At 36.9% G+C, this 144,179-nt stretch overlaps 1 protein-coding gene and 1 non-coding gene across 4 annotated transcripts; both read right to left on the bottom strand.

Moving 5' to 3' along the window:
• Positions 1-28,655: 28,655 nt before the first annotated feature.
• LRCH2 (leucine rich repeats and calponin homology domain containing 2) lies at positions 28,656-132,580 on the bottom strand. 3 transcript variants are annotated; one of them, XM_044235239.1, is made up of 21 exons: positions 132,232-132,580; positions 98,984-99,128; positions 93,514-93,640; positions 90,843-90,948; positions 90,623-90,759; positions 86,289-86,422; positions 81,582-81,669; positions 81,170-81,281; positions 80,888-80,985; positions 80,728-80,786; positions 78,680-78,787; positions 72,264-72,329; positions 63,332-63,380; positions 63,137-63,253; positions 55,391-55,435; positions 52,833-52,883; positions 49,387-49,444; positions 48,512-48,624; positions 48,191-48,328; positions 47,960-48,037; positions 28,656-31,438 (listed from the first exon to the last, which is right to left on the bottom strand). In XM_044235239.1, exons 1-21 carry the CDS (start codon positions 132,578-132,580, stop codon positions 31,319-31,321), a joined length of 2,298 nt encoding a protein of 765 aa, XP_044091174.1. In that variant the 3' UTR covers positions 28,656-31,318. The 3 variants fall into 3 exon arrangements, with proteins under 3 accessions (XP_044091174.1, XP_044091176.1, XP_044091175.1); XM_044235241.1 differs by lacking the exon at positions 132,232-132,580 and adding an exon at positions 73,868-73,945 and having other exon boundaries at positions 98,984-99,058; XM_044235240.1 differs by lacking the exon at positions 52,833-52,883.
• On the bottom strand, positions 52,360-52,488 carry LOC122897868. The gene has a single exon (XR_006382697.1). It is a non-coding gene; the product is annotated as a small nucleolar RNA SNORA35 (small nucleolar RNA).
• Positions 132,581-144,179: the final 11,599 nt, after the last annotated feature.

Genomic DNA, 144,179 nt, shown 5'->3' with positions numbered 1-144,179 from the left:
CAGAAAAGACCTCGAATAGCCAAAGGAATATTGAAAAAGAAAGCCAAAGTTGGTGGCATCACAATTCCGGACTTCAAGCTCTATTACAAAGGTGTCATAATCAAGACAGCATGGTACTGGCACAAAAACAGACACATAGATCAATGGAACAGAATAGAAAGCCCAGAAATAGACCCTCAACTCTATGGTCAACTGAAATTCGACAAAGCAGGAAAGAATATCCAATGGAAAAAAGACAGCCTCTTCAATAAATGGTGTTGGGAAAATTGGACAGCCACATGCAGAAAAATGAAATTGGACCATTTCCTTACACCACACATGAAAATAGACTCAAAATGGATAAAGGACCTCAGTGTGAGAAAGGAATCCATCAAAATCCTTGAGGAGAACACAGGCAGCAACCTCTTCGACCTCAGCTGCAGCAACATCATCCTAGGTACATCGCCAAAGGCAAGGGAAGCAAGGACAAAAAAGAACCATTAGGATTTCATCAAAATCAAAAGCTTTTGCACAGCAAAGTTAAGAGTTAACAAAACCAAAAGACAACTGACAGAATGGGAGAAGATATTTGCAAACAACGTATCAGATAAAGGGCTAGTGTCCAAAATCTATAAAGAACTTAGCAAACTCAACACCCAAAGAATAAATAATCCAATCAAGAAATGGGCAGAAGACATGAACAGACATTTCTGCAAAGAAGACATCCAGATGGCCAATAGACACATGAAAAATGTTCCACATCACTTGGCATCAGGGAAATACAAATCAAAACCACAATGAGATATCACTTCACACCAGTCAGAATGGCTAAAATTAACAAGTCAGAAAATGACAGATGTTGGCGAGGATGTGGAGAAAGGGGAACCCTCCTACACTGTTGGTGGGAATGCAAGCTGTTGCAACCACTCTGGAAAACAGCTTGGAAGTTTCTCAAAATGTTGAAAATAGAACTACCCTACGACCCAGCAATTGCACTACTGGGTATTTACCCTAAAGATACAAACGTAGTGATCTGAAGGAGCACGTGCACCCAAATGTTTATAGCAGCAATGTCTATAATAGCCAAACTATGGAAAGAACCTAGATGTCTATCAACAGATGAATGGATAAAGAAGATGTGGTATATATACGTAATGGAATACTATGCAGCCATCAAAAGAAATGAAATCTTGCCAATTTGTGACAACGTGAATGGAACTAGAGAATATCATGCTTAGCGAATTAAATCAATCAGAGAAAGACAACTATCATATGATCTCCCTGATATGAGGAAGTGGAGATGCAACTTTGGGGGTTAAGGGGGTAGGAGAAGAATGAATGAAACAAGATGGGATTGGGAGGGAGACAAACCATAAGTGACTCTTAATCTGACAAAACAAACTGAGTGTTGCTGGGGGGTGGGGGTTTGGGAGAGGGAGGTGGGGTTATGGACATTGGGGAGGGTATGTGCTGTGAAGTGTGTAAACCTGACGATTCACAGACCTGTACCACTGGGGATCAAAATACATTATATGTTTATAAAAAATTTAAATATTAAAAAATATTTAAAAAAAAAAGACTCAATGAAATGACAAAAAGGTTGTCATTATCTACTCTGTGAATCTTTGGAGCTATGACCTAGATCCCCAAGAATTCAAGCCAGATAATAACTTCCTCCCTTGAATCCAGTGAATACACAAGTCCTCTCAAGAAGTTTAATGGACCTACACCGATTCACTGCCATCCACTAGAGAAAAACCAGGATTTCTTGTAACTGTCAAGCAGCTTAATCTACACATCCTGATCCACTCCTAGAACGTAAATTCATTCAGCTGTCTGTTTTCCTTCTGTTTCTTTCTCCCTGGCTAAATCTACCACTGATCTCATCTCTCACCTCTCCATTATATCTTTTAAACCTTCATTACATTTTAACAAACTGTGCTACAATTTAAGCTCCTTTCACGGACTGTAACTTTCTCTAACCTTAATTTAAACAGGTTTATCTCTGGAATTGCTTCTCTTGTCATTCATTCAAGTAGAAGCTATTTCTTCCACATCAAATATAGCTCTGGATCAAGTAATGGGATCAGTGTCCTCTTCATTTCATACTACTTTTGGAGCCACACACATTTGTAAAAACCTTATTTTATTGCCTATGAAAACATCTGCTTATGCTATCCAGATCTAACCATACCTTCCTTGGTAGCAGAACTACCAGTTCTTGCTAATATTCCTCCATTCAATACATCTAACTCACAGTTAGTTCAGTATTCTTTTCCACTCATGTCCTGACATCCTAAGGTATTTCAAATCTACGTTAATAATATATCATCATTCTGGACTTTTAATACCTTAATCTCCATCTCCTATGACTTCTACCTCATTTCAGTCAGACACTTCCATGGCAACACTCTGAACCTTGTAGTCACACAGGAATAATTACCTCCTAACTAAATTTGGTCATGATGCCATTTGATGATGTTTTCAGAATTCTTACTCTACCAATATCAAGATATCAGTTCTTTAACCACTGTCTCGCAAGCCCATCTGCTTCATCCATATAAACCTTCCATTATCTTTGCTTTTATTCCCTATTAAATTTAGATTTAGATTCCCTATTAAATTTTATTCCCTATTAAATCTATAACCTCAACCCTCTGTTGTCAATATCAGCTCGCACATTTTCTGGGTTAACCTGTGCTTAGGGCAATATATTTAGTTTTTACGTAAAAGTGTATTTAATCAAATACATTAATTGTGCTGTTATAATCTTTATCCTTACTGGTTTTTTGTTTTCTTAATGAATTACACACTGAAAAAGACATACTAAAGTATAAAAATGATTTGGGGAACCTGGGTGGCTCGATTGTTAGGCATCCGTCTTCAGTTTGGGTCATGATACCAGTGTCCTGGGACTGAGCCCTGCACGGGGCTCCCTACTCATCAGGGAGCCTGCTTCTCCCTCTCTCTCTTTTTTTTTTTTTTTTAAATAAATGAATTTAGCAAGGTTGCAGATTTTTTTCTTTTTAAGACTTTATTTATTTATTTGACAGAGCGATCACAAGTAGGCAGAAAGGCAGGCAGAGAGAGAGAGGGGAAGCAGGCTCCCTGCTGAGCAGAGAGCCCTATGTGGGGCTCGATCCCAGGACCCTGGGATCATGACCTGAGCCGAAGGCAGAGGCTTTAACCCACTGAGCCACCCAGGCACCCCTCCCTCTCTTTCTACCACTCCCCCTCTTTATGCTCTCTTTTCTCTTTCTGTCAAATATATAAATAAAATCTTTTAAAAATAATAAATAAATATTGATGATATATTTGTTAATTTTTTATTTTCTTTCTATGGATTTTGCTTTATGTATATATATATATTTTTTTCAATTTATTTATTTTCAGAAAAACAGTATTCATTATTTTTTCACCACACCCAGTGCTCCATGCAAGCCGTGCCCTTTGCTTTATGTATATTAAGGCTAAGATATTGGGTGCATGCAAGTCTGGAATTATTATATCTTCATAATGAGTTGAAACTTTCATTGTATAACTGGTTCTAGGAATGTGTCATGTTTATTTTCCATTTTGCCTCCGTATAATACATAGCTCTTTTTAAAATTTTTATTTATTTATTTGACAGAAAGAGAGAGAATACAAGCAGGGGGAGGGCCAGAGGAAAGGGAGAAGCAGATACCCCACCTAGCAGAAAGCCTGACATGGGGCACGATACAGGACCCTAAGATCACAACCTGAGAAAAGGAAGATTATTAACTAATTGAGCCATTCAGGTACCCTAATACATAAGCTCTTTGTTGTTATACTTTGCTACCTTCAACATGAATTTACATTCTACCATTCAACATATGTTTTAAACAGCAGATATTTATATATTTTTATTTTTTACATGTTGATTCAGTATAACAATCTGTGTTTGTCACTAGAAATTTAGCTTTGTTTACATTTATTTTCTGAAATTATTTTATATTTTTGTTGTGCTTTTCTCTATATTTTATTACTTTTATAAATAATAGCTTTGAGATGTAATTCACATATAATAAAATCTACCCTTTTGAAGTGTACAAATAGATTTTAGTATAAATCCAGAATTGTGCAAACAGTAATACTATCGATTCAGTAGTATTGTGCAATTGTGCAAACAGTAATACTATCATCATCACAGAAAGAAAACTCATTTGTATGCACACCCACACATACACCTACCCCCACCCTATCAAACATAGGAACTACTAATCTGGGATGCATGGAGAGCTCAGTCTGTTAAGTGTCTGCCTTCAGCTCAGGTCAGGATCCCAGGGTCCTGGGATCGAGTTCCACTTCGGGGTCCTTGCTTAACGGGCAGCCTGCTTCTCCCTATCCCTCTGCCTACCGCTCCCATTGCTTGTGTTCTCTCTCTGGCAAATAAATAAATAAAGTCTTTTTTAAAAAGTCAATGTATCTTTAAATAAAGGAACTACTAATCTATGTTCTCTCTATATAGATTTACATATTCTACAGAAAAAGCACTTGACAAAACACAATATCCATTCACAATAAAAACCCTCAACAAAGTAGGGATAGAGGGAACATAACTAAACATCATAAAGGCCATCTATGAAAAAAGCACAGTTAATATCATCCTCACTGGGGAAAAACTAAGCGCTTTTTCTCTATGATAGGAACAAGACAAGAATGTCCATTCTCACCAGTTATTTAGCATAGCACTGGAAGTCCTACCCCCAACAATCAGACAACAAAAAAAATAAGAGGCATCCAAATCAGCAAAGAAGTCAAACTTTCACTATTTGCAGGTAACAGATACTCTGTATAGAAAACCCAAAGGACTCTACCAAAAAGTTGCTACAACTGATACACAAATTCACTAAAGTTGCTGGATATAAAGTCAATGTACAAAAATCTCTTGCATTTCTATACACGAATAATGAAGAAGCAGAAAGAGAAATTAGGAAAATAATCCCATTTAGAATTGCATCTAAAACCACAAGATACCTACGAATAAACCTAACCAAAGAGGTAAACCTATACTCCTACTGACAACTATAAAACACTAATGAAAGAAATTGAAGAGAACACAAAGAAATCGAAAAATATTCTATACCCATGGATTGGAAGAACAAATCTTGTTAAAATGTCTATACTACCCAAAGGAATCTACACATTTAATGTAATCCCTACCAAAATACAACCAGCATTTTTTCACAGAGCAAAAACAAACAATTCTAAAATCTGTATGGAACCACAAAACACCCTGAATAACCAAGGCAATCTTGAAAAAGAAAACCAGGGGTGCCTGGGTGGCTCAGTGGGTTAACGCCTCTGCCTTCGGCTCAGGTCATGGTCCCAGGGTCCTGGGATCGAGTCCCGCCTCAGGCTCTCTGCTCCACGGGGAGCCTGCTTCCTCCTCTCTCTCTGCCTGCCTCTCAGCCTACTTGTGATCTCTGTCAAATAAATAAATAAAAAATCTTAAAAAAAAAAAAAGTTTCCTCTTCTCCCTCTGCCCCACCTCCCACTCTCTCTCTCCCTAAAATAAATAAATACATAAATCTTTAAAAAAGAATTTGTCTTTATAAAAACACAATAATAGTTCTTCAATCACAACACATTTAAAACACATGATAAATATAAGATACTTTAAACATAACTACAGGACAAAAAGCCAAGTAATATTTCTGCTCTGGTACCACTATTTTGCAGTAAGAAATTAAGCACATTTGCAATCAGACAACTTTTATCACATCACCTGCAAGTTATATCACCAACAGTTAATATTTTTGAATAGAATCTCTCTGTTCAATTGCTTGTAGAATGTACTATTTTAATGAAGAGGATGTGAACAAAACACAACTTTATTGATGCTTCCCCAAGCTTCCAAGTTAAAAAATCAAATGTCGATACATGCCTGATCATATCTATTTAATCACAACTTAATCTTGTTAAAATATAATCTGTCAAATAGGTCAAGAGAGAAGCTTACTCACATTTCTAGTCAAATGACAAAAATTATTAGTAATTACTCCTTTTCTACTTATTATTCTGTGGTTATATTTTCCGTCATCTCACTCAGTGACAGACATCGGTGCTCACTAGAAACTTAGCGCTGTTTCTCCTGACCTTATAAGCCCCATTTTTACAGATTCTAGAATTCTCTCTACCAAAAAACAAATTCTACAAGTTACAATTCATTTTATTAACTACTTTAAGTTTAAAGTGGGCAAACATTAAAATTTTTTGTGAAAATTGAAAAAAATCAAGAAAAATCTGCTGTTGTAATTATTTAAATCATTGGAAATGCCAATTTTCAGAAAAGAGTTTGTTCAAAATTTCCAGCCATAATTTAGGCAGGATAGAAACAAATGAATATTCTTTCTCCAAGATTAAAGTTCATCGGGGCGCCTGAGTGGCTCAGTGGGTTAAGCCGCTTCCTTCGGCTCAGGTCATGATCTCAGGGTCCTGGGATCGAGTCCCGCATCGGGCTCTCTGCTCAGCGGGGAGCCTGCTTCCCTTCCTCTCTCTCTGCCTGTCTCTCTGCCTACTTGTGATCTCTCTCTGTCAAATAAATAAATAAAATCTTTAAAAAAAAAAAAAAAGATTAAAGTTCATCAGTTTTTTAAAATATCTCCTCAGAATTCCATTCTCTTCCCCCTCTTCTCTCCTGTGTTTCCTCTTTTTTTCTCCATACCTCTCAAAAATTCTCTCTTAAAAACAGGAATAGTAAAACAAACAAACAAACAAATAAATAAATAGAAACAAAAAACAAAACAAAACAAAAAAATTAAAATAAAAAAAAACACGAATAGTCTCCATTTTACTATGACTTAGTTCTCTCACACAATTAAGTTAACAACTATTTAAGAATTTCACAGAATTTAAGGGGAAACTTTAGACCTGTAACTGTATAAAATGGATCCGTCTATGAAGCATGATAAATGATCTAGGTAGTTCCCAAGATTCACTATTTTTTCACAGTCTATACTGCAATACTGTCTTGAAATTGTAATGAGTGAGAATGACATCATTTCTTTCATTTTTTTAAAAAAGATTTTATTTACTTATTAACCAAAGAGAGAGAGACAGTGAGAGAGAGCACAAGCAGGGGGAGTGGCACAAAGGCAATGGGAGAAGGAGAAGCTGGCTCCCAGCTGAGCAAGGAGCCCAATGCAGGGCTTGATCTCAAGACCCTGGGATCATGACCTGAGCAGAAGGCAGCCACTTAACTGACTGAGCCTCTCAGGCACCCCAGAATGGGCATCATTTAAAACATTTCTAAGTAACTTGATACAGTATAGTCTTAGAATAGTTTGATATATCATGCACTGATTGAACAAATACTGGGGAAGTAACTTTTAACACAGTGTATGAGAAAAGGTAGATGGCAGTGGAATAGGAAGAACCTAGGCTCATATCATCCTAAATAACACAGAAATTAACCTGAAGGGGCACCTGGGATTGAGCCCTGTGTTGGGCTCCCTGCTCAGTGGAAAGCCTGCTTCTCCCTCTCCACTCCTCCTGCTTGTGTTCCCTCTCTTGCTATGTCTCTCTCTGTCAAATAAGTAAATAAAATCTTGAAAGAAAGAAAGAGAAATTGACCTGAAGACTGACTGAACAAACTTCATAACTAAAGGGAAAGGAGAGACCACATTGAAGAAGATGGGAAGTGCAGAGACCTGGTTGAGGAGAGAAACAGATTTAGGGTCCTGTGGACGGGAGGGAGTTGTGGTCACAGAGAAGGGCCAAAGAGAGAAGAACACACAGGGCAACATAAAAGAGCATTCCCCCAAAGCCATTGGCTTGGAAAACAAGAGAGATTCAATTTCTTGGGTGCTTACAACCAGTGGGGCTTAACATCTAGAGTTTTAAAGGTCAGTGGTGTTGGCTGGGATAGAACCCAGAGAGTACTGTGCCGCTTTTGGAAAGAAGGCAGGGAAACAACCTGGGAGCACATGGTGGGGAGATTATTTCCTCTTTTCTGAGCATTTGCCTGACAGTATTCACCAAGTAAGCCTCTTCCAGAACAAAGGAGTTGTCAGGGGCCATTTCCCTTCCCCCACCCTTCAGCTAAACACAGAGCCACCTGTGGGAGGCAGCAAAGCACAGACAATGGCTGCCAAAATTGCTTCCATTAAGCCCCACCTCCTTGTACTCTGGAGATGGGGGGACGCAACGCTGTCTTTCTCAGTCATTTTTGCCTCAGTCTCACCTGGACAGACCCCATCACTCAGAAGACCAGCACAGACTCCTGTCCATACCTCATCTCCCAACCAGAGAGTTTTGCAGGGCCTCATTTCCAGTGAAGGTGGTGTCAGGTCTCATTTCTAAAGCAGACCAGAGCACACCTAGCTAAAACTTGCAGCATTCAGGTCAGGGAACAAATCCTGCCCATACTAGGCAAGGAGAGCTTCTGCAGATGACTGGTATGAAGGACAGAGCACAAAAAGTACACGAGCAGAGCACAAGCAGCAAACACTGGAGACCTCCCTGAACTCTTCACAAGGCCATTAATTTAAAAATTTAAAAAAAAAATTAAATTAAATTAGCCAACATAGAGTACATCATTAGTTTCAGATGTAGAGTTCAGTAATTTATCAGTTGCACACAACACACAGTTCTCATCAGATCACATGCTCTCCTTAATGCCCATCACCCCATCCCCTTACCCACCTCCCCTCCAGCAATCCTCAGTTTGTTTCCTAGAGTTCAGAGTCTCTCGTGATTTGTCTCTCTCTCTGATTTATTCCTATTCAATTTTCCCTCCCTTCACCTGTGGTTCTCCATGCTATTCCTTATGTTCCACATATTAGTGAAACCATATGATAATTCTCTTCCTCTGTTTGGCTTATTTCACTCAACATAATACCCTCCAGTTCCATCCATGTTGATGTAAAAGGTCAGATTTCATCCTTTCTGATAGGCCATTACTTTTAGAAGCAGGAGACATAACTGGCTTTTCTAACACAGAGAAGAGGAGATTTACACAAAATGCCAAGATGGAGGAATTTATTCCACATGAAAGAACAAGACAAGGTCACAGTCAGAAATCTAAGTAAAACAGATATAAATAATATGCCTGATGAAGAATTTAAAGCAACTATCATAAGGATACTCACTGGGCTTCAGAAAAGAATAGAAGATATCAGGGAGACCTTTGCCACAGAGATAAACGAGTTAAAAAAGAATCAGATAAAGAATGCAATAAATTAACAAAACAGGAAACAACATGTGTTGGAGAGGATGTGGAGAAAGGGGAACCCTCTTACACTGTTGGTGGGAATGCAAGTTGGTGCAGCCTCTTTGGAGAACAGTGTGGAGATTCCTCAAGAAATTAAAAATAGAGCTTCCCTACGACCCTGCAATTGCACTCCTGGGTATTTACCCCAAAGATACAGATGTCGTGAAAAGAAGGGCCATCTGTACCCCAATGTTTATAGCAGCAATGGCCACAGTCGCCAAACTATGGAAAGAACCAAGATGCCCTTCAACGGATGAATGGATAAGGAAGATGTGGTCCATATACACTATGGAGTATTATGCCTCCATCAGAAAGGACGAATATCCAACTTTTGTAGCAACATGGACGGGACTGGAAGAGATTATGCTGAGTGAAATCAGTCAAGCAGAGAGAGTCAATTATCATATGGTTTCACTCATTTGTGGAGCATAACCAATAGCATGGAGGACAAGGGGCGTTAGAGAGTAGTAGGGAATTTGGGTAAATTGGAAGGGGAGGTGAACCATGAGAGACTATGGACTCTGAAAAACAGTCTGAGGGGTTTGAAGTGGCGGGGGGGTGGGAGGTTGGGGTACCAGGTGGTGGGTATTATAGAGGGCACAGCTTGCATGGAGCACTGGGTGTGGTGAAAAAATAATGAATACTGTTTTTCTGAAAATAAATAAATTGGGGAAAAAAAAAAAAAAAAAAAAAAAAAAAAAGAATGCAATAAATGAGATTGGAAACAGGTTTGATGCAATTAATAGCAGGCTAGAAGAAGCAGAGGAATGAAATAGTGACATAGAAAACAAAACAATGGAAAATAATGACATTGAACAAAAGAGAGAACAATTATGCAACATGAGCATAGATTTAGGGAATTCAGTGACTCACGGACTCAAATGTAGTAAGATTCATATTATAGGAGTCCAGAAGAAGGAGAGAAAATGGGGCAAAAATTTATTGCAAAAACTAATACCTGAAAATGTCCTTTATATGGGGAAGGAAATAGATATCTAGATCTAAGAGACACTGATAACTCCCATTAAAATCAGCAAAAGCAGGCAAAAAAAAAAAAAAAAAGACATATTGTGATTAAATTTGCAAAATATAGTGATAATGAAAAAAAAATCTCAAAAGCACCAAGACAAAAGTAGTTCTTAAATTACAAAGAAGACCTGTAAGGTTAGCAGAAGAAAATTCAACAGAAACTTGGCAAGTCAGAAGAAAGTGCATGATATATTCCAAATGCTAAATAGGAAAAATCTGCAGCCAGGAATCCTCTATCTAGCAAGGCTATCATTCAGAATAGAAGGAGGGATGAAGAGTTTCCTAGACAAAAAAGAAACTAAAAGAAGTTTGTGAGCATTAAACCAACCCTGTAAGTAATATTAAAGGAGACTCTTTGAGTGCAAAGGAGATACCAAAAGTAACAGACAAGAAAGGATCAGAGAAAACCTCCAGAAACCATGACAAAACAAGTACTAAAATGGCAATAAATACATTTCTATCAATAATTACTTTGAAGATAAATGGAATAAATATTCCAATCAAAAAACATAAGGTGTCAAAATGGATTTAAAAACAACACGCACTATATGCTGCCTGGAAGAGACAAATTTTTAGACCTAAAGACACCTCAGATCAAAAGGGGTTGAGGAAATATTTATCATGCAAATGGATGTCAAAAGAAAATCAGAGTAGTAATACCTTTACCAGATAAACTAGCCTTTCTTTAGACTGTAACAAGAAACAAAGTAGGGAACTACATTATAATAAATGAGACAGAGCAACAAGAGGATCTATCAATTATAAATATTTATGCATCCAACATGGGAGCACCCAAATATATAATATAATAACAAACATAAAGGAAGTAATTGATAATAATAAAATAATATCAGGGAACTTTAGCACTGCATTTACAGCAATTTCATCTAATCAGAAAATCAACATGGAAACAATGGCTTTGAATGACATACTGGAACAGATGGACTTAAAAGATATTTAAGAACATTCCATTCTAAAGCAGTATACACATTCCTCCCAAGTACACATGGAACTTCTCCAGAATAGATCACATATTAGTGAACAAATCAGGCATCAACAAAGACTCAACAAAGACTGACATTGTACCAGGCATCTTTTCTGACCATAACACTATAAAACTAGAAGTAAACCACAAGAAAAAAATTGGAAAGACCATGAACATATGTATGTGAAACAGCTGCTACTAAACAATGAATGGGTTAACCAGGAAAACAAAGATAAAATTTTAAAATGCATGGAAACAAATGAAAATGAAAATACAACAGTCCAAATCCTCAGATGCAGCAAAAGCAGTCTTAAGAGGGAAGTATACAGCAATACAGACCTACCTTAAGAAGAAAGAAAAATCTAAAATAATAAACCTAACCTTATCCCTAAGGGAGCTATAAAAAGAACAGCAAACAAAATCCAAACCCAGCAAAAGGAAGGAAATACTAAAGATCAGAGCAGAAATAAATGATATAAACATTTAAAAAAAAAAAAAAAAGCTCACAATAAAACAGATCAATGAAACCAGGTGCAGTTCATGGGGAAAAAACCAAAAACCAACCAACCAACCAACCAACCAAACAAACAAACAAAATTGAGAAACCTCTAGCCAGACTTATCAAAATGAAAAGATAAGGACCCAAATAAATAAAAAAAGTCACAAATGAGAGAGGAGAAATAACAACCAACTCCACAGAAATACAAACATCTATAAGAGAATATTGTGAAAAACTATATGCCAACAAATTGGACAACCTGGAAGAAATGGGCAAATCTCTAGAAACATAAAAACTACAAAAATTGAAACAAGAAGAGATAGAAAACTTGAACAGACCAATAATGAGCAAAAAATTCAAACAGTAATCAGAAAATACAAAGAAAATTCCAGGGTCAAATGGCTTCACAGGTGAATTCTAACAAACATTCAGAGAAGAATTAATACCTATTCTTCTCAAACTATTAAAAAAAAATGGAAAAGGAAGGAAAACTTCCAAATTCCCTCTATGAGGCCCATGTGACCCTATACTAAAATCAGGTAACAACACCCCCCAAAAAAGACAACTACGGGGTGCATGGCTGGCCCAGTCAGTACAGCATGCAACTCTTGATCTCAGGGTTGTAAATTTGATCTCCATGCTGGGGGTAGAGGTTACTTAAAAATAAAATCTTTTTTAAAAAAATGAGAGAGAGAAAGCACTACAGACCAATATCCTGAATGAACATTGATGCAGAAATTCGTAATAAAATACTAACAAACCAAATCCAACAATACATTTTAAAAAATCATTCACCATGATCAAGTGAAATTTATTACTGGGTTGCAAGTGTGGTTCAATACTCACAAATCAATAAATGTGATACACACTTTAATGAAAGAAAGGATAAGAACTATATGACCATTTCAGTAGATCAAGAACAAACATCTGACAAAATACCTCCATTCATGATAAAAACCCTCAACAAAGTAGGGATACAGAGAACTTACGTAAACATCTAAAGGCCATCTATGAAAAAGCCACAGTTAATCATCCTCACGGAAAAACTAAGAGCTTTTCCTCTATGGTCAGGAACAAGACAGGAATGTCCATTCTCACCACTGTCATTAAGCATAGCACTGAAAGTCTTAGCCCCATCAATCAGACAACAAATAGAAATAAGAGGCATCTAAATCAGCAAGGAAGAAGTAAAACCTTCACTATTTGCACATGACATGATATTATATATAGAAAACCTGAAGGACTCCATCAAAAAACCGCTACAACTGATACACGAATTCACTAAAGTTGTAAGATACAAAGCCAATGCACAGAAATCTGTTGCATTTCTATATACCAATAATAAAGCAGCATAAAGATGACACGAAAGAAGTGGAAAGACAGTCCATGCTCACAGATTGGAAGAACAAATATTATTTTACCATATTATCTATACTACCCAAAGCAATAATGCAATCCCTATGAAATTACCACCAGCATTTTACACAAGCGAAAACAATCTTAAAATTTGTATGGAAACAGAAAAGATCCTAAACAGCTAGAGGAATGCAGAAAAAGAAAACCAAAGCTGAAGGCATTACAATTCTGGACTTCCAATTATTACAAACCTGTAGAAAACCTGTACAAACCTGCCCAAAACAGCATGGTGCTGGCACAAAAATACACACATTGATCAATAGAACAGTATAGAAAACTGAAAAATGAATCCAAAATTATATGATTAATTAATCTTTGACAAAGAGGGAAAAGAATATCCAATGGTAAAAAGTCTCTTCAACAAATGGTGTTGAGAAAATATGCAGAAGAATGAAACTGGACCATTTTCTTACACCATACACCAAAAGAAATTCAAAATGTAATAAACACTTAAATGGGAGACCTTAAGCCATAAAAATCTTAGAGGAGAACAGAGGCAGTAACCTCTTTCACATTGGCCATAGGAACTTCTTTCCAAATATGTACCCTGATGCAAAGGAGAGAAAAGCAAAAATGAACTATTGGGAGTTTATCAAGATAAAAAGTGAACTGCACAGTGACGAAAACAATCAATAAAACTAAATGGCAATGTTTAGAATGGGAGAAGATATTTGCAAATGACTTATCTGATAAAGGGTTAATATGCAAACTATATAAAAAACTGGGTCACCTGTTTGGCTCAGTCAGAAGAGCATGTGACTCTTGATCTCAGGGTCATGAGTTCAAGCCCCACGATGGGTGCAGAGATTACATACATACATACATAAGCTTAAAGAGACTCTGAACAAAAATCCTTTTAAAATATACATAAAGAACTTATAAAACTCAAAAATGATTAATCCAATTAAAAAATAGGCAGAAGGGGCACCTGGGTGCCTCAGTCAGTTAAGCATCCAACTTTTGATTTTGGCTCAGGTTATAAATTCAGGATTGTGAGATTGAGCCTCACGTTGGGCTCTCTGCTGGGTATGGAGCCTGCTTAAGAATTTCTCTCTATACCTCTCCTTCTGCCCCTCCCCACACTCTCTGTCTCTCTCTTCCCTTTTCCAAAAAAAAAAAAAAAAAGTAGGCAGAAAACATGAATAGACATTTTTCCAAAAGAAGACACCTGGATGGTTAACAGATACATGAAAATATGCTCAACATCACTCATCATTGGGGAAATGCAAATCAATACTACAATGAGATACCACCTCACACCTCTTGGAATCTAAGTAAGCAACACAAGGAACAGGTGTTGGCACGGATGTGTAAAAAGGAAAACCGTCTTGCATTGTTGGTAGGAATTCAAACTGGTGCACTTAGTCTGGAAAAAGAATGGAACTTCCTCAAGAAGTTAAAAAAACTACCCTGTGGGGGCGCCTGGGTGGCTCAGTGGGTTAAAGCCTCTGCCTTCGGCTCAGGTCATGATCCCAGGGTCCTGGGATCAAGCCCCGCATCGGACTCTCTGCTCAGCGGGGAGCCTGCTTCCTCCTCTCTCTCTGCCTGCCTCTCTGCCTCCTTGTGATTTCTGTCTGTCAAATAAATAAATAAATCTTTAAAAAAAAAAAAAAAAAACTACCCTGTGGGGGCACCCAAGTGGCCCAGTTGTTAATCATCTGCCTTCGACTCAGGTCATGGTCCCGGGGTCCTGGGATCAAGCACCGCATCAGGCTCCCTGATCAGCAGGAAGCCTGCTTCTCCCTTTCCCACTCCTTTTGTTCTTAAAACAAAAACAACAACAAAAAAACTACCCTACAATCTAGATCTATGATCTAGATCTATGATCTATGATTAGATTTTTACCCAAGCAATACAAAAACATTAATTCAAAGGAATACATATACCCTGGTATTTATAGCAGCATTATCTGCAATAGCCACATTACAGAAACAGCCCATGTGTCCATCCACTGATGAGTGGTAAGGCAGAGATGGTCTATATAGAATGGAATATTACTTAGCCATAAGAAAGAATGAAATCTTACCATTTGCAACAACGTGTATGGGGCAAGAATTATGCTAAGCAAAATAAGTCAGTCATAAAAAGACAAAGACCTTATGACTTCACTCCTGTGGAATTTAGGAAACAAAACATGAGCAAAGGGGAAAAAAGAGAGAGAGAGAGAAACCACAAAACAAACCCTTAACTACAGAGAACAAACTGATGGCTACCAAGGGGGAGCTGCGCAGGGGGAATAGGTGATGGGGATTAAAGAGTACTTATTGTGGTGAGCACAAGGTGTGTGGAATTGCTGAATCACTGTATTATACACCTGAAACTAATATTACTGTGCATGCTAACTGGAATTTTTAAAAATATATTTTATTCATTTATTTGACAGAGAGAGAGAGCGCGCGCACACAAGTAGGGAGAACATCAGGCAGAGGGAGAAGGAGAAGCAGACTCCCTGATGAGCAAGGAGCCCAGTGTGGGGCTTGATCCCAGGACCTGACCCAGGGATCATGACCTGAGCCAATGGCAGACGCTTAACCAACTGAGCCACCCAGGCGCCCCAAGAGGGAAAATATTTTAAGGATATTACTTATTTATTTTGAGAGAGAGAGAAAGATAGAAATTAACATGGGTGAGGGACAGGGAAAGGCAGAGGCACAGGGAGAAGCAGACTCCCATCTGAGGAGGGAACCTGATACAGGGCTCGATTCCAGGACTCTGGGATCATGACCAAAGCCAAAGGCAGACGCTTATCCAACTGTCCCACCCAGGCACCCCATGTTAACTGGAATTTTAATAAAAATGGAGAAAAAATAAAACAGTATGAGAATGTATGGAAGGGAGCTTAAACTAATGGGGGTGGGGTGGCAAAGAGAAACCTGAGAAATTCTGTATTTGAATGATGAATTGAAATTGGCCAAGCTCAGTGACTAGGAAGTGGAGGTTCAGGGAGTCATTTAATTTAGCTATCTGGGGATATTAATTAAATTGATTTATTCAGAACTCAAATTTGTATTGAGCCCTTACTAGGTGCAGGTACTCTGTTACCTAAAGATAAAGTAACGAACAATATATATTAAGATCCCCAAATAAGGAACCTTACAAACTAGTCTAGAAATATTATAAGCACAAACTAAAATGTTACATTCAGATGAACTATGAAGAAATCAATGGCCTGTTATGTTATAGAATAGGGGGAAACTCAGAGAAGGACACCTCCAAGCTAAATGAGAAGAAGCCAGCCATGTGGAAATTGCATTTTCAGCAGTATAAAAAGGCCCTGATACACTGCTGGCAATAGTGACAGAAAAGAAACATGTATGACTTAAACATGGTGAGTTGTACACGAAGAGTTAGTAGTGCTGAAATTGGAGAGGTATGCTGGGGTTTATGGTGAGATATTTTTATTTAAAAAAACTTTTTAAAGATTTTATTTATTTATTTGACGTAGATCACAAGTAGGCAGAGAGGCAGGCAGAGAAAGGGGGAAGCAGGTTCCCTTCTGAGCAGGGAGCCCAATGCAGGGCTTGATCCCAGGACCCTGAGATCATGACCTGAGCCGAAGGCAGAGGCTTAACCCACTGAGACACCCAGGTGCCCCAAGTAAATATTTTAAAATAGGAAGATGACATGAAAATTTACAGCTAGTAGGTCACTTGTGTTTGCCATGTAGAATAAGGACTGGATATGTTATGTGGAAACGAGGCCAGTTAAAAGTCTTGTAGCAGTCCAGACAAGAGATGATGGGCTTCAGCTAGCATCCTGATGGTAGAGATGAAAAAAACGAGAGAGTAGAGGTATGTTCTGAAAGTAAGATGACAAATCTTAGCATAATACACAGAGACTCACTATGTCATAAACTGTCAAGTATTGTAACATTGTGTCAACTACACTCAAAAAAATAATTTTTTTTTAAATTTTTTTTAAAGATTTTATTTATTTATTTGACAGAAAGAAATCACAAGTAGATGGAGAGGCAGGCAGAGAGAGAGAGAGGGAAGCAGGCTCCCTGCTGAGCAGAGAGCCCGATGTGGGACTCGATCCCAGGACCCTGAGATCATGACCTGAGCCGAAGGCAGCGGCTTAACCCACTGAGCCACGCAGGCGCAATTTTTAATAAATAAATTTTCCAGGGCTCCTGGGTGGCTCAGTGGGTTAAAGCCTCTGCCTTCAGCTCAGGTCATGGTCTCAGGGTCCTGGGATTGAGCCCAACATCGAGCTCTCTGCTCAGCGGGGAGCCTGCTTCCTCCTCTCTCTCTCTCTCTGCCTGCCTCTCTGCCTACTTGTGACCTCTGTCTGACAAATAAATAAACTAAATCTTTAAAAATAAATAAATATATATATATATATAAATTTTTCATTTGGTTTGTCAAAAAAAGTGTTATCTTACTAATGATTTGAATATAAAGTAAAAAAAAAATCAAGGATGACTCCCAGTTTCCTGTCATGAACAACCAAATGGATGATATTAACATTTATTTCTATGGATACGAATATGTTTGAAGCCAGGTGCAGAATCCATAATTCTTTATTGACCACTTTAGGATTAAGATATCTGAGATATAACAATATAATTCTTTTTTTTTTTTTAAGATTTTATTTATTTATTTGACAGACAGAGATCACAAGCAGGAAGAGAGGCAGGCAGAGAGAGAGGAGGAAGCAGGCTCCCTGCTGAGCAGAGAGCCCGATGCGGGGCTCGATCCCAGGACTCTGAGATCATGACCTGAGCCAAAGGCAGTGGCTTAACCCACTGAGCCACCCAGGCGCCCCTAACAATATAATTCTTAAGTAGGTAATTGGATACATATATTTGAAACTTAAAAATAGTTGAGCTAAAGACAAAAGTTCTACATCTACAGAATAGTGTGATTCTCATCCCTGGCTGCAAATGAGAATAACCAGGAAAGCTTTAAAAATACTACAGTTCAGGTTCCATTCCCAGCATTTCTGTCTACTTGGTGCATAATGGGCATTGCCATTTTTCAAAAGGTCCCTGGATGATTCTATATTGCAGCTAGAGTGGAGAAGCATGGACATAGAAATGGATTAGTTTTCCAGAGAAGGCATAGACAGGGTGGAGGCAGAGGAATGAGACTGAAAGAACAAAGGTTTTCAAAATTTGAGATTTTTGAGCCTTTTAATACCATAATCTCTTGGGGTACTGATTAAAGATAGGTTCCTAGGCTTAATTCAGAGCTCTTAAACCAGAACTTCTGGAATGCCCAAGAATCTAAATTTTAACAAGCTTTCGAAGTGATTTTAGTGTATACTAATGTTTGAGAAACACTCATTTAGAAGTAGGGTAGAAGAAGTCAGGGAATGCAGAGGCAAATTGGGAGAACATGGTATCATAAAGACATGAGAGGGCAATGTTTCAAGGAGGGAGAGGTTGACTATGTTGAAAGCTGGTGAGAGGTCAAACAGATGTTAATGAAGAACTGACCATATGTGGCAACATGGAGATCATGGTGATTTTGGCAAGGGCAATCACTGTCAGTGAAGAGATGAGATGGGAGACTAGAACAGAGAGTTTGAAGGATGAATGGGAGGTGAGGAACTGATGACAGCATAAGTAGTCCCCTAAGAGATTTGGGTTTGTAGGCAAGCAGAAAAAGCAGTAAATTGCTGGGAGACTGTGGGAGTTTTGTGATTGTTTTCAAATAGCAAACACCACCATTTACTTTTATGTTGATGATAATAATCAAGGTGGAGGCAAGAAAATTAACCAAAAAAGTACAATTTTTTTTCTTCAGAGATTTTAAGTGGCCTTTGATAAGTGTAAAGACACATTTTCCATTGTAAGAATCCTGAATGACTCGATAGTTGTAATGGTAATTAAGTTTACAAGTGGAAATATTAGGGAGTTCCCAATCCATCATTTCTATTTACCAAATGAAGTGTAATGGAAATTAACCAACTGAGAAAATGCGGGGATAAATGTGAAGACTTGAAACATTTATAATTTGTATAAATTACCGCTGGTTGGACCACCGAAAGAGCATTCCTGCTCAAAACTAAAGTGCTTAATATGGCAGGAATCATATTAAAACGATTTTATTGTTAAGGAGATAATTAGTACCTTGTGGTTTAAAGCAATTTCTCCTGCATTATAGTGGAAATCTGGAATTTCAACTGAGCAACTGTTAGACTTTTAAATAGATACATCATAAGCAAAGTTTGGTAACCACTTACAGGTAGTTCTGTGGCTGACCAAAATAAGGCTTCTATATGAATTAGGATACAATTTTTACAACAAAAATATCATTGGCCATCTACATGTTTAATATAGAAATGAAGAAAATTTATTTCATATGAAGAGCTCACATCTGGACAATCTACACAATTTCCATTTCATCTACTCTACGGTAGGTAGTAGCCATATAGACAGGTTAAATTAGCACAAAGTTCCACAGTTAGAAAAGGAATTTGGGATTAGAGTCTGTCCTACAAAGCTTCTGCTCTGTGCACAATATGTAACAGAGTTACTACACTTAAGATTCAGTGAATGAAGCATTGCATGATCTCCAAAGCCTAGGGAAAGAGCAATCTTCTTGTACAAATATATTCCTTATCTGGCAGGAGGCTGAGACCTAAATTTTTAATAAAACTGTAGTAATTGACTTGCGTCTGGGTTTTCTGCTTAAACAAGACACTCAATATTGAAAGAGTGCCATGACTCTGAGACCTATAAGGGTATGAATATTTGTCTTACTCACCATTGCATATGTGGTACTCAGGACACAATGTCTGGCATGTAATATATATATTGAATATTTTCTAAGTGATTTATAACTCAATGATTAAGACATGCCATGGTGCCTAAAGTTTATTATTTCAAAATTTTCAGTACATTTCTCCATATAAGAAAAATTAAAATGCTATATATATGAGCTAATAATATACTGTTTATATATACACAGAGAACAGATATATACATATGGCATAGAGCAAATATAGTTTAAAATACAAAAATAAGCAAGCGAAGGATGCATAACAATTCCTTAGGAGGAACATAGAACGTTATTTCCAAGAGGTGGTGTGATAGAACAATTTTTTTTTAAAGCCTTAATTTGTTTATTTGACAGAGAGACACAGCGAGAGAGAGGGAACACAGCAGGGGGAGTGGGAGAGGGAGAAGCAAGCTTCTTGCTGAGCAGGCAGCCTGATGCAAGGCTCGATCCCAGGATCATGGGATCATGACATGAGCTGCAGGCAGATACTTAACGACTGAGCCACCCAGGTAGGTGCCCCTAGACTAAACATTTTTTGATGTTGGATATACATACACTCCTAGATTTCCACCTATGACATGGGTAAATTTGGGCAAAGTACTTAACCTCTGGACTGGTTTTCCTCATCTGTAAAATAAATACAATACCCATCTCAGGGTTATTCTGAGGATTACATCAGATAATGCTGGAAAAGATACAGTATAATGCTATGCACGTAGTAACAACTCACTAAATATTAGATCTTATTTTTAGTAGTTCCACCTCAACCCATTATCAGTAAGACCTTATTTTATTAGGTCTGGCTGAATAACATATGGGTCCAGGCCACAAGGCAAAACAAGATTACTTGTGGTGTTCCCTTCTTTCATTCCTGTAGATTAACCAGGCTAAAAAGTACAGAAGCAACTTTAAAGAGCCACCCTGGTTTATGAAAATATCTAGGAGAAAGAAAAACATTTCCCTTTGTATTTATCAGCACCAACTTGGCTGCTGATAGAGAAAACAATTTGGAAATGACAGGTCAAATGAATAAAAGAGCAATTAAAGAATGAGATCCCTGCTGACATAAATCTTAGCAAGATGATTTTCAAATAATATCAAAAGCAACTAAAAACAAGTATAGAAAACAATGAAATGTATCCTTGTACCATATTGTTTGTTTAAAAAAATACTTTTGAGAGGTGCCTGGGTGGCTCAGTCCCTTCAGTGTCTGACTTGGATTCTGTTCAGATCTCATGGGTAGTGAGATGGAGCCCCGACTCAGACTTCACACATATGGAAGCGACTTAGAAGTTCTCTCCCTCTGCTCTTCGCCCCCACTCACTCTATCTCTCAAGTAAATAAACAAATCTTTTAAAAAATAAAAATAAAATAGATAAGGCTTAAAAAAAAAAAAAACCCAACAACAACTTTTGGTTAACATTTCCATAGAACAGAAACTATCAGAGCTTCAGGGGCACCTGCATGGCTCAGTGGGTTAAGCCTCCCACTCTTGACTTCAGCTCAATTCATGATCTCAGGGTCAAGAGATGGAGCCCCACATTGGGCTCCCTGAGCAAGGAGTCTGCTTAAGATTCTTTCTCTACCTCTCCTTCTGACCTTCCCCTCCTTGAGCTCTCTCTCTCTCTCTCTCTCTCAGGGGGAAAAAACCATCAGAGCTTCAGAGATCTATTAATGGTATATCTAAAATAAATCAAACCATAAACACAAAAGCATTACATTTAAACTAATGTGAAATATTCTAAAACTTCACACTAATAAAGACTTCAAAAATGATAGTTTATAAAATAAGTTCTTTCAGAAAAATATAATTTTATGAAATATAGTTTTATATATAAAGTATCTGACTAATCCGTGGATATATTTTCTCCATGCAAATGAACATAAAACTATTCAAACTAAATAGAATTATTTTTCAAAGAAACAGGTTTATTGGGACCAACTAGCAGAAATGAGTTTTCAATGACAACTGTAATACTAGGAAGTAAATGGTAAAACTAGGATTGCAAAACATGAGCATGAAGAATGATAAATTTCAACAGCAAAATTTAATATTATAAACACACAATATGTATCTTTTTTAATGCATCAGCCAGAAGCCAGCAACAGATTTACTTTGTAAAGCTCTGAACAAAAAAGATGTCTTTATCACTTCCATACCACTAGGGTCTACAACAGCAACAACTGATATACAGTAAATGCTTGAAAGTGCGTTATTATTGAAGTAGAAATACATACAATGCTATGCTAGTTTCAGATGTATAACATATTGATTCAACATTTCTGTACAGTACTCAATGCTTACCATATAGTTACCACTTGCCACCATACAATGTTATTACAATATTATTGACTATATTCCCTATGCTGTACTTCTCATCCCTGTGGTTTATTGTACCTCTTTATCTATCTCACCCATTCCCCCTACCCAATTTCCCTCTGGAAGCCTCCAGTTTGTTCTCTGTATTTAAGAGTCTCTTTTCTTGTTTGTACATTTGTTTTTTGAATTCCACATATAAATGAAATCATGTGGCATTTGTCTTTCTCTGTCTGACTTACTTCACGTAATGTAATACCCTCAAGGTCCATCTATGTTGTCACAAAAGGCAAGATTCCAATGTTTTTTTATGGCTAGTGTTCCATCACACACACACACACACACACCTTTATCCATTTATCTATCCATGGACATTTAGGTTACTTCTATATCTTGACTATTGTAAATAATGCTGCAATAAACATAAAGATGCATATGTCTTTTCAAATCAGCATTTTTGTTTTCCTTCAGTAAATATCCAGAAGTGGAATTACTGGATCATGCAGGTTTTTTTTTTTTTTTTTAAAGATTTATTTATTTATTTGACAGAGAGAGAGAGAGAGAGAGTGAGACAGCACAAGCAGGGGAGCAGCAGAGGGAGAGGGAGAAGCAGGGTCCTCACTGAGCAGGGAGCCTGATGCGGGGCAGATCCCAGGACCTCAGGATTATGACATGAGCTGAAGGCAGACACAACCAACTAAGCCACCCATGTTCCCCTGGGATCATATAGTATTTTTATTTTTAATTTGTTGAGGAACCTGCTTAATGTTTTCCATAGTGGCTACACCAATTTACAGTTCCACCAATAGTGAATGAGGGGTTCCCTTTTCTCCACATCCTTGTCAACACCTGCTATTTCTCATCTTTTTTGTTCTAGCCATTCTGACTGATCTGAGGTGATATTTCACTGTGGTTTTGCATTTTCCTGATGACGAGTGATGTTGAGCATCTTCATTTGTCTGTTGCCCTTCTGTATGTCCTTTTTGGAAAAAAAAAATGTCTGTTCAGGTCCTCTGGTCATTTTTTTTAATGTTTCAAATTTTCATTTAAATTCTAGTTAGTGGGGAAGGTGTTTCCTGGGTGGCTCAGTCTGTTGAGCATTCAACTCTTGATTTCGGCTCAGGCCGAAAAAAATCTTGGGGTCATGGGATTGAGCCCAAGTTGAGCTCCATACTCAGCAGGGAGTCTGCTTAATATTATCTCTCTCCGTCTGCCTTTTTTTTTTTTTTTTAAGATTTTATTTATTTATTTGACAGAAAGACACAGCAAGAGAGGGAATACAAGCAGGGAGAGTGGGAGAGGGAGAAGCAGGCTTCCCACTGAGCAGGCAGCCTGATGCAGGTCTCCATCCCAGGACTCTGGGATCATGACCGGAGCCGAAGGCAGATGCTTAATGACTAAGCCACTCAGACACCCCTCTCCCTCTCCCTTTGCCCCTCCTCCCCACTCCCTCTCAAATAAATAAATAAATCTTTTAAAAAGATAAATTTTAGTTAACATATGGTGCAATGTTAGTTTCAGGAGTAGAATTTAGTGATTCATCACTTACATTTAACACCCACTATTCATCACAAGTGCTCTCCTTAATGCTCATCACCCATTTAGCTCATCCCCTGCCCATCTCCCCTCCAGCAACCCTCAGTTTATTCCCTATAGTTAGGAGTCTTTTATGGTTTGCCTGCCTCTCTTTTATTCTTACCCACTGTGTTCATCTGTTTTGTCTCTTAAATTCCACACGAATGAAATCATACAGTATTTGCCTTTCTCTGATTGACTTATTTCGCTTAGCATAATACCCTCTCTGGTTCCATCCATGTCATTACAAATGGCAAGATTTCATTCCTTGTTATGGCTGAGTAATATTCCATTGTGTATATGTACCACTTCTTCTTTATTCATTCATCAGTGGATGGACACTGGGGTTCTGTCCATAATTTGACTATTGTTGATAATGCTGCTGTAAACATCGAGGTGCATATGCCCCTTTGAATCAGCATTTTTGTATCTTACGGGTAAATACCCAGTAATGTAATTCCTGGGTCACAGCATAGCTCTATTTTTATCTTTTTGAGGAACCTCCATACTGTTTTCCAGAAAGACTGCAACAGTTTGCATTTCCACCAACTGTGTAAGTGGATTCCCTTATCTCTGAATCCCTGCCAACACCTGTTGTTTCCTGTGTTGTTAATTTTAGCCAAGCTGACAGGTGTGAGGTGGTATCTCATTGTAGTTTTGATTTGTATTTCTCTGATGATGAGTAATGTTGAGTATCTTTTCATGTGTCTGTTAGCCATCTGGATGTCTTCTTTGGAAAAATGTCTAATCATGTCTTCTGTCTTCTATTTCTTAACAGGAATATTTGTTTTTTGGGTGTTGAGTTTGATAAATTCTTTATACACTTTGCAGGAGGAAAGAATATTCAAAGGAAAAAAAGAGAGTCTCTTCAAAAATGGTGTTGAGAAAACTGGACAGCAACATGCAGAAGAATGAAACTGGACCCCTTTCTTACATGATACACAAAAAGAAATTCAAAATGGATTAAAAACCTACATGTGAGACACAAAGTCATCAAAATCCATGAGAACACAGGCAGTAACCTCTTTGACATTGGCTGTAGCAACTTCTTACTAGACACATTTCCTGAGCCAGTGGGAACAAAAACAAAAATGAACTATTGGGACTTCATCACGATAAAAACTTCTGTACAGTGAAGGAAACAATCAACAAAGCTAAGGCAAATAACAGAATGGTAGAAGATATTTGCAAATGACCTATCTGATAAAGGGTTAGCATGCTAAATCTATAAAGAACTTATCAACCTCTTTTCATTTGTCAATTGGATTGTCTGGGGTTTTTTAGTGTTGAGTTGAGTTGAAGAAGTTCTTCATATGTTTTGGATATTAACCCTTTATTGGATATATTGTTTGCAAATATCTGCTCCATTCAATAGGTTGCTTTTTTGTTTTATGATTTCGTTTAATGTGGAAAAGCCTTTTATTCAGATGTCCCAATAGTTTATTTTTGCTTTTGTCTTCCTTGTCTGAGGGGACACATTCATGAATGATGTTGTTAAGACCAATGTCCAAGAAATTACTATTTTTCCTTTTCAGAGTTTTATAGTTTTATGTCTCACACATTTAGGTCTCTAATCCATTTTGAGCTTTCTTTAATGGAAAAGACTGTCATTTCTCCACTGTACTTTCTTCTGTGTCACAGATTAATTGACCATACAGGTATGTATGGATTTATTTTTAGCCTCTCTATCCTATAATTCTAGGCCACACCTTCCTGTGGCAGAACGGAAGAGCGGCAATAGACAAATTCTAAAATCTTTTATGGCAATAAATCTTTTATGATTATACCTAAGACTGTTCATTAACTATTCCTTATACAGTAAAAACCTGGAAATTTTGGTGGTACAAAACAATAAGAAATTTTAGCAGTATTTTGTATATTGGTACATCTGTACATTTGGTATATTTGAACATTTTATTAAAAATGTATATTTCATACATGTTTCCTCACTAATCAGCATGATTATACACAATTAAGTGCAATTTTATAATTTGGGTTATAGCATTATACTAATTTCTATTAATACTAATCTTAAATTTTAAAGATTATGAATAAGAGATAAACATAAGTAAAAATATATAAATTGCATTATTTATAACTCAATTATAAAAAAGCATCTAGTTCAATGCGTCACATGATTCTGCTCTCTCTCCCTTCTTTATATTTAATTATTAACCTTCCCATATTTTCTTCAGAGTAAATGAGTCATCTTCCCACAGAAGACATTCAGCTGCTGTTGGTAACTCAGGCTAACTTGGGTTTTAATTTGTTTTCTGATGGACAATAAGACGTGCTTTGGAAGGCATTAAAATAAATGATTCCAAATGTTTAAATTGTTTTAAGTCAATACAATTTACTGTAAAAAATGAATGAAATAAATAAAAACCTTAACCTGTTTGGAGGGGATATAATCCATAATTGAAAATGTCAATTCTGATAAAATATGATAAATATTTAAAATTAAATGTGTTGTATATGGCTCAAATTTTATATTCACCATGGTAGCCTGAAAGAATAGTATGCTTTGAGCTTAAAATGAAAAGGGGAGCTGCTGCCTAGCAAGAGGAGAATGGACTAACATCAACACCATGAAAAACAGGTGGTTTTTTTAAGCATTCCAAAAAGGGGAAGTGTTATGCATTAATATTTGCTAATTTAACATTATATTAACTTGTTTGGATTTTATGAATGCATGCCTTATTAGTCATGTAATTTAAAATTACATGGGCATGTGTGTTTAAAATAGATTTTTAAAAGAAAATAAAAGTATGAGGTAATATTAATCAGAGCATAAAGCTCATCTTTAAAAACCATAAAAGGGGAGGGTTTGGGGAAATGGGTCAAATAGGTGATGGGAATTAAGGAGTGTACTTTTCATAAGCATCAAGTGATGTATTGAACTGTTAAATCACTATATTGTACACCTGAAACTAATATAACCCCATATGTTAACTAACTGGAATTAAAATAATAACTTAAAAAATAAATAGAGCCATAAAAGAAAATCTCAAAGTCCTTAATGAAGTAGAACACAATTCTGAAGAGAGACCTATTAAAAAATGTTTAATTTGGTACCAATTATAAGGACCTTAAAGCATCACTTAATATAGCAAACTACTATTGTATAATAAACTGATAGTAATATAAAGCTTGAACAATCATAAAGCCTTATTACTAAAACTGGCCACTTGACCAGCAGGATCAGCATCATTTAGGAGTTTCTTAGAAATGCAGAATCTCAAAGCCCACCCTTGAACTGTTGAATGAATTGGTTTTTTGTCAGTAAGGTCACTAGGTGATCCATATGCATATTAAAGTGTAAGAATCACTGTCCTATAGCATAATTTTAATTATTACTTCATAAATTATACAGTATTATTTATTTCATTGCATTAGAAGTGAATGAGCTACCTGAACAAAGTTCTAGAAAATTCAATTTGCTATCTGAAAAATCTATTCTATTTATACATTTGCATATGCACACACCTAATAAATTTCTCTTATTTAGGTAGATACTTGATGAATATTAATAGCATACAGTAAAAGTGAATTAATTTCTTCTAATCCTAAAGTGGCAGGGTAATGAAAATGATATATTTGAGAATCAAAGAAAATAGTTTACAATAATTTCTTCAAATTTTTTAAAATATCATTTTAAAGAATCTTCATTTTACAAATCATGATAACTTTAAAATGATTCAATCAGCAACTTCCCATCCTAAACTACTGATGTTAGAATTCTCATAACTTCTAAAAACTCTAATTTTCCAATGTAGTAGGACTCTACTTTGCTAAAACCGCTGGAGCCTTGCATAAAACACAAACACACACTGTGGAAATTCCAAGCTATTTAAACAAAATAAGCATAGGGATTTCTTTCATTTTAAAATGCAGAAACAGGAGACATTATGCCTTAAGGACCAGAAGATATCTATAGGCATTTCCAAATTAATTCAATATACAGCAATGTATCAAAGGGATCCCAGTCCCTCAGAGCACTCTGGATGCTGAGATAGGTTCCTGAGAACCTTAGAACCCACCCTTGAACTGCTGAATCAATTGATATTTGGTCAATAAGGTCACTAGGTGATCCATATGCATATTAAAGTATAAGAATCACTGTCTTACAGCATAATTTTAATTATTACTTCATAAATTATACAGTATTATTTTTTATTTTTTTGCATTAGAAGTGAATGAGCTTAGTACATTCCATGTACATCAAAATTTACTAAAACGAATACAGACAATTCAAAATTCTATGATAAACTTAGAGTACTTTTCAAACTACTTATGCCAAGTATTTACTTACTTAAGTACTTCTCTAAATCTGAGAAGTTAGGGTGAGTAACTATAAAACAGGGGGCAATATAATCTTTAATGTTATTTACCTGAAAACTTTCCACTTTTAGGATGAGTAACAATTATGAATAAATGATAGTCATTTTAATAAAATATGTGGAATTTTTAACAACTAGGATTATTTGAAAATGAAAGATTATTTTTAAATAAAATTTCTTAAGGGTAATTCAATCATATGCCTCACACTAATTTGTATTACAGAATACAAATAATCACGATCTGATCTATCCTATCTTTTCTTTTATGTAAAGGTTTATCTGACACATATATATAAAGAGTTTAACTTATGAAAATGTGATTTATTTTGTGAAGGTATCTTAGGAAATTATTGTGTTTTAAAGAAAACATTATCTACTGAAAATAGCATGATGTAAAGAGAATCTGGACTCTTAAACAACTTACGTGGAATATCCTCTTGAGGTCTATTTTTCCGTAGTAGAGAATATAGACACAAGCTATCAAATACCTAGAAAAGATGGATGCTGTGATGTTGAGAGAAGAAATAGAGAGGGAGAAAAGAAATCTCAGACTTTAATTTTTTCATTCAACTTTATCCACAGTTTGCATCGGTAATATACATTTAGTGTTCCATTTATTTTTAAATGCATCAGAAAATCAATTATGATAGATCTGTGACCAATACAAAGATTTCTGAATTCTTCAAAAAATTCACTTATAAAAGTCAATAAACTAGCATTCTGTAGAGATCATTATTTAACAAATGGTAATGCATTTTTACTTATTTCAATTCTAACATATCCAACATCACTTCTTTCTTGTGCCATACAGTAATAAAATTTAGCAGATGTAGCTATCTACTACATTTCTTAGGGCCTAATAAAATATTTCAGTTTGATTATTTAACCCTCTTCAAACACAAATCCAATTCAAATAATTATAATCATTCTTAACTCAATAATTGATGAAGTAAATATAAAAGAACCATAATGACCATCTAGAATAAAATTTACACTTATTTAAAAACTAATAAAAGAAATACATTAGAGCCTTGGTAAAATGTTTCCTTGGGGACTATGCTGAGAAACTGACTTAGAGGCGGTGTTGCCTTCTGGCACTACAGTAAATAAACTAACATGATATAGACCTCAGATGGACCCATCTTAAATGGAATTTTGCTTTGCAGTAAAGAATGCTACAGTACGGTTCTGGTGTATTTTCCCTTTAAGGTAATAACTGACAAGTAAATGAAATGCAATAAGGAAGTGGCCTATAATTTCACTAATATTTCAATGATATGAAACAGGAAAATATCTGTAAAACAACTTCCAGGTTGCTTAATAAGAGGACTTCTACAGCATGATAACTAAGAAAGGCATATGGATGATTGCTGTAGCTTTTACCGGTCACTTTATTTGTAACACTGTCAAATTTCTACAACAAAAACTAACAACTTAAGATATTTATTTGCCATTTCTTACCTTTATTACCCAAGTTTTCACTAGGGAGATTGACTATGCCAATGAAGTTTTGTTTTTTTTTTTAAAGATCCAACTGAAAAATAGTAACTAATTAGCTCAAATATATAAAGTAATAAATTACTAATAATTTAATTTTTAAACCTTACAGTCACAAGAAGCTTTAATTCTTTAAAAGCTCCAATTTCACACTTGGGGAATGTAAAGAACACATCCATATTCTAACGCCAAAATTTAATTATATGGCTTCATGCCGACGGATCAAAAAAAGTTGAGTTGTTCCAAAACCAACCCTTACTATACCATTTGGCACACTAGTTTTTAACTTTTATATATGCCCTTTGAAATAACCAGGCCAACACTTTTAATAAGTTGCATCCATATTAAGAGGTAACAAGTGCAAATAATCACATATTTAAGATATGGTACTTGCTTGGCTACTACAAAAGTAATTATACTAAGGTTCTTCTATAGCAAACTGAGTTATTCATTACAGTAATGTTTTTGAAAAATTCTTGCACTACTACCAACATAAATGCATCCATCTCCAAATTAAACAAGGACTTTGGAACATAGTATACTTATGAAAATATTTATAGACTGTTCTGTGTTTAATTCAACATCTTATTAATTGAGGATCATAAGATTTACAGGATCCACAGAGTGCCAGATTTTAAATAAAAACCTATTCTTTAATTGCTGCTCTCTGAATCTGAATAAAATTAATGGCAGCATACTCACATAATGTTACTGAAAGTCGGGACATAAACCCAAACTTTGGCAGTTTTATCAAAATGTCCTTGATAATTAGTACTTTGCTACTTCTCAAAAACCTTACTGCTTTGTGTAACATTTTCAATACAGAAATAAAATACTCTTCAAATAATACATTTTAAAAGATGATTAAGTTTTTCAAAATTAAATAGCATAAATTAAGCATATTAACATTGGGTTTTTTTTTTTTTTGACAACATGACATCATAACCAATTTAAGGAAAACTGCAATGGACTAAATAAAAAACCACAAATGTCACAATGTGAGGCACATTTAAATCCTCACATATTACTGACCTTACAAAATCTACTAAAATATTTTAAAGTTCCATTGATTCCATTAATACATAAAAAGAAATTGCAAAAATGCTTAAGACTATATAAGAGTCATCAATTACACAGGCACTTCACATGTAAACAATCTACAGTACAACTGAAAATATTTTGGCACCAACCTATAATACTAAAAGAATTTAATATAAAGCCAGAGTTCTGCATTTTCTACTCTTTTTTTTCTAGAAAACTAAGACCAAAGATTGAAGAAACTGTGTATAAACTAGAATTAGAAGTGTATTAAATAACTCAAATATAGAATAGTTTTAAATCGGTAAAAAAATGATTACCTCATCCAGGTGTTTACTAGTATGCTATGATATAAAAAATTAAACATAAATGATTATTAAATTGAAACCACATTTTAAATTTAGTATCAATCTGGTTTTTGAAAAATAATCAAGGTTATCAACTGACTTAGTAAAAAGAGAATTTGAATTTATCAAAAACTCATATTAAGTTAATCCTGTCTCCCCCAAAAGAAGTTTGGGCAATTCAAATTTAATTTTTATGTTTAAACGTGATTTTTTTAAACCTAAGTCTTGACCTAATTAAATTATTTTTGATTAGAGATTCTTATCATGAATTTGAGATATTTGAAATCACTTCAAATAAATGCAACTATACACTTATGATTTTGAAATGTTACATCAAGCTGTAGAAAGCTGAGATGCCTTGGTTGTAGGTAATTCAAGAAGAGCCTGAACTGTGACACCGACTTTCACAAGACCTCTCTCTTCCAAAATGTGATGAGGCAAACAGAGTCTTTCCTGAAAAACAAAATAAATGACATCAGAACATTTGGTTTTTAGTAGTGCAGTAAAGCTTAAACAAATCAGAAATAGATTTTTTAAATGTTTCCTGTAAAACATCAAGTAAAAAGTACACCATTCTAGTTAAATTAAATTCTAATTTTTAAAATTGTCTTATTGAGGTGTAATTCACATATAACATTATATTGGTTTCATGTATAAAATATAATGACTTGAAATATGTATATGGTATAATGCAAGATGATCATCACAGTAAGTCTAGAACCATCCATTACCATACAAAGTTAACTTTTAGGATTTACTCTCTTGGAAACCCAAAGCTTATTCTACAATATCACTGACTATAGTCACTATGTGGTACATTACTCCCATGACTTATTTATTTTATGACTGAAAGTTTGAACCTCTTGAGCCTCCATCACCTAATTTCACTTACTCTCCTCTAGCAAACACTATTCTATTCTCTGTATGTATAATGTACATTTTATTTTTTTAGAATCCACATATAAGTGAAAATATACAGGATTTGTTTTTCTCTGTCTGACATAATTTGCTTATCATAGTTTCCTCAAGGACCAACCATGTCACAAATGGCAAGACTTCATTCTTTTTATGGCTGAGTAATATTCCAGTGTGTGTGTGTGTGTGTGTGTGTGTGTGTGTGTGTGACATCTGTATCCATTTTGATGGATACTTGGGTTGCTTCAGTATCTTGGCTATTGTAAATAATGCCACAGTGATCGCCGGGGTGCATATATTTCTTTGAATTGTTATTTTTTTTTCTTTGGATAAACTTTCAGAAGTAGATTTGCTGGGGGTTGCTTCAGTATCTTGGCTATTGTAAATAATGCCACAGTGATCGCCGGGGTGCATATATTTCTTTGAATTGTTATTTTTTTTTTCTTTGGATAAACTTTCAGAAGTAGATTTGCTGGATCTTATGGTATTTCTATTTTTATTTTTTTTGAGGAAGCTGCATAGGATTTTCCATAGTGGCTATACCAATTTACATTCCCACCAACAGGGTATTAGAGTTCTCTTTTCTCCACATCCTCACCAACATTTTGTCTTTTTGACAGTCATTCTAACAGATGTGAGATGATATCCCATTGTTCTGCTTCTAAAATGGCTGTTTCAAAAGGTTTTAATGGTATGGGATTCTATTTTACAGGCTGTATTTTGAACTGAGGCTGATCTGATTCACATAATAAGCAAATATTCTAAAGTGAGAGAGGCATGCTAGATGTTCCCTAAGCTCTCTCTCTCTTTTTAAAAAGATTTTATTTATTTATTCGTCAAAGAGAAAGAGAGAGAGAGAGAGAGAGCATAAGCAGAGAGTCGGGGGGAAGCAGGCTCCCTACTGAGCAGAGAGCCCAGATGTAGGGCTCCCCGCTGAGCAGAGAGAGAAGCAGACTCCTTGCTGAGCAAGGATCCAGATGCGGTACTCCATCCCAGGACCCTGGGACTGGGATCATGACCTGGACTGAGCCACCCAGGTGCCCCTCCCTAAGTTCTTCTGTTGGAGTAGAAAAAGCACTACATTTCCAGCCAGGACATCTAAGAGCCATGCGATATGACGTACTAAAAGTAATAAAATTCCCTGAGACTCAGTTTCTTTATCCTGAAGTCAGGACTGTGTGAGAAACGAAGTGAATAGTCTGGTGGTAGAAGTGCTTTGTAAACTCCTCAGTCCTGTACAAAATTGGCTGCTCTGGTTCATTCATTGTACCAGTTCCGAGGTTCCATGGTCTCCATATGAAGAGATTCAGTACTTTTTTATCTTAAGGTTACTTCCCTCCAGCTGCTAGTGATGTTTTGTTGCTTCTTAGTTCCAGTAATCTAGAATTTGATTAGTAACAGCTACCTATTATAAGCACATCACGTGTCCTTTGATCTTCATAATTCTGTAAGAAAGGTTTAAAGCAACTTTGCATTAGGTGCTCATTAGCCTTCAATGATCCTACTCGAACATTCTTTTTTTTTCTTTTTTGTAAGTAATATTTACTCCCAACGTGGGGCTCAAACTCACGGCTCCAGGATCAAGTGCCACATTCTCTACCAACGGAGCCAGCCAGGTACCCCTCTTCTAACATTCTTAATGTTTTCAAGGGCTCTGTCTTCACCTCTTCTCTTCTACACTATATCCTCTCTTTGGTATTATCAAAGCTTTATCAAAACTGCAAGGGTTAACTGAAGGGTTTCATGCATTTGCATATCATCAAATAAATCTGGTAGCCATTTCTGAGGAAACAATGCAGTCCACTGCTTCAGGTGGGACACCCATTCATCTCAGGAAAATAAGCTAGTAATGGATAGAGTGAATGGCAAACAGACCATCTACAGGTCCCACCTGGTTTATAACTGTATTATACTTGGACAGCATAGTATTTTACAAATCTAGAAACATTATATATTTTTCAAGATTTTATTTACTTATGGGGCACCTGGGTGGCTCAGTGGGTTAAGCCTCTGCCTTCGGCTCAGGTCATGATCTCAGGGTCCTGGGATCAAGTCTCACATCTGGGTTCTCTGCTCAGCAAAGAGCCTGCTTCCCCCCCCCCCTCTGCCTGCCTCTCTGAGGAAACAATGCAGTCCACTGCTTCAGGTGGGACACCCATTCATCTCAGGAAAATAAGCTAGTAATGGATAGAGTGAATGGCAAACAGACCATCTACAGGTCCCACCTGGTTTATAACTGTATTATACTTAGACAGCATAGTATTTTACAAATCTAGAAACATTATATATTTTTCAAGATTTTATTTACTTATGGGGCACCTGGGTGGCTCATAAAGAAATAAAATCTTAAAAAAAAAAAAAAGATTTTATTTATTTATTTGAGAGAGGCGGGAGGCAGAGGGAAAAGGAGAGAAAGAATCCCAAACAGACCCCACTGAACAGGGATCCTCATGCAGGACTCAATCTCAGGTCTGAAATCATGACCTGAGGTGAAATCAAGAGTCAGATGTTTAACTGACTGAGCCACCCAGGCACCCCAAAACATTATATATATATTTTTAATCCACTGTTTTTTAAAAAGATTTTATTTTCGTTACTTGAGAAAGAGAGCAAGCAAGCACAAGTAGGGTAAGCAACAGGCAGAGGTTGAGGGAGACGCATAAACCATTCATGACCTGAGCCAAAGATATATGCCTAACCGACTAAGACACCTAGGTGCCCCTAAATCCACTGTTTCTTGAAATGTGGGAAGCCTCGGCAAGACTGGGTTCCTATTTCCAAATGGTAACAACTATATCCTCTACCCTGATGTCTTTCAAATCTTATTTCCTGCCATGATCTCTCTACTGAGCTCTAGATACAAATCTGAACGTGATACAGCCAAATGGATGTTCAACAAACATCGAAATCAATGTGTCCACAACAGAATTATCCCATCACTAAATTAAATTTTCCTTTTACATTCTACACCTCAGTGAGTAATACACTATTCAATCTCTCTCAAAATAAAACTGGGAATCATAATAATCTTTTTTTTTCTTTTTTTAAAATATTTTATTTATTTATTTGATAGAGAGACAGTGAGAGAGGGAACACAAGCAGGGGGAGCGGGAGAGGGAGAAGCAGGCTCCCTGCTGAGCAGGAAGCCCAACGAAGGGCTCAATCCCAGGACCCTGGGATCATGACCTGAGCCAAAGGCAGACACTAAACTACTAAGTCACCCAAGCGCCCCATCTTTTGTTCATAATAATCTTTTCTTTCCTAGTTATTCCCATAAACCATTCACCAAATACTACTGGTAATAACCCATTTATCAGAAGCATTCTCAAAAGCTCTTCTGATCTCCATTTTCACAACAATATTCATTGCCCTCCTAATGTTATGCCTACTTGTTCAAATAACCGCTGAAATGTTAAAAAAGAAAATAAGGTTTCAAATCAACGACCTCAGCTTCCACCTTAGAACACAGAAAAAGAACAAATTAAACCAATGGGAAGCAGGAAGAAAGAACAAATGAAGTTGAGAGAGTCAGACAATAAAATAAAACCAGGGTGGGGGGGAATCAGTGAAACCAAACATTAGTTCACTGAAAAAATTTCTAAAAATTCATAAACCTTGGAGCACCTGGGTGGCTCAGTGGGTTAAAGCCCCTGCCTTCAGCTCAGGTCATGATCTCAGGGTCCTGGGATCGAGCCCTGCATCGAGTTCTCTGTTCAGCAGGGAGCCTGCTTCCTCCTCTTTCTCTGCCTGCTTCTCTGTCTACTTGTGAACTCTGTCTGTCAAATAAATAAATAAAATCTTAAAAAAAAAAAATTCATAAACCTCCAGCAAGGTTAATCAGCAAAAATAGAGGAACCACACAATTTACCAATAACAGGAATAAGAGAAGTAACATCTCAAGAGAGTCTACAAATATTAAGTTGACAATGAGGGTGATAAGGGAAATCTGTGCTCTAAGGTGGCCAACTAATCCAGCAGGGGAATCCCAGTCCTGGCCCCAGGATCATTCCGGGTTTTCCCTCCTGCCCTGCCTCCCACAAGTGCAAGAGTACCACAGATAGGAAGTTGAAGGGTATAAAGTATGCTCTTTGTCCTATGAGAGAAAGACAGGGCGAGAGGAGCACACAGGGGATCACACAAGGAAAACACTTCCCTGAAGCCACCGACAGGAAAAAGGAGAGGGGCCAATTTGGGGGACTTCTTGCAATCAGCGGGACAAATACTGGAGTTTTACAGGTCTTCGGCATGGCTGCTATAAAGGCCTGAGGGCTGCCGTGCTAATGTAGAGTACACAAGCAGCTAACCCGGGGCAGACTGTATAATCTGTGGTTCCCATTCTTGAGGCACATCTGGGAGAGGTGACATTGCCTCTCCAGGGACAAAGGAGCAGACAGGCATCATTTCCCTTCCCTGCCCTTCGGCATAGGTGCTAAGACACCTGATGAGGGTAACTAACCAGGACACTGGCCCTTTAGCACACTTTGCTCCAAACCCCACAGTCCTGCACTCTAGTACATGTGCCTATCTCAGTCAAACCTGCATCAATCCCAGCCCAGCAAGACCCTCCCGCAGAAGACCAGCACAGGTTCCCCTTTCCCCCCACATCTGGCCCCTACAGTTTGGAGGATTTAAACTCAGCTGACCTGGCTGGGATAGAGTCCAAAGTACACTGTGCTGCTCCAGGAAGGCAAGCAACCCAGATACAGTGTGAAAACAACAATCTAAAAAACACATAGGATACATGAGGGGAAATTGTTCACTCTTCCGGAAGAGCTTCTCTGACAGCAGCAAGCAAGAACTCACCTGTCTGGGGACAAAGGAGATGGCTATTGCCATTTCATATCCTCACCCCACAGCATAAACTAACCTCAGTAAGCAGCACAGTGCCAACAACTGCTGCCTAAATTTTTTATACCAAGCCCCCTTACCATGTGCTCTTCTGGTACTGTTTTTCTAGGATAAGTGTGCCGAAGAACCCAGAGCAGCACAGGCCCCTCCCTCAGAAGACCAACAGAAACCCCCCATGCACCATATCTACTGACCAGAAAATTCTGCAAAGCTTCAGCTCTACTGGAAGTAGAATCAGGTCTCTTTTAACAAGCAGACCAGAACACACCTAGTTAAAACTTGCCATACTCTGGCCAAGTTCCAAATATACTCCCCACTACAAGCAAGGAGAAACTCTGCAGAGGACTGATCTGGGGGATAGAGCAACCATAACATAGCAGACTGCATGCAGCATACCCCAGAGACACTTCCTTAAGAGCCAGGCCATGGACATTTGACTTCTGCTTCATAAAGCCTTTAATCTCCAAAGCAGGAAAGATAATAGGCTTTCCTAACACAGAGAAAAGAGACCTAGACAAAATACCAAGATGGAAGAATTCATCACAAAAGAATGAACAGGGGCACCTGGGTGGCTCACCTGGTTAAGCATCTGCCTTTGGCTCAGATCATGATCCCAGAGTCCTGGGATCAATCCCCACACTGGGCTCCCTACTCAGCTCAAGTCTACTTCTCCTTCTACCCTTCCCCCCTTTCATGATATCTCTCTTTCTCTCTCTCATATGTTCTCTCTGTCTGAAATAAAAAAAGAAAAATCTTTAAAAAACAAAAGAATGAATAAGAAAAGGTCAGGGCCAAGGATCTAATTGAAACAGATATTAAGTAATATGCCTGATCCAGAATATAAAGCAATAATCATTAGAATACTAGCTGGGTTTGAGAAAAGCATAGAAGATATCAAAGAGACCCTTACTGCAGAGGAAAGGAGCTTAAAACCAGTGAGGATGAAATGGAAGAAGCAGAGGAACAAACAAGTGATATATAAGACAGAATTACAGAAAATAATGAAGCTGACCAAAATAAGGTAAAAAGAAAAATCTTGGATCACAAAAGTATATTACGGAAACTCGGTGACTCCATGAAATGTAATAACAACCATACCATAGGAGTCTAAGAAGAAGAAGAGAGCAAAGGAGGGCAAAAGAGTTGAGTAAATTATAGCTGAAAACTTCCCTAATCTGGGGAAGGAAACAGATCCAGGAGGCACAGAGAACTTCTATCAAAATCAACAAAAGCAGGGGTGTCTGGGTAGCTCAAGCATCCAACTCTTGATTTCAGCTCAGATCATGATCTCAGTGTCATGAGATTGAGCCCCTGTTGGGCTCCATGCTTAGTGCGGAGTCTGCTGGAGGTTCTATTCTGCTCCTTCTACCTACCCCTCAGGAGGATAAATAAATATAATCCTTTAACAAAATCAATGAAAGCAAGCCAACACCAAGCCAAATCATAGTTAAATTTGCAAAATATAAAGTAAAAATCCTAAAATCAGCAAGAAAAATGAAGTCCCTAACTTATAAGGGAAGACAAAATTAGCAGAAGGTCTTCCCACAGAAACTTGGCAGGCCAGAAAAAAGTGGCATGATATATTCAAAGTGTTGAATGGGAAAAATCTGCAGCAAAGAATACTCTATCCAGCAAGGATAGCAATCAAAATTGAAGGATAGAGTTTCCTAGAAAAACAAAAACCAGGAGTAGGTGACCACTAAATCAGCCCTTCAAGAAATATTAAAGGGGACTCTCCGAGCAGGAAAGAAAGACAAAATGCAACAAAGACAACAAAGGAACAGAGAAAATCTCCAGAAACAATGACAAAACAGGTAATAAACTGGCACTAAATTCATATCTATCTTTAATTACTGTGAATTTAAATGGACTAAAAGCTCAAATCAAAAGACAGAGGGTGTCATAATGGATAAAAGACAACACCCACCTATATGCTGCCTACAGGAGACTCATTTTAAACCTAAAGACACCTACAGATTGAAATTGAGAGGATGGAGAAATACTGGCCAAGCTAATGGATGCAAAAAAGAAAATAGGAGTAGCAATACTTATATCAGAAAAACTAGATTTTAAACCAAAAACTGCAATATGAGATGAAGAAGGGCACTATATCATAATAAAGGGGCCTATCGAACAAGATCTAACAATTGTAAATATTTATGCCCCCACCTTGGGGGCAAAACAAAACAATAACAAACATAGAGAAATTCATTAGTAATAATACAATAATAGTAGGGAACTTTAACACCCCACTTACAGCAATAGACACATCATCTAAACAGAAACTCAACAAGGGAAAATGCCTTTGAATGACCCACTGGAACAGATGGACTTATCCAGAACATTTCATCCTAAAGCAGCAGAATACACATCCTTTTCAAGTGCACACTGGACATTCTCCAGAATAGATCATACAGTAGGTAACAAATCAGGCCTGAACAAGTATAAAAATATTGACATCAGGGCACGTGGGTGGCTGAGTGGGTTTAAGTTTCTGCCTTCAGCTCAGGTCATGATCCTGGGTCCTAGGATGGAGCCCTACATTGGACTCCCTACTCAGTGGGAGTCTGCTTCTCCCTCTGCCTGCCACTTCCTCTGCTTGTTCTCTCTCTCTGACAAATAAAGTCTTAAAAAAAAGGGAGAAAAGACACAAATAAAATCAGAAAGAGAAGCAATCACAACCAACACCACAAAAATACAGACAATTATAAAAGAATATTATAAAAATAATATTCAAAAAAATGGGTAATCTGGAATAAATGGATAAATTCCTAGAAATATATCAACTACCAAAACTGAAACAGGAAAAATTATAACACTTGAACAAACCACTAACCACCAAAGAAACTGAATCAGTTACCAAAATTCTCCCAACAAATAAAAGTCCTGGGCCAGTTGGCCTCACAGGCGAATTCTAACAAACATTTAAAGACTTAATACCTATTCTTTCAAAATGTTCAAAAAAGTTCTTAAAAAAACTTTCAAAATCATTCTACAAACCCAGCATTACCTTGATTCTAAAACCAGACTGAGACTCACATAAAAAGAGAACTACAAGCCAATATTCCTGATGAAAAATTCTCAACAAAATACTAGCAAATCAATCCAACAGTACATTAAAAGAATCATTCAGGGGCGCCTGGGTGGCTTAGTGGGTTAAAGCCTCTGCCTTCGGCTCAGGTCATGATCCCAGGGTCCTGGGATGGAGCCCTGCATCGGGCTCTCTGCTCAGTGGGGAGCCTGCTTCCTCCTCTCTCTGACTGCCTCTCTGCCTACTTGTGATCTGTCAAATAAATAAATAAAAATCTTTAAAAAAATAAAAAATTAAAATTTAAAATTTAAAAAAAAAAAAAGAAGAATCATTCACCAGGATCAAATGGGATTTATCCTTGGGTTGCAAGAGTGGTTCAATATTAGACAAATTAATCAACGTGATATACCACATTAATAAAAGGATAAGAACTGTATGATCCTGTCAATAGGTGTAGAAAAAACATTTGACAAAGTAAACTATAAAACACTGATGAAAGAACTTGAATATGACACAAGAAATGGAAAAGCAGTCCATGCTCATTGACTAGAAGAAAAATACTGTTAAAATGTCCATACCATCCAAAACGATCTACATCTTGAATGCAATCCCTATGAAAATACCACCAGTATTTTTCAGAGCTAGAATAAACAATCCTAACATCTGTATGGAACCAGAAAAGACCCCAAATAACTAAAGCAGTCCTGAAAAAGAAAAGCAAAGCTGGAGGCATCACCATTCCAGACTTTAAACATATATTACAGACCTGTATTGATTAAAACAATATGATACTCACTCAAAAACAGAAACATAGATCAATGGAACAGAACAGAAAACCCAGAAAAGGACCTATAATTATATGGTCAACTAATCTTCAACAAAACAGGAAAGAATATCCAATGGAAAAAAGATAGTCTCTTCAGTAAATGGTGTTATGAAAATTGGACTGCAACATGCAAAGGAATGAAATGGGACTACTTTCTTACACCAAACAGAAAAAAGAAATTCAAAATGTAATAAAGACCTAAATGTGAGATAGGAACCCATCAAAATACTAGAGAACACAGTCAGTAACCTCTTTGACATTGGCTGTAGCAAATTCCTACCATATATGTGTCCTGAGGCAAGGGAAACAAAAGGAAAAAATAAACTATTGGGACTTTATCAAGATAAAAAGCTTCTGAAGAGTGAAGGAAACAAACAACAAAAGCAAAAGGCAGCCTTCAAAATGGGAGAAGATATTTTCAGGTGACATATCTGATAAAAGGTTGGTATCCAAAATTTATAAAGAACTTAAAAAACTTAACCCCCAAAAATGTAATTCAGTTAAAAAATTGGCAGAAGACATGAGTAGACATTTCTCCAAAAATACACATGAAAAGATGCTCAAAATCACTCATCATTAAGGAAATACAAATTAAAACCACAATGAGATATGACCTCACACCTGTCAAAATAGTTAAATCACTCATCATTAAAGAAATGCAAATTAAAACCACAATGAGATATGACCTCACCTGTCAGAATAGTTAAAATTAACAATACAGGATACAACAGATGTTGGAGAGGATGTAAAGAACAGGGAACCCTCTTATACTATTGCTGGGAATGCAAACTGGTGCAGCCACTCTGGAAAATAGCATGGAGATTACTCAAAAAGTTATCTTTTCATCAAGATAAAAAGCTTCTGCACAGTAAAGGAAAGTCAACAAAACGAAGAGACAATGCACAGAATGAGAGAAGATATCCGGAAAGGATGCTACAAACAAAGAGCTGATATCCAAGATCTATTAAAAACTCCTCAAACTCAACACTCAAAAAACAGATAATCACGTCAAAAATGGGCAAAAGACATGAACAGACACTTCTCCAAAGAAGACATACAAATGGCTAACAGACACATGAAAACATGTTCATCATCATTAGCCATCAGGGAGATTCAAATCAAAACCACACTGAGATACTACCTTACACCGGTCAGAATGGCCAAAATCAACAAGACAGTAAACTCCAACAAGTATTGGAAAGGATGTGGAGAAAGGGGAACCCTCTCACACTGTTGGTGGGAATGAAAGTTGGTGCAGCCATTTTGGAAAACAGTGTGGAGATTCCTTAAAAAAAATTAAAAATAGAGCTACCCTATGACCCACTACTGGGTATTTACCCCAAATATAGAGATGTAGTGAAAAGAAGGGCCATCTGTACGCCAGTGTTTAGAGCAGCAATGGCCACAATCACCAGACTGTGGAAAGAGCCAAGATGCCCTTCAAAAGATGAATGGATAAAGAAGATATGGTTCATATTACACCTCCATCAGAAAGGATGAATACCCAACTTTTGTGTCATCATGGATGGGACTGGAGGAGATTATGCTGAGTGAAATAAGTCAAGCAGAGAAAGTCATATGGTTTCACTTACTTGTGGGGCATAAGGAATAACATGGCAGACATTAGGAGAAGGAAGAGGAAAATGATGAGGGAGAATTGGAGGGGGAGATGAAGCACGGTAGACTATGGACTCTGAGAAACAAATTGAGGGTTTTGGAAGGGAGTGGGGTAGAGTTATGGGTGAGCTTGGTGGTGGGTATTAAGGAGAGCATAGATTGCATGGAGCTACATGGTACATAAACAATGAATCTTGGGTGTGGTGCATAAACAATGAATCTTGGAACACTGAAAAAATAAAATAAAATTTAAAAAATAAATAAAAAGTTAAAAATAGTACTATCTTACAACCTACCAACTGCACTACTAGATATTTACTCAAAGGATACAAAAATACTGATTTGAAGGCATACATGAACCCTGATATTTATAACAGCATTATCAAAAATAGCCAAATTATGGACAGAGTCTGAATGTCCATCCATTGATGAATGGATAAAAAAGTGGTATACACAATGGAATATTAATCATAAAAAAGAATGAAATCTTGCCATTTGCAAGGACATAGATGGATCTAGTGAGTATCATAGTAAGCAAAATAAGTCAGTCATAGAAAGACAAATACCATATGATTTCACTCATATATGGAATTTAAGACACATAACAGATGAACAAAGGGGAAAAAGAGAGGGGCAAAAACATAAAACTGAGTCTTAACTATAAAGAACACACTAAGGACTGCTGGAGAGGAGGTGGACAGGGGGACTGGGATTAAGGAGGGCACATGTGATAAGAACTGGGTATTATATGTAAGTTATGAATCACTAAATACTACACCTGAAACTAATATTACACTGTATGTTAACTGACTGGAATTTAAATAAAAACTTGGAAGAAAAAGAATATTCTTTAACTTAGATTGTTGTGACTCTTGCCCAACTCTGTGACTATACTACAAACCACTGAACTATATACTTTAAATCAGTGAATTTTACAGTATGTTAATTATGTTTCAGTAACAATGTTTTAAAAAAAAAAAAATCATTGTGTGTGCCCAATCTCAGGTGTAAAAAAAGAGGATTACTATCCATATCATACAAACACAACTAAAATTTGATCATAGACCTAAATATAAAACATAAGATTATAAAACTTCTAGAGGCAACTGGGTGGATCAGTCGGTTAAGCATCTGCCTTCGGGTCAGGTCATGATCTGGGCGTCTTGGGATCGAGACCCACATTAGAGTCCATACTTGCAGGCAGTCTACTTCTTGCTCTCCCTCCCCTTCATGCTCTCTCTCACTCTCTCTATCAAATAAATAAATAAATCTTTAAAAAAAGATTATAAAACTTCTAGAAATAAACATAGGAGAAAATTTTTGTGACCCTGAGTTATGCAAGGATTTTTTTGGTTTGAAACAAAAAGCAGAATTTTAAAAAATGATATATTTTACTTCAAAAAATATATAACTTCTACCGTTTGAAAGATATTATAGGGGCGCCTGGGTGGCTCAGTCATTAAGCATCTGCCTTTGGCTCAGGTTGTGATCCCAGGGTCTTGGGATTGAGCCCCACATTGGGCTCCCTGCTTGGTGGTAAGCCTGCTTTCCCTCTCCCACTCCCCCTGCTTGTGTTACTACTTTTGCTGTATCTCTATATGTCAAATAAATAAATAAAATCTTTTTTTTTTAAAGAAAGATATTATAATGAGAATGAAAAGACAAGCCAAAGACTAATGCTACAATATTTGTAATTCACACATCTGATAAAGGACTTTGTCCCCTCTTTGTAGAGAAATCTCAAACTCAGTGAGAAGAAAACAACCCAATTAAAAAACAGACAAAAGATTAGAACACTTCATAAAAGAAGTCATACAAATGGCAAATAAGCTCTTGAAAAGATGATCAACATCATTAGTCTTCAAGGAAATGCAAATTAAAACCGCACTGACAAACCAGTACATACCTATTAGAACAGCAGAAATTAAAAAAGAAAAAAACAACATTGACTATATTAAATACTGGTTGAAAATGTAGAGGAACTAGAACTCACACAGTGGTGATAGAAATATAAAATGGTACAACCACTTTGGGAAACAGTTTTTTACTTTCTTATAATGTTAAGTACACACCTACTATCCATTCGTCTTTCCACTCCTGGATATCTACTCCAAATTAAAGAATGCATATAGGGACATCTGGGTGGCTCAGAGGGTTAAGCCTCTGCCTTCAGCTCAGGTCATGATCTCAGAGTCTTGGGATGGAGCCCCACATCAGGCTCTCTGCTCAGCAGGGAGCCTGCTTCCTCCTCCTCTCTCTGCCTGCCTCTCTGCCTACTTGTGATCTCTGTCTATCAAATAAATAAATAAAATCTTTAAAAATAAATAAATAAATAAATAAAAATTCATATATCTGGGGGTGCCTGGGTGGCTCAGTGGGTTAAGCTTCTGCATTCGTCTCAGGGTCCTGGGATCAAGCCCCACATAGGGCTCTTTGCTCAGCAGGGAGCCTGTTTCTCCCTCTCTGTCTGCTTGCCTCTCTGCCTACTTGTGATCTGTCTGTCAAATACATAAAATCTTTAAAAAAAGAAAAAAAGAATGTATATATCTGAAGACTTGTATATAAATGTTCATAGCTATCTTATTTGTGTAAGTGGTCCCCTAAAACTGAAAACAATTCAAATGGCTATCAACAGGTCAATGGTTCAACAAATTGTCGTATATTCATACAATGAAATACTGCTCAGCAATAAAAAGGAATGACTTATTTATACATGCAACAACATTGATGAGTCTTAAAAACAGTTATACTGACTGAAGAAAAGCCAGAAAACAATCATACATATTCTATCATTCCATTTATATACAACATATATACAACTCTAGATAGAAAATGCAAACTAAACTATAATAACAGAAGACAGATTAGTGGTTATCTGGGGAAAAAAAAGATTGCAAAGGGACATAAAGAAAGTTTTGGGAGTGATGAACATGTTCATTATCTTGACTATGGTGATGATTTCACGGTGTATGCATGTCAAAACTTAACAAATTGTACACCTTTTCTATATGTCAATTATACCTCAAAAAAGCTTTTAAAAATAAAATTAAAAAATCTTAAAATGAAAAAAACCTAAATGAGACAACTAACTCTGTATTACCATTTCTAAGTTAGGGAAACAAATTGAAGCTAACTATTAAACTCTTCCCCCACTGCCAGCAGCTGGAGAATTTTGAAAATGGGAGTTGATAACTGGTCGTTTCATACTGCCTCTTATGGTAAGCCTCAGTGGGGCACTAGCCCTTCCCTAAAACAAGCTAAACAGAGATTAAGAGTATGTTAAGTAGAATAGTTTTCATAAGATCTTCCTAACTGATCCCCCTTGCCTACGGTACCAAGTGGTATCTGGAGTTGCAATGTCTTTTCTTTCATGTAAAAGAACAGAAATAGAAAATATCCACATTAGAGGATATGTTCTGAAGTTAGACCACCTGGATTCATAGCTTGACTTCACTGTTTATTAAAGATGTGACCTTGGACAAGTTCCCTAACTTCCCTTGCCTCAGTTTCCTCATTTTTAAAATGTGCATTCATTCAATGAATGTTTATTGAAAATGGCCCCCCAAACTCTTAAAAATGGTAAAACAGAGGGGCGCCTGGGTGGCTCAGTGAGTTAAGCCTCTGCTTTTGGCTCGGGTCATGATCTCGGGGTCCTGGAATTGAGTCCCGCACTGGGATCTCTGCTCAGCGGGGAGTATGCCACTCCCAGCCTGCCTCTCTGCCTACTTGTGATCTCTGTCTGTCAAATAAGTAAAATCTTTAAAAAAAAAAAAAATTCTCGGGCGCCTGGGTGGCTCAGTGGGTTAAGCCGCTGCCTTCGGCTCGGGTCGTGATCTCAGGGTCCTGGGATCGAGTCCCGCATCGGGCTCTCTGCTCAGCAGGGAGCCTGCTTCCTCCTCTTTCTCTGCCTGCCTGTCTGCCTACTTGTGATCTCTCTCTGTCAAATAAATAAATAAAATCTAAAAAAAAAAATTCTCTAAAAAAACAAAAAATGGTAAAACAGAAAAATGAATATAATGCAATGAATATAATGCAACTAGAAAACAAACCTTTCTAATTTTTGTTTTCTTGATAAGAGATTGAGTACAAAAAAGAAAGAGTTAACATAAAAATATTTAAGAATTAAATTTTTTAGGGATGCCTGGTGGTTCAGCTGGTTAAGAATCTGCCTTCGGCTCAGGTTATGATCCCAGAGACCTGGGACCCAGTCCAGCATCCAGCTCCCTGCTCAGAAGGGAGCCTGTTTCTCCATCTGCTTGTGTGTGCTCTCTCTCTCTGACAAATATAGAAAATCTTCAAAAAAAATTTTTAATTACAATAAAAAGAATTAAAATTTTCAAATATCATGTCAGGGGCACCTGAGTGTGTCAGTCAGTTGGGCGTCTGCCTTCAGCTCAGGTCATGATCTCAGTATCCTGGGATCAAGACGCATCAGGGTCCCTGCTCAGTGGGGAGCCAGCTTCTCCCTCTCCCTCTGCTCCTCCCCCTGCTCACTCTCTCTCTTGCTCTCGCTCTTTCAAATAAATAATAAATAAAATCTTAAAAAATCTTAAAAAAATACATTAAAATATCATGTCACACACAGAGATGTAATTAGAGGAGAACAGCGCGTAGTTTCTAAATTACACTGTAATTCAAGTGATTCTCTCTAAATAAATTACATTTATTCACTTGAGGAAAGAGGTCAAAGTGGAATCGTAGACCAGATTATGATGACATGGGTTTTTTAGAGCTAACCCAGCACAGCTCAAGATCAAAAGTATCAAACCAACACAATGTATAAAAAAGTTATACAACATTATATGTCAATTATATCTCAATAAGAATAAATTTTTAAAAATAAAAAAGGGGAAAAAACATAACTATATTGTGATCTGTTAACAATACCATGTCCTCTCAACAGTCAATCATCTTGATGTTAGGCCTAAAATGTTTTCTAAAAAAGCAGTATTTTAATAATTAGTTTTCATTAGACATTTACAATATCGCTTTGTTAATTTTGTTAATACTGCAACTATTATGTGAAACATAAGCCAATTCCTACAAATTTCAGACAAATGTCATCCCATGAGATATTATGTGTTACTAAGATTTCAAATTTGACGTCTTAAATAAAGTTTAAAATGCAGTTAACAAGGGCACTTAGGTGGCTCAGATGGTAGTCTTCCGTTGGCTCAGGTCATGACCCTGGGGTCCTGGGATGGAGCCCCACGTTGGGCTCCCTACTCAGTGGAGAGTCTGCTTCTCCCTCTCACTCTGCCCTCCCGCCCTGCTTGTGCTCTCTCTGGCTCTATCTCAAACAAATAAATAAATAAATAACCTCTTTTTTAAAATAAATAAAACGCAATTAAAACTGCATGCAGATCTTCCCATCAAATTCTACCAATGGATTTACAAAGGAGTCCCAATGTCTCTCAGCAGGAAAAAAATGAAAGTAGCAATTACATCATAATCAAGTTTTAATACAGCCACTATGTCACATTTACGTGACATGATATGTACGATTAACGAACTTTTCCATACATGTAACTGTTTTATAAATGCCTTTGAAAGCAGCTTAAACACATTCATTTGATAGCTGCTATGGTCAAAGCTGGAGCTCAGTAAAATGTACCAAGGGAACATATTCATTTTCATGTTCAGAAAGCATGATTCATCCGATTGTGAAGAAAAAGTCCAGTATGCACACAACAAAGTAACATTTAAGTGACAATTTTGTTAGAAAAATAATAGTTACCTGTGATACACCCAACTTTTTACAAGCATCAAGAAAATTTTCTACATTTCTTCGACATTTTGCCATGCTCAGTTTAGGCTGCAACGTTAAGAGGAAGAAGAAATATTATAAGCATACTTATACAGAAATTTATGAATAAAAAATTAAATTTATTGAGGTATATTATTTAAAGATAGTCTCAAGAAGCTCTATCTTCCTTTAGAGAACTAAAAAACTGTAGATAAAACTTACCACTGCTGGTGATGGCACGTGGATACTAGCTACAGAGCGTGGCCTTATGTGATTCGCTAAATGGCAAAGAACAACCCCATCCATCAGTGCAGCTCCAATGTCATCAGGCAAAATTACTTTTAACCTGGACTCGAGATTCTGTAAAGAAATGGGTACAAATCACAGATACTCTATGTAAATACATATGCTACATATTTATATTACTAATCATTATATACTCCAAAATTTTAAAAACCTCGCGATAAAATTCAGGTATCTTGCTAATTTTCCCAAGTTAAACCCATTTCTACAAAGCAGATCTATAAAGTCAAGTTCACTTACATTGCGAAGTTGTCGTATTTGCTCTCGTTCTTCCCGCAGATGTTCCATCTTTCTTCTCATTGTAAATCCTGGATCTGCTGCCCCATACTCCTGGCGAGATGAGCGGCTAAAAGCTATAAAAACAGAAATTTCCTAGCTTATGACAAGGCTAATAGGAAGACTCAACCAGCGGTGGGAAAAGAGGCATGATAAAAAAGAAGCAGTACAAAACTACATAAAACAGTATTACTTATTAATGCATTCTAAATATTTTTATAGACTATAATTGAAATCTACTTATCTGCACAACTGAAAGCAACAGGGAAGACAAGTGTAACGATTTCTACCACCTATCCATGTTCGTATTTAAGCATGTTATTAGAAACTTATGCTCCAGGTTAAAATTATTATTGAACATAAATCAGCCTTTATTATCTTTAAAGAAAAAGGAAATTATTCTTGAAGGTCAATACAGTTATTCAGGAATAAAAACTATAATTCAATACCTTGCCAAGTAACATGGATCCATTTTCTTTTGGGCTTGCCAAATGCGAAAAGATCCCTTTTTAAAACCACAATATAATGGAGTGCTATAATTTCAAACAGTGTTTGGTCTGCTGGCAGAGTGGTCATTCTAATAGCAGTCACAGTAGAGTAGAAATAAGACTGCAGTATATCTAAGGCAAAAAGCTGAGGTTTCAGGAGCTTGAAGGTAAAGAGGAAGAAAGAAATGGGGAATGGGAATTGGAAAGACAAATAAGGTTAAGAGAAAATTACTTTTAGGAGAGGGGAAAGAATCTATGTGTACTTAAAACTATGGAATCAATCCCACTTAAGCTGGAAAACTCTAGTTTCATATATAACCAAAAAATTTTATTTGCAGAATATATACTTACCTGATCTAGGCTTCAAGCCAAAAGGACCATGTGAAAAACCATCGGTTCTATCATATTCCTAAAAAAAAAAAAGAAAAAAAAAAGAAAGAAAGAAAAGAAAACCACTTTTCTTTCAAAATAACCAAGATAGTTATTCATATCCATTCCAATCTTTGAAGTATTTGTTCCTATGATTAGTGGAGTACAGAAAGGCAAACTGCATTTCAATTCAAAATTATACATTTCACTTTTAAAAGGTCTACAAATATTTGCTAATTAATCTGACTACATAAGCTTTTAAATACTTCTCATAGTATAAGGAAAATGAAAAATTACTGAATTATACAAAATAGGTACTGGAGTATCTGGGTGGCTCAATCAGTTAAGCATCTGCCTTCAGATCAGGTCATGATCCCAGGATCCTGGGATGGAGCCTCACATGGGGCTCCCTGTTCAGCAGGGACCCTGCTTCTTCCTCTACTCCTCCCCCTGCTTGTGCTCTCTCTCAGTCTCCTTTGTTCTTTCCCTCAAATAAATAAATAAAATCTTAACTAACTAACTAAATAAAAAGGTATTATTTTTTGAATGAACAATGAGATCAAAGCCTCCACAAAGTGAAATAAGCTTCAGTGAAAAAATAAGTGAATTTAGCAACATTCACGCAGTTATCTATTATGGACTTGACATTTAGTAGATCATATGAGGCAAACCTGCACATTCATACTAATAGGGGGTGACAGGTGACACTAACATGATAAATTATCATCTCTTCTATTTGAATAAATTGTTTCGAAATACTTTCACACAGTGGTGTGGTGTGCTATGGAAAGAAATAGTATATTTTTAAAATCTGAGCTTGGAGTTAGAAAGCTTAGGCTAAATTTTGAGCAAAACATTCAATTTCTCAGGGTACCTGGCTGGTTCTGTCAGTTTGGCATCTGCCTTGGGCTCAGGTCATGATCTTCAGGTCCTGGGATCAAGCCCTATATCAAGCTCCCTGCTCAGTGGGGATTCTACTTCTCCCTCTCCCTCTGACCCCTGCTTGTGCTCTATCTCAAATAAATAAATAAAATCTTTCAAAAAAAATTTCTCTGTGACTTTCTCCATATTTAAGATGGAATGAAGATTAACTCAGATAACTAAAAGAAAGCACTTTGGAAATTGTACAGTGATAAGAAAACATAATTTCAGGGGCGCTTAGGTGGCTCAGTGGTTTAAAGCCTCTGCCTTTGGCTCAGGTCATGATCTCAGGATCCTGGGATCGAGCCCTGCATCGGGCTCTCTGCTCAGCAGGGAGCCTGCCTCCCCCTCTCTCTCTGCCTGCCTCTCTGCCTACTTGTGATCTCTGTCTGTCAAATAAATAAATAAAATCTTAAAAAAAAAAAAAAGAAAACATAATTTCAGCCGTATCTTATTTAATGCTTGCAATAACTATGAAGCAGCTAGAGTATGGGTTTCAGTCACTTGTCTATCATTTATTGATTGGGGTCTTAGGGTATGGTTACCAATCTCTTCAGCTATAAAATCATGAGGATAATACCAGCTCATGGGACTACTTCAGGTTCAAGTGTATAGGCAAACACTTTGTTAATAGTATAGTACTAGGAATGCCTGGGTAGCTCAGTCAGTTAAGTGTCTGACTCTTGACTGAAGCTCAGGTCTTGATGTCAGGGTTAGGAGTTCAGTCCCTGCCGTGTGTTCTACGCTGGGTATGGAGTCTACTAAAAAAAAAGACTAAACAGTATAGGGGTGTCTGGGTGGCTCAGTCAGTGGAGCATGTAAGTTTAAGCCCTATGTTGTGCATGGAACCTACTTGAAATTTAAAAAAGATAATAATAAATAAAATAATAATAAAAAATAGTACACTACTATACTAATTGTTTTTACCATTGTCTTTCACAGATGAAATGGAAGTAATCAAAATTTTGTTGATTCTCTAAATCTTCTGTTGATTAACATGTTATACGCAGTTCAAGCTGAATGTTAGTTGAGCCACCAAAGCACATTTTCATCGCCCCATTCATCCACAAGCTCATAGTTTATGTTCATTATTCTAGTTAAAGTGTTACGAATTCCCCAAAATCTGACTTATCCAAATGCAAGCAAAATGTATTATAAAAGCAATATAATTTATTTGAGAAAAATGGCACTAATACTCTCCCCATGAGCAGAGATGATAAAATCATAAGGAAATTAGGGAACTAGTAACTGATATGCTTACATTTATTATAAATGAAAGTAAAAGAAAGGATTAACAAGATCATGTGACAAAGACTAATTTTAGGATATCCTAATTTAAATTACTTTTTAAAAGAATCCAAACCATTTTACTTGCCATTATACATAATTTAGACATGTTTATAAAGCTAATACCAAAAACATTTAAAAGTTTTATAATGCGGAGCACCTGCGTGGCTCAGTGGGTTAAAGCCTCTGCCTTTGGCTCAGGTCATGATCCCAGGGTCCTGGGATCGAGCCCTGCATGGGGCTCTCTGCTCCATGGGGAGCCTGCTTCCTTCTCTCTCTCTGCCTGCCTCTCTGCCTACTTGTGATCTCTGTCTGTCAAATAAATAAACAAAATCTTCAAAAAAAAAAGTTTTATAATGCAACTCACCCAAAACAAAAGTTAAATGATCCTGGCTTTAAAAAAAAAATTAATACCACTTATATAAAATGAAATACTATCTATGTCATTAACCAAAGTTACATGATGAATATGGATGTTCCAAACATTTAGACGAAGTTCTGAATTCACCAAGTGAATACATAATCCTTTCTTTACCAATGCCAACACACTTTTAGAACACTAAATAATCTGAAGTAGAAAAGATACGGTTTCAAATATTTTAAATTTATCTCCTGTTGTAAAGTAATGGGTCTAACTAAATTAGAATTGGTCATTCAAGCCACCAGAGTATTTCGGTGAGATCTCACAAATCTTGACTTTCATCTACCCTTCTCCCCTTCCCCCGCTTAGGTCTAATATGACAAGAAAGGTGTACCCTCCTGTCGATAGGAACAACCCACCACAGGGAAGTTTCTCGTGGAAAAAGGAAGTTTCTCTTGCATTGCTTTCAGACCTAATTGGTTACGAGAAAAACCAAAGGCCATTGCACAATGCTGAAGTACTTCTTCCAAATATAAAATTGCGAAGTTGTTCTTAACATTTATTTGAAAATGTAGATGAATTATAAAACATAAGAATTTTATAAGGTGAATGTCTTATAGTCTATGCTCTATAGGCATTTTCCAATAAGTAATTCAGGTAATACTATTACTATAAATATTTGTACAAAAGATGGTGTTTTTAGAATTTTTTATAGGCTAGGTTTGCACATATTAAACTACTATGGATTTCTTAATATGGGTGAATAAATTATATTGTTTAAAAGAAAAAGAATGATGAGATTAAAGAGAAGAAACAAGGAAGAAACCTAAGTAAACACATATAAAAACAGAACTTGTACCTCAGATGATACTGGAGATTGTGGTGAGATATTAGCATTATCACTGTCTTGCTAAAATATAAAAATAAAAATATGAAAGATGAAATTAAAATACAAATGATGATTTAGACATACAAAAGAAAAACTGAAAACTGTTTTGATCAACTGCTAAAGGAAGAATCTGGAAAATACTATCAACCACCTTGCCACTCAATATGTGGTCTGTGAACCAATAGCATCTGCACCCTCTTGGAGCTTGTGAAAAATGCAGAATCTCAGGCCAACCCTAGACCTGCTGAACCAGACTCTGTATTTCAATAAGATCCCCTGGTGATTGATTCAAAAGCACTTTAAGGTATGAGAAGCACTATCAATTCACATCAAATATTCCTAAAAAATCTATTTCCCTTAAATAACAAAAATGAAAAAATCTTTCTGTATTTTTTAGAAGAGATACATATTTAGGATTAATTATTGATGGGACATGACAACAAGATGCTACAATCTGAAAGAGGTATATGGAGGCATACAAAAATTTTATCACCCCAGGACAAACATTTTACATGGAAAATTATGTGTATCTAATATTTGCTGAGAAGTAAATACAAAGAACTTAACTGCATAAAACAATATTAAATGGTCCATGATTTTGAATGACTACTACCAACCAAATACAAAAATCTTCACATTTAACCTTGAATATGCATGCCACATAAGACGTTTATTCATCATTCAACAACAGATTATAGACTGCCTACTATATGTCAGACATGGTACTAGACAGTGGGGATATTAACATTTAGTAAAATATCATCCACTCAAGGATCTCTTAGTCTAGGGGGAAATGATATTCATTGTGCAGGTAATACAACCTTCTCAGTACAATGACAAAGCTATGCATGGCATATTATGAGGCACGGGTAAGGGGCATTTGGGGAACTGGAAGGGGTGGTAAACAAAGGCAAATCTCCTGAGAAAGTGAAAAATTGAGTAGGTGTTTACCAGAAAGAGAAGGAATGAACAACATTTCAAGATGTCCAAAAGGACAATGGCACAGAAGCAAAAATGAAAGAAAACTTTTGAGCAGTCCATATTGGGAGAGTACAGTGAAAGAAAGAGAAAGCAGGACAGATTATGAGTTGAGACTGATGTGCTAAGCAGGGGCCTGCTGAGGAAGAACCAAGAATTTACCTTCGAAGTGACAGGGACACAGTGAAGCTTTCTAATCAAGGGGATGGCCTGAGCTCATTTTTGTGTTCTTTGGAGCAATCATTATGGCTGCAAGGAGGAAAGTGGGCTATAGAAAGGAAAAAGAGCAAGGATGATATTGCCTGTGGTACAGGCAAAAAAATGCTAAGCGCCTGTGCCAGGGCAGAAAAAGCAGAAATGGAGGTGGAGAATGTATTCAAAATATTTCAGTATCACAAAGAAAAAGTAGGTATTTGGTAACTGATTAGATATTAAGGCAGGCAGGACCAAAGTGAATATAAAATACAAAGGGACATGATGTCCATCAACTGATTAATGGATAAAGAAGATGTGGTATATATCTACACTGGAATATTATGCAGCCATCAAAAATGAATTCTTGCCATTTGCAACAACGTGGATAGAACCAGAGGGTGTTATGTTAAGTGAAATAAGTCAATCAGAGAAAGACAATTATCATATGATCTCACTGATATGAGGAATTTGAGAAACAAGACAGAGGATCACAGGGGAAGGGAGGGAAAAATGAAACAAGATGAAACCAGAGAGGGAAACAAACCATAAAAGACTCTTAATCTCAGGAAACAAACTGAAGGTTGCTGGAGGGGGGGGAGGGAGGTTTGGGTGGCTGGATGATGGACATGGGGGAGGGTATGTACTAAGTGAGTGCTGTGAATTGTGTAAGACTGATGAATGACTGAAACAAATAATACATTATATATTAATTTTTAAAAAGTTTTTTTAAATACAAAGGGACAGGAACAATGCCAAGCTGTACCTCTAGCTCAGGGTTCAGCAAACATTTTCTGTGATTCCATTTCTTAAAGTTTTCAGAAGCCCTGCCATCAAATTACCTACCAATCCCTCTAATGAAAAATACACAAAGCTTAAGTATTTATGGTGATGACACTATATCATTTCAAAAATGCTAGGCTGCTCTATAATTTAAAACAGTGAGATAGAAAAATTTATAGTAATGCACAAGCTGTAGCAACTTAATTTTAAATGTTAAAATAGTACACAAAATTTGTAAAAAAAAAAAAGATTAATAAATTCCAAAAGAATCTCAAATGGTCACGATGTTGATTTAGGAAAACAATAGATGAGAAAATGTAAAAGACAAATGTTATTAATAAAATTCTAAAATTGAACTATTAGAAATTCTGTTCAAAATAAAGGATATATGGAAATTACATGATTAAATTAACAATTGCACGATGATGCTCAGCTTTTATTATTGGAAAAAACCCATGCATTAAATCACTAACCAAGAAACTGACAGAGGTATTACATTTTACTCTGAATGAGCCAAATACATATAAAAAGTAAACATTTTTAAATAATTGCTACTATTACCCCCCTTTTCTCACCTCATCCTTTTCATTGCCACTTGAACTCTTCCTTGATGATTTATACTGAAAAATATTTAAAACATACACTTTATTTTTCTTTGAACACATGAGTTCTCTATCAGTAGTAAATTATATGTAAGGTTTATTCATATTTTGGTAGATTTATTAAATTATCTGATACTAACTTTAATTACAGAACCAATTTAAACAGTCCTACCAGTCACTAATAGCTAACACAAACAGTGGTTTCATAGCATCGTTCTATATATCTATTAACATTTCCTTCCTGAGCCAATCCGCTTCCCATTCATTCAAATTTTCTATCTGAAAGTTGTCTTAAACTCTCTGTTTTTCTTAATTCACTATATCCAAAACATCATTGTCAATTTTTTCTGTAATGTCTTTCAGGCTTACTTCCAAATTCGTACAACTACCAACTTATCCTAGGCCCACATTACCTCACACCTAGTGGGTAATCTCACCATTCAAAAAAGCCATTTATTGTTAAGAAACCTACTGATTTCAAGTAAAAAAAAAAAAAAAACCATTATGTTAGGTATATATATTGATCATACAATAACAGTAATAGTGATAATACCTAATACTTATAGAAGCGTTTACTAAACACCAGGCACTGTCAAAAGTGTGTTACATGTATCAACCCATTTAATCGTCCTAACAATGCTAAAGTGAATACTATTTGCATTTTATACTGAGGCACAAGGTCATATGTTTAAAATAAAAAATGCTAGTGTGTGAAAAAGTGCTTGTTTTTAGAATCAAGAATTAAAGAAATACAGTGTGACAACCACTATAGTTCTTGTTTCAAAGTCCTCTAGGGTTATTATTTCTCAATCCTCCTCACCACAAATAATCCTGCAAATCTGTGCCAGATTAAAACACTCAAAACACTACTTGCAACTCATGACTCCCCTACTGAAAACCTACTTTCAAATTATGTTCAAATTTCTTTACATGGCATTCAAAGTTCTACTTAATGGCCCTCTTTACTTATGCAGCTTATAATCCATAACTCTTGGAAACTAGATAATCTACCTGAGAGCTCAACCACAGACTGGGAGGCAAGCAGTATTAGGGATTACAAATATCAAACCTAAGTTCCTTCACTGCCTCTCCCGTGATTTATGACAGCTATCACTAATCTACCAGGGTGCTCTCTCCAGCTGATTCCAGACATAATCTCAATATGTTTACACCCAGTGTTCCAGATAGCCACTGAATGGAGTTGTGGCACGTGTGAAAAAACCTACTTGCCATCCCTAGGCATGATGCTTGCAGACAATTTGTGTTCTTGGTTCTATTCTACTTCAACAAAAGAGTGACGGGGTGCCTGGGTGGCTCAGTGGGTTAAAGCCTCAGCCTTCGGCTCAGGTCATGGTCCCAGGGTCCTGGGATCAAGCCCCACGTCGGGCTCTCTGCTCAGCAGGGAGCCTGCTCCGCCCCCCCCCCCGGGCTGCCTCTCTGCCTACTTGTGATCTCTGTCTGTCAAATAAATAAATAAAATCTTTAAAAAAAAAAAAAAAAAGAAGAGTGACATTTGCACAGCAGACCCTAGGACCTGAAGATGGCATCAGTCATAACAGTAAAGGAAAAGAAATTCTTGGACAGAGGAGCTGCTAAGTTGAAGGATCTCACTCCTAAAGGCACTGTTGGGGTTTTTCGAAGATGTTACTACCAGTATTACAAGTACGACAATGTGAAGAAAGGGACCATCATTGGGGTTTCTATGTTGTTGGCATCTTACATGCTTTTCAACTACTGCCTTTCACTCAAGGAACTCAAACATCAACAGCTACATATGTACCACTGAAGAGGGCCCAGAGTGGAGGGTGCAGTCTGCATTCCTGACCTTGACCTTCTCTGTCAGGCATCACTGATATTTGTTGAATCCTTTCCTACTTTAACTGAGAATTAATACCTGATAAAAGAAGACTGGTACAAAAACAAAAACAAAAAAAGAATGACATTGGAGTGAATAATAAGCTAATATTTATTAAATGTATACTTTGTGGCAAGTGCTATTCTCATAACCACTTCACATTATCAAGTAATTCAGTAGTTATAGAATCCTGTAAAAGAAGATACTATCATTCAAGGATAGAAAAAAATTAAGCTCAGCAAGGTCAGGTGATTTGGCAAAGTCACACAGTTCGTGAATATCCAAGTTAAAAACTGGAACCAAAGCATCTTGATTCTAGAAGCCAAGGCTCTAAACCACTATGCTCTACTACCATCTCTAAATCCTGAAAGATTAGTAGAAGTTTGCCAGGAATAAAAAGAGCAAGTGGGCATCCTCAGAAGGAAAGCACAGAGGAATAAAAAAGCTTAGCCTATGTAGAAAACAAAAAGTAGTGGTATGGCGGGGCACCTGGGTGGCACAGTCAGTTAAGCTTCAAACTCTTGGGTTTGGCTCAGGTCATGATCTCAAGGTTGTGAGACTGAGGCCCCTGCTGGGCAGGCTCCACACTCAGCGGGGAGTCTACTTGAGATTTCTCTCTCCCTCTCCCTCTGCCCTTCCCCACCCATGCTCTCTCAAACTAAAATTAAATAAAGAAATAACTCTTTAAAAAATAATAGCAGTATGGCTAGTGAGGAGAGTGAATTGTAGCAGGTAATAAAATTTAGAGAAGTAGATGAACACATCTACTTCTTACACATCGACATCTACATCTTAAACACATCTACATCTTAAAAGCCCAAACTTTGTGTTACTGATAATAGAGAACCAAGAAACAAATTTAAGTCAGGGGATTTCTCTAAGGACTGTGAAATTACAGATAGGGAGGCCAATTAAGAAGTTATTACAGGGGCACCTGGGTGGCTCAGTGGGTTAAGCCTCTGCCTTCGCCTCAGGTCATGATCCCAGGGTCCTGGGATTGAGCCCCGCATTGGGCTCTCTGCTCAGCCGGGAGCCTGCTTCCCCCCCTCTCTGCCTGCCTCTCTGCCTACTTGTGATATCTCTCTCTCTCTCTCTCTCAATCTGTTAAATAAATAAATAAAATCTCAAAAAAAAAAAAAAAAAGAAGTTATTACATTTGCCTAGACAAGAAAGAATGAGGGTTCCAACAAAAGCAAGGGCAGTAGAGATGGAGAAGAAACGATGAATTGGAGAAAGGACATATAATTAACATCCTGGTGATCAATTAGGTGAGAGGAATAAGAGATGGAAAGATCCAGGAGGACAGAGGTATAGAGCACAGACAACTGGATAGACATTGCTACCATTAACTCAAAGAATAGAGAGGAAGAGCAACTTCTCTGCAGGAGAGGGGCAGGAGGGAGAGACGTATCAAACTTGAAATACATGTAGGGCATCCAGACAATTAAAACACAGGTCTGGAGACTAGGAAAAAAGCTGTGGGATGTAAATTTAGACCCCCACCCCCGAATATGAGACATCTGGAGTCATAAAAGCTTCAGAGAGCATTTTTAGGGTAATGAAAAGAAGATGAACCTGTAAAAGCAAGCAGAAGCAAAGTCAGAAGAGAAGTTAAACAAGAACATCCAAAAGAAAACAGAAAAACCAAGGAAGAAAAATGAGATAGAAAACAAGAAAGAAGTTTCAAGAAGAGATATGTGGTAGTGATCATTGTCATATTCTTAGATACAGGGGCGCCTGGGTGGCTCAGTTGGTTAAGCCTCTGCCTTCAGCTCAGGTCATGATCTCAGGGTCCTGGGATCAAGGCCCAAATCAGGCTCCCTGCTCAAACAGAGAGTCTGCTTCTCCCTCTCCCTCTCCCTCTCCCTCTGCCTCTGCCTGCTGCTCCCCTTGCTTGTGCTCTCCCTCTGTCGAATAAATAAATAAAATCTTTAAAAAAAAATTCTTAGGTACATGTTAAGCTCTAGGTAAGAGGTTATTTCAATGAAGAAGTGGAAGCAGAACCCAAACTGTGGTGGGTTAAGGAGTGATCAGAACCTGGAGATATAGAAACGGTAAGTCTGGCCCTAAGAGGAAAGAGACAAGGCAACAGCTCCAAGGGGACTTGGGATAACTGCAGAGCTCTGAGCTCATGTATCCGATCGAAAGTAAAGACATGGAAAGAATATAGAAAAGTGAGTGAATAACTGATAAAGGAAAGAAACCAAGTGTAATGAGGTCAAGAACACAGATAATGAGACTTGTAGTACTATAACTCAACTACACTTCCAATTAAAAATATCCATGATATATGAAAACTTAGGAAGGCACTCTTTAGTTTGCACTACTGCACAGATTTAAAGGTCTTAACACCCAAAACCTAATATATGCATAGATTTGAGAATATTCTAGAAGTCCAACTTTATTGAATCAATTCAGCTGTTCTCAATTAGTATTAGTCTGAATAACTAAAGTTTATTATATCTAAATTCAAGTAATTTAGTAAAGACCTATTTACAAACCAAAGAAACAAAAAAGGTCAGTTAACTTCTGAAGCTTATGTTAATTTCACAGAAGAGCCATTAACTTGTGCAAACTCTGACTCAGAACAAAACAAATCAGGTTATTTCACAAAGCCAGTTGGCTTCCCTATTCTAGGATAAAATTAGTCATGATCAGAGAAAATACATAAAAATATTTTCCTTGGCATTAGCCTTTAAATGCACATATACTGTATTTATGAAATCAGATATTTATTTAAGGGTCATTATAATGTTTTATCATAACAGCAATACGATACATTTGTAGACAAATACATATGGCATTTCAATAAATCAAATAATCCTTAAAACTAATATGGCATAGTTATGTTCATGCTTTTTAACTTTCTTGTTTAGAAATCAACCAAGTGCATTTAGAAATCTATGTATTATTATTTTTAGAAGAAATTAAAGCTACTAATTTACATTAAACATAATTTATCAAAAATTAGACGTTCATATTTTGTTGTGAGTCTTATTAAAAGTATTAATACACTTCTGTAAAATGTAATCTACATTTTCCTTTCTTTAAGAGATTTTTAATAAAGTAATGTATTTCCTGAAATATGTTTACTTTAAAAATGCAGTGACTTTATTTTGACAATGAGGACATTATTTTATTTAGTGGAGTAGTAATCTACACAAGAGTGGTCTGGGAGTCTAGAAGAGTTAGTGTAACTCTCCTGCAATGATTTTTTTATTCATATAATCTGACCCAATTTATCTTCTTGCTCACATAATCTGGCCAGTATGTTGAAACCTTTTTTACTTAGTTTCAGAGGCTTACCTGAAAAACGTTACTATCCAAGATCAGTCTTGGCAACTGAGAAATAATATACAAAGAGACCCACGCACACAAACATACACACATCAATAAATATATTGAATAACAAAAGTGCCATTAATAATTTACCATGGAACACAAAGAAATCTTGTGGCTCAGTCATTTACATGTGCTGGGATAAAGTTGCACAAAATCTCTGTATGTTTCTTAACACCACAAAGCTAACGGGGCTCTCACTGAGTGAGCTTGGTATTATTTGGATATATATCTCTAAAGTAGTATATTTTCGTGTTTAATCAACTATAAATCCAGATTAAATTCAGTAATATATCCTATGAATAACCCTTTTGATTCTTGGGAGATGGGTGATAAAGAGAAATTTTATTTTTAAAATAAAGACACTTCATAGGTATCAACGATGTCTTAAACAAGAAAATACTGGCAGTTCTAAATAATGGTTTTGACTTAGACAGTAGTAATTTCAGGTTTATATCTTTTTTTACAGCTTAGGAAAAAACTGTTGACATTCCATTTTTTTCAGTGTCCTAACACTGACATCTTCTGACTGCTGAGGAGAACTACATATCTCCTTGAAATATTTCCCAATGACTAAAGCTTAACTTTGCACCCACTTTACTAAAAGCATGGAAGCAATTAACATTTGTTGAATGCAGATAATGTAATGAATATTTCAAACACTACCTCATTCGATCTTTTAGTGCTTATAAAATAGAAATATTATAGGAGGTATGCTTAAGTCTTAAAAATAATACATTTAACAAATGATGCTATTAAACCAAACAACCATTTTGTAAAGGCTCACTGAGTCTTCTGTTAAGACTTTATTGAGAAGTTCACTTGGGTTACTGTATTTTTAAAAACAATAAAACTGTATTGATCTGAAAGTTTTCATTTGATATCAGGTTATCCACAGTAGATAAACAGGCAATGTAGCATAAGCTCTGGGTTCAAATCTTAGCTCAACTGCTTAATACCTAAGTGAGGCAAAGCATATTACTTAGCCTCTCTGTGCCTTAATTTCCCTACCTGTAAAATAGGAATGATAATTGTACTTACTTCATAGGGCCGTTATGAATATTAAATTAATTGATACTTGTAAAGTACGTAGAACAGTGCCTGGCACTTAGTAAGTGCTATGCAAGTGTTTTGATAAACTGTCAGAATTTAGGTGCTTTTACTTTACTAGCAGATCAAATAAATACCAAAATCTATTCCATTAGTCAGAAAAACTAAAATTTCCTCCACATCATCCCTCATCCATCAGGTTTTATCTACTAACAAATTTTACTGAGTGCCTTTGTTCAAGGTCCTATAAACTGAAAGAGGAGATTCTGAAATAAGTGTCAGAATGTAAATATAACTGCAGATCTGTAAAGACCTGGGATAAATGGATTTTGACCACTACTGACCAGGGTTCTGCTTAGAATGTCCTTGTTTTTTTCCCTAACTCTTATTTCTTCACAATCTCTCATATGGACCAGGTAATATGAAGCTCAATAAAAGGATTCAGTAATTAATTACTCATAGAAGTATGAAACTTATCACAGGCTTCCTACGACACCTAACATTATTGTTTTGGTCATATGATACTACTTCAAAATGTGTTATATTCCCATATAAGTAAACTGATCAATGTGTACATATAACCGCTTCTACCAAACAGAAAAACATGAAATACAATCCTATCCGTTAATGATATAAACCTCAAACTACCTATAATTTAGCATAGAACTACATATTTACATAAAATTACTATTATTAAATAAAAATTAGGCTTGGGGAACAGGTGCACAAAAACAACAGAATTTGGTATTCACGGGGCAGGAAGCTTTCCTGTACTGTTCATCTGAGTCAGGAATTCCAGTATAATGGATTCTGACTAGTACTGAAGATTATGCTAATTCCACTGGTTTCTATAAACATAGCAGACTTTAACCACAAATGAATAATATTACAATATTTATAAGGGTATACACAGCAAAATTTCACTAAAACGCCATTAACTAGAAATTTGGGATGATTCAAATAATCTAAACTTTTAATTTACCTAAGATAAAAGATCATCTTGAGAAATCTACTAAGGTAGCAAGAAGAAAAAATGGGGGAGAAACAATTTCAAGCATTTTTAGAGACACGTAAGTAGCATTTATTTAGATAGAAACAGTTAAATGCTAATTGCAAATACATGTGAACTATATATAGTGAAACAAATCTACTGAAAGACTTTTCTAGCCAGTTCTTTTAAAACATAACTACATATTGCTACAACTAGCAGTATAACAAACATTCTATTTTCATGTCAAGTATCTGGTAAATCACAATTCACATTGGTCTACAGAGTCATTCTTAATTATTCTGAATTACTGAAATTTCATATATTTAACTGGATCATATTATATATACCTATGCATGTGGGAAACCAAGATAAAATAGTACATTTACTACATGTAACTAGAGTTATAGGCTACCTTATTAATTCAAAACTTATAAAACCAAAGCTAATAACTACAAAGTAAATTTTGCAATTTAATAAAAAGTACCTTGAAATATTCTTTTCTAATCTGTTTGCTCCGCCTCCTTTCTTCACTCTGCCAGATTATAGGTTGAGATTCTGGCCACTGCTGTTCATCTATTTGATCCTTCTGATTTTCTAAGGGCTGTAATGAGACAATTTCTTTTAACTAAATAAATGAGAACAAAATATTAGATATAACAGGAATTCATTTTCCTCTTACCTGCCATGTGAGGGGTGATAACGGTGAATTAACTTCATCTGCTGAGACACTACAAAATTAAAGATGCCTTAATATGGTAAAAAATTTAAACTTACCCTTAGGAATTTATTATGAACAATAAAGAGTTGTCTCTCTCTCTCACTCTCTCTTTTTTTTTTTATACCAGAAATCTAAAAAATTTACCCATGTCTATAGTTTGAACTAATAACATAAAACTTAAAGTCCAGAACAACATATTTAAGTTCCCAATCACTTCTATTCCTTTAAAAAACTCAAAATTCGTTTATTTAATATCATCCCATGCAAAAGACTACTCTAAGGACTTTTTAGAGGCCAAAAGAAATGTAATACCTAGACATACAGTGAAAAAACAGAATGTTTATTACATTGAATCATTAAAAAAAAATAAAAATCAAATAATTTTATACAAATTTATTTTTTTTTAATGTCAAAGAGATTAGAGGAGTAATTCCTTTTTGACTATTGAATTACAGATTATGAACCTCTAACCACCTTCATTCTGACACACAGGGGCTATGGCTGAAATTCTTCTCATCTATTTTTGTCAGGAAAAGTAAACTGCACATCTTGTTATTAGGCAAGAAGTTCCTTTGAAAAAAATACACAGACAAAATGCCCACTAGAGCTATTATAATTCAACACTGTTGTAGAACTTCTCTATTGTACAGTAAGAAAGAACATTTAAAAATTAGAAAGAAACAAATTTTCAAAATTTATGGAAAATATGATTATCCAAAGGGGAAAAAAAACCCATCATTATTATTAAAAGAAGTTTACCAGTTATACAAAAGTTAATAGCTTTCTCATATATCAATTATAACAAGCTATAAAATATATTAGGAAAAAAATTCATTCATAAAAGGAAGGAAAAGCAAAAATACTAGGAACAAACTTAACTTAGACATGCATGAGACCTACAAGAAAAAAAACTACCCATGTTGGGGCACTTGAGTGGCTCAACCAATTAAGCATCCAACTCCTAATTTCAGCTCAGGTCATGATCTCGTGGTTGTGAAATCAAGCCTCAACATTGAGCATGGAGCCTGCGTGGGATTCTCTCTCTCCCTCTGCCACCAACCCTGTTCCCTATTTCCCGTTTGTGCTCTCTTTCTCTCTCTCAAAACAAAACAAAACAAAACAAAAACTACCAGTGTGTCTAGAAAGGAAACTGAATAACTATAAAGTCCTTAGAAAGACTAAATATTGGGCACATGGGTGGCTCAGCTGCTATGCATCTGCCTTCAGCTGAGGTTATGGTCCCAGGGTCCTGGGATGGAGCCCTGTGTGCCGGACTCCTTGCTCAGCCAAAGGCCTGCTTCTCCTTCTTCCACTTCCCCTACTTGTGTTCCCTCTCTCGCTGTCTCTCTCTCTGTGTCAAATAAATAAATAAAATCTTAAAAAAAAAAAAAGGAAAGACTAAATTTTATGGGTATAACCATTTCAAATTATTTGGAAGCTGAAATAAAATATAATAAAAAATAGAAAGTATTTCTGGGCTTGTATTAGAGACTTGATAAAAGAATTTCAAAGTTAATTTGGAGAAAAGTTAGATAATAAAGGGGACTTCCCTACCAGGAAACTGCACATATTCTATTAAAGTAATTAAATACTACGAGATCCAGAATTTATAGATTTTCCAGTGACAACCTATGATTTAAAAAATGAAATTCACAATTGTCATAGAAATGATAGGCTATGTAGCAAATAGTGTTGAGACAACTGATTAACCAATTATAAAACACACAAAGAAAGAAAGAAAAACAGAGGGTGAGGAGGGTAGGGAGTGAGAAAAAGAGAGAGGGTGCAAAAGAGGAAGAAAAAACTAACTACCTTACCTCATATAAAATACCAAAGTTAATGACTAAAAGATTTAAGTATGAATAAAGATGAAATCACATAAGTATATGAAAAATATGGGCAGTAAGTTTTTAAATGTTGGGGCAGGGAGTTATATGAAAGAAACAAACTAAACATTGACAAAACATAACAAAATGTAAGAATTAGACTTTGCGTCTGGCCAAGATAGAATAACGGTGGTCAGATTTATACCCTGACAGAAAACACTATAAGAGCAGACAAAATATATAGAATTCTGCTTTCCAGAATACTGAGTATCAGGCAAGAAAAAAAAAAAGACATTTTATCCCTTACAGATGGGTAACAAACAAGGTGAAACCCCCATAATTGCATCAGGCTGCTGCAGGAAAAGTTTCCAGGCTTCTAATCCAGAGAGGAGGAAACAAAGGTCCAGGGAGCTCCCTGAATTGAGGAGATGAAGCTGGGAGCCAGGGTGAAAAAGATGGATGGCATTAACAGGACAAAGTGAGAGAGAAAAAAAGCAAAGCACAAAAAAAGAACTTAAAAGTTCTACAGAAGCATTCTTAATATTTTCAACAGAGTACTGAGCCCTGATCATATGCCTGAGAAAACTACTACTACTAGGCAAAAGAACGAATAGCCAAAAAGACAGAATAACTCTCAGACTTAGAGAGGACTATGAATAAATTAATACCGGTTTCCACCAGCCAGACTGGAAAAGCATGCAGTTCCTGGGGCATCAGCTATAGTACTAAGAAAAGTCTTCCTCCAGTAGGGGGCCAAATCTAGTCCTAGACTAAATGCCACACTGATTCCATATAAAAAGTTATAAAACCAAATCCCCCAAATATCAAACTATTGCCAATTAATTTAACCACATCCTAGAACAATGTTCAAGAATATTTATAATGATACGATAAAATCCAGCACCCAAGAAGGTGAAGTTCACAATGTCCTGCATTCAATCAAAAATTCAATCAGGTAATATTCAGAAGCAAGAAGAAAAGACTAAATATGTTAAGTACAGACACAATAGACATAAAATAGATAAAAATCAAAATTCAAGAGATGAGAAGTACAACATCTGAAATTAAAAATAAACTGGATAGTGGGGGGCTGGGTGAGCCTGGTGGTAGGTATTAAGGAGGGCATGTATTGCAAGGAGCACTGGGTGTGGTACATAAACAATGAATCCTGGAACACAGAAAAAAAAATAATAAAATTACAAAAAAATAAAAATAAACTGGATGGGATTAACTGTAGTTTGGACATTTAAGAGGTGTGCCTGGCTGGCTCAGTAGGTACAGCATGAAATGCTTGATCTTGGGGTTGTAAGTTTGAGCCCCACATTAGGTATGGAGATTACTTAAAAATAGAATTCTTAAAAAAAAAAAAAAGAATTGATTAGACTTAGTAAAAGAACTATCAAAAATCAAATGCAGAGGGTGCCTAGGCGGCTTAGCCAATTAAGTGCCTGCCTTCAGCTCAGGTCATGATCCTGGGGTCCTACTTCTCCCTCTCCTGCTTCCCCTGCTTGTGCTCTCTCACTCTCTCTCTGTCAAATAAATAAATAAAAGCTTTTAAAAAGTTAAAAAGAAAAATCAAAGACAGAAAGAAAAATATTGAAGAGGACTGAACAGAACCTCAGCGACTGGTGGGAGACTTTAAGTAGCCTAATATAAATATAATGGGGGTTCTAGAAGAATAGGTCAGGTGACAGAAAAGATCTTTGAAGAAATAAGGGCCCCAAATTTACAAATTTCATGAAAACAATAAACCCGCAAATTTTAGAAGCTCAAAGAACTCCAAGCAAAAGAAAAATGAAGAAAACTACACCAAGATACCTCATAATCAAATTACTTAAAAACAAATGATAAAAAAAAAAATTGTAAGCAGCAGCCAGAGAAAAAAGACACATTAGATTCTATGAAACAAACATGGACAATAGAATTTTCATAAGAAACAATCTAATCCAGAGGACAGAGGAGAAAATTCTTTAAGGTACTGAAAGAAAACAAAAATGTCAACCTAGAATTTTGTATCAGCAAAGATAGCTTTCAAAAATGAAGGGAAAAAAAAAAAGGCAAAACCAAGACTTTCTCATACAGAAACTGAAAGTATTCAAGAAGAGTGGACAGTAATAAAAGTAGTCTTACTCTCTTTCAGGTAGAAAGAAAACTATACATGGAAATACAGAGCTACTAGAGATAGTTAAGGGAGGAAAGATAAAAGACATTATTCTGATTATTTAAATCTCTTTAAAGAAATAATTGACTCTTTAAAGCAAAAATAATAACAATGTATTATGGGGTTTATAACATATATAAGTAAAATATACAGTAACACCACCACAGAGGCCAAAAAGGAAGAAACAGAAGTATACTATTGTAAAGTTATGCAACGTATGAAATGGCATAATAGCACTTGAATGTAGACTGTGATAAGTTAAACACCATTCTTTTTCTGGCGGGGGGAGTCAGAAAGAGAGAGAGAGAGAGAGAGAGAGCGAGTGCACACAAGCAGGGGGAGCAGCAGGCAGAGGGAGAAGACTCGATCTCAGGACACTGGGATCATGACCTGAGCCAAAGGAAGACGCTTAAATGACTGAGCCGCCCAGGCATCCCAGTTAAACACTATACCTTAAACCCTAAAATAATCACTAATGTTCGATAACAAAAAATTATAGCTAATAAGTCCATGAAGGAGATAAATGAGAATTTTAAAATTAAAAAGAGGAAAGATGGCTATAACGAATAGATAAGACAAAAGCACAAAAGATGGTAGATTTAAATCCATTAATATCAATAATTCCATTAAATATAAACAACATGAACAATGTCATTAAAAGATTCTCAATTAAATACAAAAGGAAGGTGCTACCATATGCTAAATACAAGAAATCAACTTTCTCCACAAAAACACAGGTAGGTTAAAAATAAAAGGATGGAGAAATATAGATCTATCATGTTAACACTAATCAAAAGAAAGCTGAGATGACTATACAATATCAGAAAAGTAGACTTCAAAGAAAACTATCAGAAATATAAAAAATGTCATTTCAAAATGACAAAGGTATAAGTTCATTAAGAGGACACTACAGTTCTAAATATTTATGTATCTAATGCAGAGTATACGACTATATGAAGGGAAAATGACAGAACATCAAAGCCAAATCCCCAATTAGTCCTGGAGTTTTTAATAGTCTTCTCTCAATAACTGATAAAACTGACACTGTAGTGTGCCAAGGGAGTGGTGTGGTAGTGAAGACAAACAGTAAACAAAGTAGTATATATTCAGAATGCCAGATGGAAAAAATGTATAAATTTGGAATGTCAGAGGGTATTACGTTCTTGGACAAAAATAAAACAGGGTATCGGAAAAGGACAAAGAAGTGGGGAGGCATCCTCTTTTATTTAAGTTGTCCAGGGAACTCCTTGCTAATGAAGTGAAATTTGAGCAGAAACCTGAAGACAAAGGAATAAGCCATAAGGCTATCTAGGGGGAAATCATTTCAGGCAGAGGCAAAAGCCCTGAGGAAGCAGGAAATGCCTGGCGTATGGCGATGCAACAAGGAGGCCAGTATAGCTAGAAAGGAACTAACTAACCAGGAAGATCCAGGCAAGAAAGAAGACAGGAGGGAGCCAAATAATGTAGAGGTTTCTAAGTCCTTCAAGGACTCTAGTTTTTATCCCGAACGAGACGGGAAGTCATTAGAGAATTATGAAGAGTGACGTGATCTGACTTACATTTCAAAAGATAAAAATCTGATGCTTTTTTGAAAAGCAGACTACAGGAAAGCAAAGGCCCGAAACCTGTTAGGAGGCTATTTTAATAACTGAAGTTAAGAGACGGCTAGAGCCGAAATAAGTCAGTCAGAGGAGGACATATATCATGTGATTTCACTCGTATGTGGAATTTAATATACAAAACAGATGAACACAGGGGAAGGGAAGAAAAAGTAAAATAGGAGGAAAACAGATAGGGAGGCAAACCATAAGAAACTGTTAACTACAGAGACCTCAAACTGAGGGTTGCTGGAGGGGAGGTGGGTGGGGGATGGGCTAGTAGGGTGATGGGTATTAAGGAGGGCACTTGTGATGAGCACTAGGCTTGTATGTAAGTGATGAACCCATAAATTCTACTCCTGAAACCAATTTTACACTAAATGTTAAGTAACTTGAATTTAAACAAGAACACAGAAGGAAAAAAAAGTAAAACTAATATAAATAAACAATAAAAATTAAATTAAAAAAATTTTTAGAAAACATGGTGAGGGCTAAGGTGGTAGGTGTGGAGGTGGTAAGGTGTGATTAGATTTGGGGTATATTTTGAAGGCAGAGTCAAATAATAGCAAACAATAGCAAATCCATTATTTGCTAATGGATTAGATATGGTATGTGAAAGAAAGTGACATGTTATGGTTGACTCTGAGGTTTTTGAGCTGAGCAACTATAAGGATGAGTTGACATTTTTTGAAAAGGGAAAAAGAAAGGAAAAATAAATTCAAGAGGTGCAAGGAGGAATTAAGAGTATGAATTTGAAAAGTTAAGTTTCGTATGCCTCCTGGGGCTAATAACACATTACATGTTAATAAAAAAATAAAATAAAATAAAACAAAAAGTTTCATATGCCTATTATACATCCAAGTGGGGGTGTTGAGTAGGCAACAGGTTATACAACTCTGTGGTGTATGTATATACACATATACACAAGCATGTGCAAATTATTTATGCCACAGATAGAAAAAGGCTCTAAAGGGGAACACACCAAAATACTATGACTTGTCATCTCTGGAGAGTGGGAAAATAGGTGATATTTATTTATTTATTTGTGTTTGCCAAGTTTTGTAATTTTGCAACAATAAAGCTACATTAATTCTTTTTTAAAAGAGATTTTATTTATTTATTTGACATAGAGGGAGACCACAAGTAGGCAGAGAAGCAGGCAGAGAGTGAGAGGGGGAAGCAGGCTCCCCACTGAGCAGAGACACACCCCCCCCCCCCCCCGCAATGCAGGCCTCGATCCCAGGACCCTGAGATCATGCCCCAAGACAAAGGCAGAGGCTTAACCCACTGAGCTATCCAGGCACACCAAAGCTACATTAATTCTTATCAGAAAACGTTTTTTTTAATTTTGTTTTTAAAGAAAAAGTTGAGTGATTATTTTGAAAATGAGAAATGTAGAACTAATAGTTATATGAAAGAGAGGTCAGGATTAGGTATCACACTTTTGAGGTTTGGGCAATTGGGTCCTTCTTAAGAGAATATTAGGAATCTGGGGAGGGAAATTAAGATGGGAATGAAAAGAAGTGAGGAGCAAAGTAATAACACAAACTTTAAGGAGAACAAATATAATATAAGATAACAGAATCAGTACTCAAAAAGGGAGGGATTGGGTTAAATCCAATTAATGAAATTTGAGTAGAGGAACGTTTCTAGACTTGAGTATAAAAAGTCATCTTTATGTTTGAACTGAATTCTGAAAGCCTAAGTGAAAAAAGAAAGGGCAATTCCAATAGAGAAACCAGGATATAGAACAGATGTGAAATGGTGATAGATAAGGAGAAAAATTACTGTTCCTAACAGCAAAACGTGCCAGTGGAAGAGTGCATGATAAGGTTTAAGGTCATCAGAAACTCACTTCAATCTTACAGGTTCACTTAGGCATTTTCAGCTTTATCCTGAAAGTGATAACCAGTAGAAGGTAATAAATGACAGTCACAGACGGTTTTGGAAACAACACTTACATCGATGCAGAAGACAAACTTAAACGTAGGCAAAAGTGAAGAATAGAGATGTGTCTGGGGACTGTTGTGGTAATCCAGAAGGAAAAGGATGGAGCCTAAACCAACATGGCAGTGCTAGGAATGAAGAAGTTGGGAGAGATGGAAGTAATGTTAAGACGCTATAATGTTCAGGGCACCCAGGTGGCTTAGTCGGTTAAGCGTCTGCCTTCAGCTCAGGTCATGAATCTGGGCTCGGCTCTCTGCTCAGCAGGAAGTCTTCTCCCTCTCGCCCTCCCTCTGTGAGTGTTCTCTCAAACAAATAAAATCTTCAAAAAATTTTAAAAAACAATAAAAAATAGAAAAGAAGCCATAATTCTCTGTGATTGACTGAATTGGGAGGGATGCACGAGAAGTTTCCGATAATTTCAAAGTTGCTGACTTTGGTGACTGAGTAATGGTACATTCACACTCAGGCAAACTATACAGAAGAAATAAATTTGGGAAAAAATAAGTTCAGTTTAGACTATGAGGTATCCAGGAAAAGATATCAGTGGGATGTGTGAATCTCAAGAAAGCAAAATGTTCCTGTTACCATATGTTAAAACTTGAGGTTCTGCAACCAGACAACCTGGGCTTGAATCTTCACTGTGGCACTTACTAGCTGTGTGACCTTGAGCAAATTATGGTAATTTCTGAGCCTCGGTTATCTCCCTTACAAAATGAGGTAAGAAGAGTAACAACTTCATAGAGTTATTATGAGGATTAAATGAGATAAGACATCTAACCCACTCAGAACAGTTTGCATACAACAAGTATTCAGGAAATGTTACTTCTCTCTGTGTATACTTCTATACGAACCCTACACCCAGCCTTGGACCTTTACCCTCCTACAGGAATGACCCAGGAATTGAGCCTAATACAAACTTTCAAACTGCCAAAAAATAAATAGAAACTTTCAAGGTTTTCTGGTTCTCTGGAATTCACATATATTAACTTGGATCCTGAATTCATAAGGAAGAATTTAGTAAAACCCAATTGAAATGAAATAAAAAAGTGAACAATAACAGAGAACAAATACAATGACGAAGAAACACATTATTCCCAGCAGTAATGAGTTAGTAAATAAATGCTTCTATCATTACAACGAAATGCAGGTATGAGTAGAAAAAGATATCAAATCAGCATTTTTTGTTTATATCAAAAGTAAATTGAGCTGGTGGCTGGGACACAGTTTGTCATTAAATTATCTAGTTAGTTATATTAAATCTGTATTATTTTTCAATTAAAGCCCACATATAGGAATATCACTATTAGAGAATCAAGTCTCATTAAAAACTACTAAATATAAGGACTAAGATATTTTTATACCTCTTTTCGCATTCCATAGTTTGTTTTGGCTTGTTTCTTGGGACAGAAGTTGAATGATTAAGAATCCTAGAAGTAAATCAATACATTAATTCCAAAATACATTAAGGAGAAAAGTATTTACACATGATATAAAAGATCTGCATAATAAACTGCATCTGGTCCATGAAGATCTCCGCTAGAAAACAATGTTTATATATTATTTAGAGCTAATGTCCATGGCTATTATGAAGGAATGAAGCTCACCAACTCCTCCACACATCTTCTTTTATAAACCTTTTCTCGAGGCCTGGATATCTTCTAACCATACTATTGCCCTCTGTCCATCTAACTTTTGGCTGACACAGAAAATAAAGAGATGCAGATTGTTCAGGTGCCATGATGACTGATTTCATTTTCCCAGCACAGCAAATGACATGAGTTATGTTGATGGAACAGATGACCATTTTGCCAAAAGCCAAATAACAAGCCTTCATTCTAAATGTAAAGGCATGTTAAAGTTCAATTCCTTAAAAAGTTTATCAAACTTTTAATACCCAAATGAAATGCTATTTGTAGAAAAAAAAAGAAAAAGAATGATAAACCATCATGAGAGAACTCTTTTCCATATTGTTATAGAATTCTAAGTATTAATCTGAAAGTCAAAAGTAATGAATTAATAACTTTCTTTCACATAGCTCATTAAAATATTTAAGAGTTCTTAATATTTACTCTAGATTTAAATATAACTTCTCAATTTTAAAGTTTAGTCTTATAAGAAATAAAAGATGTCTTTTATTCAAAAAACTTTAGATGTCAACTATCAAAACACGGAGGAGAAAACAATTTAAAATTAAAACTACATATTTACTACTCAAAGATATTTTAAGCTAAAGTTCGTAATTTCAGAAAGATGGTTAACCTAAAGAAACCAATTTCCATTAGCCCGGTTTCCTCACTAGCTTGGATGGATTAAAGCCTCCCTAGGAAGAAATCACAGTGAGGAGCCAAGGGCAAGTATCACAGGCAAAGCAGTGTAGCTTTGTACCAACAATTTCGAGATTGACAACACCTTTATTCTTCTCACTATGGACATATACTAAAATTGCACGTAATCCTGAAATGCAAAAGAACTAAGGTAAAAAAAATATCTAGGACTGTTAGGAAGAAATACATCCTTGAAGAGTGATTTTTAAAAAGGTGATGTAACAGTAAGAACTGTCCTGAGGGGTAAATGTCAGAATTATTGACAGTGGGAGGTGAGGGATCATACTACAATGCCCTCAGTATGGTAAATTCTAAATTCTCCTCAAGCAACACTTATTAGCATTGTGATTACTGATGTGTATAAATCATATTGGAGCAGAAAAACAAAGTTGGGATCCATTTACCTATAAAATGTATTTTATACACTTGAGAATTCTCTCATGTAAACATTTGTTTGTACATGAATATTTAATGTTTTATTCGTGATACTCAAAGTCAAAACACCTACATTATCTAAATATCTATTCTAGATTATTAGCACATTTCCCTAACCCCGTTACTAGTACTGTATTTTAAGTAAATGACTATAAAATTCAGCTGCACCAACCTGGCCCCTTAATACTTCCATAAACTCTAGATACCTTGATGCATGTCCTGCGTTTCTGGTCCTCTGGAAGAATTTTTCACTGAATGATGCTCTATAACACAAAGGCCTCCATCTGTATTCACATTTCCCGTACATCAACCAAATCAAAAGATGGGAGAAATAAGATGTTTTGGGAGAGGACAGGGAAGTCATTAGTAAAGCAAGCAGAAAAGAAAGAATGGACAGATTTTAAGGGTTGAGAGAATGACCTAATTAGTTATAACAACCTAGAGGTTAACATGATGCCCCTCAAACTGAAACATTCATATATATGATAAGAAAAAAAAAATCACATGAAATAGGGTATGTATATAATTTCTATCATTCTAAACCAGAATAATAAACTTCTCAAAATGTGATTTTCCTTTCCATGATCCTTAATTATACTTCAATATAACTTTTCAGAATTACTTTTTTATTTAGCCATATTACAGAGTACTAAGAAGCACATCTTTCCACAATAAGTGAAAACTCTCAGGACACACTTAACAGCAAATAAAATCCTTATTAAAAAGAAAGACATAATAGAAAATACAAGTTAGCAGGAATGAAAATGCAGTGGGAACCAGTCAACTGAAGTTATTCATTGCAAAAGCCCATATATATTGTAATCCTCTCTTTATGATAACCACACAAATTTTAAGAAGCCAGATAAACATCAACTTATTCAGCCACATAAGAATATCTGTGTAAGAAAATGAATGGGGTGCCTGGGTGGCTCAGTCGTTAAGCAGCTGCCTTCAGCTCAGGTCATGATCCCAGGATCCTGGGAGAGAGGCCCACACCGGGCTCCCTGCTCAGCAGGAAGCCTGCTTCTCCCTCTCCTGCTCCCCCTGCTGTGTTCCCTCTCTCGCTGTCTATCTCTGTCAAATAAATAAATAAAATCTTAAAATAAAAGAAAGAAAGAAAGAAAATGAACAGGGGGCACCTGGGTGGCTTAGTCAGTTAAGTGTCCAACTCTTGATTTCAGCTCAGGTCTTGATCCCAGGGCCATGAGATAAAGCCCCAAGATGGGCTCCATGCTCAGTGCAGAGCCTGCTTGAGACTCTCTCCCTCCCTCTCCCTCTGCCCCTCCCCCCAAAATAAATAAATTCTTAAAAAAAAAAAAAAGAAGGGGTGCGTGGGTGGCTCAGTGGGTTAAAGCCTCTGCCTTCAGCTCAAGACACGATCTGATCGGGCTTTCTGCTCAGCAGGAAGCCTGCTTCCTCCTCTCTCCTCTCTCTCTGCCTACTTGTGATCTGTCTGTCAAATAAATAAAATCTTAAAAAAAAAAAAAGAACAGTAGCTATTTCTCTAATAATTAGATAAGAGCATTGGTGGACATTTGAAAAATTAGCTAAATAATTTAGAATAAAACAGCTAAGATAATTTTTTAAGATGATAGTTTTTTTTTTAATTTCCCAAATTACAGTGAATATTAAAAACTTGCAGAATGGCTATTTTTAATATAGGGAGCTTCACTGATTCAGAGGGACTTCAATACACCCAAATACAAGTAGAAATAATCCAGTACTTTAACAAGGGGGTAAAGATTAGCTTCTAAATACTCAACAATAAACTGTCAAAACAAAGTAGCTTAATCTATGCATCTCAGACAAAGAGGGAGCAGTCTTCTAAAAACTGGCCTTCAGACTTTGAACACTTGTGAGTTATCTACTTGATAGCTTATTTCATCTCCTTTCCCACCCTTTTTCACTATTATTCTGTGCAATACCCTCTTGTTATTTTCCTTGGGTAGTTTTATCCTCCAAGTACTAGTACAAATTTGCTTAAAGAATAAAAGACACCTTTAAGAATAGTATGAACTAAACAACTGGCAAAGTTGCTTTAAGAAAATGATCACTGATTTCATTCTTTTTTTTTTTTTTTAAAGATTTTATTTGTTTATTTGACTGAGATCACAAGTAGGCAGAGAGGCAGGCAGGGGGAGGGGGAAGGAGGCTCCCCACTGAGCAGAGGGCCCGTTGTGGGGCTCAATCCCAGGACCCTGGGATCATGACCTGAGCCGAAGGCAGAGGCTTAACCCACTGAGCCACCCAGGCGCCACAATCACTGATCTCATTCTAAGCAGTTTTTAAATTGCCTTTAATTTGGGAGTACATGCATGGCTTCTTTCAGCTGATTGCTAACACTACATTTACCTTCAACTAGTAGCTAGCTAAAGAATAGTTAAGTAGCATAGAGTCAGAGGAGGAGTTCTAGGTGTTACTTTCTGATATGCGAGGGTAATTTTACTCCACATAAATCATTTTAAATAAAGACAATAACAAAAACATTATAATGACTTTAAAACCTTAAGTGAAATGTTTTAACTCCTGGTTTAGAATTTAATCCTATTTTGTTTTAAGATTTTATTGATTTATTACTTAGAGAGAGAAAAACACATATAAACAGGGGGCGGAGCAAAGGGAGAGGATAAAGAATTTCAAGCAGACTCCACTCTGAGCATGGAGGCTGATGCAGGGCTTGATCTCATGACCCGGAGATCACGACCTGAGCCAAAATCAAGAGGTGTGCACTTAGCCGACTGAGCCACACAAGCATCCCTGACTTGCAATTTTAAATAGCATTTCAGATTTTTCATTAATAAAATTGGAATCAAAAGCACAATACGGTGTGAAAGAGAAAATCTATAACCAGAGAAGGTACAATTAACATCAAATCCTCTAAGGGATGGATACATCTTTATAGAAGATTACTTTTGATTTTTTTGGACTCACTCAAATCAAGTACTGTAATAGCATACAAAAATTTTAATTATCTGCATCTAAGAGATGTGAGCAACAGCAACATATTTTAGAAGAAGAGAAGAGATTATTTAGTGGAGAAAATCAGCATACAAAACTTCTGAGATCAGTTTAAGTTCAGCCACTAACAGAAGAGAACTGGCCAAGGATCTAATTTAAATTGTCTATAAATTACAGATTTTTTAAAAGTAAAATGTGCTCCTTACATTATGACCAGATCTCATAAATATTTTAAGGCCTTCCAAAATAAGACATAATTATTACATTAATGTCACTGCATCAAAAGATCTATATCTATGTGTGCTAACGTCTGAAATGGCTGATGAAGAGAAACAGCAGATATAGAGAAATTACTTTTGCATACATCTAAAAAAGTAACAAGTTATTCAGAATGAACATAACTAAATTAATGGTTCCTATTAGCTTTAAATTTGTTAATTTCACCTTCAAGCAATCAATTAACTAATAACAGTATTACTGAGTACCTACCATGTACAAGGCACAGTGCTAGGTGTTATTTTTTACAGATTACAAAACTATCACAAAAATAAAACCTACAAAACATCATTTGATATTGTTTCTAAACCAAAAAGAATAATTCAAGTTATTGAAAGACAAGAAAAATAGTAGAAAACTGAAAAATATAGAAATGATATATACGACACTGTTAAAATCTAAAATTATGCCCTCCAATACTATTTTTAACATAATCAGAGAAATAAATATTGCTGTGGGTTCTTTTAAAATCAGTATTCTCTGCTCATAATGATAAATACAATCATTTCAACTATTGGGTAGAAGAGACAGAAACTTAACTATTTTTTAAGTCACATAGAGTTTGCTTCATAAACCTCTTAAACCATGGGGACAACCAATACTTTGATTATACTGGAGGGAGAAAAACATACATAACCTCACAAGTAGCCAATATAAAAAAAGGCCCATTAGAAATGAATGATAGGAAAAGATCAGAAAATGAATTTCAGAGAAAAGGGTGACAGAAAGTTATGGTAGAAGAAAAACATGAATTGGCAATGAGGATACATTAGATATCGAAGGAATAAAGAGGAGTGATATTTTCTAGTATGGATTTAATTCTATAAATTTAGTAGTTGCACAAAAAAGGATAATCAGTCATTATTAAAAAATATAGTGGCCCTTAAAAACAGACATTTGCAATTTGATAAGTTTCAATGGTAATTATTTTTCAAAGCATATCTAAAAGCAAATGCCAGTGTACTTAAATTTTTAACATTCCAAAACATGGTCATGTGACCCACGAACATTTATTGTTTTGGTTAAGAGAAGTAAAGTACTTATTAGCTACCCATGATAAATTTAACAAAATTATTCTTTTAATTTTCTCAAAACAAAAAAACACTCAAATCTCCTTTATTATTTCAAAACTATAAATATAGTTCTCTCAGTACATGAAGATGGCATAATAGCAGACCTTCAGCAGCACAGAGCACTTCTGTATTAAAAATGGACTTGCACTGATTCTATAGTCATTCATACATCTTCCTTATTGCCAATGGCATGTAAGGAAAGCCAAGCCAGAGGGAAAAATCGTCATTGATCAAGGAACACACCAAAGTGAACCTGTGACCTCCAAATCATCATGCTGATTTAATCAACCATTATAAAGTTCCATTTAATTTTAAGGAGTTTATACATATCCCAGGTAATCTGGAATCTGATAAAAAGTGCACTACATACACATGACATGTACTTAGGGGGTAACACTTATAATGTATCTGTTAATGTGAGCTAAAATGATTATCAACAAATAAATCAGTTATTATTTAGCACACAAAAATAAAAGAGATACCTACACAATAATTAAATAAAATGACTATGAATATAAAGTATATGTCAATTGTGTACGTTAACTTTACACTTCTCTCCTAATTATTCCCTATTGTCTTTTAGTAGTTAGTCCCTTGACATAGATCTTAAGATGGTCCTATTGTTTACTGGAAACTTCATTTGATAATCTTTGAATAATCACATAATGATTACAAAGTCTGCCTATTTAAATCTCATTACTGAAAAAATACCTGTTCTTCTGCTCTTGCTGCAATAACTGAGCGGCTATTTTCCTCAAATCAGTTACTTCCTTCAAATCATCATCCTCTTCCTCTGCAAGTAACTGTTCTTTCCCAAGTCTGAAAGGTGACACAAACATGGTTATCCAAAATGTAAGGCCGATGATATTTGATGCCAGCTTCCAGAAACAGAAACCACTTTTTAATTTCTAATATGTAAAAGCTAAAATCCTAATGTCCTTGTATTTAAAACATTAAAATAAGGAATAAGGAATATTTAAGGAATATGAAAACATACCTATCTTCTATTCAATAGGAAATGTACCATACTGGTGATATTAATATAATTAATGGCTAACAAAGTAAACTGTATTACTATTTTGTAATTTCTTATAATTTAACAATGCATACTCCCCAGTCTTGAGTGTAATAAGAACAGCAAAGCTCTAATATGCCTGTCTTTATAAATATCAAATGCTATGAAAATTTTACTAAACCACCCTACTTTTATCAGTTTATTCATCATAATGTTAAAATTCTCCATGTAAAATGTTTGAGTAGAAGAAATGAAAAATGGGTACAAGACTGGCAAATCTGCAGGAAAATGCTCATTAAAATACATAATTTTTAATCATTCATAAAGAACAAAGGAATTTTTAAGTAAGTTGTTCTCCAAACTCTAGTAATTTTATCCCAAAAGTATTTCACTTAAAACAAAGTATCAAATCCTAAGACTTTGTATCTTGACCATATCTTATATGCCACCATGACACTCAAGTTAATACAATTGTCTTCATGAGATAAGATGAGAAAGTAATAGAAAAATGAAATATAAAGAGTACAAGACAAAGCAATGTACCACCTTATGGGGTACCAGAGATGACTAATTCATAACTGATTAAAAAGTTACCAGTGAGGTCACTTGGAGGAAGCACAATGTAGAGAAAAGAGAAAAGCTTAGGGATCAAAGAGAGTTACATTCATACCCTAGGTTCTAGTGGACACTATCTAAGTAGTTCTAGGCAAGAAACGTTAGAGGCTCCAAACTTCCCCCTTCCTTATCTGTAAAAATAGAAACAGTATCAACCCTATAGGATTTAGGAAAGATTAAATAAGAAACATGAAGGGCATCCGGCTGGCTCAGTTGGAAGAGCATATGACTCTTGATCATGGGGTCATGAGGTCGAGCCCCATGTTGGGTAGAGAAATTAAATAAATAGAACTTTAAAAAAAAAAAATCTTAGGGGCTCCTGGCTAGCTCATTTGGAAAAGCATGCTGCTCTTGATCTCAGGGTCATGAGTTCCAGCCCCATGTTGGGTGTACAGACTGCTAAAAAAATTTTTTTAACTGTAAAAAAAATTTTTTAATAAAAATAAATAAGAAACATAGGAAAGCACATAGCACAGATCCTGGTACATGGCAGGTATTCAACAAATGATCCTTCTTTCCTTCCTACAGCTACGAAGCAACTTTAAGGAGTGACTAAATATGGCAAGTCATATTCTAGCATTTCATAAGATAAATGATACAGAAAATATCCAAAGTGGAATGATTTTAATAAAATACAGGGATAAATACCCATAAAATTACTATAACCAGCCTGATGAAATGGAAAGTGTATTAGACCAAGAGCTGGAAGACCTGAGTGCCAGACACTTGAAACTGCAGGTCTGTTTTCTTATTGACTAAATGATGCAAAAAAAAAAAAAAAAAAAAAAAAAAAAAAAATCACCTATTTTAAAGATTTGCTAAAGAGCTCAAATGAAGCAATGTATGTGAAAATACAGTCCTCCTCGGTAATAATAATAGGAGAATTACACTTCTGGGAGGCAAGGGAAATGTATATACTACACTCAGCTTAATTGTTTACTATAATTTACAGTTTAATTGAGGAATGCAGACAAATGAAGTAGTTATAAATTAACTACTTCAGGTAAATGAAAATTAACAGGTAAATGAACCAAAAATTAAATTTTTTCAAAGTACTCTGAAGTAGGAATACCTAACAAATATTTCATGTATAAGTAACATTTCAATTTGAGAATTCCTATATGCTTACCTTTTTTCATCTCCCAATTCTTCATTTTTCTGAGATTTCTCAGGACCTTTTTCTTTCCCCTTATATAAAAGAAAGTTATAATTTTAAATCTATGTGGTCTACTTTCACGAGATCAAGGAAAGTATGCTATTAGTATTTATTTGTTCAAAGTTTTCTTTACCTTAAGGAAAGAGACATATGATCCAATATGTGCATCTCCTTGTTCAGGAACTGCTATATCTTCTGTGTTGGGGTCAATAAAATCATACACCTCTTGGTCTAATTACAGATTAATATTTGTTAGAAAATATAAGTAAACAGTGTACTTTCATACTGTATTATTTAGAATAATAGTCTATTTTTTCAATAAAAGAACTGGCTGAAGATTCTAAAATTTTTCAAAATGCTTTTTTAATAAGAGCAATATACATGAAATAAAATTAGCAGGTACCATATGAATTACCTTTCTGAGAATCAGGTTTACTTCCTATTGAGTGACTGTCATTTCTTGACGTCTGCTCTCTATTGGATTCTGAGACTTGAGAGTGAAGGCTTATTGTGTCATCATCTGATGGCTGAAAGGAATAAACACAAAGTACAAATGGGGCATTTTAAACATAGAAGAGGATTAAGTTGTCTTAATTCCACATAATAGAATATCTGCTTTATATCTCCAGTTCTCAAACAAAAAAATATTATGGTAAGATTTACTGCTCTGCTTCTAAAAATGTACATGTTCCTTTTTCATCTGAAGTCATAAAATGTAATAATGATATTTTTTAAGCAAATTAAATCAAGTATGTACAAGTGTCTACATATTTCAAAACTCTAACAAATTTTTAAAATAAAATAGATCAGCAATAGAAAAGACTCACTTCCGTTGTAGATAATCGTTTCTCTCCATTATCACTTCCAATTCCAGAGTCAGGGCCATGATTTTTATTTGGATAAAAGTCTTCCATACTATGGAAATAGAAATTCTAAGGGCAGTTAGGGTTTTCTTCTTAAATAAATACAGACTTGACCTAAAATTTCCCTAGGTAATATAAAATATACTCTCTTGATGTCTAAGATCCTTAAGGGAAAATATCAGAAATCTTCCTATAAAATATTTCACTTCTATACCTCATGTAGTATTTTCCCTGCATGTGCTCTGTTGTAAAGTGTCAATTGTTGGGGCATATGGGTGTCTCAGTCAGTTAAGTGTCTGACTCTTGGTTTTAGCTCAGGTCAGGATCTCAGGCTTGTGGGATCCAGCCCTGCATCAGGTTCCATGCTCAGTGGGGAGTCTGCTTGAGATTCCTTGCCCCTCTCTCTCCCTCCACCTCTGCTCCTTCCCCCATCCAGCATGCACATGCCCTCTCTCTCCAAAAAAATAAAAATAAAAATAAGTAAAATCTGTAAAGTGCCAACTGTTAACAATAACTATTACTTCTCCTGAGAGAATAAGAAAAGCAGAGAGTCCTGCTAGAAAATAACCTTAATGAAAGAGCTTTCTATTTTTCTGGTTTTATACATTTCACCATAGAACATTGAAATATTTTTTAAGAACAATTCATAGTTTCTTCATTAGTTCTAAAAATAAGCTTTAGCTTTATAAATAACGCCTATCTGAAAATTAAGAGAAAAATGCAAAAAAAAAAAAAAAAAGAGAGAGAGAGAGAAAAAGAAAGTCAGCAAAGAACTGAATAAGCAATTGTTTTGGTATGAGGATTGAGCTATCCTTGCAAATTTCTGAATTACACAACAGTATGCCACCCAGGCTGCAAAGTATTTTTCACTTTACTTTGCAATTTACATACATGGAAACTTGCATACACTCTATACAGACAATTTTTTATGTGCCAGGAATTAGGCTAAGTGCTTTAAAGGTGATATCTCATATATGCCTGGTTTAAATTCTAGCGCATTAGTGTTTTCTTTTTGCAGGTGAGGAAACAGGCCAGGACAGACTGAACAAATGACCCGAAAATTACGAATGGCAGTTTAAATTTGATCCCAAGAATCTAACACTAAAGACCCTGATCTTAATCACTATGCTATATTTCTTCCCCAAATACTGATATGCACACATTCCAGGAGTGTATCGATAAACTCAGGTAAGCAAATACCAAGTAAGTGTCAGGCACTATGCTGAATGCTTGAAATGAAATGAGATGAATTAAAAAATGTTTGAGGGGCGCCTGGGTGGCTCAGTGGGTTAAGCCGCTGCCTTCGGCTCAGGTCATGATCTCAGGGTCCTGGGATCGAGCCCCGCATTGGGCTCTCTGCCCAGCAGGGAGCCTGCTTCCTCCTCTTTCTCTGCCTGCCTCTCTGCCTACCTGTGATCTCTCTCTGTCAAATAAATAAAAAATGTTTGACCTCAAAGGGTTCTCAGCCCAGAGAGGAAGTCTGTATATATATTTTGAAGACTAAGATAAAGGCAAATATAAAGTACTATGAGAAAAGAGAATCAATTCTTGATAAGTTTAGGAAAGGCCTCACCCAAGAATTTGGCATTTGAGCTTAGTCTTGAAGGATAAAGAGAGGCATTACTTGCTAGCATTTATTGAGTGTCCACACTGTATTAGCTAATGTGCCAGGTACACATCATATCTTATTTATAATCCTTACACTCTACAATTTATGCATGATTTCTTTTTACAAGTGAGGATAATGAAGCTTAACTTTATGGGGGGAAATGGAGAAGCAGGCTTCCTGCTGATCAGGGAGCCCGATGCAGGGCTCATCCCAGGACTCTGGGATCATGACATGAGACAAAGGCAGATGCTCAACCGGCTGAGCCACCCAGGTGCCCTGAAAAAATGTAACATTTACTGAATATCATTTCTTGAACTAGTTGCCACACACACACATTTAATTCTCACAACAAGCTTATGAAGTAGGTATTGTTAACACTTTAAATAAACAGGCTCAGAAAGATTAAATAATTTACACAGTCTACAGTGGATTTAAGAGGTTAAACCATGATTAGAAGCAAAATCCATCTGACGCCACTGCACAATAATATATCCATGTACTATACTAAAATATATGTGTATTTTTAATAGTTGACAATGATAGTAATAAGCTATTTGTTGAGGAATTGTTTTGGTAAGGCATTGTGTTAAGTACTCTATATACATTATTTAATTTAATCCTGGCAGCATCCATATGATTATTTTCCCTTTTACATATAAGAAAACTAAGGACTAAAGACATTATGACACAAGGACATAAAGTTACTAAGAGCTGGAGAAGGACTTCATGGGCATTTATGTCTAACTCCAAAAGTTGATGTGCTTAACTACTATAATGCTTATCTATGTAGAATAAGAAATTTACAAAATAGTCAAGGTATGGAAGGCTCTATTAACCTGCACTATTCTATATAGTAGCCACTAGCCAACATATATAGTTACTGAGCACCTGAAATGTGGCTAGTCTAAATTGAAATTTGTTATAAACAAAAAATACACATCAGATTTAAATGATGTAATAGAAAGAAGGAGAACATGAAGTACCTTACGAACATTTTATAAGAAATATAAGTTGTAATGATACTTTGGACATACTGGGTTAAATAACATTACTTTTTTAAGAATCTTATTTATTTATTTGTCAGAGAGAGAGCACAAGCAGGGGGAGCAGCAGGCAGAGAGAGAAGGAGAAGCAGGCTCCCAACTAAGCACGGAGCCCGATGCGGGATATGGGACTCAATCCCAGGACCTTGGAATCATGAAATGAGCTGAAGGCAAATGCTTAACTGACTGAGCCACCCAGGCATCCCTAAATAACATACTATTCAAATTAATTTCATCTGCTTCATTTTTACTTTTTTCAATGAATTATAAGAAAATGCAAAACTACATATGTAGCTTATATTACATTTCTATTGGATATCATTGCTAGAGACCATCTCCAAAATATGTCTCAGTCCTGTCCACTCCTTTTCATCACTACTACAGTCACCCTGTTTAAGACCCCTTGATCTCTTGGAAGTACTTCAATACTCAACTAGACCCTGCTTCTGCTTTTGCTTATTTCCAATCTATTCTCCTTACAAGAGACAAAATACCTCCTTTAAAAAACATAAATCGGATCATTCCCCTGCCTATAACTGTCTACCAACTTACTGTTGTACTACAAGTAAAATTCAAACTCCTAACCACAGTTCCAGAGCACCCACATGACTTGAGCCCTGACTATTTCTCCAAAATCAACTTGTATATCCGTACCCTTCAGCCATTCTGCTCCAATCATGCTGGCCTTTCAGTTTCTTTAACACACGAAGTTTCTTCCTAACTTAAGGCCTTAGCACGTGTCATTCTTTTGCCTGAAATGCTCTTCTCCTTCATTTTTACACAGCTAGCTTTTCTTCTTTCAGGTCTTGACTTAAAACCTCACGTTCCCAAAGCGACATTCCCTGACCACCCTCCTGAAACATGTTCCTTTCCTTCACAGTACTTGACACAATTTGAAATTTAAATGTGTATGACTATTTGATTTATTTGCTTTGCTGACTGATTCCTCCACTATACTGTGGACTCCAAGAGGGCCAACACCAAGGTGTGTATCATTTAACAAAACATACCCTGAACCTACCAGTAGGCAATTGTCTGATACTGGTGTTTTTTTTTCCCCAACTGTTATTTGTAAAATAAATAAATGACTAGTACAATGAATGCCATTACTAAAGTAAATTCATCTTTAAATAAATATAAAGCAAACTAATAGATTAGACTATGAATAAAGTCTAGTTTCTGTAGAATTGTTTAACCTATTATCATTCATAATATTAAACAAATTAATTTTTAGGAATTAAATATAATGTTAGATATTTAATTCTACTTAGGCAACAGAAACATTCAAGAAAATGTCCTATTCAGGAAATCAAGAACAGTACTTAAAATATTGTCATTCCAATTAGTCTAAATTTTGGCACAAATAAAATGACAAGTCTTTAAACATTTTAGGGAAGAATACATTCTTCCTTTCTGTAGTCTCACCCCATTCCAAATTATTTTCCATACTAATGGAAAGAATTATGTTTCCATGAAATCTTTCAGAACAACCTACATCCCCAAAAGATAATTAAAAACAGATAATCAAATCTACCATTTCAAAATCTCAGGAGGAAATTTTCATATCATATCAATGATAAATCACCTTTGATCTAGACATAAAGAATAAAGAACACGAAAAAGAAAGGTACCCCAAAATGACTTGCTCTTCCATTAACCGCAGTTCAAAAGTCAAATTCTGCTAGTTATTACAATACTGTTTGGTACAATAAAGTGATAATAGTAGTAAATTCACAGTTGTCGAGTCCTGAGAAATTAGTGTTTCTGTACTATAATGTCAAACATTTATATTTTACTACTAAAATATTAGTATTAGTTAATATTTTGAGAAAATACCAAATTTATTCTAGTATCACAGAGGTTCATTCTATGAGGGTGAGATTTCACATCAGTCAATTATTGATTTTAACACTGGGCCAATGAACCTAAATATATTCGGTGCACTCAAGGTTAATAAATATCTTTTACATACAGAGAAGACACTGACCATGAAAAGAGATTGTAAGAATTTTACATTACCTGTCTGTGAGAGGCTGGGAGGGCATTCTTTTACTTAATGATGGAAGATCCAGAGAATCTGGTTTCTTATCCATTCTGCAACATGCTTGAATATTTAAGTATTTAAATATGTGAACTTTACCCTTTAAACATATCTGTCAAATAATTGAGAAAGTAGATTTAATTATATAGGTACAAATATAAGTTTTACCTACCAACTTATTTATATATTTTAATAACCTGAAATTATGCTGAGACATCACAATCATAATAGACACTTCACATATTTGAATAATTTCTACAGCTGACACTTAATGAAAACATTTGACAATGATACCAACTAAAATTCTTTCACTGTTTCTATTCTTACCAGAAAAAAATAAGCTAATTTTTCTGTGTATCACTAATGTTTTCTTGTTAGAAAAACAATATATAAACCACCAAATAATATAAAATCTATAACTCATAAAAGTATCTTTTATTAGAAAAAAGTGAGAATCATTGCACTGATAAGAACAAGAAAAAAAAAATAACCCATGTAATTCCTTAAAGTAGTCTTATCAGGGGGATCTGGGTGGCTCAGTCAGTTGAGCATCTACCTTCAGCTGGGGCTGTGACCCCAGGGTCCTGGATCATCGGGTCGTGGATAGGGTCTAGAGCCGGGGATCCTTGGCATCTTTGGCATCCTCAGGCTCCCTGTTCAGTGGGGAGTCTGCTTCTCCATCTCCCTCTGCCCCTTCCCCTGCCATTGCTCTCTCTCAAGTAAATTAAAAAAAAAAAAAAAAAAATCTTAAAAAAAAAAGTAATCTTTCAGAACCACTAAGTTGTTTGGTCTAAACACTGGAAGGTGGGGCACCTGGGTGGCTCAGCTGTTAAGCATCTGCCTTTGGCTCTGGTCAGGATACTAGGGCCCTAGGATCAAGCCCCACATCAGACTCCCCACTCAGGAAGCCTGCTTCTCCCTCTCTCACTCCCCATGCTTGTGCTCCCTCTCTAACTCTCCCTCTGTCAAATAAATAAAATCTTAAAAAAAAAAAAGAAAAGAAAACTATAATCAAAACTGTTTAATTTTATGGGCCTACATAACCTACAAATATATGCAAACATAATCAACAAAGAAAACAGTAAGAGGGGCGCCTGGGTGGCTCAGTCATTAGATGTCTGCCTTCGGCTTCCATCATGATCCCAGGGTCCTGGGATGGAGCCCCGCATTGGGCTCCCTGCTCAGCAGGAGGCCTGCTTCTCCTTCTCCCACTCCCCCTGCTTGTGTTCCCTCTCTCACTACATCTCTCTGTCAAATAAAAAAAATCTTTAAAAAAAAAAGAAAAGAAAACAGTAAGAAACAAAACAGTCTTAAGAAAAGTAAATTTAAAGGTAATTATCATTCCTGGTATAAAGGAAGAATGTTTCTTAGATAATTGTAATAGATACCAAATCTGACCTGACCACTGAAAAATTTCATTTAAAAGGAAAAACTTCTGAGCTATTAGAATATAAATATATTACGAATTAAAATATATCCCATTATCTGTATAAACCAAAAAATAATCATCACTCATTGTCAAATTAAATACTGGTGAATTCTTTTCTTTTGTAAATTTTTTAAAAATTTATTTGAGAAAGAGGGAGAGAGTGTGCACAAAAGCAGGGGGAGGGGGAGAGGGACAAGCAGACTCCTAACTGAGCAGGGAACCCTATGCCCGGCTCAATCCCAGGACCCTGATATATAACCTGAGCTGAAGTCACATTCTTAACCAACTGAGCCACTCAGGTGACCCCTTTCATAAATTTCTTATTGTAGTAATTCATGTACACAGTTTTAAAATCAAAGAGAATTCTAAAACTGGTAACAAAAAATTAATCCACCCCTTTCAATCTCCAAGACCTAGTCCCCACACATCGACTTTTAGTTGGTTTCCTGATACCTACCTTTATATGTACGAGTAACATGGTTCTACTGTTTAATTTAGTTATGGATCTTATTTATTGAGGTCTAAGGAAAATGAAGACAGATTTCTTACATTACCACTACCACCACTAATCATGTATCATCAACACCATACCATCATCCCATCTTCAATCCCTATCAACTTGCTTCCTCCTTCAGAAGCATAGCATAGTTGTTAGAGCGTGGACTTGAATCAGACTGCCTTGGTTTGAAACCAGCTGTACCACATGCTAGCTATGTGGCACTAAATAAGTCCCTTAACTTTGATGCCTGTTTCCTCATATATAAAATGAGTAATGGGGAGCCTGGGTGGCTCAGTGGGTTAAGCCTCTGCCTTTGGCTCAGGTCATGATCTCGGGGTCCTGGGATCGAGACCCACAACGGGCTCACTGCTCAGCGGAGAGCCTACTTCCTCCTCTCTCTCTCTCTCTTTCTCTCTGCCTGCCTCTCTGCCTACTTGTGATCTCTGTCAAATAAATAAATAAAATCTTTTAAAAAAATTTTAAAATGAGGAATAATGATAGTACCTTTTATAGGGTTACTGTAAGAATTAAATTAATACATGTAAAGCATTTCAATGGCGCCTGAAACACAGTAAGCACTAGATGTATCTTTGCTATTATTTTAACTATGTCGCAGTTTCTCATTAAATCAAAATGTAGTATTTACCGTATTATGACCAATAAAATAATCTGTTGAGGCAAGAAGCAATAGTGCTTTGGCTGCTGAACCAAGAGAGAGAATCTGAGAGACTCTACCTGACTATTCTACTACCAAATAAACCCAGGCTTCTGCTAAGGCAAGTGAGGGCTAGTTACGTCACTGCAGAGCTAAGGGCAACAATCTGAGGGTGTAAATCTTAGACTTGTCGTGTCCAATATGGTAGCCACTAGTCATGTGAACCTACTTAATTTTATTTTATTTTTAAAAGATTTTATTTATTTATTTGACAGAGAGAGATCACAAGTAGGCAGAGAGGCAAGCAGAGTGAGAGGGGGAAACAGGATCCCTGATGAGCAGAGAGCCCCATGCAGGGCTCAATCCTAGGACCCTGAGATCATGACCTGAACCGAAGGCAGAGGCTTAACCCATTGAGCCACTCAGGCGCCCCAAAGCGACTTAATTTTAAATTAATCAAAATACGATTACATTTAAATTTTGGTTCCTTAGTCGCATAAGCCATATTTCAAGTACTCAAAAGCCACATGTGGTAAGAACCAATGGTATCAGACTGCACAAATTATAGAACATTCCTATAATTCAGGAAGTTCTGCTGGATAGCACTGCCTTAGACATTCTACAGACCTTCATATTTTCAGTCTTTCTTCTTTCTATTCAGTTATATGTTTTCCTCCAACATGCAAGCCATTCCCAGGTTAACAAGTGAATCAACCTTCCTCTTCTTGCCTTCTCCCATAGCGGATCCAAGCTTCAGTTTTCCCCGTCCTGCTCAGCCAGCTACTACCAGCACCCCAGCCAGTCTTTATTTGAATTAGAGAAAGCAACTCCTTTGGAATGAGTGGAGTGTACCTTTGTAGAAAGAAAAAGGCAACCCTTCTTCTGGATGCAAACCCTGACTGAGGGAACATAGCTTGGAAGTAGAGAAGGGGTTGGCATTTCACTGCCATGTGCTTCCTTGGCCAGATTCTCTTGTGGGAGTGTAAGACCCTAATTTCTGCTATTTCATCTGTCTTCCATTTTCCAAAATTCTGTTGCCATCTCTCCCCTACAGCCCTCTTCTCTCTCATTCCTTGGCCTTATGGGTTTGTAGTTTAGTATATTCTTCTACTATCATTTCAGTAGACTTCACGTGGACTTAATCCTTCAACTCAAAGGCTGAATTAATACTTTTCCACTCATATCTTCTTTCTGTTTTTGATTCCATCTATGAGTGCTAAGTATGTGTTATAATCAATTGTACAACAAATGTCAAGTAAACATATACCTGAGTTGGGCAGAGGTAAAGAGACTACACAGTCTGTTTTTAAAAGAACACTGACAGAATTATGGATCTGGGTTTTCTCTTTTTTTTTTTTTTTTTAAACTTTTTTTTTTAAGATTTTATTTATTTATTTGACAGAGATTACAAGTAGGCAGAGAGGCTGGCAGAGAGAGAGGAGGAAGCAGGCTCCCTGCTGAGCAGAGAGCCCAATGCAGGGCTAGATCCCAGAGGCTTTAAATCACTGAACCACCCAGGCGCCCCGGATCTGGGTTTTCAAAACCCTCTTCTCTAGAAGCTAAGCTAAAACTCCTACCAAAGTGCAAGAATCACTTATCAGAAAAGCTCCCTTAGATAATAAGGCCTCAACAATAAACTGACTTCTAATTCTGATGCTTTTTGATTTATCAATTTGATGCATAATTATGAATAAAAAGAGAAGAAACAAGTATTTTTTTTCTTACAAACCTGGGCTGGTGGTACTTGCAATGGATTGTTATCCAAAATCATTACTTGTAAATGATGCAGCTTCCTGTAACAAACTGGGATTTCGGTCACTTTATTACAAGAGAAATCCAGCTTGACTAAGGGAAGATCTCCTAATTCTGTTCAGAAATGAAAGATAATTAAATTAAATTTGACACAGTTACTCTCTTACTCATTTCAGTAAAAATAATGAGCATCTTACCATCTGGCAACACATGAAGATTATTTCTTCTTATATTTAGCTCTCTAAGTGAATGTAATTTCCCCATTTGTTGGGGAAGGACCTGAATCTCATTGCAGCTGATATCCTAAGGAAAATAAAAAAAATAAAATTATAACAAACTAACTGAGAAATACCTATTTCCATTTTAAAAGTAAAGCACATGGCTAATGGAGCTAGCAAAAGTTACCTGAAATGTTGTATCTCTAAAAATGGATTATCTGGCAGATTTCTATTTATATTACATCATGAAGTCAATTTAGCACAGTTATCAAATTTTTCTGTGCAATACTGTGAAATTATAACTGAGTACTACATAATTCAGCCTTTTGAAAATCTCAACTAAAGACCACTCTTGCCAATCAAAACTAGAACTATAAGGATCATCCAAGTGCTCTTCATTCAGAGGTAAAATCAAAAACGACTATCAATCACTGAGATAATCTGTCAATTATAGTAGTTTTGAGTTACTCTGTTAGGCAAAAGCTGAGAGACTCAAGGACTTACAGACATGAGCTTGAGAACCAAAAACTACGGTCAGAATCAATTTAAACCTCTTTCTCAAAAGGATTCAAAACACGAGGGGTTATAAGCTCAAAATTCTTTGGCCCACATCGTAACCCAAAGACTTTCTAGGAGATCTGAATCGGAAGTGTCTCCAGGTTAAATTAAAATGCAAATCCTGATTTAAAGATAAAGGATACCACTTTTCCATATTAAAAGACAGCTTAACTGTGCTCTCCTCTTCCTCCTCTATAAGAAGAATCTGCAAAAAGATCTCACACAGCAGTCACTCCAGACACACTGCAAATGAAATTCACATGCTACTGAACTGCCCCAATTTCCAACTTTCACTGGAAATGATATTAGCTTGGAGGGAGAAGAGTGGCACATATATTCAGTTCTATCAAAAATAAAAAAGGCAGGAGGGTAAATTCAGAAGAATATTAAAGCCGTGTAAGGAAAAACCCAATAGAGCTAAGATGATTAAAAAAATGTATCCTACATACTTCTTTCAAACTATATCTAAGGCATCTTCATTCAATGACAAACATTTATCCAATACCAACTATTTGCTAGGCCCAATTGTAGGTGCTAGGGACACAATTTGAAGTAAAGCCAACAAAAATTCCTGCCCTCATAGCTCTTTATGGAGCTTATTACATTCTAGCAAGGAAAGTAGATTATATAATATGACAGTTGATAAAGGCTGTGAAAAAAAAAGGGTAAAGGAAAATGGCAGAGCAAACAGTAATGGGGAGGGATATTAGCAATTCAGATTGTCTCATGAAGAAGCTGTTATTTGAGCAGTATTGTCAGAGCTAAGAGTATGAGCCATGCCAATATATAAGAAAGGAATATAAGGAACAATAAATATTAAAGGACTCTTAGGCAAAATATGCCTGATATGTACTAAAGAACAGCAAGAAATCCAGTGTAACCAGAAGGAAGTTGGGGGTGGGGGGAACTAAGCTAAGGAGGGGTATAACTTAGGCTTTTACTCAAGAGATATGTGAGCAGGAACCAGAAATTTTTAAACAGAGAATCCATACAAAGTACAGAGTACGGAGAATCCATACAAACATGAAATTCCAAAGACAGGCAACAAGGGGCTTATGTGACATCCCGAACTAAGGAGATGGGTAGGAATCTGGGAAAACAAAGGGGAGGAAGACCATTATTAACTGGAAGGAAAGAGGTGATGTTTGGAAAATAAACCAGTGCTCAATTATTCAAATAATTTAGGTAAAGTTAAATAGGTAAAGAGGAATCTCCGTTAACAGGGCCTTTCCTAGTACAGGCTCTCCTTTTCAATGTAAATTTAGGCAGTTGTGCTCCACCACCACCACCACCCACCCCCACCCCACCACCCCCACCACCCCCACTCCGGGGGTGGGGGTGGGGGGGTGGGTAAAGAGTTTTTCCTAAATTTGTTGGTTTGATTGCTTTCAACTCAAAATAATCACGCCAAAGTAGCCCATCGTGGGATGACCTGTCCTTGTCCCCCTACAGAAGTAGCAGAAAGATGAGAAAAGGTCAATGCTTTGAGAATATGTTTCTCTCAAAGTTCAATATCCTTTAATACCTTAAATGTTCTGTTCAAGGTAATTAAATTATTCCTATATTTCTACAATTAATTGTATATAATGGCGTCTCTTCATTTATCTTGGTTCCCAAAGTGTTATAAAAGCACATGAGAATATAGAAGAAGAAAAGTTATTTTGTTCATTCTATTGTTTGCAGGCATTGTACTCTCTTCCTTTATCCCTTCTCTAAGGATTTCATAGTAGCCCTGTAAAACCTTTAAAAAAAGATATCTCTTCCTGGTCTAAGACCTTTATTGTCCCCAAAATGAATAGACATTCATTGGTTATTGGTTTAAATGCTTATTGGTTTAAAAAGCATTTCTTAACACTTAACAAGCAAACCTTTCAACTCACTGGGACTAAAAATAACCAGGCTTTTATTGTGGCTGTGAGCTAAAATCAGACATAAGCAATGGCATCCCAAAATTTTACTAAGGTAAATATAAGTGTATACAAAGTCATTCTTTAAAAAAAAGAAAATTACACTGAAATTCCATAAAGAGCAATCTTCCAAAATATAAAGGCATGTGTTATAGATACACAATCAATGCAATTAGTTTACTCACCAATTCCATTAAGTCTTTTAACTTCCCAATTTCTTCTGGAATGGATACCAGTTTATTATTACTGATGACCAAAACTTTAAGGGGAAGATCAAATAGGTATTTTGGCAATGTTGATAAAAGATTTCGACTGAAAAGAATAAGAAAGTCTCATTATGAGATATGTCTGAAATCTCCCACATTATGTTGAGGTGAACAAATCACCTCAAAAGAGAAAAAGCTTTCACCAGATAATGACTATCATTTAATGAGCGTTTACTCTATATCACACTAAAATCCTTAAATGCACTATCTCATTTAATACTCACAGTAACCCCTTAAGACAAGCAGTACTATTATCTCTATTATACACATAAGAAAACAAAGGGTAAAACTAGCTAAGGGACTTGCCCAGTCACAAACGTTTGCAAAGCTTGTGTTGTTACCTATGATATTATCTCATCAGTTCTCAAAACGCAAAATCATTCTGAGTTAGAAAATGTCAGAACCTGGGACGCCTGAGTGGCTCAGTTGGTTAAGCAGCTGCCTTCGGCTCAGGTCATGATCCCGGCGTCCTGGAATCGAGTCCCGCATCAGGCTCCTTGCTCGGCAGGGAGCCTGCTTCTCCCTCTGCCTCTGCCTGCCTCTCTGTCTGCCTGTGCTCGCTCTCTCTCCCTCTCTCTCTGACAAATAAATAAATAAAATCTTAAAAAAAAAAAAAAAAAAGAAAAGAAAAGAAAATGTCAGAACCTTGTTCTCTGGTATCATTTCACTGCATTCAATACCTCCTTTGCCTCTAACAAAGGAAAGGTTCTAAGGATAAATTTGCATGCACTAAGTTCAAATCTAAAGAAAGAATTTAATAGAACTACATCTTCAAAGACATGTGAAACCCTAATCCACTCCCTTTTCTTTTTTTTTTTTTTAAAGATCATTTATTTATTTATTTGACAGAGAGAGAGAGAGACACACACACACAGAGGAAACACAAGCAGGGGGAGTGGGAGAGGGAGAAACAGACTTCCCACCAAGCAGGGAGCCTGATGTGGGCTTAGATCCCAGGACCCTGGGATCATGACCGGAGCCGAAGGCAGGCGCCAACCACTGAACCACCCAGGTGCCCCCACTCCCTTCTCTTATGGGTTTACAGTAGAATAGCCCACTAAACCTTTACCTAAGTTCCAAGTTGATAAAACATTCCTATCTCTATGGATACACTTAAATATAAAAACAACTAACATGTATTGTTTACTATGTGTCAAGCCATGTTCAGAGCACCTCACATGAATTAACTCCACTAATGTCACAACAACCAACTTTAGGAAAACAGAGCATATCATGATGCCCATTTTAGAGAGGAAGAATCAGTCAAAAAGAGATTAAGCACTGAGGGTTGCCGGGGGCAGGGGGTAAGGAGAGGGTGGTTGGGTTATGGACACTGGGGAGGGTACAGTGCTATGACAGTGCTGTGACGTGTGTAAACCTGATGATTCACAGACCTGTATCCTTGGGCCTAATACATTATATGTTAATAAATAAAAATAAAATAAATTTTAAAAAATAAAATGGAAAAAAAAAAGAGAGAGAGATTAAGCAAACTGCTCAAAGTCACACAGCTTATAAATAAGAGAGCCAGGATTCTAATCTGGACAATATGGCCTGAGGTCCTTACCCTCAACCTACTGTGGGTCAAATTTATACACCAATACAGAGTGACCAAATGACCCCTGCTATAGACTCAATATTTGTGTCCCCCACAAATTTATAATGTTGAAACCTAATCCCAATGTGATGATATTTTTAAGTGGGGCCTTTGGGGAGTGATTAGGTCATAATGGTGGAGCCTTCCTGAACAGGTTTAGTGCCCTTGTAAAAAATACCTCAAAGATCGCTTCTTGGCCTTTGACTAAGATCAAGTGTAAAAACACCTCAAAGAGCTCCCTTGCTCCCTCTACCAAGTGAGGACAGCTAGGAGATGGCTACCTATGAACCAGGAAGCAGGTCCTCAATGAGACACCGAATCTGCTGGTGACTTGATCTTGGATGTCTCAGCTTCCAGAAACGTGAAAAATAAGCTTCTGTTGTTTATAAGGCACCCAATACATAGTAAGAAGTTGCAATGGCTAAGGTCAAAGAGGTTTCTGCCTGTGTTCTCCTCTAGGATTTGGGTAGTTTCCTGTCTCATGTCTTTCATCCATTTTGAATTTATTTTTGTGTATGGTATAAGAAAGTGGCCCAGTTTCATTCTGCATGTTGCTGTCCAATTTTCCCAATACTATTTGTTGAAGAGACTGTTTTCCATTGGGTGTTCTTTCCCACTTTGTTGAAGATTAGTTCTACATACAACTGTGGGTCCATTTCTGGGTTTTCTATTTTTCCATTGATCTATGTGTGTTTCTGCCAATACCATGCTGTCTTGATGACTGAAGTTTTTTAATAGAGCTTAAAGTCTAGAATCATGATGCCTCTAGCTTTGCTTTTCTTTTTCAGGATTGCTTTGGCTATTTAGAATTTTTTGTAGTCCTGAACAAATTTTAGGATTGTTTGGTCTAGCTCTGTGAAAAATGCTGGGAGTATTTTGATAGGGATTGCATTAAATGTGTAGATTGTTTCGGGAGCAAGGTACCCAATACATGGTATTCTGTCATAGCAGCCCAAACAGACTAAGATAATTGTCCCACCAAAAAATATAAAGTATACCATTACATTTACATACTATTAAGTATTCATAAAAATAAGATATTTTTCCTGCTTTTCAAAGTGGTATTTTTTTTTTAAGATTTTATTTGGGGTGCCTGGGTGGTTCAGTGTGTTAAGCCTCTGCCTTTGGCTCAGGTCATGATCTCAGGGTCCTGGGATCAAGCCCTGCATTGGGCTCTCTGCTCAGTGGGGAGCCTGCTTCCCCCTATCTCTCTGCCTGCCTCTCTGCCTACTCGTGATCTCTGTCAAATAAATAAATAAAATCTTTTGAAAGAAAGAAAGAAAGGTTTTATTTATTTATTTGACAGAGAGAGCACAAGCAAGGGGAGTGACAGGCAATGGGAGAGAGAGAATCAGGCTTCTTGCTGAGCAGGGAGCCTGATGTGGGGCTCGATCCCAGGACCCTGGGATCATGACCTGAGCAGAAAGCAGATGGTTAACCAACTGAGCTGCCCAGATGCCCCTCAAAGTGGCATTTATAGACCTGTACTGCATTTTGTAGAACACACAAAGCAAAAAAATAACCTAGTATTACCCCAAGGAAAAACATTAAGACCTGAGGACATTCAGAAACACTATACTGGCTTTAATCACAAGGCACAAGCTTTAAGAAAAAAAAAGACAATGGCCCTAGACCACAATCCTGGCCAGGCTGCTAGAATGTCAGATGCTTGTTACAACTCTTGACACTTTCAGGATCAAACAAGATCCTTGGGAAAGTAGCCAATGTAGAGCACACAAGGGAGTATTATACAGAAAGAGAGAGCTGAAAAACCATCTTAGAAGTTTCTCAAGATATTTTCACCAAAATAAAAAACAAAATAAAAAATAAAGTGGGAAGAGTAATGACACATACAAATTTATTCTAATCTCCTTCAGACCAAAAAAAGATTAAAAATTGGCCTATTTGGGGGGGCACATGGCTGTTAGTCAGTAGAACGTGTGACCTTTGATCTGAGGGGTCATGAGTTCAAGCACCAGGATGGGCCTAGAGCTTACTTTTTAAAAAATTGGCCTATTTTCTTACTTTAAGAAGCAGGTTCATTGACTTAGCAGTCAGCTTTCTCCAGAATTGAATTTTTTTATACACAGCTAATAAGTCATCAATTTTCACTTTTTTGCCATGTTTTAGAGACAAAGGAAGTCGAAATGAAGACAAGTGTTATTTCAATAAAGTTTGTTCAAAAACGTTTGTGACTATAAACAAATACCAGGAAACAATTTTTAAAGATCAAAATTGGGCTCCTGGTGGCTCAGTTGGTTAAGCATCTGCCTTCTGCTCAAGTCATGATCCCAGGGTCCTGCATTCAAGTCTAGCATTGGGATCCCTGCTCAGGGGGAAGTCTGCTTCTCCCTCTACCCCACCCCCCTGCTCTCTTGTATGCGCACGCATGCTCGCTCTCTCTCTCTCTCATAAAAATAAATACGTAAAATCTTTTTAAAAATACATAAATAAAGATCCAAACAGGAATCAGAGAAAGTTTTAGTAGAACTATTTTAAGATAACCATACATTTCTATTAGTATAGAAATATAATTCAATTTTTGACAAATCACTTTTTTCCATAAGAGAACAAAGTGAAACAAAAATAAAGACAACACTTCAATGTACCTCACTTGCCTCAAAACCTCTCCCCAAGCCAGGCCAAGCAGATTAGAGAATTAGAGAAAAGAGCAACCAAAATGACTAATATCTATGAAAGGAATTCACACATTTTAAGGTATAAAGATTCAGTTAAAAAAGAGTATGTACTGCCAGGTGACACCACTGGGGGAGACAAATAGAAGGATTAATGCATCACAGTGAGAAAGGACCATTATTATTTATATACATTAATTATATTTACCACCTCCCTGTATGGGAATTCAGACACTGTAACTTTGTTAAGGAGAGGGAAGAAATGAACACTTACAATTAAAGAAAAACAAAACAAAACAAAAAAACAAGAAAGTGGTCCTTTAAAAAAAAGAAAAGACTTTATTTATTTGACAAAGAGAAAGAGAGTGCAGAGGGCATAAGCAGGAGTAGCAGCAGACAGAGGGCAGGCAGAGGGAAAGGGAGAAGCAGCAGGTTCCCCACTGGGCGGGGCTCTCGATCACAAGACCCTGGGATCATGACCTGAGCGTAAGGCAGAAGCTTAACAACTGAACCACCCAGGCGCTCCTCAAATAAGTAAAATCTTTAAAAATAAATAAATAAATAAATAGTACCTCTTTCAAAATGCTGTTGTGAAGAGGAGATGAGGTAATATGGGTAAGGTATTTGTAACATTGTCTGGCACACAGTAAGCATTAAGTATTAACACCTTCATCTACTTCCTAAAATTCCAACACTCCCAACCCAACCCATCCATCCTTAAAGTAGCAAGGAGAATTCACAAGAGTGAACACTATAGCTCAAGAACTGTTTCTTTATAATGTTTCACTTTAACGGAAAATGCATATAAATAAATCTGCATAGTGGTGCTATGATTTCGGTAAAATATTTCTGATCTAAATAAAGCCTGGCATTACCAGGGGCTTGTTAGAAATGCTGGCCCCACTGCAGAACTCTGCAATCAGATGTTTTAATCCCCACGTGACTCCTGGGCAGATTAAAGGCTGCGATGAGAAGCACTGCTCTCAAGAACAAGACCAAACACCTATAAAGTAATGTTAAGGTATAACAAATACAAATAAGGTACTGTTGAGATAAATATAGGTTACACAGCCAAACCAAACACATTCCTTTATTACTAAAAAGGATTAGAACTGTAATAAAAAAACAAAATCTACCCCCAAAAATGTTTCCTTACCTAATATTAAGGTATGTTAACATCTGCAAGTTTTTAATGGCTTCAGGAATGGTTTTGATGCAATTATGATATAAATTTAACGTCTCAAGAGGTGCAAATAACCAGACATCGGAAGGAATTTCTGTAAAGCGATTTCTTGAAAGATCTGAAAAAGAAAAGTAATATTTGAGTGTCAAACATATACAATATCTATTATAATTAACAGAACTATTTTCATACTTGCTGAATCACTCAGCATCTAATCAACTATTTAAAATATAATAAAATATGAGGCACCTGGCAGGCTCAGTTGGTAGAGCATGTGATTCTTGATCTCAGTATTATGTGTTCAAGCCCCACATTGGGCACAGAGTTTATATACGTACATACATATGTACATAAAGTATTATAAAATATTGGGACACCTGGGTGGCCCAGTCAGTTAAGCGTCCAACTCTTGATTTCAGCTCAGGTCGTGATCTTAGGGTCCTGAGATCAAGTCAGAGTCTCTTTCTGCTCCTCCCCTGCTCTCTTTCTCTATTTCTCTAATAAATAAAATCTTTTGCAAATACATACTATAAAATATCATCCACCATGACCATGAAGGCAAAAAAGTCATATAGAAATATACTCATTTAGGGCACCTGCATGGTTTACTCAGTTAAGCATCTGCCTTCCGTTCAGGTCATAATCCTAGGATCCTGGGATAGAGTCCCATATCGGGCTCCTTGTTCAGTGGGGAGTCTGCTCCTCCTTCTCTCTCTGTCCCTTCCCCAGCTTGTGCTCCCTCTCGCTCACACTCTCAAGTAAATAAACAAAATCTTAAATATATATACCCTCATTAAAAGCCTGTTTATTAACAAATTGTACTTCATATGCTTTGATATCTTTAGAATTTATCTATTAAAATACCAATGAGGAATTCTCTCTGATCTTTTTTCAAAACCACAAAAAATCCTCCCCAGATCCCACATGCCCCTCTACCTCTTCCTCCTTCACAGCCAAACTTACATAAACCAACAACACAACTAAATTTTTTACTTACCATGGATTTCTCAACCCACTGTAACTGGGTTTCTAATCACTTCCTGCCCACCTAGGTCACAACAGCCTCTGTATAAATAACAACTCATCTAACTGGAAGAATTTCCTTTCTCTTGGCTTGGAAGACTACACTTCTGCATCACTTATTATCTCTCTGGCTACTTCTTAGTCTCTTGCTGGATTTTCCCCTGTATTGTGAATGTCGATGTTCCTAAGAGCTGTGACAAGGTACCCTTTCCTTCTTAAGATGTACACTTCACTGGGTGATTTCATCCAATCCCAGGGTTAAGTTATATTTATATATCAACAGATTTCAAGTTAAAGCTATGTCTGAACACCTATGTTCTGATCTTCACAATTTCTCTTGATATCTCTCAGACACCTCAAATTGTAAAGTCTGTACAAATTCTGCAAAATCTGAACTGAAAATCTTCTTCCACACATCTGTTTCTCTTATCTCAGATAATGTCACCAACATCCTCCTGTTCAATTGTGCAAGCCAGAAATCTGGTATTCATTCTCGATTCCTTACTATTATTCCAAGTACACACAAATACACTTCCAATCATTTCAGTTTTCACAAAAATAAAATCATGGAATTATTATAACTATTTACACCTCTTTTAAAGGTTAGTTAAATGAAATTTTGAAAAATACTTAAGACAACAAGTATGTGGCAGGTTGGAAAAAATATCCTAAAAGAGTTTCTTAACTGAAGCACTATTGCCATTTTAGGCTCTATGACGATTTGTTGTGTAGGGCTATCCTGGGTATTGTAGGATATTTAGCAGCATCCCCAGCACTTACCCACCAGATGCCATTAAAACCCTCTAATCATGACAGCCAAAAATTGTCCCCTGGGGTTCAAATGCCCCTACAACCTGTTGAGAACCACTGCTACCTCATCATAGATATATATTTTGCTTACATTAATTCATTATACTATTTGGTTAAAAAATAAGAATATTATTTACCTCTGTCAGGAAGAACATCTATGGTGTACATTAACCCACCATACATCATTCAACTTGTGTTCTGCCCTCACAAGAACAGCTTCCTACCAATTTCTAACTTCCTTACCCTAAGGGATGAGACCTATTTATTTAGCAATATAGTAAATTCCCTATTTAGAATACTAATATAAATGTATTAATATATGTTTATGTGAGTGTAAACACACACTCACCTAACATAAAATTTTATAATAGGCAAAAAAATATTAGTTATGATTATTTGAGAATTAATTTGGATTTGTCTTCCTACCACCATAAGATTCTAAATGACTAAATAAAAGGACAGACGGAATTACTAGAAACCAAAATCTGAACTTGAAACAGAAGTTTCTCAATATCCTGGCTTACCTCCTCTGAACACCCAAGCATCAGGCAGTTCTACTGAGGAGGAAAAGTTAAAACATTATTTTCTTTAAGTTTAGGATGTTTCTTTTACATTTAGGGTTTAACCTCTTAACTCTTGTAACTTCAAAATCCTAGGAGTTGAAAAATTACTGTTTACAATTAATCTGGAATCCTAAAATCAAAATTATGCCCAGTTCATTATTCTGTATAATAGCTAGCATTATAGACCCATAAATAATAAAGCCCTAGAGATTGATGATGGTAGTTTTAATTAAGATCACAAGAATGAGTCTAAGAAAATTAGATTTTGAAATATATTTTTGTATTAGTACTTAGATATTGGGCAAGTGACTATGTGGGATAAGTAAGAGGCTATTTAATAAAAGAGGTGGGGGTTGAACAAGATTTTTGTTTTTGTTGCTGTTGCTGGTGAATGTTTTATTTTGTTTTTTGAAGCAGAAGTTAGAATCAAAGATTCAATCATCTATTTGTATAATGTGAGATATCTGAAAGAGAGTCAATGGAGGGGTTAGTCAGATGATTATAGATCTCTGACATGAGGTCTGGGATGGATATATAAAATCTAAAATTCTGGGAATATGGTTAGTACTATAAAATCACAGAAATGGAAGACATCACCTAACATCATAGTACTGAGTTGGAAAGAGTTCAAGAATGGGCCATCGGGACAGCCAGTATCTACAAGCTGAGTTGAGAGGAAAAAAGCAAGCAGAGAAGACTGAATATAATGGTCAAAAGAAAGCACAATAACCATATAAAGAGTGTTTCAAGCACTGACAGGGGAAAAAACATCAAAAGTACTATTTGTTCAGCTATAAGATAAAAGCAGTCATAATCCTATTCTTTTTTTTTTTTTTTAAGATTTTATTTATTTATTTGAGATAGAATAAGAGAGAGAGAGAGCACAAGCACGGAGAGGAGAGCGGTAGGCAGAGGGAGAAGCAGACTCCCTCCCAAGCAGGGAGTCCGATGCAGGACTTGATCCCAGGATTCCTGGATCATGACCTGAGCAGAAGGCAGACACTCAACCAACGGAGACACTCAGGCGCCCCAATCATAATCCTACTCTTGATTTGTTTTATCAGCAGACAAACTAATTGTTGGTGTGATGCATAACTGTAGCCCCAAACAGAAATAAAATGAGTGTACAATTTATTTGACAATATAAAAAAGACAAAATATCAGTATTAATAACAGTGATTTTAATAAAATAATTTAAGTACTATGAACATTATTTTAATAATTTACATATTGTGTGAGGCTTTATGTTCTTTCCCCTCTAAAAAAAAGATAATTTAGTTAAATTACCAAGTAATATTATGAATTCCCTAAGGGAATCTAATTAAATTTGCAATAATAAATTATTTTCTGGATGAGCTAATATATTTACTTAGTAAACACCACTTAAAATTACAATTAATTATTATTCTAACTTAACTGGGTGAAATCAAATAAAGCATAATAAACTCAAAATTAAAACTCAAGCTATTATAAAGCCCTTAATTAAGGAAATCTTGTTCTAGGATTTTTCAGATTTTAAATCTGTATCAACATCCTTTCTAAGAACTAGGTAAACAGAATAACAATGCCAAAAAAAAATACAAACACGGAAAGAAAGATAGGGAATAATACAAAACATTCTGTATCTTAATTTCTTTAAATATCTCACACTAACAGCATCTCATCTTTTCCTTCAAAAAAGTGAAAATTAACTTCTATATAGATATAACAGATAAAATTTAAACTTTTAAATGTTTTTATCTTGTGATGTACAATTAAACCAAAAAGGAATTTTTACATTAAAAATCATTTAATTAACAGGTACACTAGGGCAACTGAATTATAGGACTAGTAACATATTATAATCAAGAAAACATGCAAAATTGGTATTGTATATAATATGGTTCCATCTAAAGATGAAAAAAACTTAATTTATTCTTTATGGAAACACTCATTTCACAACAGCCTTAATGCCTGCCTTCTTTGGAGACAAGCAGGACTTGGGAAAAGACCATTATAAAGACGTTTCACTTTTCCCACACACACAAAAAGAGAAAATGAAAATCTGTTGCTTATTTTCCTGAAGTGAGTTGAATGGTGGCCCTCAAAGATATCAGGTCCTAATTCCTGTGAATACTGGTAAAACTGTGCAGATATAATTAAGAATCTCGCATTGAGAGTATCCTGAATGACCCAGGTGTGTCCTATCTGCTATCACACAAATCCTTACAAGAGGAGGGCAGAGGGAGATTAGACAGACACATTGAGGAGAAAGCCATGGTGAAGTTGGAGGAGACACTGGAATGTGATGCAGCCAAGAATGCCAGCAGTTGCAAATGCTGCAAGAGGCAGGGAAAGAATTCTCCCGTAGAGCCTCTGGAGGGCAAACAGCACTGCCAAAACTTGATTTTAACCCTGTAAGACTCATGTCATATTCTGGTCTCCAGAATTGTAAAAAAAAAAAAAAAAAAAAAGTAAACTTCTGTTGTTTTATTTTAATTTTTTTAAAGACTTCTATTTATTTATTTGTCAGAGAGAGAGAGAGCATAAGAAGGGGAAGCAGCAGGAAGAGGGAGAAGCAGGCTCCCCGCTGAGAGCAAGGAGCCCAATGCAGGACTTGATTCCAGGATCCTGGGATCATGATCTGAGCCAAAGGTAGACGCTTAACCAACTGAGCCACCCACGCATCCCTAAACTTCTGTTATTTTAAACCACCAAGTTTGTGGTAATTTCCTACAGCAGACATAGGAAACTAACACACTTCTCATAAAATCAGTTTATCACAATCAATGAGAGAATGTCTGCGAAGTTTTTTAAATTAAATAGTTGTGTATTTTTTTCTCTTAAGTAGTAAGTTTATATCTCAATTAATTAGTATCCTTGCCAATAAGCATCTTTAAAACCATTGAATCATTTTTCTTTTGTCCTGCTTCAATTATAAATCATATCAAGCAGTATTGGCAACAGCTCAACAGCAGACAGAATGCTGTGCCGTTTCCAGCCTTCCTTCAAAACTCTCCTTATGAAACTGCTAGGAGGCTTTTAAAGATGTTAAGAGATCATTTTAAATAATCTCATCCAAATTACATTCTGTATCACTCTTGAGCATCAGATGTCAAATGAAGCTAGGGAAAGGAAGGAGAGGAGTCAGATGGAATGGAAATCTGTTTGCTGCCTCCCAACCTGCAGCCGCAGCAGCCACAGACGGGTCCATATGCCACCCAGTGCAATTCCTGGCCCACAGGCTAGCATTTCAGCCAAGGTAGGTATAGAAAACGACTTTCAGAAATTATACTATTACACTATATTAGTTATACTAATTATAGTTTTATTTTATTCCATGTACAAAAGAATGTACAGTTTTTGTCACAAATTGTTGTAACTTAAACGAAAATGCATGAGTCTTCTTTAGGTGATATTTAATGATATGGATTGCTATAGTCCCTCTTATTTAAAAAAAAACTGTAGAAAATGTTTGAAAATCTGATACATTTCTACTTCTGGAAAAATTTCTAATAATGGAACTGTGTTGCTGGAACACATTCTCATCAGTAACAGAGATATCGTCATAGAATTTTCTGCTTGGGGCATCTGGGTCACTCAGATGGTTAGGTGTCTGCCTTCAACTCAGGTCATGATCCTGGAGTCCTGGGATCAAGCCCAACATTGGACTCCCAGCTCAGCAGGGACTCTGCTTCTCCTTCCTCTGCCCTCCCGCTGCTTATGTGCTCGCTCGCTCGCTCTCTCTCTCTCTCTCAAATGAATAAATAAAATCTTTTTTAAAAATTTTTTTTTTCTGCTTAAGAAAACATGAGGGGCAGGAACCTGGCTGATTCAGTCAGTAGAGCATAGGACTTTCATCTCAGAGTTGTGAGTTCAAGCTCCACACTGGGAGTAGAGCTTATGTAATAAAAAATATTTTTTTTTAAAGAAACATGCCAGGTAAGTGAAGAAATAATTTGAAATGAGAACTCTAAATTCACAACAATAACTTAAGTGGAACTGGGGTTACTATTTCTATTTCTCTCTGTCTCTCTCTGTCCCCCCAACACACACCACATATCCAAGATCACAGTGCTACAGGCTTTGCATAATTATGTCTAATCCTCATAACACCCTTATGAGGTAGATATTATTCCACATTATATATATGAATCAAAGACAGATTGAATAGTATGCCCAGTGCTAAAAACTAGTATTAACTGACAACACCAGGGTTCCAAACTGAGGTGTTACTTCAAAGCCCATGTTCTACGTGTGTTTTTCCATTCCTCCAACATACTTTTGTGATTTCGTGTCCCAGATTTCAAACATTCTGTTCCACTAGAATCACAATGCAGGGACAGAGAGATTCTTAGTCTCCTTGCCGCATTCGTATTTTAGGTTGCTTCTTGCAATAGAAAGAACATAAACTTGACTTCAAGTCCAATTTTTAATTAAAAAATAATGGGGGCACCTGGATGGCTTAGTGGGTTAAAGCCTCTGCCTTCGGCTCAGGTCATGATCCCAGGGTCCTGGGATAGAGCCCTCCATCGGGCTCTCTGCTCAGCAGGGAGCCTTCTTCCTCCTCTCTCTCTCTGCCTGCCTCTCTGCCTACTTGTAATCTCTGTCTGTCAAATAAAATAAATAAAATCTTAAAAAAAAAAAAATGAACACCACTTAAAGCTCTCAGCTGTTTGTAATTTACCAATTCAGAACTGTTCTTGGCTCCTTAGAGTAGACCCTTATTAATTTTTCAGAATTTTTAACCAGTTCAATAAACAAGGATTAAAGAACATTAAACAAGTTTCTCCAGAAGAGACGTAACATCTTACAGGCAAAACCACTGTCCTGAGTACCTGCTAAAAACTCTGAAATATCTGAGAATTTACCCTACTTGTAAGCCAACAAGTTAGCCTAAGACAGTTGTACAGGTGCTGGCAGAAGGCATGAGATTCCTATGTGAGACAAAGGACTTTATTACTCATAGCATAGAATGGCATAAGCAGCAAATTTTTATCAGTTCTCCTTGCGCCTTCCAAATCCCACAGGGGTAACATAGATGGGTATAGATGAATGCTGACCCACATACTAGAACACATAATAGGAGACAAACTCTAAGCTAGGGGAACCCAAATCTTTATAATAGACAATAAGCCAGCACACACTTTGTTCAAAGGGAGACATTATCTTTAGTTTACTAGACAGTAAGCATGACTGTCCTTTGCTTTGCAGAGAGAAACGACCTCATTCTTGCAAAAGTCAGTCCTGAGCAAAGAGCAATTAGTGCCGCACTCGCAAGATATGCAGAAACATGAAGCCCATGGAAAATTATCTCCCAACAGTACCATGTACATTCCTTATCAAGCGGGATTGGAAGTTGCAGCCTCACTACAGAGAATATACAAGGTAAAATAGTTACCTTAATGGTCACATTCTCTGTAGTCCTGTACTTACTGTCTGTCATAGAGGCAGGCAAATCCTGATCTTTGCCTTCCAGGCCCCATTCTCCTTATTTCCTGGGCAGCATTCTGACTGGACTCATTTATCCAAACAAAATTCTATTAAGCCCTAGCAGGTGTTAATGTAGGTAAAAAGCCCACTCAGACACCAAACCTAAGCAATCCCAATTACTGTTTCACTCTAGCACCAAATACAATCTGCTTAGATAATAACATTCAGTGAAAGAAACTATGCAAAAAGAATCACCCCCACTTAGTTCTAGTAAAATTTAAATTTTCACAAAGCTGTTGTGGTGGGACCAATACTCTATCATCCTTGGGGTATATCATGAGGTTCACACAAAGACTGATGGAATGGGGGCGCCTGGGTGGCTCAATGGTTTAAGCCTCTGCCTTCGGCTCAGGTCATGATCTCAGGGTCCTGGGATTGAGCCCTGCATCGGGCTCTCTGCTCAGCGGGAAGCCTGCTTCCCCCTCTCTCTCTGCCTGCCTCTCCGCCTACTTGTGACCTCTATCAAATAAATAAATAAAAATCTTTAAAAAAAAAAAAAGACTGATGGAATGAAAAAGGAAGGGTAACTTCTTTAACAGATGAGCAGTAAACTGGGTCTGAACTGTATTCTGATTCTACTGATTACTACCTATGAAACACTGCCAGAATCAATTACTAATCCACCCTATCTCAGAGCTATTAGAAATGAGTAAATATTCTGTAACAACCTAAAATCCCTAGAAGTAAGCAACAGAAATGAGGGGGAAATTATCAACTTGCACATAACTATATATATTTTTTTCACAGATGCATAAAATAAAATGAGAGAAGTTGATTATTATATTCCGTTCTTACAACAAGGAAAACATATACCAGAATTATGTCTTTAGAGAGTGGATAAAATCAACCAACTCAAAAGCATATTTCCTCATATAAAAAGAATTAAATTTTCTGTTCTCTTTAGTAATTGATATTACTCAAATGTAAACATTTACAGTATGTAAAATATCATTAATATGCTCTCAAATATTAATGCTTCCTTATCTATTTTTCCATCTGAAAGAAATGTCAGGACTAGAAACAAAAGCAACAAGAAAACAGGAGGCACCACAGCTGTTTGTCGATGCAAGAATGGAGAGTGTCTTTGAAGTATTAGAGACTCTGATGTTGGAGCCTGATGGGAAATGACAAGCCTATGGATCTGGCATCTGCTTTGAACAGATGCCTCGCAAAGACAGGTGATTTCTTGATTCAGTATTCCCTGGAAGGGTGTTGTGCTGTCATTCAGGACAAGATAAAGGAAAGTCCATCTATAACTCCGAAGCCCTGCTGCATGAGTAAGACCTATGGGTAACAGAATTTCTGAGCTACTCTGTAGTGAGTTAAAACATTAACCATAAGTACAGTGGAGAGAGAAAAAGGGTCAGTAGATATTGAGGGAAAAAAAAATGAAGGAAAATGCTTTAAAGACAACTATTATGAGAAACAATAACAAGCAGACCTCACTGGCCTACAGCAACCAATACTGAAAAGCTCTTTTTGAGCACAGGCACTTTGAGAAGCAAGGGTGCAAACAAAAACAGATGCTGCAAAGAGAAAGAAACCACAGCTGCTAACCAGAGGGCAGATTACATGCATGCTCAGTGAGAAAGGAACTGTGAGTCATACAACTATTAAGCCACGTGGAAGGATAGGACTCTATTTAAAAAAAAAGGAGGGGGCTGCTCTATGCAGTTATGGGTAGGAAATTCTGCTAAGTGTTTTAGTTTCACCAAGAAATAATGACAATTAACTGTGCAATGACATTCAAACATCAAAGTAATGCTTAAAAACAACACTACAACCCTTGTAAGAGTTATTACACTGTAAATTTGGCATTATGAATTCATGCAGTATTATTTATTAAATGGTTCTTGGAAAACTTTTATTTTCAAAAGACAAATGGTACAGCCTCATCACATAACTTTTACTAAAATCCAGATGGAAGAAAACGATAAACAAAAAGGAACCATAAAAAACTAGAAAAACATTTTGTGAATATCTACTTAATATTAAAATGGGGAAGGACTTTCAAGGCCTTCAATAAGGGAATAATTCACAAATGAAAAGATTTCTAGATTTAGCGACATAAAACTACAGTCTGTCAAAAAGCAAAATGATACCAACAGCTCGTAGGTAACACCTTGCAGCAACGACATAAACAGATTCAAAAATGAAAATTACCAGACCAAGAGGAACATGAAAATATGTTCAAACTCACCGTCAATCAAAAGAAATGCAAAGAATAAGATATCATAACTCGCTCATCAAATTTAAAGGTTTTTAAAAGTATTGTTCTCTGTTGGCAAGACACTTCCACACACCACCGATGGGATTTCAAAATGAGGTAACCGGTCTAGAAAGCAATTTGACGATATGAATCAAGCTCCTGAAAAATGTTCATACACATTGATGCAAGAAATCAATCTCTAGCAATTTTTGAAACCAAATAAACATAATAAGATTCTCTAAAACAGTAGAAAATTAGAAACAACTTAAATGCCCAACAATAGGTAAAGGCTAGATAAAATATAGTATATCCTTAAAATGGAGTATCTTGCCACCTTTAAAAACACTATTATAGATCTGATTCCTTAAAATGAATATAAGAATGCTCACAGGATAATAACTAGTTTTTATTTTGTATTTTGTTTTTTGTTTTTTAAGTAGGTTCCATATGCCCAGTACAGAGTCCACCACAGGGCTTGACCTCATGACCCTGAAATCAAGACTTTTTTTTTTTTAACTTTTTTTTTTAAGATTTTATTTATTTATTTGACAGACAGAGATCATAAGTAGGCAGAGAAGCAGGCAGATAGAGAGAGGAGGAAGCAGGCTTCCTGCTGAGCAGAGAGCCCGATGGAGGGCTCGATCCCAGGACCTTGGGATCATGACCTGAGCCGAAGTCAGAGGCTTTAACCCACTGAGCCATCCAGGCGCCCTGAAGTCAAGACTTGAGCTGAAATCAATAGTCAAGACACTTTGCTGCCTGAGCCATCCAGGTGTCTGTCTCATAACTAGAATATTTTAAATACCAAACTATATACACAGCATGAACCATTTTTAGGGCACCTGGGTGGCTCAGTCGATTAAGCATCTGCCTTCAGCTCAAGTCATGAATCCAGGGTCCTAGGATGGAGTCTGGCATTGGGCTCCCTGCTTAGTGGGGAGTTTGCTTCTCCTTCTGCCTCTGCTTGCCTATTTCTCTCTCTCTGTCAAATGAATAAATAAAATCTTAAAAAAATAATAATGTACATTTTTATAGGGGCGCCTGGATAGCTCAGATGGCTAAGCATCTGCCTTCAGCTCAGGTCATGATCTCCATGGGATGGAGACCATGGCTGGCTCCCAGCAAAGCAGGGAGTCTGCTTCTCCCTCTGCCCCTGCGTGTGTGTGCGCTCTCTCTCAAAGGAATATAATCTCAAGAACAAATAAATAAATAAAACTTTAAAATAATTGAAATGTACATTTTTAAGAAAGCACACTTTATACATTCATTCATACACACATAAAGGTGATGAGTGTAGGATTATGAAGGAAATACACCAAAATGTTAATATCTATTCAAAGTTGGTGGGATGAAGAGTATTTTGTACTGTCTTCTGTATGCTTTTATTTTCCAAGTTTTTTACAATAAGCAAGCATTGCTTCTGTTATAAGAAAAACACAATATTATGCTATTTTATTTTTTTAAAATTTATTTATTTGACAGAGATCACAAGTAGGCAGAGAGGCAGGCAGAAAGAGAGGAGGAAGCAGGCTCTCTGATGCGGGGCTCGACCCCAGGACCTTGGGATCATGACCTGAGCCAAAGGCAGAGGCTTTAACCCACTGAGCCACCCAGGCGCTCCCAATATTATGCTATTTTAAAGGTATTATATTTCACAAGGTAAACTGAATTCTAACCATACACATTCCACTCATAAAAATGGTATGTGCAGACAGTTACAGGCTTCATAAGGTGGTATTAGATATAATCATTTTCTTTTTCATGGGGCACAACTCGGTCCTTCTACCAAAACCTGCTACCAAACATCTATCACCATGCTGAGTCATGTTATATTGACACTCCACCATATGTCATAATTTTTAAGATGCAAATTACCAGGAAAATATGAAACTTCAAATGTCAAAATCATGCTTCCATGTAAATTATTTTCTTGAAGCAAAACCCCAAAACTGTAAAATCTGAATTGTTATAAGAAGTCTGGTTAGTGAAGTAAGTAATGGCAAAACATTATCATCTTCACCATTTCCGAGACATATGAATTGCTGCATAATTAATATGACATTCATGCTCCTCCTGCCTAGGTCAAGATCAACCAGCTACTGAAAATTAAGTGGAACTGTTTATACAGTATACTTTCTTTTTATACAATATACTATTTATTTGCCTTAATTAGGACACCTTAGTAGCTTCCTACTGCATGAGGAAAGAAAATCTAATGTAGTATGAGAACAGTCTGCATGAAACTGACTCCCCCAGAATAACTCTAGTAGGCTGTGGGCTCCAAAACAAAAGTAGTCCTTAAAAACGCAGCGGTGGGAGTGGGGGGAAGGCGGTCGCCTGGCTGGCTCAGTTGGTAGAGCATGCAACTCCTGATCTTGGGGGTCTTGTTTTTGAGCTCCATATAGGGGGTACCACATAGCAGGCAGAGCTTATTTTAAAAAAAGTAGCCCAGGGGGCGCCTGGGTGGCTCAGTCTATCTGCCTTTGGCTCAGGTGGTGATCCTAGAGTCCAGGGATGGAGCCCCACATTGGGTTCCCTGCTCGGCGGGAAGCCTGCTTCTCCCTCTCCCACTTCCCCTGCTTGTGTTCCCTCTCTTGCTGGGTCTCTCTCTGTCAAATGAATAAATAAAATCTTAAAAAAAAAAAAAAAAAAAAGTAGTCCTTAAGGAAAGTTTAAAAAAAAAACAAAACAGAAAAACCCTGAGAGGAAGCTACCAGGCTAAATAAAACTAACTGCTTTATCTCTGATGAATCTAGATTATGATGAATTTTACAGGTAGTATATTGTGCTCCTTTAAAAAAAAAAATACTCTATTTAGTCTATTTAGGGGCACCTGGGTGGCTCAATGGGTTAAAGCCTCTGCCTTCGGCTCAGGTCATGATCCCAGAGTCTTGGGATGAGCCCCACAGCAGGCTCTCTGCTGGGCAGGGGGCCTGCTTCCCCCCACCCTCTCTCTCTGCCTGGCTCTCTGACTACTTGTGATCTCTGTCAAATAAATAAATAAAATCTTTAAATTAAAAAAAATACTGTATGTAGAGAGCAAGAATCATCCTTACTTGAGCTGTTTAACAATAAAGCACTAAATACTGGATGCTGAAATTAAAAGCAAGTTATAGTAAACTAATTACAAAGTAATGGCAAATTCCACAAACCAGGCCAAAGAAGACTGCATTAATTTGTGCTACGTGGTTAAGCAGCCCCTACAGAGCAGCGTATTGGAAGCTATCAGTAAGACCAAATGCATTCAGACAGTTTATTACCACCAGACAAAGTATGATTAGTATGGGATCAGTTCCCTGTGTCTTCAGGCCTACAGAAGAAAACCAAACTGGAGGGAGGGACCATTAAATGACAGACAACATGCACGATGGATTGCTCGTTTTTGAGAAGTCAACTCTAGATTGCAGCTTTGCAATTTTATACTCACAGCTATAGCCAAATGTCCCAATATCTCCCCAGTATGAGAGATGAAAATAATAAATTATCTTGAAGCAGCCTCCCACAAGAGAGGAAGGTAGATAAGAAATGACCTCATGTCATCTATCTATTTTGCTGTGTACCAGGGAAGATCATAGAGTCTTCCTGCAAGATCTGGGCCAGATTGTGGTTGAGCCTGGCCTATGCAGACTATGCAGAAATGTGCAAGATCACCAAGGTACCATGGCAGAGCCATTCCATCAGTTTATAGTCAAATAGAACAAGTCAGTTTATAAAAGAATATACCATGTCATGTTCCTTCCCATAATTTTAAGTTCAGAAATTTGATAAGCATTCACTATCAACCATTGCATAGAGGCACAACACTGAACCAACACTATAGGGAGTTTCTGTATCTGCCCTCAAAGAGTTTAAATTCCTCTTGGGGGAGGCAATTTATTTATGTATGTATGTATGTATTGAGAGAAAGAAAAGGAAAGAGAGCGCTTATGGGGAGGAAGGGGATATACAGAAACTGAAACAGGCTCCAAGCCTAGTGCAAAGCCTAATGTAGGGCTTGATCTCCCAACCTCGAGATCATGACCCAAGCTGAAACCAAGAGCTAGAGGCTTAATTGACTGATCCAACCAGGCACCCTGGAGGAAGCAATTTAAAGCCAAGAATACAATTGCACCTGGCTGTATTAAATAGTAACTTAAACATTTAACAATAGAAAAATGGTTTAATAAAATATGGTACATTCATACAATAGACTATTAGGCAATCCTAAAAAATCATGCCATAAAATATTTTTCTTCAGTGGAACAGTGGCATAAGAAAGACTCAGGTAGAAAAATTTGGAAGACTATACAATAGACTATAATGTGAAGACTTTTATGGCAACATTAAATAGATAAATGTTGAGAAAATTCAGCCACGAGGTGATGAGGCTTTTTACAAGCTAGGCAGTAAACATATGAAGAGTTGTTTATGAGGACCTTTAAGCTCTGATCCTACTGAAGATGATACACTTTGCACCTTGGAAGTAGTAGATCTTAGTTCTGCCTAAGGCAAATGGAAGACAGCAGACTAATGTAATAAGAGAAAACTAGAATACAATTTTAAACAATTTAGAGCTATTACCAAAAAAACTGCTAAACCTAATCAAAAAATGTGCATTCATCTCCCAATTTTTCTGGACTTCATCTACAAATATAATTTTCAAAACAGAATTTGTTAAACCGACATATTAATCCTAAAAACACTTTATAAATTAAAATTTTCAATGTAAAACATATTATTTAATGTTATAAACATTACTCAAAAATCAATTCTATTAGTTAACCTAAATATTTAAAAGCTGTCAACTATTCTGCAGAGCACTGGCTGACTGTGTTGGTGGAATATACAACTCCTGGTTCTCAGGATTATGAGTTCGAGCCCCATCCATGGTGGGCACAGAGCCTACTAAAATATATATATATATATATATATAATAAATAAGTAAATAAAAGCAGTCAACTATTCTAAAATAAAAACGTATCAATGATACAATATAACAATATACAAAAACTATAGCTAAAATTAACTAAAAAAAGGGGGGGTTGCCTGGCTGATTCAGTCAAAAGTACATGACTCTTGATCACAGGGTTGTGAATTCATGCCCCATACTGGGTATAAAGATTACTTTAAAAATAAATAAATAAATTTTTTAAAAAACTATAGCTAATCTGCAACAGTTCAATTTTAATAATCATCTCTCTGCTTATGAAGCAATAATAGACTTCTTTGTTCTGACGGTTTTTTCCTTTTTTAAAAAAATAAAAATAAAGCAAAGAAGACAAAATCAGGGATACAATGAGAATTCCAATCTGGCTGGAGAAACGGGTACATACATGAGCAGTGGTAAAAATAGAGGAAAAGGAAAGAGGCAAATTGTGCAGAGACCTGAAAAGGCACCCCGGGTAAGGAGCAGCCTTAACTGAACAAATGTGTTAAACACCTACCACTCTCTACTAACTGCTGGAATGGCAACAAAGTAACTACATTCAAGTAACTCCCAAAATCAGTAAAAAGAGAAAGGTAAACAAATACCATATTTCTTTGATTTTACAATGCACAGTTTACTTTAATGTTAATAATCCTGAAATCCATGTATGTGCTTATTGTGTATTTTCTCCAGAAAAGTTATTAAATTTATGGTAAATGCTACAACAGAGTAAATATATTAAATGCAATTTAAAAAATCACACCTGCTATAACAGAGGTATAGAGTAATCACTATATGTGGACGATGAGAGGACAGGGAAACAAATAAAGACCTGATCTGAGATACAAAAGATGAATAGGAATTCACAAGGTAGGAAAGAAAGAGAAGGACATTAACAGGGGTAAAAACATGGAGACAAGGAATTGTATGATACTGTCATGAAACAGCATGTAGTTTGGTAGGCTGCAATGTAGAGTTTGGGAGCAGTATAAGACTAACTTGAAAGGCAGATAGGCCAGGAATGCAAGGGGGTTATAATATCCAAAAAACAATCAATGTAAGTATACCATATTAATGCAACAAAGGACAAAACCCATGTGCTCATCTCAAAAGACCCAGAAAAAGCAACTGATAAAATCCAACACCCTCTTTTGATAAAAAATTTTCCAAAAACTGGCTTAAAAAGGGATTTCTTCAACTTAATAAAGGACATCTATGAAAAGAACCAGAGCTAACATCGTATTTAACAGTGAGTCGATGTAGTCCTTCTAAATTCGGGAACAAGGAAGAATGTCCACTCTCACCACATCTACTCAACATTGTACTAGACGTTCTAGCCAGGACAATTAAGTAAGAAATAGAAATAAAAGGCATCCAGATGCAAAAGGAAGAAGTAAAGCATCTCTATTTGCAGATGACATGATCTTGTATAGAGAAAATCCTAATGAACCATTAAAAAACTATTAGAACGAAGAAACTAGTTCGGCAAGGTTGCAAGATAAAAGATCAATATATAAAAACCAATTATATTTATATACACTGGCAATGAACATCCCCAAAATGAAATTAAGAAAAAATTTCCATAATACTCAGCCATTAAAAAAAAAAAATCTTGCCATTTGAAACAACATGGATGGACCTAATACCTAGAGGGTATTAGGCTAAGTAAATCAGACAGAAGAAGATAAATACCTTGTGATTTCACTTAATCTAAAAAACAAATGAACAAAGAAAAGAAACAGACTCATAAATACAGAGAACAAATTGGTGGTTGGGGGAGGGATGGGCAAAATAGGTAGAGGGAATTAAGAGGTACAAACCTGCAGTTATAAAATAAATAAGTCACAGGGATGTAAAGTATAGCATAGGGAATACGGTTAATATTACTGCAATAACTTTGTATGGTGACAGATAACTAGACATCATGGTAATCATTTTGTAATGTATATGATTTCAAATCAGTACACTCTACAACTGAAACTAAAATTGTAAGTCTTACTTACATCAACGTGGATGAAACTGGAGGGTATTATCCTAAGTGAAATAAGTTAATCAGAGAAAAACAGTTATCCTATTGTTTCACTCATACGTGGAATACAAGAAATAGTGCAGAGGATCATAGGGAAAGGGTGGAAAACTGAATGAGAAGAAATCAGAGAGGGAGACAAACCATGAGAGACTCTGGACTCTTGAAAACAACCTGAGGGCTGCAGAAGGGGAAGTTGGTGGGGGGACGGAATAACTGAGAGATGGGCATTAAGGAGAACACATGACGGGACGAGCACTGGCTGTTAAACACGACTGATGAATCACTGAGTACTACATCAGAAACTAATGTTGGCTAATTGAATTTAAATAAAAAACAATAACTTTTTATGTCAAGTATATATATTTTTAAAGATTGTATTTATTTATTTGACAGAGAAAGATCACGAGTAGGCAGAGAGGCAGGCAATGTCAAGTATATTTCTAAAAATTTTTTACTTATAATAGTATCAAAAAAATAATCTAGTAAAACTACAAAATGTTGAAAGAAATTATAAATAAATCAAAAGACGTTCATTATTCATAAGTTGGACAACTTAATATTGTTAAGACGGTAAAACTCCCCCAAACTGATCTACAAATTCAACAAAATCCCAACTTGCATTTGCTGAAGAAACTGACAGGCTGATCCTAAAATTTATACAAGAAAGCAAGGGTCTCAGAATAGCCAAAGCAATCTTAAGATATTGGGGCATGCCTGGGTGGCACAGTGGGTTAAGCCTCTGTTTTTAGCTCAGGTCATGATCCCAGGGTCCTAGGATAGAGCCCCCACATCCGGCTCTCTGATCAGCAGGGGGCCTGCTTCCCCCTCCCCCTCTGCCTGCCTCTGCCTACTTGTGATCTCTCTCTGCCCCCCCAAAAAAAAAAAAAAATTTTTTTTCTTTTTAAAAAAGAACAATATTGGAAGATTCACTCCTCCTGGCTATAAAACTTTATACACAGCTTACTGACCAGCTACAGAAGTCAAGAGTATGGTACTAGGAGAAGAATAAAAATAAATACACACACACACACACATATGAAGAGAAATATAGATCAATGGAATAGAATTGAGAGTCCAGAAATAAACATTTGTATTTACATTTATGGTCAACCGATTTTTGACAAGGGTGGTAAGATAAGTGGATGAGGAAAGAAATATTTTCAATAAATGTTGTTGAGGGGCACCTGGGTGACTCAGGTCATGACCTCAGGGTCCCAGGATCAAGCTCCACAATGGGCTCTCTGCTCAGTAGGGAGCCAGCTTCCCCCTCTCTCTCTGCCTGCCTCTCTGCCTACTTGTGATCTTTCTGTCAAATAAATAAATAAAAATCTTAAAAAAAAAAAGAAAGAAAGAAAGATATGGTGCTGAGACAGCTGAATATCCACATGCAAAAGGATAAAGTTGGACCCTGATCTCACATCATATACCAAAAACTAAAAATGGACAGTACACCTAAATATAAAAGCTAAAACTATAAAATTCAAAACAAAACATAAGGGTGAATCTTCATAACCTTGGGTTAGGAAACAGTTTCTTAGACATAGCACCCACACCACAGATAACATAAGAAAAAATAGGTAAGATAGGCTTCCTCAAAATTTCAAAATTGTTTTTTAAAGTAAAGAATCCACAGAATACAAAAAAAAAAAAAAGAACCCACAGAATACAAAATAAATATTTGGAAACCATCTATCAGATAAGGTTTTTGTTTTTTGGTTTTTGGTTTTTTTTTAAAGATTTTATTTATTTATTTGACAGAGATCACAAGTAGGCAGAGAGGCAGGCAGAGAGAGAGAGAGGAGGAAGCAGGCTCCCTGCTGAGCAGAGAGCCCGATGCGGGACTCGATCCCAGGACCCTGAGATCATGACCTGAGCCGAAGGCAGCAGCTTAACCCACTGAGCCACCCAGGCGCCCCGTATCAGATAAGGTTTTATGTACAGAATTAAAAAATAAAAACTCTTATAGCTCGGTACTGAAAAGACAACCCAATTAGAAAATGGACAAAGAGTTGAATAGATATTTCAATTAGGAAGATATACACATGAAAAGATGCTTAACATCATTAGTTATAAGGGAAATGAAATCAAAACCATAATGAGATTATACTTCACATACTAAGATGACTATAAAAAATATATAGATAATAACAAGTGTTGTTCCCGGATATGAAGAAATTCGACTCCTCATACATCGCTAATGAGAACGTAAAATGGTACAACCACTTTGGAAATAAGTTAATATTTCCTCAAATTGTTAAACATAGAATTACCATATGATTCAGCAATTCCATTCCTACATGTTATACACAAGACAAACAAAAACATAAACCTACACAAAAACTTGTACATCAGTGATCATAGCAGTATTATTTATAATACATAGCCAGACAGGAAACAACCCAATTGTCCATCAACTGATGAAAGGATAAACAAAATGTACAATGGACTCTTGTTCAGATATAAAAAGGAATGAAGTGGGGCGCCTGGGTGGCTCAGTGAATTAAGCCTCTGCCTTCGGCTCGGGTCATGATCTCAGGGTCCTGGGATCGAGCCCCGCGTCGGGCTCTCTGCTCAGGAGGGAGCCTACTTCCTCCTCTCTCTCTGCCTGCCTCTCTGCCTAATTGTGATCTCTCTCTGTCAAATAAATAAATAAAATCCTTAAAAAAAAAAAAAAAAAGAGGAATGAAGTACTGAAAACATGCTACAATATAAACAAACTTTGAAAACCTTATGGTAAATAAAAGAAACCTGTCACAAAAGACCAGATGAAATGTACAGAATAGGCAAATCCTATAGAGAGAGAAAACAAATGAGCAATTACCCAAGTTCAAACTAGGTGGGGGTGAGGAAGCTTGGAGTGTGGGAGGAATGGGGAAGGACTGCCAATAAGTCTGGGGCTTTTTGGTGTAATTCCAAAATTACATTGTAGTGATGGATACAGAACTAACAACCAATAAACTATACACTCTAAATGGGTGAATTTTTGGTAGTGAATTATAATCTCAACAAAATATTAAAAAAGAGTAGGCAGGGATAGATCTGGAAAAAGATTATCTGTGTCTAAAATATGAAACTGAATCTCACACTATTGTATAAAAATCAATTCCATATTGATTAGGAACTTAGACACTCAAAACAGACCTTTAAACCTCTTAGCAAAAAATGTAGGTAAATGGGGACACCTAGGTGGCTCAATCAGTTAAGTGTTTCTCTTCAGCTGAGGTCATGATCCTGGAGTCCGGGGATAGAGCGCCAAGTCAGGGTCCCGGCTCAGTGGGGAGTCTGCATCTCCCTCTCCCACTGCCCCTGCCCCCCTAGTCCATGGCCTTTCTCTAACTCACTTTCCCTCAAATAAATAAATAAAATCTTAAAAAAATAAAATGTAGGTGAATGTATTTTGCACACTCTTAAACAAGACACAAAAAGCAGTGACTACAGAGCACTGGCAAATCTGACTGTATTAAAATTTTGAAAATTTGTTCATTCAAAGACTTCTTAAAAAACAAAAAGGCAAATTAAAATCTGGGAGAAAATATTCACAGTATACAAACCTGACAAATGAGTACTGTAAGGACTATGTTTTTAACCCATAGACATCTATAAGGAAAGGACAAGCCACCAATAGAAATTGGGCATAATATATGAAAAGTTATTTCACAGTACAGGAAACACCTATGGCCAACAGACATTCAAAGATATGTCAATATCACTAGTGATGACAAAAATGTAAATTAAGTAACACTTCATTGAAATACCATTTTAAACTCATTTGTCCAAAATGCATAGATCTGACAACACTATGTGTTGGACATATGGATTCTTAAGATCTCTTATACATGTTGAAGGAAATGTACATTTTAAACCAGTTCAGCATTATCTCAAGATGAACACTGACACACAAAATAGCCTGGAAATTCCACTACCAAGTATATGCATAGGAGAAATTCTTGAACATGTACACCAGGAGACATAATAATGCTTACAGCAGCGCTGTTTGCAAGAGCACAACTGTGGAAACAACCCAAACGGCCATCAGTGAGAAAGTGGATAAAGTATAGTATAGTCACACAATGAAAGATAATGCAGCCATCAAAGAGAATGAACTACAGCTTCACACATTTTGGATGAATCCTAGCAATTTAATATTAAGTAATAAAAAATTACCAGTCATATAAAGCATAGTGTATGCAACAGCTTTTTTTTTTTTTTTAAGATTTTATTTATTTATTTGACAGAAAGAGATCACAAGTAGGCAGAGGCAGGCAGAGAGAGAGGGAGAAGCAGGCTCCATGCTGAGCAGAGAGCGTGATGCAGGGCTATGTGGGGCTTGGGCTCGATCCCAGGACCCTGAGATCATGACCTGAGCTGAAAGCAGAGACTTAACCCACTGAGACACCCAGGCATCCCTGCATCAGCTCTTTTTACATATTTTTAAATATTCAAAACAAGGAATAAGCAATGTATTGTTATGGAGCTGGCTTACTGGCTCCAAGGTGTTTTAGTAGCTACAAGTGACAATCAGATCTGCATATTACAAAGAATGCTCTGGCTACCCTGTAAAGAGCTAAGCCAACTTGAACCAAATATGAGGCAGTGTGATTATTCAGGAAAACTGCTGTTAAGTCCAGTTAAAGGTAAGGAGAGGAGGACCTGAACAATAACAATAGCAGTGAGAACAGACAGGAAGGAAAGAGATCTGAAAGCTATTCAAAGAGTTATGACCAACAGGGTTAGTTTCTAACTAGTTCTAAAAGGAAAGGGAAGGCAAGAGTGGAGAATCATTCCTAAGTTTCTGATCTGAGTGACCAGGGGGCCTAGGACCAAAATAAAGGCTGAATTTTTTTTTTTTAAGATTTTATTTATTGGGGCACCTGGGTGGCTCAGCGGGTTAAAGCCTCTGCCTTCGGCTCAGGTCATGATCCCGGGGTCCTGGGATCAAGCCCCGCATCGGGCTCTCAGCTCAGCGGGGAGCCTGCTTCCTCCTCTCTCTCTGCCTGCCTCTCTGTCTCCTTGTGATCTCTGTCTGTCAAATAAATAAATTAATTTAAAAAAAAAAAGATTTTATTTATTGATTTCACAGACAGAGATCACAAGTAGACAGAGGCAGGTACAGAGAGAGAGGGGGAAGCAGGCTCCCTGCTGAGTGGAGAGCCCGATGAGGGGCTCGATCCCAGGACCTTGAGATCATGACCTGAACCGAAAGGCAGAGGCTTAACCCACTGAGCCACCCAGGTGCCCCAAGGCTGATTTAATATATTCTGAATTTGAAGAGACTCTCTGATGTCAATATGCATATGGTTTCCTCCCTTCATGAGTAACTATAAAATCCGATCCTTTCCCTTACGTCCACTCTCCTTTTTTTTTTTTCCTTTTTTAAAGATTTTATTTATTTATTTGACAGAGAGAAATCACAAGTAGACAGAAAGGCAGGCAGAGAGAGAGAGGGAAGCAGGCTCCCTGCAGAGCGGAGAGCCCGATGTAGGGCTTGATCCCAGGACCCCGGGATCATGACCTGAGCTGAAGGCAGAGGCTTTAACCCACTGAGCCACCCAGGCGTCCACCTCCACTCTCCTTTACAAAGCCCTCTCTGCTGTCCTAATGTAAGGACCTATATAGCCAGAGCGATTCCATCTGGTTAAACAGTGATTTTGTTGTTCATGCAGTAAAACTTAAACTGACCCTGCCCCCCTGCGCCAGGGGAACTTACTTAAAAGCAAGTCCGGGAAACCAGTAGAATATGGTCTTACCAGTCCCTGATAACAGAGCCCAAATACAAGGCAGGGTCAGGTCAGGTGGAGGGAACAGAGCCCGAATGCAGGAATAAGTCGGGCCAGGTGGAGACATCCAATCAGTGAAGCGCACATACTGTCTCCCTAGCTACCAAGGAGTGTGGGCCCCACCTTTTGGGTGCCTTTGGGTGCCAATCCTGACCAAGGTATAGGCTAGTTCAAATAGCTACTATGAGGTGAATTGTAATTCAATTGGCCACCTGTGTGTGGCCAGGCTCAACCACATGGCCTTTGCTCTATAAAAGTTAGTCGGCAAGGCAGGGAGGGGCCACCCTCTCTGTAAGAGACGACCCCAACTGGTCGGTTTGATTCTCGATGCTTGGCGCGAAATAAAGCTTTGCTTGACCTTTGCTTTGTATCAGTCTCATTCCTTTGACCATGGACCCAACACTACCAAGGCAATCAGAAGTCATCTCTCCCTCTTTGAACCTGCAATGTACTTTGTTTTCACTTATGACATTTATCTTACTCTAGCCCAGTGATTCTCAGTCTTAGCACTACTGACATTTTGGAACAGATAAGTCTTTGTTGTGTGTGGCAGTCCTTGCTCTGCACTGTGGGATGCTTTGCAGCATCCCAGGCCCCTCTTACCCACTAGATGTCACAATCAAAACATCTCCTGACATTACCAAATACCACTGGGGCAAATCTTCCCTCATTGAGAACAACTGACCTAGCCAATATAACAGATAAGTGGGTACAGATAAGGGAGTACTTTTTTTTTTTTTTAAGATTTTATTTATTTATTTGACAGAGAGAGAGAGATAACAAATAGGCAAAGAGGCAGACAGAGAGAGAGGAGGAAGCAGGCTCCCTGCTGAGCAGAGAGCCTGATGGAGGGCTGGATCCCAGGACCCTGGGATCATGACCTGAGCTGAAGGCAGAGGCTTTAACTCACAGAGCCACCCAGGCGCCCAAGTGAGTACTTGTTTTTATACCACTATGAAATCATAAATTCCTTAAAGGCAACAACTTTACAATCTTGTCCATTTACGTAAGATAAGTCCATTCTTACATATTAAGGCAGGTTAAGGAAAAAGTTACCTATGTCGATTTAGTATTTTTAACTTATATATATCTTTTTAAAAGTACTTGATTTCCCACTGACAGACATCCTCAACCAGTTACCTCAGAGTATTAAGGATTTACATATTGTAATTACTTTTATTTTAAGATTTTATTTATTTATTTTACAGACAGCGATCACAAGTAGGCAGAGAGGCAGGCAGAGAGAGAAGGGGAAGCAGGCTCCCTGCTGAGCAGAGAGCCCGATGTAGGGATCAATCCCAGGACGCTGGTATCATGACCTGAGCCGAAGGCAGAGGCTTTAACCTACTGAGCCACCCAGGTGCGCCTGTAATTACTTTTTTAAGAGAGGAAGAATTGTAGGCTGCCCATTCTAGAGTCTCTTTGTGGCATAATCATTTAACGAAGTGATTTTGGATGAAATCCAAATTCACAAATGCTCTAGAATGGGTTAGTCTCTGTAGAGTTCAAATAAAAGTTTATGCTGCAGTAATTTTCTGTCTTTGGTCACCTTGAATCCCTAATATTATACATAAAATTCTGCTGAAAAGGATTGAAGTAATTAATTTAAAAGTAAAGTGACAAAAATCTCTGTCACAAATCATAAAAGAGGGGCACCTGGGTGGCTCAGTTGTTAAGCCTCTGCCTTCGGCTAGGGTCGCCAGGGTTCTGGGATTGAGCCCCAAATCGGGCTCCCTGAGTGGTGGGAAGCCTGTTTCTCCCTCCCCCACGCCCCCTGCTTGTGTTCCCTTTCTCACTGTCTCTCTCTGTCAAATAAATGAAAAAAATCTTTTAAAAAAAAATCATAAAAGAGTTCAGCGAATTAGCAACATCCACAAATAAGAAAAGACTTACTTCCCTATTTGGAAAAAATAACTTTTCTTTAAAACTTTTCATATCAAAAAATACATTAGAAAACAGCCATTGTTTAATCATCCATTACAATACATTGACTGATACTCTTAAGTAAAATGCTATCAATTTATAATTTATTTGAAACATGAGAAATATAAAGATTAAAATTTAAAACTTGACCTTTAGCAGACTTGAGTGCAATAGTTTTAAGTGAGACTAAACATAAACTTAAATTATTGTTATAAAACTGACCTGTCGAGGGGCACCCGGATGGCTCAGTTGGTTAAGCCTCTGCCTTCGGCTCAGGTCATTGTCTTGGGGTCCAGGGATGGAGCCCCACATCGGGCTCTCTGCTTGCGGGGAGCCTGCTTCCCCTTCTCTCTCTACCTGCCTCTCTGCCTACTTGTGATCTCTGTCTGTCAAATAAATAAATAAAATCTTCAAAAAAACAAAACAAAAACCTGACCTGTCCAGTTTCCTCTTATTACACTGAAACGTGTTCCCTGGACTGGAAGGTGTTCCCTTCTATAAAAGGGAAGTAGAGAAAACTTTTTTTAAAAAGATTTATTTATTTGTTTGTCAAAGGGAGAAAGAAGAGAGAGTGCACACCAACAAGGGGAACGGCAGGCAGAGGGAGAAGCAAGCTCCCCACTAAACAAGGAGCCCGATGGAGGACTTGATCCCAGGACCCCTGGGATCATGACCTGAACCGAAGGCAGACACCTAACCAACTGAGCCACCCAGGCCTCCCAGACAAAACTTTCCAAAACTTTTCAGAGTATTACAGTGCTTCAAGAAGTACCCTCAAGGGATGCCTCGGTGGCTCAGTGGGTTATAGCCTCTGCCTTTGCCTCAGGTCATGATCCCAGGGTCCTGGGATCGAGCCCCGCATCGGGCTCTCTGCTCAGCAGGGAGCCTGCCTCCTCCTCTCTGCCTGCTTCTCTGCCTACTTGTGATCTCTGTTGTCAAATAAATAAAATAAAATCTTTAAAAAAAAAAAAAAAGAATCAGTAAAAAAAAAAAAAAAAAAAAGGAAGAAGAAGAAGAAGTACCCTCGATACACCCAAAGTGCAACAAAAAAAGGAGAAAACCAAGATTTTCCCTCTAGGTCATTATGCAAAGCTCTGTAGAATGAGGGTGGGCATCACAGAGTTCAAGCATGCCTTAGAGTAGGCTGCTGGGGTGGGTCAAGAGAATGACATGCCCTTTTGCAAAGTTCCACAGAGTTCCTTGGAAATTTTAAATAAATACCCCCTTCCAAGGAATCAATAAGCTGTTTAAGTCTTCAATTACTTATATTTGTGGAAAAATATTTTTATTTGTGGAAAGGGTTGTTAGCATCATCTCTTATTTTGTCAACAACATTCTGGATCTTGTCCAACTTCATGCTTTTCATCATTAAATAAGTGCTTCAGAGTTTGTATTACAAATAATCTAAATCAAGATATCAAATTTTAAACTTTAAGCAAAGTGTCCCTATAAGTCCAATTCTAAAATATCCTAATCAGCCACTTCTGTTCTTTTACCTGTCATGTCGTATATATAATTATTTTCATAAAAGATGATATGCTTATGTTTTCCAAAAGGTACTAATTTAACTGCTTACTACACAGTCCTAATTCTGAACTGTGGTTTATTCCCCAAATTGATTCCTTAAAGCATTATGCTCTATTGAGTACCTTTTCTATGCTCATCAACCTTTTCCCTGATGACACTGCTTCATTTCTTTAAGATTAAAATTTAAGACATTACAAGTAATGACAGATGCTGGCAAGGATGTGGAGAGAGGGGATCCCTCCTACACTGTTGGTGGGAATGCAAGCTGGTGCAACCACTCTGGAAAACAGCTTGGAGGTTCCTCAAAAAACTGAAAATAGAGCTACCCTATGACCCAGCGATTGCACTATGGGTATATATCCTAAAGATACAATCGTGGTGCTCCGAAGGAGCACGTGCACCCAAATGTTTATAGCATTAATGTCCACAATAGCCAAACTATGGAAAGAACCTAGATGTCCATCAACAGATGAATGGATAAAGAAGATGTGGTATAGATACAAAATGGAATACTATGCAGCCATCAAGAGAAATGAAATCTTGCCATTTACAATGACGTGGATGGAACTAGAGGGTATTAGGCTTAGCAAAATAAGTCAATCAGAGAAAGACAACTATCATATGATCCCCCTGATATGAGAAAGTAGAGATGCAATGTAGAGGGTTTCGGGGGTTGGAAAAGAAAAAATGAAAGAAAATGGGATCGGGAGGGATACAAACCATAAAAGACTCAATCTCAAAAAACAGACTGAGGGTTGCTGGGGGGAGGGGGGACGGGAGAGGGTGGTGGGGATATGGACATTGGGGAGGGTATGTGCTATGATGAGTGCCGTGAAATGTGTAAACCTGGCGATTCACAAACCTGTACCCCTGGGGATAAAAATACATTATATGTTTATTAAAGGAAAAAAAAATTAAGACATTAATGTCCCCAAACATCTACCTTCACTTTTACCTTAGTAAAAGTCAGGTTACTTCTCCCTTCCATGTCTAACAGCTCCCCACCCTGTTCTTGCTTCCCTTGCCTTCAAATGAAAGTCCTCTCTACTCCTCTTACATTTGAACTCCAAGCTCTCCACCTGTTCCCTCCTCTCAGCCTCTCAGGATTTTTGTGAAAATACAGAGTAAGCCAGTTAACATCTGTCCTTAACACACAATATCATTCCTAACTCTTATTCACACAATTTCTCCCCTGAAATTCTGCAACTGTCCCTCCTGCCTTATCATACTGATCGTTTACCTCAAGATTCAGCAAATACCTAACTTTAAAGGACTTTCTCAAACTAACTTAACCCCCAATAAAATTAAGCCTTATGCCATAGCTTCACATCACTTACTTGTACATTTTATAAATGTATACAATTTTGAATAGTGTTACATAATTCTTTTTTATGAATTGTTTTATTAATTTTTAAAGGGCGTTTATTTATACCCAATGTGGGGCTCAAACTCATGACATTGAGATCAAGAGTCGCATGCTCTTGGGGTACCTGTGTGGCTCAGTCCATTAAGCATCCAACTCTTGATCTGGCTGAGGTCATGATCTCGGGATGGTGCGAACTAGCCTTGCATCAGGCTCCATGCTCTGGGAGGAGTCTTCTTGAGATTCTCTCTCTCCCTCTCCCTCTGCCCCCTCCCACCACTCACTCAAGCATGCTCTTGCTTTCTCCCTCTCACTCTCTAAAATAAATCAATAGGGGCTCCTGGGTGGCTCAGTCGTTAAGCATCTGCCTTCAGTTCAGGTCATGATCCCGGAGTCCTGGGATTGAGCCCCTCATCGGGCTCCCTACTCAGCGGGAAGCCTGCTTCTCCCTCTCCCACTCCTCATGTTTGTGTTCCCTCTCCCACTGTCTCTCTCTCTGTCGAATAAATTAATAAAATCTTTAAAAAATACATAAATAAATAAATCTTCTTTTTTTTTTTTTAATCACATGTTCCAGGGCACCTGGGTGGCTCAGTGGGTTAAAACCTCTGCCTTCAGCTCAGGTCATGATCCCAGGGTCCTGGGAAGGAGCCCTGCATCAGGCTCTCTGCTCAGAAGGGAACCTGCTTCCTCCTCTCTCTCTCTGTCTGCCTCTCTGCCTACTTGTGATCTCTGTCTGTCAAATAAATAAATAAAATATTTTTTAAAAAAAGAAATTAAATTAGCATAGTGTACAGTTTAAAATAGCTTTATTATATAGAAAGAATGTGTTACAATGGAAATAACACTGGAAGAGTGAGGGCTTGAGTCAGAAAACCCAGGCACTGACCCACACTCTGCCATACGCTAGCCATTTAACTTTGGACAAATCATTTAACCTCTCACAACAATGAGTAATTACTATGTACAGTGCCAAACTCACAGGGTTTTATTAGGATACAGTAGCATAATATACATGAAAGTGCTTAGAAATTTATAAGGAGCTATATAAATGGTAATCTTTTAATGATGAACATACCCTCTAATTTAAGATAACATTTTATTTTAAAATATGAACTTATAAAAGAAAGAAATTAAGGAACAACTATTTATGCTGTAGAAGAATTAATCACTAAATAAAATAAATCACTGCAAGGGCCAGCAACTCAAATTCAATCTACAGCAATTAAAATATGAGTCAACTGTCAAAAATGTGCTTCACATTCAATTTTTTAGGGAGACATTTATTACACAAAGCAAAGTAGATATTTGAATCAGTCCACAAAATCACAAGTTCATTCCACTGAATGCTCTAAGAGGGCTTTCACCTCACAACATAATCAGATGCTGCTAAGTTTATCTGGCTCCATTTTACAACCTGATACAATGCACCATGCCCCATAGTTGAAGGGGTGAACCAGCACATGTAGGAAATACTAGAGTTGACTCCAGGTTTACAGGAAAACATGTGATTAACCCAGGACACAGCACCATCTGATGCATGTAAGAATTCCTAAATCTGTTTTGCAGACCTATTGTTTATAAAGAGGTATGAAGAAGCAGAAGGAGAAGCTTCAAGTACACTGAGACCTATTTGTAGCATTGGTGACAAAGTCAAATATGAAAGTTTCAGGATTTGTTTGAGGAGCTATCAGAATCATTTTCAAGCTCTCTTCTTAAGGTCAACAAATTATCACGGTATCCAGACAGATTAAAATGTTCTAGGCAATTTCCCTTTGCCCTGCCAAGTTTACCTATAGACCATCTAAGACAAGACATTACAAGAGTCAGTTACTTTCCAGAAATGGATTACAAACTTTCTCATCTGTTATTATGTCTTAATACAGACGAGGACTTTAATCAAGAACCTAGAAGACAGATCCAAAAATGTCATGAGTAGGGGCGCCTGGGTGGCTCAGTGGGTTGGAGCCTCTGCCTTCAGCTCAGGTCATGATACCAGGGTCCTGGGATAGAGCCCCACATCGGGCTCTCTGCTCAGCGGAGAGCCTGCTTCCTCCTCTCTCTCTGCCTGCCTCTCTGCCTACTTGTGATCTCTGTCTGTCAAATAAATAAATAAAATCTTAAAAAAAAAAAAAAAAAGGTCATGAGCACAAACCACCAACTGAAGATTCAAATAAATTAGCAAACTCTCCCTTTTAAATATTAATTCCTTAAAAGGCTGCCATAATAAACTTCAAGCTACATCCCAGCAAGAGAAGGGGAGTGAGCTGAAGAGGGGAAAAGAAACGAGGAGAGCAGGAGGGCACAGGCAGGTAAAGATCACACACCAGAAATGCAAAAAAAGGTAAAAAGTCACCAAAGACAAACTAAACTTCACCAACACCTACCAATTATCCATCTTCCCTCAGGGCAAGCCTATTAATAAACAAGATTTTGCTGCTACATGTTTTGGAGGCACTATTTTCTTAATGCCAAGTTATCCAACAGTATTCAACGTAAACCAGGGTTATGAATGGTAACTGAAGAAACTATAGCTTCCTGGCAATTTTCTGTTCACTATAGACATGAAATAATGAAAAAAAAAAAAAAGAGTCTCTGCTTCATCTAGCCTATTAAAAAGAATACTGAATTAGATCTTGAATACATAGTTCCTAGTTTTGGCTTTGACCCTCTTGACACGTGACTTTAGTCACTAAATTTTTATCAATATTTGCATTCACCTAAACAGTACTACTTGAGTACCTAAAAAATGAGTTATTTTAGAGTTTCTCAGCACTGCCTGCACACTAGAATCACCTGGGAAAACTTTTTTTAAAAAAAGATTCTCTTGGCCCCTGAGATTCTGATTTAATTGGTCTGGGGTAGGGCCCAGGCATAGATTTTTAAAAAAACACTCCCTTGGGATTTTAACCTGCAGCCCAGGTGAAGAACCACAGGTCTATTTTGTCTTATGTATATGTGAGGAACAGCAAAATAATGCAAAAAACCCTCCCTGCTTCCTTTCAAATTTATCAATTTTCCCTTCTTATCCAATTTAGTTTTACCCCAGATTCTTACCACCTCACACCTAGATTAACAGAATACCTTCCCACCTATTTTCCCTTCCACCAATCTCCTCCCAACCCAATAAACCATTATCTGCTTGCCTAACTAATCAGTTTGGTTCTGAAACATTATCCCACTGAGAGTCATTTTTAAGTATAATACCAACAAAGAGAACTGTTTTCATCAGAGGATACTGTATGTATACAGAGGTGTATGCATGTGTGTGTACATGTATATATGATCTCAAAAATGCTCTATTTTTCTTCAGTTCCAGTGTACCCACCTTCATTTATACATAATGAATACTAGTCTCTTCACATACAAAAATATTGCCCCTAAATAGTTCATGACTGAATTTTGTCAAAAATGAATGGCAAATGAATCACTCACAAATTTCTCATTTAAATTTTGAAGGGTTCCCACAAGTAACACACATTCAACTGAAAAAAATAAATAAAATGAGGTGGAATTGTCTCAAAAATCCAATGTTACCGTAGACACTGATAAAGTTTATGACGAATGAATCCTTAACAAGAACAAATATGGCTCTGCTTTGTGTTAAAGCTTGCCTCAGAAAACCAACTGAAGGCTTAAAAGCCAAAGGTTATAACCACATAAGATGATATTCAAGTTTATGAAAAATATTATCAAGTACAATCTAAGCAATATATAATGAGAAGGCTGAACAATTATATGACTTACTCCCTGCCCTTAAGGAGCTCTCCAGCTTCTCAGGGACAGCATGACACAAACATGAAAAAGAAAATAAAGCCAGCACTAGCAAGTAAGTGGTAAAGATGCTAAGTACCGTAAGAACTCAAAAACAGGAGACTGCTGTGGACTAAGGCAGTTAGAGACAGCTTCCTGGAAAAGCTGGGGGCTTGAACAAAATTAAATAGATGGAGTAAAGACAAAAATCCCAAGCATGTGGGTGACCTTCTACGAAGATGAGACAGAAATTCATTAAATATATTTGAGGGACAAGGAGTTGACCTAGTTGGAACAGAGGGTTCTGTGTAGGAGTGTTTGGGGCAACAAGGTTGCAATAATAAATTGGAGCTGGACAGTGAAAGCCCTAAATGCCAAGCCAGAACACTCAAACTTAGTCCTACAGATACATCCTTTACAGGTTATAAGACACAATAAGCAAAACAATATATCTCCTTAATGATGCAGTCTGAAACCATTTTTCCTGAAGCCTTTTAAGAACATACCAAGTCATATAATATTTTGCCAATATATTCATAAATATGTGAACATATTGTTTAGGAAATCTGTTCACAGTGAAGGAGTAAATACTCAAACGTGTTTTTCAAAATACAAAATCAGTGATCGATTACGCATTCATAGTTCTCAGTAATTCCTAAAAGAGTAATTGGGTAGAAAGCTTCAATTTTAGGCTTTGCTCCTCTCCCCACCCTCCTCCAAACACATACCTAAATTTACTATCCAGAAACTGAATACACTGAAATAGTGTTATTCTGAAAATAAGAGGCCTTTTATTACTAATCATTATAGGTGAATTTACTTACTGTACTGTTTCAAAATTACTACACCTATCAAAATAATTTTGTCCATGATTTCTTTGAGCAAAGCAAATATAAAAGATAACAAATGCAAAGATTATAAAAAGCAAGAAACCCTTTCATCAAACGAAAACGTACTTAAAATAATGAGCATTGGTTTATAAGGCAGAGAGGAAAGAGTATGTTCATAACAAAAATTGCCATCCACAACAAAGAGTACCAGAGAGTATATGAAGAACGCTACAATAGCCAATTTCTCAACCAAAATGATAGGCCATTAACCCACAACTCCCTAAAGAATAGAGTTAATTTTGTTTCTCAGAAATGCCCTCAAATTTTTTGGCAATTTCTGCTATAAAAATTAAGACTCTAACATAACTCAAAACAAGGATCCTTTCCCCTAGTAACCAGACATGTTAGTGATTGATGATTTCATTTGCCATTGCAACAAATACTAATTTAACCACCACTACCTTCTCAACACCAGGAAAATGAAAAGCATACGTGACCAGAAGGCAAGAATATTCTAAAATGATTAAAATACACACACAAAATATCACGTAAAATCCGTGGCAATGCTTCTGCTGTACGAAGAAAAGGAATATGCCATTCTTCCAGACACATATGCCTTTAAAGAATATGTGTAGATTGTGATTTTATGTATTGTCTTCCTCCCCACTCCGCTGAGAAAGATGAGAAAGAACATCCAGGAGAGTTGAAAGAAGTGCATTAAGGAAGGTGTCAATACCTCCCTCCCTACTCCGTACTGGGGAAACTCGCTTTAACAATAATGCTCTTTCACCCCTCACGTCGCGCCCGATTTCCATACATCCTTCAGTCACCAAGCCCCCCCTTCCACGACCACCACCATTCCCTTCTCTCTCCCTCACATTCACGAGAACAGGCTGCTCCGACTTTGTCAGTCTCGCCGCCCCCGCGAACCCGCCCAGACCAGCAGAGTCCAACAACGCAGCCACGCAGCCACCCACACCCCCCCACCTCCTCCTTCGGAGCCCAGCTTCCCCTCCCCCGCACCCCGTCCTGTCACCTGCTTGGGTGGTGTCCGTCAGGTCGTAGCCGCTGCCCGGGAAGTCTCGGAGTTTCCTACCACTGAGGCTCAGGATGCCGGAGTTGCCCGCCTCCTCCAGGGCCCGGTCCAGGCTCCTCACCGTATGTTGAGGCTGCAGGCTCCCCGGGTTCCACTGCGGCCCGTTGGGGAACGGCTGACCGAAAAGAGTCGGTACCGGGATGGGCACCACCAGGGTCCCGCCGCCGCCGCCGCCTCCCCCTCCGGCTCCGCCACCTCCCCCTCCGGCTGCGCTACCGCCACCGCTACTTCCACCTCCACCACAACCGCCGCCCCCACTGTTAACACCACCTCCCTGACTCGCCGCCATGTTCCTGGGAGAGAGAATAGCCCCCGACAATACTCTCAGCTTGTGCCGCGAGTGTAGGGGCTTCTTAGGACGCATGCGCAGACCGGGGCGGGGGGGGCGCAGACGGGGGGAGAGGTAGAGGGTGGGAAGGAACCAGGGGGCGGACTGGGAGGAGGTGTTGGGTAGAGAAGAGACGGTGTTCCAACGTGCAGAACGCTCGCTTTAAGAAATGTGTGATCAGAGGAAGGATGCTAAATCTCGGTTCCGCTGCTTTGGGTACCAGTATCTTGCGAAGCGACACCAGCTTAACCACAGGTCATTTAGCGGTCTGTCCCCAGATCTCTAAATTGCTTCACCTTTCTCGCTCTGCAAAACAAAGGCAAATAGATAGGGGTGAAAGGGCTCCGTTTCAGAATATATTGAAACAGCATTTAGAAGGACTATAAGCCATCTTATTGAAACGCTTATCTCAAATGCCTCAGGAATTGTTTACCAGTGTTGACAGGGAGAGAAACGGCGGAGGGTCATTTGGGGAGGGAAACTGGTGGAGAACCGAGTTTTAAGCATATACGAATTTTGCCATAATTTAGAATTCCAAAATAGGAAAGGACTTTTTAAATGTTTTCAAGGAAGCCTCTCGTTTCAGTATATGTGGGTCTCAGCCAAACTGCTGCCTTCCAAAACTTGGAAAAGTTCTCCGCATTCTGTTCTATCACTCTTTGAAGTTGTGCCAAGATCTCCAAAATATCTCAGGTTTCTTCTCATCATGTCAGTATGGCTCATGGAAAACTCTTCGATCATTAAGCAACCCTAAAGTTTATTTTCGAAATTAAAGTTTTGGTTTTAAATGGAATTCTGTAGGTTTAACACTGGGAATAATAAGCTAATCAATCTTCGATTTTAGGAGGTCATTTTTAGAACCTGAACCCAACAATTCAGGACACTGTTAACCCTTCTATACCCACTCAGAATACTCAAAACTTTTTCAATGATAGTAAAGAGACAACCCCCCCCAAGGAAACTATCAGAATATTTGGGCATATTCAATCATCATCAATTTGAATATCCAATGCATCTCTTACATCCATTTCAATTTGAGCAATCTGCCAACAATCTTCTTTTCTTAGAGAAATCACAAAAGTTTATCTCCCATTGGCTCTACTTTAGGGAGGAACGCAAGAAAAAAAAAAATGTGGCCGTCCATACAGGTTAATTAAAATGAGTATGTTGCAAGAAATTACATTTACCGTATGCATGACCCACAGAAGGAACAGAACTGAGAATCAGACTCTACAATGAATTAGCTAGCTATTTAAACCCACTGGTGTCAGAAAGAAATGTTGTACCTTATATCTCATCTTTATATCACAAATCAAATCAAGTATTGATTGAGAACTTCCAGAATCAAGAAGCGGGAGGGAGAAACTAAATTTATTAGTTAGAGAAAAGACTAGAAAATGAATGATTTTAATAATATTAGCCAATTAGAATTTTGACATTATTTAAAAGGATGTACTGGACTCCAGGAAAAATATCCCCTCATACCTGTCAAGTGTAAAAGGCCATGTACAACCAAATTTAAGAAGTAAAGTAATCTTTCATAGAATTAAAAGATAGTCTAAGTAAAAAGCAGGAAGCCTGCAAAGTAGGTTAGGTATACATGAAAATCAGACAAAATAACACATTCTAGAGCTCTTTCACAAAAACACCAAGGCCATAAGGAGTATTAAAATATAAACTGAGATATATTTTAAAAATTTAAAAGTTGGTTTGAGCATTTATCAATTTAAGTTTAGGCAATGCCAAACCAGAAGTGGCTAGGAGTACTCTGCCAACAGGAACCAGGGGAAAAACATGTACAAAAATGGGAAAGCGAAGAAAGGAAATTGTCTGATTGGCTATAACTTAAAGCTAGTTGGGTGTTTGTGATTCGTTGTCCTTAGCATTTTGATTTCATAACCTTGAGACATTTATAGGTTTAGATTTTGGTATGCTTAAGTAAGTCACCTTAGCAATAGAACCACCTCAGTCTAATGTCCCCCTTGTTTCATTAACAGGTTTAGAAGAGTATGAAATTTGGAAATTTGTTCCAACCACCTAACTGACCGTGTAATACTCAGAAAAGTATCTTTAAAATCTCTATATGTCAGTTTCCTTGTAAGTAACACTAGAAAATAACACAAAGAAGAACATTTAAAATAGTACTTAATAAAAAATAAAATAAAATAGTGCTTACTGTTTACCAAAATTGCTTTGCATATATTTGTCATTCAATCTTCATAACAACCCTGTAAAATAAGTACTATTATTCTTCCATTTTACAGATGAGGAAAATAGTATATAGTTCACATAAGACTGTTCTAAGAATAAATAAGATCGTGTTACTACTCTGTGCCAAGAAACTATTCTCTGCAAGGAATAGTATAGCGTTAGGTACTCAATAAATATTAATCTAGTATGCCCTTGATGCTCTCTTTTTTTTTAGTTTTTTTTTAAAGATTTTATTTATTTATTTGACAGAGCACACAAGTAGGCAGAGAGTCAAGCAGAGAGAGAGGAGGAAGCAGGCTCCCTGCTGAGCAGAGATCCTGATGTGGGGCTCGATCCCAGGACCCTGAGATCATGACCTGAGCCAAAGGCAGAGGCTTAACCCACTGAGCCACCCAGGTATCCCTCCCTTGATGATCTCTTAAAAGAAAACTAAATAGGGATGCCTGGGTAGCTCAGTGGGTTAAGCGGCTGCCTTCGGCTCAGGTCATGATCCCAGGGTCCTGGGATGGAGTCCCACATCGGGCTCCTTGCTCGGCAAGGAGCCTGCTTCTCCCTCTGCCTCTGCCTGCCTCTCTGTCTGCCTGTGCTTGCTCGCTCTCTCTCCCTCTGTCTCTGACAAATAAATAAATAAAATCTTTAAAAAAAAAAAAAAAGAAAACTAAATAATAAGAAACATACAAATAGAGGAAGTCAAGAGGAAAATCAGTTAATTTCTTGATAATTGTACACAAAAAGATATTTGACATATTGCATACATTTTTTTGCTTCAAGTCTATAGTGCAGAATATTTTACAGTGGTTACCACTTCAATGTTATTTTTGATCTGGATGTTGGTAATTGGTTAAATTACAGTCAATACTCAGCATTATCCAAGCCAAACTTAGAAAACAAATGTTGATAAATCAACAGGACTAGATGATATAATTCAAAGATTACAGAAGGAAAACAAGGCTGTTTGAACAAAACATGCAACCTCTATTAAATAAAGTGCTGGCAAATGACACAGGTGACTTTTATTCAAAAGAACTCTAATGGGGACTTCTGAAATTCCAGACCAGTTTATAGTCACTGCTATTCCAAGCAAACGGTTAGGTACCCAACATCTCTAAATAGTATAGAGGAGGAAAAGCAGAGACCAAATTTCCAAATTCTTCTGTTAAAGAGCAAGATTATTGGGATAGACTATAGGATGTTCTTACCAGTCTGTAAATAAATCAAAAGTGAGATGTTTCACCTCAGGCTCTAGAGCAAGTTAATAATCCTGGGATTAAATAGATCAAACTATAGTATGAATTTTTGTTTTCCATCCTGGTTAGGATCCAGGAGAAAGCCATAGGAGTCTCTGCAGTTTTTTCCCTGAAACTACCAGCTCAATTAAATGCTAAATCCAGGGAGCGGGGTGGATGGCTGGCTGGTTTAGTCGGTAGAGCCTGATACTCTTGATCTCAGGGTCGTGAGTTCAAGGCCATATTGGACATAGAGCTTACTTAAAATAATTAAATAAATTCAGGTGTGGGCAGGGAGTGCCTGGATGGCTCAGTCGGTTGGGTATCTGCTTTCAGCTCAGATCATGATCCCAGGATCCTGGGATCGAGCCCTACATCAGGCTTCCTGCTCAGTGGGGAGTCTGCTTCTCCCTTTGCATCTCCCTCTGGCTTGTCTCTCTCACTCAAATGGATAAATAAAATCTTTTTTAAAAAAATTCAGGGGGAAAAATAAGAAATGGTGAGTATCATCAAGATATATATCAGAAACCCTAAAAATATATATTTTTGAAAGATTTTATTTATTTATTTGACAGACAGAGATCACAAGTAGGCAGAGAGGCAGGCAGAGTGTGGGAGGAAGCAGGCTCCCCACTGAGCAAAAAGCCCCATGTGGGGCTCGATCCCAGGACCCTGAGATCATGACCTAAGCTGAAGGCAGAGGCTTAACCCACTGAGCCACCCAGGTGCCCCCAAAAAACTATTTTTTTAAGTCAACAAGGATATATATATTCTTAAAGATTTTATTTTTAAGTAATTTCTACACCCAAGGTGAGGCTTGAACTTATAGCCCCAAGATCAAGAATCATGTGCTTTACTGACTAAGCCAGCCAGGTGCCCCTGCAAAAGCTATTAATATATCCCATGCTAAACTATTTCACAGCTGCAGCTAGAATGAGATACGCAGTTCTGCTCACTCCAATCTCAGTACAACTCCTGAATTAGAGAAAGCCCTGAGAAGTACACCTAAAATGATTAGAGAAATGGGGAACGGGGAAACTCACTTGGCCCTCCTCTTCAGTCCCTTCCCAAATCCCTGTTCTGGTATGGGACTTTCAGAGGACTCTAGATTAACTTATTTTAACATAAATTATAGCACACTATTTACAACATCCCTGATCCTCCTTTGCCTGTCTGTCTTTGTTTCTACCCATGCAGATAAACCCTTTGCACTGCTTTAACCAATCTTAACAAACTCACTAATCCCAAAGATAATATTTATTAACTCGAAAGAGATTTGGGCAAATGTATCAACGATCACTATCACTTAAAAGGAGCTATTACGTACCTAGTTTTCAATGTTGACATCAGCAAGCACTATTATATTCTATCTTGTTTAGAATCCCTGCTATGACACTTACAAGATGTGAGATAGACAAGTCTTACCTCTCAAAGTTCTGATTCCTCATCTATAGACCAGAAATCATAACACTATTAGCTATTTCATAGGATTATATGAGGATTACATGAGATAATTACATAAACACCTACCATATTATAAACGTTATTATTATCTTTTTTCTAGGTTCTCTTTGTCACAAGAACACTGACCTAGTGAGCCATGAATTATCAGCATGACACTTCTTTTTTTTTTTCTTTTAAGATTTTATTTATGTATTTGACAGAGATCACAAGTAGGCAAAATGCCTGGAAGAGAGAGAGGGGGAAGCAGGCTCCCTGCTGAGCAGAGAGCCCGATTCGGGGCTGGATCCCAAGACCCTGGGATCATGACCTGAGCCGAAGGCAGAGGCTTTAGCCCACTGAGCCACCCAGCCACCCCAGCATGGTACTTCTTAAATTCTTTTGTACTATTGTGCCACCAGTGCTAACAAACATTTTCCTTTGTGCTTCTGTGGAGGTTACAACCTTGTTCATTCACCCCAAATTTCCACCTCTCCTAACTTTTGTGTTATCACTATGATCCCATAACCTGATTCCAATTCCTGTTTAATGTCTCTAATGCAATTCCAGATTTTGACCTCTGTGTTTCTAGTATGTTAACCTGATATCATGAAATCCATTTAAATATCTGAGCCGGGGGCACCTGGGTGGCTCAGTGGGTTGAAGCCTCTGCCTTCTGCTCAGGTCAGGATCCCAGGGTCCTGGGATGGAGCCCCGCATTGGGCTCTCTGCTCAGCAGGGGGCCTGCTTCCCTTCCTCTCTCTCTGCCTGCCTCTCTGCCTACTTGTGACCTCTCTCTGTCAAATAAATAAATAAAAATCTTAAAAAAAAAAAAAAACTTAAAAAAAAAATGTATCTCAAAATGGGACACCTGGCTGGCTCAGTGAGTAGAGCATGTGACTCTTGATCTTGATCTTGGGTTCCTGAGTTTAAGCCCCACATTGGGGATAGAGTTTACTTAAAAACAAAACAAAAAATAAGCATATGTGTGTGTGTGTGTGTATTAAATATTTTGTTTCATGTAAGTGACATAAGTCTGCTAAACATCCTGAAGAGCTTTCTTATTAGAGAAGCACGTAAAAGATACAGAATGTAGAATTTGGCTAGTTTAGCTTGGCCAAAAGAAAGTAAATAAAACATCACATAAGATTATTAAAACTGTAGGGGCGCCTGGGTGACTCAGTCAGTTAAGTGTCTGCCTTTGGCTCAGGTCATGATCCCAGGGTCCTGAGATTGAGCCCGTATTGAGCTCTCTGTTCAGTGGGGAGCCTGCTTCTCCCTCTCCTCCTTACTCCTGCTCTCTCTCACTATCTCTGTCTCTCTCTCAAATAAATAAATAAGATATTTTTTAAAAAAGCTTATTAAAACTTTATTGTCCAGGGGCGCCTGGGTGGCTCAGTGGATTAAGCCACTGCCTTTGGCTCAGGTCATGATCCCAGGGTCCTGGGATCGAGCCCTACATCGGGCTCTCTGCTCGGCGGGAAGCCTGCTTCCTCCTCTCTCTCTGCCTGCCTCTCGCCAACTTGCGATCTCTGTCAAATAAATAAATTAAATAAATCTTTAAAAAAAAACTGTATTGTCCAATTAGAAAACATAAAATTGAGGTTTTTTTTTTTTTATTCTTCTTTAGCATTACTTTAGTCTCCTTTTTATATATAAACATGGAAACATGCCAAATGCCTTTTAGGCAATCTTGTCTTGTAAAATTATTTTCCTCTTCTTGCAGTATGTGAGAGAGAATGATGAAGTTGGGCCTTTTTAAGCCAAATCCAAATTCCTAATAGGAAAGCCTAGGTAACAATCATACTTCCTAGAAGCAGGCTATGCCTGTAATAGAGAAAAACAGACATTAGTGGCATTTCAGTAAAACATATTAAAAGAATTATGATATCATGGGGTGCCTGGGTGGCTCAGTGGGTTAGAGCCTCTGCCTTCGGCTCAGGTCATGATCCCGGGGTCCTGGGATCGAGCCCCACATTGGGCTCTCTGCTTAGCAGGGAGCCTGTTTCCCCCCTCTCTCTCTGCCTGCCTCTCTGCCTACTTGTGATCTCTGTCTGTCAAGTAAATAAAAATAAAATCTTAACAAAAAAAAGAATTATGATATCAAGCTAGATTAAAACCTCAGGAGAAAATATAAATCCCAAAAGGGTTTAGATTCTTTATTTAATTAAATAGAATGATATAGAAACGTGTGGCCCAAAATCTGTGTATAAAATGAAGGTTATGGGACGCCTGGCTAGCTCTATCAGTGTAGCACGTGACTCTTGATCTTAGGGTCACGAGTTCAAACCTCACATTGGGCATGGAGATTACTTAAAAAAAATGGAAGGTTGCAATGGAATGATGAAGAATCAAGTTGGACATCCACCAAGGTTTAATTACATGTATTCACCTTAAAATTTGGTTCAAATCATCATTATTATATGTAGCATTTATTTCATGTGAAGTATGCCTGGTTTATAGGTTTATGTTTTTTGCTTCTCCCAATAAGATAAATGTATGACAAAAATCTCTGGGAGTGTGACTGAGGTTTCACCTGGTGGCAGTGTACCCAAATTATGAGCATTTTGTTTTGTTTTTCTTTGGGGTTTTTTTGGTTTGTTTTTGGTTTAATGATGAAAGTCCTTTTAAAGTCAGTATTTATAAACCTAAAGCTCCAGGGGCCCCTTGCTGGTTTGGTTGGCAGAGCATGTGACACTTGACAGGACTGTGAGTCCGACTCCACATTGAGTATAGAGATTACTTGAAGAAAAATAAAAGTCTTATAAACCTAAAGCTCTAAAGTGATAACTGGGTCACACATGACCCTAAAATCCAGTTTTTCCTCTCCATGTGGCAACAAAACAATTTCTTCTTGACTACAGTCAGAATCATGACCCCAGTTAGCCTATGTGTAGGTTGTCAGAAAGAAGGGTCAAAGCTGTGTTCCATAAACAAGGACTGTGTGATCAAATATTCCAGGATATTTTAGATGTGTTTTGTTTTGGTGAGGGGGTCAGAAATTTCACTTTTCACTTCTTATAGGTTTAGGTTGGGCCATGCTAACCCTTAAGACCTATTTATTTCTGCTTAAGTACTTTGTCTACAAGTATGATATGATTCCACAAAGTAAGAGAAAATATATTACTTGCGATGACCTCATGTTTTACACTTCCTGGCTTTAACACGTGCAGTTAATGTAGGAAACTAACATGCTTTCCCACTCTTTTGTGGTTTTAGAAGTCTCTTTATTGAAATAGCTAAACATAGTTATTCACTAATGGAGTAGATAATTCTAAGGTACTAATTACTAAACAACTAGGTTATCCTTGATGACTTAATCGACTTCTTCCATTTTGTACTTCTTATACACTCATTAATAAAATCTTCACCTTCAATACCTCTACCTTGATTAAAGTCTTCTTCTCTAGGACACACACATAGAGTGCCAGAGGAAACTGGTTCAGAGAAATTCAGGAACTTGTCCAAGGTCTCAGCTGAAAAGTGGCAAAGTAAAAATTTGAAGAGAAGCATGGTTGACTCCTAACCCCAGGCTTTTACTCACTGTAACTTCTGGCAGGTAATATATCCGCATCAGTGTCCTTTCTCAATCTAAAACATCTTGGCTGCTTAATTCCTTCCAAGTTATCACCATATAACTGTGATTACTAATTGCTAAGTACCACCTGATTAACTTACATTAAATCATTAAGTTTATACATTAATAACTTCTATCGTGTTTTAAATCAATCTACTTTCTTATGTGGACTTAAATTGACTTTTTCTTTTTTGAAATATCATAAACCCAAAATTATCACGATGACCTTTTTAAAGGCTTTATTATTTTTTTATTGTGAAAATTTACCCATAGTATAGCTCACAAAGATAATCGAAAGTATATATTTGGTGATAAGATTTTTATATATTTGTTTCCAGGTTTTCGCGTGGCATAATTTTTATAATTATTAGTTATTATATATATTCATATAAGCATTTTTTCTTTATTATTACATTTATTATTTTTTAAAGTTTCCTTATTTATTCATTTAAGCAATCTATACACCCAATGTGGGGCTCAAACTCACGACCCTGAGATCAAGAGCTCCTTGCTCTTCTGACTAATCCAGCCAGAGAGTGATCCTCTTTACAGATATTATAACTATATACTGCATATTATATATTCTTCTATATTATATAGCCATATACCACTTGATCTTTACAACTGTTATTGCATATTTAGGTTCTTACCAATAATCCCTTATTATATATAACCTTGCATTTAAGATTATTATTAATAAAGCACTTCTCTTATTCATCGTTTCCTCACACTAAATTCCAAGAAACTCAGCTGCTTAATCGTAGGGTAGAAATATTTTCAGTCTCTTAATAAATATTGCCAATTTGTTTCCCAAAAGGTTTAAACCTATTTTTTTTGAAGATTTTATTTATTTATTTGACAGAGATCACAAGTAGGCAGAGAGGCAGGCAGAGAGAGGAAGGGAAGTAGGCTCTCTGCTGAGCAGAGAGCCCGATGTGGGGCTCGATTCCAGGACCCCGGGATCATGACCTGAGCCGAAGGCAGAAGCCTCAACCCACTAAGCCACTCAGGCACCCCTAAACCTATTTAAATTGTCAATAGCAACATAAGTAAGAATATTTCCCCAGTACTGGGAATGTTCAGTTTTTAAATATCTTTAATATATATGGCAAAAAAAAGAGAGAGAGAGAGTATGTAGTTCTGCTTTAGGCCAACAAAGCCTAAAGGGACCAGACTTATTGTCCTACCTGAAATAACCAAAAATTTGGAAAAAGTATTTGAAACTATGGTTTTCAAGACATTTAATATCAGTCAACAAAAACAGTAATCCATGAGGTATGAGACACAAATGAAGTGAGACCTGCAAATGTTCAATTTTATTGCTATGAGAGAATTTCCAGAAACTTCCTCAACTGGAATAAAGAAGATCTATGAAACACCTACAACTAATAAACTTGATGGATGAAAGACTGTTTTCTCTCTACGATCAGGAAGAAGACCAGGAGGTTCACTCTCACCAACTCATTGAACATTGTACTGAAGTTTCCAGGCAGAGTTAGAAGAGAAAAAAAAGAAGGAAAGACAGAAAGAAAGAAAGAGAGAGAGAAAGAAAGAGAGAGAGGGAGGGATAAAAGGGGACATGAAGGTAAGAGGGTAAGGAACATGGGGAGAGGGAAGGAAGGAGGGAGAGAGGGAGGCAAAGGGTAAGAGGGAGAGTTTGAGGCAGGCAAGCATCCAGATTGGAAAGGAGTCTTCATTCACAGATGATATGATCATCTATGCAGAAAATCCAATGGACTCTACAAAAGAGCTACAAGAACAGATAAAATGAGTTTGATACAGTTGCAGAATAGAAACACTAAAAACTACAAACCGCTGCTAAAAAAGATTAAATAAGTCATAAATGGAGATAGATAGATGATAGATATTATCTTCAAGGATAAGAAGACAATATTTGTATGACGTCAGTTCTCCCCAAAGCCTCATTTTTTAGAAAATGGCAAGCTAATTCTCAAATTCTCATAAAAATGCAAAGGATCTAGAATAGTGAACACGATTTGGAAAAAGAAGGACAAAGTTGGAGGACTAAGAATACCAAAATTCAAGACAAAGATACACTATTAAAAACAATGAGGTACTGGTTTAAAAAGACAGCAATAGGGGCACCTGCATTGCTCAGTCATTTAAGCATCTGACTCAATTTCAGCTCAGGTCATGATGTCAGGGTCATGAGACTGAGCCCCACATCTGGCTCCACGCTCAACAGGGAGTCTGCTTGAGATTCTTTCTCTCTCCCTCTTCCTCCGCCCTACCTGCTTACACTCGCACACACACTCTCTATGTCTCTGTGTAAAATAAATAAATAAATCTTTTTTAAAAAGTAGAAATAAAGGCAAATAAGTGGAAAAAAGATAGTTTCAACAAATGCTGCTAGCACAATTAAATATTCCTATGCAAAAATGCAAACATAGATCCATACCTCACATCACATGCAAACACAAACCAACAATGCATCATAGACTTAAATGTAAAACCTTAGACCTAAAATAAAACATAGGAGGAAATACTCATGGCCTTTGTTTTAGGCAAAGATTTCTTAAATATGACACCAATAACACAATCTGTAAAAAAACTGGCAGATTTGACTTTATCAAAATTACAAATCTCTGCTCTTTGAAAGACAAAGTTTCTTTAAAAAAAAAAAAATTATTTATTTATTTGACAGAGAGAGACACACACACACAGTGAGAGAGGGAACACAAGCAGGGGGAGTGGGAGAGGGAGAAGCAGGCTTCCCACCAAGCAGGGAGCCTGATGTAGGGCTCCATGCGGGACTCCATGTAGGGCTCGATTCCAGGACCCTGGGATCATGACCAGAGCTGAAGGCAGACACCTAACAACTGAGCCACCCACTTGCCCCGAAAGACAAAGATTCTTGTTAAGGGAATGAAAAGGCAAAGCACAGAAGGAGAGATTGTTATATTCACTATGCTAATCATGGTGAAGGTTGCATGGGTATATACCATATGTCCAAACTTACCAAACTGTATGCTTTCAACATGTGTAGTTTGTTGTATGTCAATAATACCTCTATCAAAAGGTTAAAATTAGTAAATATTCATTGTAAAATGACCATGGAAAAGATTGTTTAAAATTAAAAGTTGAG

The sequence above is a fragment of the Neovison vison genome, chromosome X (assembly GCF_020171115.1).
Source record: "Neovison vison isolate M4711 chromosome X, ASM_NN_V1, whole genome shotgun sequence".
Lineage (NCBI taxonomy): Eukaryota > Metazoa > Chordata > Mammalia > Carnivora > Mustelidae > Neogale > Neogale vison.
Note: the sequence above shows the minus strand (reverse complement) of the source record. Positions and strands in the feature narration are given on the sequence as shown.

What these genes read in the sequence shown, in the direction of transcription:
- LRCH2 (XM_044235239.1), bottom strand. Translation starts at nt 132,580, where the DNA reads ATGGCGGCGAGTCAGGGAGGTGGTGTTAACAGTGGGGGCGGCGGTTGT. An exon ending in TCCCAGCCTCTCACAGACAG is followed by an intron (nt 81,670 to 86,288) that starts GTAATGTAAAAT and finishes CTATTTCCATAG; the next exon opens with TATGGAAGACTTTTATCCAA. An exon ending in TGGCTTGAAGCCTAGATCAG is followed by an intron (nt 48,625 to 49,386) that starts GTAAGTATATAT and finishes CTGTTTTTATAG; the next exon opens with CTTTTAGCCGCTCATCTCGC.